The sequence below is a fragment of the Tachyglossus aculeatus genome, chromosome 3 (genome assembly GCF_015852505.1).
Source record: "Tachyglossus aculeatus isolate mTacAcu1 chromosome 3, mTacAcu1.pri, whole genome shotgun sequence".
Taxonomy (NCBI): domain Eukaryota; kingdom Metazoa; phylum Chordata; class Mammalia; order Monotremata; family Tachyglossidae; genus Tachyglossus; species Tachyglossus aculeatus.
Window position 1 is genome coordinate 35,843,537 of NC_052068.1, and position 144,179 is coordinate 35,987,715.

Sequence of the window (144,179 nt, forward strand, 5' to 3'; positions counted from 1 at the left end):
CAAGTAAAATAAATAAATAAATAGAGTAATAAATATGTACAAACATATATACATATATACAGGTGCTGTGGGGAAGGGAAGGAGGTAAGAAGGGGGGATGGAGAGGGGGACGAGGGGGAGAGGAAGGAAGGGGCTCAGTCTGGGAAGGCCTCCTGGAGAAGGTGAGCTCTTAGTAGGGCCTTGAAGGGAGGAAGAGAGCTAGCTTGGCGGATGGGCAGAGGGAGGGCATTTCAGGCCATGGGGAGAACGTGGGCCGGGGGTCGACGGCGGGACAGGTGAGAATGAGGCCTCGTCCATTAGGCCTCGTTCTCGCCTGTCCCGCCATCGACCCCCAGCCCACGTCATCCCCCGGGCCTGGAATGCCCTCCCTCTGCCCACCCGCGAAGCTAGCTCTCTTCCTCCCTTCAAGGCCCTACTAAGAGCTCACCTTCTCCAGGAGGCCTTCCCAGACTGAGCCCCTTCCTTCCTCTCCCCCTCGTCCCCCTCTCCATCCCCCCTTCTTACCTCCTTCCCTTCCCCACAGCACCTGTATATATGTATATATGTTTGTACATATTTATTACTCTATTTATTTATTTATTTTACTTGTACATATCTATTCTATTTATTTTATTTTGTTAGTATGTTTGGTTTTGTTCTCTGTCTCCCCCTTTTAGACTGTGAGCCCTCTGTTGGGTAGGAACTGTCTCTATATGTTGCCAACTTGTACTTCCCAAGCGCTTAGTACAGTGCTCTGCACACAGTAAGCGCTCAATAAATACGATTGATGATGATGATGATGATAGATATGTGCAAAAGTGGAGAATAGTGTCAAGAAACCCAGCATGTCGTTTGGGGAACTAAGATTGGGTGTGGTGTCTGAAACATCAACCCCAGGTGGAGGCTGACAGAGAGCAGCCCTAAGATGTGGACCTACCACAGATGCACATCTGACTTTTAAAACAGTCTCATCAACAATGCCTTTGGGCCATCAAAAATCAAATGGCAAAATAGAATTACAAACAGTCAGTTTTTGTGAGGCAATGTTTAGCATAACACAACTTCGCAGGACAGGACACCCTAGAAGAATGCATTGCATTTTTGATCACATTTTACTACTTCAAATTTATTTCACTTCAATTAGCATTAATAATAATAATACTGATGGTATTTATTAAGCGCTTACTATGTGCAAAGCATTGTGAGCTTGGGAGAAATGTAATATTATCCACATAGATATGGGTAAATGACTCTTCCAAGGTCACAAAGCTGGCTAAGGGTAGGCTGGATTAGCATTCAGATCTCCTGACCACCAGATTGAAGCTCTTTCTACAAGAGTGCATGGCAGCAGCATACGCGGGATGCTGTGGGATGTTGTGAGTGTGTGTCGAGGTAGAAGAGGAAACCTTAAAGTGATTAATTATGTGTAGAAAATTGACAGTATTTGGGAATAAAATACTGGGAGATGAATAGGTTTTGATCAGCGGCAAGTGCTTAGGTGAAGTTTGGTAACAGCAGCCAGAGACAACAGAAAGAATATTTTAAAGGTACAAAGTGGCATAACTAGCATCACGATATACTGCTAGGCGAAGGTAAGAGCCAGACAGACCAGCTTGACGTAGGAAGTCAGAAATGGGATCATTTTTAAATCAGAAACTTTAAGAAGATTGTGATCTGTGGAATCAGAAATGAAGACAGTGCCTATGTTGCCAAGAGTAAATCCAACGTCTCAATCAACCTCTCCCTCACCCCCAGTATAAGGGTGTAGGATGGGAATGACTGTCAGTACCACAGAAGAAGTCCAATCAATCAATTGTATTTATTGAATGCTTACCGTGTGCAGAGCACTGTAGTAAGTGCTTGGGAGAGTACAGCATGGGCAGGGAATGGTAGACACATTCCCTGCCTGCAACGAGCTTACGGTCTAGAGGGGGAGATATAGACACACACTTCATTTCAAACACAAAGAGCATTCATCAGTTAAAGAGTATTGTCAATATCCTAAGCCGAGCACTTGTCCAATTGAGCAGAAGAAAATGGGAAAAGTATTCTTGGTTGTAATAATAACAATAGTAATAATAACGATGGGATTTGTTAAGCCCAAGGCGTCTCATATAAGATGGGAGAAGGATGTTGTGAGTGTGTGTCGAGGTAGAAGAGGAAACCTTAAAGTGATTAATTATGTGTAGAAAATTGACAGTATTTGGGAATAAAATACTGAGAGATGAATAGGTTTTGATCAGGAAATAACATTTTCAGGGCTCTCTTGGTTAAGGTAGCATCTTGGGCTAGTGGAAATCAATCAATCAGTGGCATTTATTGAGTGCTTAATGAATGTAGAGCACTACTCTGAGTATTTGGGAAGTGTAAAATACAACAGAGTTCGTACACATGTACCCTCTCCAAAACGATCTTTAAATCTAGAGGAAAGAACATGGACATGGGAGTTAGAGGACTTAGGTTCTAATCTCAGCTTTACCACTTGTCTGCTGTGTGACCTTGGGAGAGTCACTTAACTTATCTGTGCCTCAGTTTCCTTATCTATAAAATGGGGATTCAATACCTATTCTCCCTCCTGCTTAGATTGGGAACCTTTAGAGGACAGACACCATTTCCAATCTGATGATTGTTGTATCAACACACACACACACACACACACACACACACACATGTTTAACTAATAGAAATGCCTCACCATGTTTTCTGGCAGTTTTGCTTAATTGAGTCATCATCTCCTTTAATGTAACATTATCTGCTCAAACGCAAAATACAAAACCATTTCCTAGTCATGGGAAAACTGTCTAAGAATGTCTCGGTCCATAGGACAAAGCAAAGAAAAGGAACTTTTCACCTTTCACTATCCTTCCCTATCACTTCCGAAATGGTAGTCAGAAGGGCCTATATTCTAATCCCAGCTCCGCCACTTTTCTGCTGTGTGACCTTGGGCAAATTACTTAACTTCTTTGTGACTCAGTTACCCCATCTGTAAAATGGGTATTAAGACTGTGAGCCCGATGTGGAACATGGACTGTGTCCAGCCTGATTAGCTTATATCTACCCCAGCATTTAGTACTGTGCCTGGCATATAGAAGCATTTAACAAATTCCTCTATAAAGAAAAAAAGATGTCATAAAAGGAATTTAGGACTTGGGTCATAGCCAATCTAAGGTGCTTTCCCTTGCCTGCTTTCCATGAGACCTCAAGTCACCCTTTCCACTTGAATACATCCCATTTGGAAATCCTTAGTGAGGCTTAGGTTTTAAAACTTCACAAAGGAGGAGGCAGGTTTGACCATGGGCTATCTGCCTGCATCTTCTGGGTCGAGGACTTGGTTGAAGGACAAAAGTCTGGCTTCATTTTATTGCCAAGAAAGAGCTTGCTGGGGGAGAGGAACCCATCCCTTCTGATTAAGCTTATCATTGTTTTAACCCAAACCTTAGCCTCCTCTTCACTCTCTCACCCCTTCCTCCAATAGCTCAACTGTAGAGGTATACATTTAGCACACTGGCAGAATCTCCAGACTCAAGATGCTTGGCTCTGAGGAAGTGGAGTCTGAATGTTCCTTACATAACTTTTAAACCCTGCCTGGGCCCCTTGCCAAACTGAGGGTGGGCTCATAAACTGCTGAAATCTCTGGAAGCCATCTGCTCTGCTTTAGCAGTGTAGTAACTCTGTGTTTACTATCTTAAACTAGTAAATTGTCTAGATGTTTGGAGGAAAGCTGGATGTTTAAGACCAGGTCTGACCTAAAACTATCCAGAACATAGAGAAATAGTTCTTTGAATCCCTGCCTTTTTCCATTCCTTTCAACATGTGCATATTTGGTGCCTTAGAGGTCTTGTCCAGCCTTGTTTCCAACCAAAAGCAGGAGAGATTGGTGGTGACCCTTCAAGCATCGAAGCAGACTAAGGACTAAAAGGACAGAAATGCAAACTAATTCTTTCATGGGGGAAACTCCCCAAGAGACACGTCTAAAAATAGGAGATAGGTTATTCCACTACTAAGAGGAAAGGGAGATGTGTCTTCTAGGAAAGCTTTCGGGATTCCTTTAGAGATGGCCTGATTGAGGGAAAGGAAGGGGAGAAGGGGGACAGAACAATTTTCCCACTGGATGATTACTTGGCTGTTGAATTGGGTATTTTGTGTGTTCTGTACAGAACAAGCAGTGCATTTCCTGGGTGAATCATCATTCTCTTGTAAAGTCAAAGAAAGGCAAGTCTAAAGGAAGATGAGTTTTGGATTGCATTTCATGAGAATTGTCATTTGGAATCCATGGGACAATAGAGAGAAATATAATGGAAGAAAGGCAAGGGAGGACAACCTTCTTACATTGTCCAAGGGTATGTTTGTCTGAATGCTTGTTACCATGGTGATATGTGCCCTGGATGTGTACTCTGAGCTAGATCTCAGATAAATGTTGATTCCATGGAAAAAACTGAAGGAATTTCATTCATCCTGCCAATATCCCACTATCACCCAGTTTTCCCTCGAAATTAAAGGGTAGACCAGCAGGATAAGAATCAGTTATCTAGTATATATATACATATATATATATATATATTTTTTTTTTTTTACAATTTCACTGCAAGAGCCATGGTGCTCATACTTCCTGGGAACATATAGACTCCCTCAGCTGAAACGTTGCAACATCAGAATCACTGATTTAAATATACATGGTGCACATGATAAACTGATAATTATAGACAATCTCCAATAAAACTTTGAAGATTTTCACAGTGTTTCCTGGGTTTATGTCTGGAAAACAAAATCATAATAGCTTTGTCGATTACTGCAGCTTTTTGATCTTACAAGATGCCATACAGAGAAGACTGAAGCATGAATATGCAGGCTGGACTCTGGATCAGTGAGTTTCACTGCTGAGGGAAAGCAGCAATTGATAACCATGATGTTTGCGATTCCTCAGTGCCTCATCTGCTATTTATTGCACTGCAATTGCAATTTAAGTTTTCCGCTCAGATAAAAGATACTTTCGTTTGTTTTTCTGCAATGGGGCCTTTTGGGATGATATTCTTTAACTCATATACTTCAACAGTAACTAGGTAAAGAGGATAGGTATCAAAAATGCATCAAAATTTCATGAATAACCAATCTAAACTCCATGTTCCAAAGCTTTAGAAAGCAACTATCTCTTGCCACCAATACATGGTAGGAAACTGAAGGATGAAATGAGAATTACAGAAGTGAGGGGGGAGCCTTGAATTTCCTCTCTAGACTGTAAGCTCCTTGTGGTGATGGATCATGTCTACCGACTTTGTTGTATTGTACTCTCCCAAGAGCTTATTTACAGTGCTCTGCACACAGATAATAAATAACACTGGTAGATTCTTGATTTTCTTTCTGCCTCTTTTACTCTTTGATGATTTTGGAAAAGTCATCCCCAAATTTGTCTGTCAGTTAACCATTTGTGCTGGGCATCTACTGGGCAAAAGGCACCATACTAAATGAACCCTAAAAAAAAACAAAGTCATGACCCACACTCTGACCTCCAAGGAATTATGATAGGAAACTAGTCATAGATAATATTTGCCAATAAGGATCTCTGAGGACTCAGGGAAGAAAACCCATCCACAGAGCATTTGGAGTAGAAATTTTGTTTTAAGTACTAGGCATTAGATTTCCCTTGATTCTTTGTGGTTATAAAAATAATGAAGATACAAACAAAACAATTGAATCCAAACTTGCAGAAGTGTTTAAAAAATTAAGAACAACAAATAATTGCCCCTCTAATCTTTGATTTGGGAAGTTGTCTTGGGAGGAACAAGGGACAAAAATCTTCCTTAATCAAAACAGGCTTAAATACTTCTTTTTTGTTTGCGATTAGTGGCTATATCACATCAACTTGTGGAGAGGCAGAAGGCAGTTTGCAAAGAGGTGCTAAACTGAAGTTACCACTTTGGTTAAGTTTGGAATAGAAAAATACTTTTGAAGCAATTAAAGGGGAGTAACCTTTTTCTCTTTTAGCTATAAAATAATAATAATGGTACTTGTTAAGCGCTTACTTTGTGCCAAGCACTGTTCTAAACAATGACGTATTATTATTATTATTGTTCAGTGCCTTGGAGTCATTTCTGATTCATAGCTACTCCAAAGATATATTTTCTCCAGAACGTCCTGTCCTCTGCATCCTTTCCGCATCTGCATCCTTTCTAATGATTCTTCCATTATCGTTGTTATGGTCTCTATCCATCTAGCTACTGATCTGTCTCTTCCACATTTCCCCTGGACTTTTCCTAGCATTAGTGTCTTCTCCAGAGAATTAGTCCTCCTGATTATGTGTCCAAAATATGATAATCTAAGTCGAGTCATTTGACCTTATAAAGACCACTTTGGTTTAATTTGCTCTAAAATCCATTTGTTTGTCTTTCAGGCAGTCTATGATACTTGCAAAAGCCTTCTCCTACATCACATTCCAAAAGAATCGATGTTCTTTCTATCCTTTTTTTTTCACTGTCCAGCTTCCAAATCCATGTATTGTCACCGGAAACACCATAGAGTTGACAATTTGTATTTCTGTGGCAATGGTTACATCAGCACATTTCATGACTTTTTCCAGGCTCTTCATAGCAGGTCTTCCTAACATTAATCTTCAGTGTATTTCTTGGCTACTATTTCCTTAATTATTAATTATCGATTCGGTAATCAGGTTGTCCCACGTGGGGCTCACAGTCTTAATCCCCATTTTACAGATGAGGTAACTGAGGCACAGAGAATTTAAGTGACTTGCCCAAGGTCACACAGCAGACAAGTGGCAGAGCCAGGATTAGAACCCACATCCTCTGACTCTCAAGCCCCTGTCATTTCTACTAAGCCACGATGCTCCTAAAAAGTGTCTATAAAAAAACAGATTAGAGAGTGTTCATGCATTCATTCATTCAGTAGTATTTACTGAGTGCTTACTGTGTGCAGAGCACTGTACTAAGCACTTGTAGAGTACAATTCGGCAACAGATTGAGACAATCCCTACAGGATTGTCAGTCTAGAAGGGGAAGACAGACAACAAAACAAGTAGACAGGCATCAATAGCATCAGAATTGATAAATAGAATTATAGATATATGCACATCATTAATAAAAATAAGTAGAATAACAAATATGTACAAATATACACAAGTGCTGTGGGGCAGGGAAGGGGACAGAGCAGAGGGAAGGAGTAGGGGCGATGGGGAGGGGAGGAGGAGCAGAGGAAAAGGGGAGCTCAGTCTGGGAAGGCCTCCTGGAGGAAGTGGGTTCCCAGTAGAGCTTTGAAGGGAGAAAGAGAGCTAGTTTGGCAGGTATGTGGAGGGAGGGCATCCAGGCCAGAGGTAGGACGTGGGCCAGGGGTTGATGGCGGGACAGGCGAGAACAAGTCACGGTGAGAAGTTTAGTGGCAGAGGAGCGTAGTGTGCTGGCTAGGCTGTAGAAGAAAAGAAGGGAGGTGAGCTAAGTAGGGGCAAGGTAATGGAGAGCTTTGAAGCTGAGAGTGAGGAGTTTTTGCTTGATTCGAAGGTTGATAGGCAACCACCAGAGATTTTTGAAGAGGGGAGTGACATGCCCATAGAGTTTCTGTACAAAGATAATTCGGGCAGCAGAGTGAGGTTTATACTTAAGCGGGTAGAGACAGGAGGATGGGATGTCAGAAAGGAGGCTGATGCAGTCATCCAGTCAGGATAGGATGAGAGACTGAACCAGCAAGGTAGCGGTTTGGATGGAAAGGAAAGAGCGGATCTTGGTGATGTTGTGGAGATGAGACCGGCAGGTTTTGGTGACAGATTGGATGTGTGAGGTGAATGAGGGAGCGGAGCAGAGGATGACACCAAGGTTGTGGGCTTGTGAGATGGGAAGGATGGTAGTGCCGTCTACAGTGACGGGAAAGTCAGGGAGAGGATAGGGTTTGGGAGGGAAGATAAAGAGCTCAGTCTTAGACATGTTGAGTTTTTGATGGCAGCGTACACCCAGGTGGAGATGTCCTGATGGCAGGAGGAGATACGAGCCTAGAGGGAGGGAGAGAGAACAGGGGAGGAGATGTAGATTTGGGTGTCATCTGTGTAGAGATGATAATTAAAGCCGTGGAAGCAAGTTTGTTCACCAGGGGAGTGAGTGTAGATGGAGAACATGAGGGGACCAAGAACTGATCCTTGAGGAACCCCTACAGTAAGGGGATGGGAGGGGGAGGAGGAGCCTGTGAAGGAGAATGAGAATGAACAGCCAGAGAAATAAGAGGAGAACCAGGAGAGAACAGAGTCTGTGAAGCTAAGCCTGGATAAGGTGTTGAGGAGAAGAGAACGGTTGACAGTGTCAAAGGCAGTTGAGAGATTGAGGAGGATTAAGATAGAGTATGAGCCATTGGATTTGGCAAGAATAGATTTTAAAGGGCTCATTCACCTTGCCCTCTCCTACCTTTCCTTCTGAACTTGCTGCTACAACTCAGACTTTAAAGCCTTTAATAACTTTGCTCCTTTAATGACAACCTACTCACTGTACCTTCACCCCTCACCCATATTCTGTATCTGGTCTGGAACACCCTTACTGTTCATATCTGACAGATGATCATTTTCCCCACCTTCAAAGCCTGATTAAAAGCAAATCTCCTCCAAGAAGCCTTCTCTCACTAAGCCCTCATTTCCTCTTCTCTCACTCTCTTCTACATCTGCCTTGCAGTTGGATTTGCATCTTTAACTCAGCCCTCCTTCATCCCCACAGAGCTAACGTTCACATCAGCAATTAACATTTATATTAATGTTTGTCTCCCCCTCTTGACTGTAAGATCCTTGTGGGCAGGGAACATGTCTACCAACTCTGTTGTATTGTACTCTGCCAAGCATTAGTTCAGTGCTCTGCACACCGTAAGTGCTCAATAATTATGATTAATTGATTGATACTCTTCCAATTGTTCCATACAGTGCAATGCACACAGGAAGTGCTCAATAAGTACCACTGATGATGATTCCTCAATGGTGGATTAAGCTTCCACAATAAACGGTCACACAACCTTAATGTTTCCTTCAGGAATGCACACATACATCTGAGATTATTTCTCAGAGACTCTGGTAGGGAAAAACAAATACTGAATCTTAGTCATGTTGAGCTACTTAAAATAAGACAAAGACAAAGCCCCAGTTTCCTTGCTTCATCAGGGGGAGAACTAATGAAAAACAGTGAACTAATGACATAGGTGCAGTCTCCTAGCTTTGAATCCATTCTGGCAAGCTTGGCAAATTCCCCTAGCCCAGGCCCCATCTCTGTGGACTCACAGAAAGTTCTAATTGTGAGGGACGACAAATCATCCATCACCCAGAAGAATCTACCACCTCTTCCTGAAGGCAGAGTTAAAGCTTGTTAACCAATTTAAAGACCATTTTTTTGTCTTTCTCAGCTAAAGGAGCAAAGTCAGCTGTAGTGGTTCTAAGACTTTGAAGACATCTTGGCCAGTGAATTCCTGACTGAATGGCTTGTAATGACAAAGTCCTAGACCTGGAATGAGGGTCAAAGCCCTACCTCTAGTCAGGTCTACACTTGTATGTATATGCATATGTGCGTGAGTGTGTGTGTGTGTGTCAGTGTACATATATTCATATTATATATGATATATGCACACATATGGATTTATATATGAGAGAATTGGAAGAGAGGAAGTGGAGGCAGCAGGTATAAACAACTCTGTCAAGGGGTTTAGAGAAAAATGTTAGGTGGGAGGTAGAATGGATTTAAGGGAGTTTTTTTTTAGGGTGGGGAGACATGAGCAAGTTTGGAAGCACTGGGGAAGAACCCATTGGAAAGGGAATGGTTGAAGATGATGCTCAGGGAGGGAAGAAGAGGGAATGAGTGAGAGTGTGATATGTAAAAGAAGTTTTGCCCCATCTCTTAAAATAATTATTAAGATATTTGTTCATTCATTCATTCATTCATATTTATTGAGCGCTTACCATGTGCAGAGCACTGTACTAAGCGCTTGGGAAGTACAAGTTGGCCACATATAGAGATGGTCCCTACCCAACAGCGGGCTCACAGTCTAGAAGGGGGAATTGTTAAACGCTTACTATGTGCCAAGTACTGTTCTAAGCACCGGTGTAAATACAAGGTTATCAGGTAGTCCCACGTGGGGCTCACAGTCTTAACTCCCATTTTACAGATGAGGTAACGGAGGCACAGAGAAGTGAAATGATTTGCCCTAGGTCACACAGTACACAAGTGGCCAAACGGGATTAGAACCCATGACCTCTCACTCCCAAGCCCATGATCTTTGCCACTAGGCCATGCTGCTCCTCTCTAGGCCATGTTGCTCTTGACCTGACTACCAGGTGTGATCTCCTTAAATTCTTCCCTGCTCCTCTCCAGTCCCTCTCTCCTCCTTCCCACTCTTTGACTCTCCCATCTTTCCCAGGACCATCTCAAAAGGAGACTTCCCACCTCCTCTCCAAATCCACCCTCTCCAACTGTGCCTCTGAACTCATCCCTTCACCCCTTATCAAATCATTTGTACTCACCCTGCTTCCCTTCCTGACCACCATCTTCAACCATCCTTTTTCCAGTGGTTTCTTCCCGACTGCTTTCAAGTATGCTTGTGAATCCCCTATTCTAAAAAGACCCATCCCTTTACCACTCAGCTTGCTCTGGTTATTACCCCATCTCCCTGCTATCATTGTTCTCCAAATTTTGGGGGAGAATTGTCTGCACCTGCTATCTCCACTACTCTCCTCCAATTCTCCCCTTGATCCCCTGAAATCTGACTTTCATCATTGCCACTCATCTGGTAGTTAATATCTCGGGGGTCTCAATGAGGAACAGTTGTTGGTGCGAGACAGAGAGAGAGAGAGAGAGAGAGAGAGAGAGAGAGAGAGAGAGGGAGAGAGAGAGTGTGTGTGTGTGTGTTGAGGTTTCCAGGGGCCAGTGCAAGGACTGAAAAGGAAGATTGAGCCAGAGAGAGAATCAGAATTAGAGGGAGAAATGGGGAAGCGAAAGATGGCAAATGGAAATACCCACCCAGGTTCATCCACCCTCACTCACTGATTCAGCCCCCAGGACTGAGTGGGTGAAGGCAGTGGCAGCAAAGCCAAATCCTGTAACCTGCAGGTTTATGATGCTGCCCAAACTGGGCCTAAACAGCCATAACAGAAAACTCCAGGAATGGTGCATGAATCAGCCAGGGAAACCCCAGCAATGGTAGAGTAAGGGAGGAGGAGGGGGAAGAGGAGAAAAAGGAGGAGGAAGAGGAGGAGGTGAAGGAGGAGGCGATAGAGGATTACAGCAGCTGTTGTGCCCCTCCAACACCCAAACCAAAGCAGATGTCCCACTGGAAGATTTTCATGTGGCAGAGCAGGATCCCAAAATGTGGGCTCTATGGGTAGTTTGAACCATAAGGAGTTGAGGAAGCATACCTCATTGGCCCAGATTCTAATCCAGTCTTTTCTGACGGAATGTTCAAATGATGGGAGCTAATTCCGAGTCGAAGCCTGGATCCCTCCATCTGGACTCTCCTGCCTCTGGTCCCTTGTTCTTGCAATTCCTACTGCTAGCAACTCCATCCCCTTTCAAATCCACCAGATCACAGCTCTCCTCATCTTTAAAACCCAAACCTCACTGGGGGAAGACTTTCCTGTTGAAATCCTACCACCCCAGATTGAGCTAAACCTAGTGTTTATATATTTACATCTATCTCTGGAAGGGTGGAGGGGTGTGTGCAGTGTGTGTATGTATTTATCTATTTCACTTGTTTGAATACTTCCTCCTACTATTTTTCTACTTGTTCTTCCCCAGCTTCTACTATTAGTAAATAATGTTGTCTCTGAGACCCTCCATAAAAGTCCTTGCTTTTTACCTGTGGTGTCTTCTCCCAAGTGCTTAGCACAGTGCTTTGTACTCAGAAGGTGCTCAGAACATAACCTGGATTGGTGATTGCCCAGGACTGAGACTGTTTGAAGCCAAATGACCCCGTCCTTCCATAAAACCCAACTAAGCTGCCATAAGTACAGCTGAGCATTTTGGACTCATCTGAGAAGCAGTGTGGCTCAATGGAAAGAGCCTGCATCATGGGTTCAAATCCTGGGTCTGCCAATTGTCAGCTGTATGACTTGGAGCAAGTCACCTAACTTCTCTGTGCCTCAGTTACCTCATCTGTAAAATGGGGATTAAGACCGCAAGCCCCCTTTGGGACAACCTGAGCACCTTGTAACCTCCCCAGCACTTAGAACTGTGTTTTGCACATAGTAAGCACTTAATAAACGCTATTATTATTATTATTATTATTATTATTATTATCTTCATTGAGTGACAAAAATAAGGCTTGAAACCCATCTGGTGTTTCTGTTTTACCACAATAGAACACTTTCTAAGTACCTTTTGGCCTGGTGGAAAGAGCATGAGCACAGGAGCCAGGCGACTTGGATTCTAATCCCGCCTCCACCCTGTACCTGCTCTGGGATCCTGGACAAATCACTTAATTTCTCTGTGCCTCAGTTTCCTCATTTGTAACTAAGGAATGTGTCTGTTATATTGCACAATACTCTTCCAAGCACTTAGTAGAGTGCTCTGATTGATTGGGATTAAATACCTGTTCTGTCTCCCACTTTAAGACTTGAACCCAGTGTGAGATAGGAATTGTATCTACCCTGATTACCTTGTATCTACCCGAATGCTTAGTACAGTTCTTGGTACATAGTGAATTCTTAACAAATATCAAAATTGTTAATCAAACAAACATATTTACTGACACTTACTGTGTGCAGGGCACTGTACTAAACACTTGGGAGGATACAATGCAACAGAGTTGGTGGGCACATTTCCTGCCCTTTCTGAGCTCACAGTCTAGAGGAGCAGACAGGCACTAATATAAGTAAATTACAGATATTTGCATAATTACTGTGGAGCTTGTGGGAATAAATGGTGCAAATGCCAGGGCACTAATATTATTAGTAGTAGTAGTAGTAGTAGTAGTAGTAGTAGTACTATCCAATTCATGGAGCTACATTCACTCCATTCATTTATCCATTTATTCGTTAATTCAGTAGTATTTGTTGAACTTCTAATTGTGCATCTGCTTGTACAGTATTCTTGACTGAGTAGGGTAAAAGACAAGTAAACTGCCTTCGAGAAGCTGGTGCTCCATTGGGGAACCAAGCATTCATTCATTCATTCAATAGTATTTATTGAGTGCTTACTGTGTGCAGAGCAATGTACTAAGCACTTGGGAAGTACAAGTTTGCAACATATACAGTCCCTACCCAACAGCGGGCTCACAGTCTAGAAGCAATACTAATTTATTCCAAAGAATTTGTATCTGATGCATGAGCAAACTCAGTAAAGTTTTTTTTTAAAAGAGCAATTGCAACACGTGGGACAATTTCAGAGAGAAGTTATCAGAAACTTGTTTTCAATTCTGCCAATCAGCAATGGCTCATGTGAAGATATCATGGATTTTTTCGGCTGGGTTTTCTTGTTGAGGTTTGTTTCTTGTTGATAAAATTTCCTTCACTTGGCCTCTTTATCTGAAAGGTCTCTGAAGTTCGGAAATTTTCTTCAAAAGGGCCGGGCTCCCTGATTGTACTGTATTGTTCTTTCTCTCTGCCCGCAGCAACCGTCTCCGTTCCCAGCAATGGTGGGGTTGCCCCCTTTTCCTCTGGCCCCTGGAGGAGCGTTTATCTCAAAGCATTTTTAGTTTCCCAGCTCTCAGAAGAGCCAGCTTCCTCTCGAGGATGGCTTGGCTTTCCTGCTGGCTGAGCTGCTGTTCTTGATTGGATCAAGACTTGAACACATTCCAGGTTCTCCCGCCATGGATTAACTCTTTCTGAGAGGCAGGAATGAAAAGCAATTGTGATGTTTTTGCTCGATGTCTGTGGTGAACCAAAATTCCCAAACTGCAACGAGGACATACAATAATAATAATAATTGCGGTATTCATAAAGATCTTACTACGTAGGCCTGAGGTGAACTCATACACGGGAGGTGTTTCTTCATGAAACCAATTATTGTTTCCCAGTTCCTACATTTTCCCCTCAGGTCTTGAAGACCTTAGGTAGGAAAAGGATGAGGTGAGCTCTCCTATGAAGCAAAGTTCTCCTTTTTCACCTCCACTATTCTCTTCTGTGGCCTTGAAGACCTTAGTCAGGAGAAGGAAGAGCTGGAGGTAATTTGCATGAAGCAAATTCCTCCTTTTCCACCTCCAATATTCTCCCCTTTCTGGCCTCGAAAGACCCTAGTTAGAAAAATAAAATTTGGGGCCTGGTTGCATGAAGTTCATTTCTCCTTTTTCCCCATCAAACATTCTCTTTCCTGGCCTTGAAGACCTTAGACAGAGAAGTCAAAGTTGGAGGTTCTTTGCATGAAGCAAATAACTCCTTTTTCAGCTCAACCCTTCTCTTCTCTGGCCGTGAAGACCTTAGACCGAGAGGCAAAAGCTGGAGGTTGTTTGCGTGAAGCAGGTGTCTCCCTTTTCACCTCAAACATTCTCTTTCCTGGCCTTGAGGGCCACAGGTCGAGAAATAAAATCTGGAGGTGGTTTGCATGAACCAAATTTCTCCTTTGTCAGCTCAAACATTCTCTTTTCTGGCCTTGAAGACCCTAGGTAGAGAAATAGAACCTGGAGCCTGTTTGCATGAAGCAAATTGCTCCTTTTTTACCTGAAACAGTCACTTTTGTGCCATTGCAGAACTGAGACAGAGAAGAAAAAGCTGGAGGTTATTTGGATACAGCAAATCTCTCCTTTTTCACCTGAAATATTCTCTTTTCTGCCTTTGAAGACCTCAGGTAGAGAATAAAAGCTGGAGGTTCTTTGCATGAAGCAAATATCTTCCTCTCCCCCTCCTCCCCCTCCCCATCCCCCCCCGCCTTACCTCCTTTCCCTCCCCACAGCACCTGTATATATGTATATATGTTTGTACGTATTTATTACTCTATTTTATTTGTATATGTTTATTCTATTTATTTTATTTTGTTAATATGTTTTGTTTTGTTCTCTGTCTCCCCCTTCTAGACTGTGAGCCCACTGTTGGGTAAGGACCATCTCTATATGTTGCCAACTTGTACTTCCCAAGCACTTAGTACAGTGCTCTGCACACAGTAAGCGCTCAATAAATACGATTGAATGAATGAATGAATGCCAAGCACTGTACTATAAGCGCTTAGGTAGATACATGTTAATCAGGTTGGACACAGTCCTTGTCCCACATGGGGCTCACAGTTTTAATCCCCATTTAACAAATGAGGAAACTGAGGTAGAGAGAAGTGAAGTGACTTGCCCAAGATCACACCGCCGGTAAGTGGTTCAGCCGGAATTAGAACTCAGGTTCTCTTACTCCCAGGCCCGTACTCTTTCCTCTAGGCCACGCTGCTTCTGTGACATAATGACTTGCCCCTGGAATTTTCTTTTATTTTCCATTGAATAATTTTCTTCTTCATTTTCTCCCCTAAGGCCAAGATCTCAGGGACTTTTTCAGGCATTATCTCATCTTTATCTTCCTCCCCCCTGGATGGAGCAATTAGGAAGGTATTCTCATTTGCTTTTACTGAGGCACAGTGAAGTGACAACAAAATTCATTCATTCATTTATTCAATTGTATTTATTAAGTGCTTACTGTGTGCAGAGCACTGTACTAAGTGCTTGGGAAAGTACAATCCAGCAATAGAGACAATCCTTGCTCACAACAAACTCAGTCTGGGGGGCGGAGGGGGAGACAGACATCAATACAAGTAAACAGACATCGATGTAAATTAATAAAATTACAGATGTATATATAAGTGGTGTAGGGTTGGGGGGAGTGCAAAGGGAGCAAGTCAGAGTGATGCAGAAGGGAGTGGGAGAAGAGGAGAAGTGGGGCTTAGTCTGGGAAGGCCTCTTGGAGGAGATGAGCCTTTGGTATGGCTTTGAAATGGGAAGAGTAATTGGTGGATTTGAAGAGGGAGGGCATTTCAGTAAGCGCTCAATAAATACGATTGATGATGATGATTTCAGGCCAGAGGTAGGAGGGCCGGGGTCAGCGACGAGACAGGTGAGGTTGGGGCCCAGTGAGAAGGTCAGCACCAGAGGAGCAAAATGTACAGGCTGGGCTGTAGAAGGAGACAAGTGAGGTGAGGTCGGCGGCTCAAAGCGATGGAGTACTTTAGAAGGCAGTGGAGAGGAGGTTTTGTTTGATACCGCGGTTAATTGGAAAGAATCAGTTCAAAGGCTAAAAGTACAGACCCACATCAGTAATCTTCCATGGAGTGAGGAAGCACTGGAGAGAGAGTCGGTAGCGGCCTATGGGAAATCGCCATGCTGTTTTTTGTCTTTTTTTATGGTACCTATTAAGCGTTTACTAGGTACCAGGCATTGTACTAAGCATATGAGCTCATTGTGGGCACAGATTGCCTGTCTTTATTGCTGTATTGTACTTTCCCAAGCACTTAGTACAATGCTCTGCACACAGTAATCACTCAGCAAATATGATTGGATGAATGAATGAATACAAGCTAATCAGGTTGAACACAGACCTGTCTCATGAGGGGCTAACAGTCTTAATCCCCATTTTACAGATGAGGGAACTGAGGCACAGTGAAGTGATTTTCCCATGGTAACACAGCAGACCCCCTCTCAGGGTCGCACCTGGGGAGTTTTCAGTACTCTACCAGCCTCGACTATGGGAGGAAGAGTCAAGCAGAGGCCTATCCATTCCATTCCTAGCTTGGGCAGTGGCTAGCGAGTGGAAGGCAATCTGCTACAAGTCAAAACTCCCCTGCGCTGGGCAGCAGCGGCACGGGAGAGAGTCGAGGGTGGAGACTTAGGTTTACTGGGCGAAGGAGGAAATGATAAACCACTTCTGGATTTTTACCGTGAAAACTCTATGGATACACTACCAGAATGATTACAGATGGAAGTGGGGCGTTCTGAGAGAGATGTGTCCATGGCGTCGCTAAGGGTCAGACACGACTCAACGGCATAAGACAGCAACAAGACAGCAGACAAGTGGCAGAGCTGGGATTCATTCTGAGCCTCGTTCTCACCTGTCCCGCCGTTGACCCCTGGCCCACGTCATCCCCCTGGCCTGGAATGCCCTCCCTCTGCCCATCCGCCAAGCTAGCTCTCTTCCTCCCTTCAAGGCCCTACTGAGAGCTCACCTCCTCCAGGAAGCCTTCCCAGACTGAGCCCCTTCCTTCCTCTCCCCCTCCTCCCCCTCTCCACCCCCCCGCCTTACCTCCTTCCCTTCCCCACAGCACCTGTATATATGTATATATGTTTGTACATATTTATTACTCTATTTATTTACTTATTTATTTTACTTGTACATATCTATTCTATTTATTTTATTTTGTTAATATGTTTGGTTTTGTTCACTGTCTCCCCCTTCTAGACTGTGAGCCCACTGTTGGGTAGGGACTGTCTCTATATGTCACCAACTTGTACTTCCCAAGCACTTAGTACAGTGCTCTGCACACAGTAAGCACTCAATAAATACGATTGATTGATTGATTCGAATCCAGGTCCTCTCATTCCCAGGCCTGCGCTCCTTCCACTAGACCACCCTGCTTCTCTTGCATGCTGGCTCTGCCAGTTCCTGCAACACCCGAAGAAGAGGAGGGAGCTCACTGGAGGTAGGAAACTTGTCTACCAACTCTGTTGTTTTGTACCCTTCCAAGTTGAGAAGCAGCGTGGCTCAGTGGAAAGAGCCCGGGCTTTGGAGTCAGAGGTCATGGGTTCAAATCCAGACTCCGCTAATTGTCAGCTGTGTGACTTCGGGCAAGTCACTTCACTTCTCTGTGCCTCAGTTACCTCATCTCAAAAATGGGGATTAAGACTGCGAGCTCCACATGGGACAACCTGATCAATCAATCAATCAATCATATTTATTGAGCGCTTACTGTGTGCAGAGCACTGTAAGTGCTTGGGAAGTACAAGTTGGCAACATATAGAGACGGACCCTACCCAACAACGGGTTCACAGTCTAGAAGGGGGAGACAGACAACAAAACAAAACATGTGGTCAGGTGTCAAGTGGCAAAGCCAGGACGAGAACCCAGGCCCATGCTCTGCCCACTGGGCCACACTGCTTCAGTTTCTCTTTGCTTTCAAACTATCCCAACCCCTATCTCTCTATCTTCCTGTGAAGCCCATACCATCCAACTCTACCCACTCCAGCTACTAGTTGCCATCATCTACCATCCTCCGGGCCCAACCTACAATTTTCTGAACCATTTTGATCCTGTCCTCACATTTCTCCTCAATTTCTCTGTCCCCAAACCTATCCTCAGGGCCTATGATATACATGTGAATGTTCCTGATTACTTTTCTGCCGACCCGCTTCCTCTCACCCGACTCCACATCACCAACTCAGCCACACAATCCATCTCATCATCTCTAGTTCATTCATTCATTCATTCAATCATATTTATGGAGCGCTTACTGTGTGCAGAGCACTGTACTAAGCGCTTGGAAAGTACAAGTTGGCAACATATAGAGACAGTCCCTACCCAACTATGGGCTCACAGACTAGAAGGGGGAGACAGACAACAAAACAAAACATATGGACAGGTGTGAAGTCATCAGAATAAATGGAGATAAAGCTAGAGGCACAGCATTAACAAAATAAATAGAATAGTAAATATGTACAAGTAAAATAGAGTAATAAATACCTCTGATCTCACCATCTCTGAAAATCCACTCCCTAACCCTAGCCAATCAATCAATCAATTAATTAATGGTATTTATTGAGTGCTTACCATGTGCAGAGCTCTGTACTAAATGCCTGGGAGAGTACAACACATTCCCTGTCCAAAATGAACTTTAAACCTAGAGGACAAACTTACTAAGCACTTGGGAGAGTACAATATAACAGATCTGGTATACTCTTTCTCTGCCCACAAGGAGCTTGTGGTCTAGAAGGGAAGATAAATATAAATTACAGATACGTATGTAGGAGTTGTGGGGCTGAGGGTGGGGTGAATATCAAGTGCCCAAAGGGGAGAGATCCACATACATAGATAATAATAATAATGATGATGATGGCATTTACTATATACAAAGCACTGTTCTAAGCGCTGGGGAGGTTACAAGGTGATCAGGTTGTCCCACGGGTGGCTAACAGTCTCAATCCCCATTTTACAGATGAGGTAACTGAGGCACAGAGAAGTTAGGTGACTTTGCCCAAAGTCACACAGCTGACAATTGGCAGAGCAGGGATTTGAACCCATGACCTCTAACTCCAAAGCCAGTGCTCTTTCCACTGAGCCACACTGCTTCTAAGAAAGAGGAAGTAAGAAGGAAAAGGAGATGGGAATTTAATAAGACTTTTAAGGTGGAGAGAGTGGTGGTCTGTTGTAATTTGGAGAGGGAGGGAGTTCTAAGCCTTTGGGAGGATATGGTTGAGAGGTCAGTGGGGAGATAGATGAAATCAAGCTACGGTGAGTAGGCTGGTGTTTGAAGAGTGAAGCATGCAGGCTGGGTTGTAGTAAGAAATTAATAAGGGAAGATCGGAGGGGAGCGAGCGAGCTGATTGAGTGCCTTAAAGCAGACAATAAAGAGTTTCTGATTGATGTGGAAGTGGATGGACAATCACTGGAAGTTTTTGAGGAGAGAGGAGCGTGGGTGACCCTGGGTGACCCCAAGGTCAACTCTCTTTTTTCACAGCCTCAACTTCCTCATACGTATATGAGAGTGATGGAATAATGCCTTGCTCCAGATGCCAGGAATGTCAAGGCTGGTAAAGTGCCTTACTTTAGTATGCTTCAAGAGCCATCTATTAAAAGCCACTTTATTTGTCAGATGACACCCTTCAAAAGCATCATCAAGGATGCAGAGGAGAAGTAAGGGGTTGTTTTGGAATCCCAAAAGGGAGAGAGCAAAGGCAAGCCCTGATCAGAGTCAGAGCAGAGAACTATGGGGAACTTAATTTTGGTGTGCCCTGAGAGTGAACCTTGTTTATATTAATAGTACATAATTCCAGTGGTGTTAATTAACAATCCCCAATCAGACAGGACCACATCTGCTTTATAATAATAATAATAATAATGGCATTTATTAAGTGCTTACTATGTGCAAAGCACTGTTCTAAGCTCTGGGGAGGCTACAAGGTGATCAGGTTGTCCCACGGGGGGCTCACAGTCTTAATCCCCATTTTACAGATGAGGGAACTGAGGCCCAGCGAAGTGAAGTGACTTGCCCAAAGTCACATAGCTGACAATTGGCGGAGCCAGGATTTGAACCCATGACCTCTTACTCCAAAGCTCGTGCTCTTTCCACTGAGCCACTCTGCTTTACTCCAAGTCCAAAATAAAATGATCATCTTTCCCTAAATAATCCTACACCAAGAGCACATGTGGATATAGAGGATTATTAATTACCCTTTTCTATTGTTTGGGAATGGGTTGAACCAAAAGGAGAAGCATAGCAGCATGGGCCTGGGAGCTGGATTCTAATCCTAGTTCCATCACTTCATTCATTCATTCATTCAATCGTATTTATTGAGCGCTTACTGCGTGCCGGGCACTGTACTAATCACTTGTCTGCTCTGTGACCTTGGGCAAGTTACTTAAGTTCTCTCTACCTTGGTGATCTCATCTGTAAAATGGGGATGAAGACCGTGAGCCCCATGTGGGACAGGAATTGTGTCCAACCTGATTATCTTTTATCTACTCCAGCGCTTAGTACAGTACCTGGCACGTAGTATTTGCTTAACAAATGCCATTTTTTAAAAAGGAGAGTTGGAGTGTACATATGCATGCATCTGTAATTCATTTATTTATATTTATGTCTGCCACTGCTTCTAGACTGTAAGCTCGTTGTGGGCAAGGAGAGTGTCTATCAACTTTGTTATACTCTACTCTCCCAAGTGCTTAATACAGCGCTTGGCATACAAGAAGCTCTCAATAAATATGATGATTGATTGAGGTAAGGAGGGAGAACAATGTGGAAATGGAGCAGTCATCCTGTAAGTAGGGTGGCTATTGATGATCCTCAAAGATACTGGACACAACTATGTTACATGCTATGTTGCATGAATTATGCACAGGATGGTAATCAGATGGTAATTGTTTGCCTCAGGGAGCAATGGGTAAGAGACAGCCACATGGAAATTTCCAGTTTATCAACCAGCTTCTTTTACAGATGGCCCCCAAATGGCTGTTCACAAAGGTGGACACGTTTAACACCCTTTATCTCTGCCATAAAGATGATCCCTCAAAGATGACCCCAACTTTCATTCATTTATTCATTCATTCAGTCGTGTTTATTGAGCGCTTACTGTGTGCAGAGCACTGTACTAAGCGCTTGGGAAGTACAAGTTGGCAACATATAGAGACGGTCCCTACCAAACAGTGGGGTCACAGTTTAGAAGGGGGAGACAGAGAACAAAACAAAACCTATTAACAAAATAAAATAAATAGAATAAACATGATGGCAGGGATGAGGTGAGCTGCTCATCAGGCATAAGTCAGGACAGCTGAAGAAAACGACCAAGAAGGTTCAGTTTCAAGCTTGGTGAAGGTGATAGAGAGCGATGGCAAGGCAGTGGCGGAGAATCGCTTCCCCACAAAATGTTTAGATGACATCCACATGTTATGTTGCAAGCATGGGTGGCGTGATGAGATGGCTTCTGACAGAATGTGGATGGCAGCCCGTTCGGCCCTGCCTCAGGCCAGTGGAATGTCTGAAGCCGGCTCTGGCCATGGAAGTTTTCTGAACTAATGTAATTCATTCATTCATTCAATCGTATTTATTGAGCACTTACTGTGTGCAGAGCACTGGACTAAGCGCTTAAGACATCCACAGAATCCAGAATGTGTCACTGAGGAGTTAGGCCGAGAACCTGTCCCTCACTCCAGAGCCATTGCCTTCCCCTTTCAGGCCCTTGTAAACATAGTTGCCATTTCCAAGCCATGACCGAAGACGAGGCAGGAGCTGACTGGACATTGTCCTCTGTTGTTTATGTACAGTATATTTATTCCAGTGTCTAGTCTGCCCATTGAAATAAATATACTGTACATAATTATGTTGCCAACTTGTACTTCCCAAGCGCTTAGTACAGTGCTCTGCACACAGTAAGCGCTCAATAAATACGATTGATGATGATGATGATACGTAATGATAACTGATGCCACATCACTAGCAGACAGAGGACATCACTCTACATACAGTAAGTGCTCAAAAAATACCCTCAGTAGATTGAGATTGGCTGAAAACTGGACTGTCCACTATAAAATGAGGCAATTGGCCACTTTACCTGAACCTCTTCTCCCAGGGGGACAGGAAGTGAGAATAGCAGTAGACCAGACACTGCTTCATTTGCACCCTCGGGACAGGCAGCTCTGTGAGGGGAAGGAGCTGGGGGTAAAGAGGGCTTACAGAAGACAAAACCTGACAGCCATGATGGATTTGGACTTGAGAATCCCTGGAATTACTTGAAATCCTAACCAGTGCTTTTTCCTGACCCAACATGCCCTGTCACCTCCCCTCTCCCAACAGGAGAGCTCATCCCTGACCCCCACTTCTCATGCCAGTGTAGGTTAGAGTTCCACTGGACAGATAGTAAGTGCCTTAAGGGAAGGGACCACATCCTTTACTCTCCATCCAAACTGCTACCACTGCTGCCTTGTTAATGTAATCACTTATCCTCTCATCATCATCATCAATCGTATTTATTGAGCGCTTACTGTGTGCAGAGCACTGCACTAAGTGCTTGGGAAGTACAAGTTGGCAACATATAGAGACAGTCCCTACCCAACAGTGGGCTCACAGTCTAAAAGGGGGAGACAGAGAACAAAACCAAACATACTAACAAAATAAAATAAATAGAATCGATATGGACAAGTAAAATAAATAAATAAATAGAGTAATAAATATGTACAAACATATATTCATATATACAGGTGCTGTGGGGAAGGGAAGGAGGTAAGATGGCAGGGATGGAGAGGGGGACGAGGGGAAGAGGAAGGAAGGGGCTCAGTCTGGGAAGGCCTCCTGGAGGAGGTGAGCTCTCAGTAGGGCCTTGAAGGGAGGAAGAGAGCTAGCTTGGTGGGTGGGCAGAGAGAGGGCATTCCAGGCCCGGGGGAGGACGTGGGCCGGGGGTCGACGGCGGGACAGGCGAGAACGAGGCCTGGTGAGGAGATTAGCGGCAGAGGAGCGGAGGGTGCGGGCTGGGCTGGAGAAGGAGAGAAGGGAGGTGAGGTAGGAGGGGGCGAGGTGATGGACAGCCTTGAAGCCCAGGGTGAGGAGTTTCTGCCTGATGCGCAGATTGATTGGTAGCCACTGGAGATTACTGTATCAACCTCTTAGCCTCTCTCCCCACTCCAGTCAATACTTCACTCTGCTTTCTGGAGCATTTTTCTACAAAAACGTTCAGGACACATTTCCTCACTCCTCAAGAAACTCCGGTGATTGCCCATCCACCTCTGCATCAAACAAAAACTCCTTACCATTGGCTTTAAAGCAGTCAATCACCTTGCCCCTTTCTACCTCACCTTGCTACTCTCCTACTACAACCCAGTCCACCCACTTTGCTAACCTTCTCACTGTACCTCCATCTCATCTATCTTGCTGCCAACGTCCATGTCCTCACTCTAGCCTGGAATGCCCTCCCTCCTCAAATTCAACAGACAATGATTCTCCCCTTCTTCAAAGCCTTATTGAAGGCACATCTTCTCCAAGAGGCCTTCCCTGACTAAGCCCCCTTTTCCTCTTCTTCCACTCCCTTCTGTGTCACCCTGACTTGCTCCCTTTATTCATCCCCCCTCCCAGCCTCACAGAACTTATGTACATATTGGTAATTTATTTATTTATAGTAATTGTCTTTCTCCCCCTTAGAATGTAATCTCATTGTGAGCAACGAATGCATGTTTATTGTTCTAGTATACTCTGCCAAGTGCTTAGAATAGTGCTCTGCCCATAGTAAATGCTCAATAAATAAGATTGAATGAATGAGTGAATTTACTCTTAACTGCTTTCAGGTGTCTAGTACAGTACTCTATAAACATAGTGGGTGCTCATTAGGTACTAACAGATGAATAAATGCTTAGGGGGACTGAGGCAATGAGGGGAGAGCTGCTGAACATCAATCAGTGGTATTTATTGAACACGTGCCATGAGCAGAGCACTGTACTAAGCACTTGGGAGAGTACAATACAGTAAAGCAGCGTGGCTCAGTGAAAAGAGCACGGGCTTTGTAGTCAGAGGTCATGGGTTCAAATCCTGGCTCCGCCAATTGTCAGCTGTGTAACTTTGGACAAGTCACTTAACTTCTCTGGGCCTCAGTTACCTCATCTGTAAAATGAGGATTAAGATTGTGAGCCCGCTGTGGGACAACCTGATCACCTTGTAACCTCCCCAGGTCTTAGAACAGTGCTTTGTACATAGCAAGCACTTAATGAATGCCATCATTATTATTAAAGGTCTATGACTTTCCCAGAGGGAGTTTATTATCTACCCAGACCTCACAACCACCCAAACACCCACCCACACCTCAAGGAATAGGGTAGGAAGGCAGGATTAGAGAAACAGAGCAATCCATGTTTAGCCTACCTCTTCACTGGGAACCCCTGCTTTAGAGAAGAGCTTGTGGTCATTTCAGAAAAGATCAGGCATACTCATAATTCAGGATTCTCTTTCTAGCTTGGCCAAGCAGCTGCATTAAGCATTCAAGCAGAGCAAAATTATAGTCGGGTCTTTTAAAATTCTAATTCACACCAACCCCACTATTCTTATATTTTATTATTAACTTTATGGAATAATTATGTTAATGAAAAAATCAAAAAGGCTCACCAGCCATCGCGTTCAACATCCTGATTGCTTTTAAAATTGTTTTTATCTTTACAGAAAGGATTTCTGATGGAATTTGTTAGTGCTCTGGGAATTTAATGCAGCTGAGATGTATCAGCCTGTCCTCTGGGGCCACTGAGCAATGCTATTAATGAGACTGCATTAAGCCAAAGCTTTTGCCTCCATGAATCTGTTAGAGTTGCTCAAGGCCTCCCTGGTGTACTTGAAAACCCGGGACTTAATCTCATCTCATGAGACGGTGAGGGGCAAAGCATTAACAAAGCCAAAAATCAGTCAATCAATTGATTAATATCATTTACTGGAGACTTGCTGTTTACAGAGAAATGTGCTAAATGCTTGGGAGAGTACACTATAACAATTTGTAAACATGATCCCTGCCGACAAGGAACTTGCTGCTTAGAAAAAGTCCAATAAAGAGTTTGGAGGGAAAGTTCTGTAAAGAACATATGGAAGACATCAGAATCCTCCCATGATCTCTTTACCATTTGACAAACGTTGGTAGTTATGAGTTGTGGCTACTCGGGCAACCTGATGCTACTGAGCGGCCCTTCCCTTCCCCACAGCACCTGTATATATGTATATATGTTTGAACATATTTATTACTCTATTTATATATTTATTTATTTTACTTGTACATATCTATTTTATTTATCTTATTTTGTTAGTATGTTTGGTTTTGTTCTCTGTCTCCCCTCTTAGACTGTGAGTCCACTGCTGGGTAGGGACTGTCTCTATATGTTGCCAACTTGTACTTCCCAAGCGCTTAGTACAGTGCTCTGCACACAGTAAGCGCTCAATAAATATGATTGATGATGAGCTGGAATAACTAGGTTTTTATCCAGACCCAATGAGATTCAGACTTGCCTTGCGGAAAGAGCATGGCCCTGGGCGACAGAAGACCTGGATTTTAATCCTGGCTCTGCCACTTGTCTGTTGTGTGATCTTGGGTAACTCACTTAACTTGTCTGGTTCTCAGTGACAACATCTGTAAAATGGGGATTAGACTGGGAGCCCCACATGGGGCACCTGATTACCTTGTATCTAGCCCCAGCGCTTATTACAGTGTCTGACATATAGTAAATGCTGAACAAAATGACATTTAAAAAACAACAACAGACAACCAGTACCTCTCAGGGCTTTGAGGCCCAGCCTGGCGGAGTCATAAGAAGAAAAGTTAGAAAGGCAGAATGGATTTGTCCCAAACCCAGAGGAACATGAAGTATTTTTTTACAGAAATTCCCTAGAAGGGATGGAATCACTCCCTTCTATTTTTGGACTATCTAAAACCTGCTGAACAGGCTGTGAGGAGAGGCACCAAGAGGTTTAATCTGTAACCCAAAAATACTTCCCAAATCTCCCTCAATGCCACTTAAATGAATTTCATACTCACAAAGGCCTAGTTCGATGCTGTGTTAGGTATTTGCCCTGTGAACTTTTGTCAAATTGCTTGTTGATTTCTTGAGCAAATATACCAAGGTGAGTCCAGATCTTTCTATTCCTCTGCCTCCTAAACCTTTGTCGCAGGGGCCAAGCAAGTCTGTGAAAGGAAATGCAGGGAATCAGACATACCTTTGAGTACATCTTCTAGAGTTGCGTGGCTTGTTTTGGGTGGCTTTAAATGGGAAAATTGAATCAGGATGTTGCTTAACCTATTCTATGATTGAGAGGTCACAAACTTTCCTAGATAATAATAATAATGATGGCATTTGTTAAGCGCTTGCTATGTGCAAAGCACTGTTCTGAGCACTGGGGCAGATACAAGGTGATCAGTTTGTCCCACATGGGGCTCACAGTCTTAATCCCCATTTGACAGATGAGGTCACTGAGGCACAGAGAAGTTAAGCGACTTGCCCAAGGTCACACAGTTGACAATTGGCAGAGCCAGGATTTGAACCCATGACCTCTGACTCCCAAGCCCGGGCTCTTTCCACTGAGCCCTGCTGTTTCTGCTAGATGCCACGTCTGACTCCTTTAGCAGTTCCTTCAGCAGCACATAATTCATTGGTTCAATCGTATTTGTTGAGCACTGTACTAAGTGCTTGGAAGAGTCTACTACAACAATAAACAGTCACATTCCCTGCCCACAACCAGTTTACAGACTTAATATCGAATATCAAGATTGCAAGCAATGAAGTCTTAGAATGGAGTCATTAGCCTAGTATTGAAACTAGGCTAATTGCAATGTGTCTTGTTAAGTGTTGTATTGTACTCTCCCAAATGCCTAGTACAGTGGGGAAAGCAGCGTGGCCTAATGGATAGAACACAGGCTTAGGAGTCAGAAGGACCTGAGTTCAAATCTTGGCACTGCCACTTAATAATACTTAATGATTATGGTATTTATTAAGTGCTTATGATGTGCCAGTCACTGTACAAAATGCTGAGATAGATACAAGCAAATCGAGTTGTATATATACCTATAATTCTAATAATAATCATAATAATGGCATTTATTAAGCACTTACTATGTGCAAAGCACTGTTCTAAGCGCTGGGGAGGTTACAAGGTAATCAGGTTGTCCCCTGGGGTGCTCACAGTCTTAATCCCCATTTTACAGATGTGGTGACTGAGGCCTAGAGAAGTGAAGTGACTTACCCGAAGTCACACAGCTGACAAGTGGCGGAGGCAGGATTTGAATCCATGACCTCTGACTCCACAGCCCGTGCCCTTTCCATTGAGCCATGCTGCTTCTCTGAGCCATGCTGCTATTTATTTATCTATTTTGATGCTATTGATGCCTGTCTACTTGTTTTGTTGTCTGTCTCCCCCTTCTAGACTGTGAGCCCGTTGTTGATTGTCTCTATCTATTGCCGAATTGTACTTTCCAAGCACTTAGTACAGTGTCTGCACACAGTAAGTGCTCAATAAATATGATAGAATGAATGAATGAATGTTAGACACGGTCCCAGTCCTATGTGGGGCTCAGTCTCAATCCCCTTTTACAGATGCAGTAACTGAGGCCCAGAGAAGTGAAGTGACTTTCCCAAGGTCACACAGCAGACAAGTGGCGGAGCTGGGATTAGAACCCATGACCTTCTGATTCCCAAGCCCGCACTCTATCCACTACTCCATGCCGCTTCTCTTGTCTGCGGTATGACCTTGAGCAAGTCACTTCACTTCTCTGTGTCTCTGTTACCTCATCTGTAAAACGGGGATTAAGACTTTGAGCTCCACATAGTACAGGGGCTATGTCCAACCCGATTTGCTTGTATCCAATCCAGTGCTCAGTACAGTACCTGGCGCATAGTAAGTGCTTAACAAATACTACGGTTCTTATGAAAGCAAGAGTCATTTATATCCTCCCGTACTGCAGGTGCTTACAGCTTGGGAAGAGGGAAATCCCTGGATTTTCAAATTCTGAGATATTTCCACTGGTGATTTTTTTCTTCTGAAGATAATGAAAGCTTCTCAAAAAATTCAAAGACTATCTGTCCAATCTGAAGAGGATCCCTGCTTGTTTTGAAGTAATGCTAAGGGATTCTGTTACCTTTAGGGTACAGGAGTTTACCCATAAATTTGCAATCCTAGAATTTTAATTGCTTTCTTCATCCAAACTCTAGAAATCTTGGGTTTAACTGTGAAGAAAAGAAATATGGAAGCTTTAGGGACTTTTGAGGAGCTTCAGTTTGAGCCCTCCTGGGAATAATTAACTCCTGGTGGAGGCTTTCTCAATCCAGGATATCGGAACACAGGTTCCATTCACTTCCTCCTGGGAAAATATGGGTTCACAATCCCTGTCAGGGAGAAGTGGGGGGATTACTGGTTCATGCGAGAGCAAAATGAGCAAATACTATCGATCACTCAATCAATTGTATTTATTGAAGGCTTACTGTGTGCAGAGTACTGTACTCAGCACTTGGCAGAGTACAATATCATCATCATCACCATCAATCGTATTTATTGAGCGCTTAGTGTGTGCAGAGCACTGTACTAAGTGCTTGGGAAGTACAAATTGGCAACATATAGAGACAGTCCCTACCCAACAGTGGGCTCACAGTCTAAAAGGGGGAGACAGAGAACAAAACCAAACATACTAACAAAATAAAATAAATAGAATAGATATGACAGATTTGGTAAACTAGTTACCCACAGTGAGTTTAGGATATTATCAAGAAACATCACTTCTTTCGTTCCAGTGCATGGTGGAAAACCCCTTATTGGCCTCCTGTTAGGCAATCAAAAACAAACACCTGTGGGTGCCCCATTTTCAACTGCAAGCTGGATCACCTAGAACTATTCAAATGAGTTTGTAGACAAAGAAAATACCTCAAGCTTCCTGCAAGTGAGCTAGGAGACTGCTTGAGCAATGGGAGCTCAGATTACGGTTGAGGTAGGATATAAGTGAGAGTCTGTCCCTGGGCCGGTCCACGCGGGAAAGATTCCTGTGGATCACCGGGAATTCTAAAGTAAGTGTCCCCGTCTTCCTTTGAAAAACATTATTACTCTTTCATTATTGTATGGTTCATTTTCCTTGGAGTTATGTCTGCATTCACTGTACAGTTCTTAGTTTCAGGTCTCTTGCATTGTCTGTATCATGAAGAGTCAACATGCTTTCCTCCAGCCTTTCACTTCTGTGGCTTTCACAGTTCCCCGGTACTTAGTTTCCCACTAAACTCTTTCTGAGTGATGATTTGTGCTTTTAATGACTTGTCTGCTGGAAATCGGTTCTGTGTCCAGTGATTCTGCAAAGTAAACTAAATTAGAGTTCCAGCCCCAATACCTTTTATGGTATTTGTTAAGCATTAATATGTGTCAAACATTGTTCTAAGCACTGGAGTAGATACAAGTTAATTAGGTTGGACACAGACCCTGTCCCACATGGGGCTCACAGTCTAAGTAGGAGGGAGAATGGGAAAACTGAGGCACTGAGAAGCTAAGTGACTTGCCCAAGGTCAAACAGCAAACATTTGGCAGAGCTGGGATTAGAATCCAGGTCCTCTGATTCCCAGACGTGCGCTCTTTCCATTAGGCCATGCTGCTTCTTTGACATGTTTCTGCCTTTAACCTTTGAAAGATCAGTGGAAGAGGGCATATGCCAATGTAATAGAAGCATTCCTGTTTTCTATTGATTGAGGACATAGGGAAAATATTGGCAAAGGAAATAGGAATAATAGTAATAATAATGGTGGTATTTGTTAAACGCTTACTATGTACCAAGCACTGTTCATTCATTCAATCGTATTTATTGAGCACTTACAGTGTGCAGAGCACTATACTGTTTGGGAAGTACAGTTCTAAGTGCCGGGGTAGATATAAGGTAATCAGGTTTGTCCCACGGGGGGATCACAGTCTTAATCCCCATTTTAGAGATGAGGGAACTGAGGCACAGTTAAGTGAAGTGTTTTGTCCAAGGTCACACAGCAGACAGGTGGCAGAGCCGGGATTAGAACTCATGTCCTCTGACTCCCAAGCCCGTGCTCTTTCCACTAAGCCACACTGCTTAAAGGTCTTATTCTGAATATCCCATCGGGTGAATTATGCCAGTGTTTGAGTTGAGGGTATTAAAATAGCTTCTCAGAGTAGATTTATTGGGCGCTGAAAAAGCCCTAGGTCCTGTGGGAAACGTGCTGGTCACTGAATAGCAAATCCAATTGGATCAGTTTTAATAATGAATTCATTGTCCTATGTATGCAAATGCCTTAGTTTCATGAGGAGCCGATGTCCATCTGACATTGAAGTTACTTGTTTAGTAATAATGGTGGTATTTGTTAAGCACTTACTATGTGCAAGGCACTGTTTAGTTGAGAGCAGTTCAACAACCTCTAGGTGAAACAGTGTTTAAGAATCACAGGGCTGGGATTCAGAAGGACCTGGATTCTAATCCATTTTTCTAATGATAAGAACAATAATGTTGGTATTTAAGTGCTTAATATGTGTCAAGCACTGTGTTAAGCACTGGGATAGATACAAGGTTATTAGGTAGTCTCACTTGGGGCTCATAGTCTTGATCCCCATTTCACCGAAGAGGTAACTGAGGCACAGAGAAGTTAAGTAACTTGCTCAAAGTCACACAGCTGACAAGTGGCAGAGCCAGAATTAGAACCCAAGACATCTGACTCCCAAGCCCGGGATCTTTCCACTAAGCCACACTGCTTCTCACACAGCCACGAGTCTTTCTGCCAAACGTCTGCTGTGTGACCTTAGACAAGTCACTTGACTGTTCTGTGTTTTAGTTTCCTCATCTGTAAGATGGGAAGTAAGACTGTGAGCCCCATGTGGGACAAGAATTGTGGACTGTGTCCATCCCTATTACTTTATCTCTACCCCAGCGTTTAGAACAATGCCTGGCATTCATTCATTCACTCATTCCATTGTATTTATTGAGCACTTATCTGTGTTACAGAGCATTATAATTGGGAAGTACAAACTGGCAACATATAGAGACAGTCCCTACCCAACAATGGGCTCACAGTCTAGAGTGGGGAGACAGACAACAAAACAAAACAAGTAGACAGGTGTCAATACCATCAGAATAAACAGAATTATAGCTATATACACCTGGCAGGTAGCAAGTACCATAAAAAAAAAACCACTCTCCACCCCAGTTCTGGGTGGCAAGGGGAATGTTTTTCAGAGAAAATGGGGATTGAAGTTGATATTATGCCTGTGTATGTAGATATGTAGATTAGACAGGGAGACAATGATATAGGGGTAGTAATAATAATAATAATAATAATAATAATGTTGGTATTTGTTAAATGCTTACTATGTGCCAAGCCCTGTTCTAAGCACTGAGATAAATACAAGGTTATTAGGTAGTCCCACTTGGGGCTCACAGTCTTGATCCCCATGTTACAGATGAGGGAGCTGAGGCACAGAGAAATCAAGTGACTTGCCCAAAGTCACACAGAGGACAAGTGGCGGAGTCGGGATTAGAACCCATGACCTCTGACTCCCAAGCCCGGGCTCTTTCCACTGAGCCGCGCTGCTTCTAGAGGCACAGAGAAGTTAAGTGACTTGCCCAAAGTCACACAGCTGACAATTGGTGGAGCCGAGATTTGAACCCATGACTTCTGACTCCAAAGCCCGGGCTCTTTCCATTGACACACACTGCTTCTCGTGGGTTTATAGCTGTCAACTGTCAGTAAGTTTAGAAATACCCCAGATGATATAACAGACAAGGGAAAGCTCCAGTAAACTCACAATTTAACACACTTTTGCACCACTGTTGATAATCCTCAACTCTTTTTAATTGTTCTTATCACCAACATATACTGAATCCACCCTTAGAAATAATTATGGGCCAGTCTAGAATTGAGTGGGGGAATTAGTTTGGCCTAGTGGGAAGAGCACAGACCTGAGAGTCAAAGGACCTGGGTTCTAATTTCAGCACCACCATTTATCTGCTGAATGACTTTGGGTAAGTCACTTTGCTTCTCTGTGCCTCAGTTCTGCCTACAGTTGGGGATTCGATACCTGTTCTTCCTCTTGCTTAGACTGCGAGCCCCATGTGGGATCTGATCATCTCATTTATACCCCAGATCTTAGTACAGTGCTTGGCACAGAGTAAGAGCTTAATAAGTACCAAAGTTATTATTATTCCTAACAATGAAATCATGTTTGCTTCTTCCCATTGGCAAATATGGCTGCCATTGTCAATGCCCGTGAGGATCTAGACCATGGAGAAGACTGCAAGGTAAGTAGAAGGCAGTGAGAAGGTAATGGGAAGCAGCAGAGTGAGCAGAAATAGGTTGGGGGCAACATTCATTCATTTGTTGTCATATTTATTGAGCGCTTACTGTGTGCAGAACACTGTACTAAGCATTTGGGAAAATATGATACAATAATAAGCAGTGACATTCCCTGCCCACAACAAGCTCGCAGTCTAGAGTAGGGGGGACAGACATCAATACAAGTAAATAAAATTACCAATAGATCCATAAGTGTTTTGGGGCTGGGATGGGGGGAAGAGCAAAGGGGTAAATAAAGATATATATATATATATATGTATATATATATATATATAATATATATAATGATGGTATTTGTTAAGCACTTACTATGTGCCAAGTCCTGGTCTAAGCACTGAGATAAATACAAGATTATTAGGCTGTCCCACTTGGGGCTCATAGTCTTGATCCCCATTTTACAGATGAGGGAACTGAGGCACAGAGAAATCAAGTGATTTGCCCAGAGTCACACAACGGACAAGTGGCACATATATACCATATATACATATATGTGTGTGTGGCGGGGGTGTGTGTGTGTGGGTGTGTAAGTGCTTTGGGGCTGGGAGGGGGAAAGAGCAAAGGAAGCAAGTCAGGTCAGGGCAGAAGAGAGTGGGAGATAAGGAAAAGTGGGGCTAAGTCTGGGAAGGCCTCTTGGAGGAGGTGTGCCTTCAATAAGGCTTATTCATCACATTTGATCTCCAAGTTAGAACAGTCTCCAAAATGTCCAGAAAATTGACTTCTAGAATGAATAATGAATAATGAATATGGAAACGTATCCATCAACAAAGGAGAACCCTAGGATTGGTAGAGTTTTTCCTCTCAATTGTATTTCCTCTAAATGCTTCTTGTTTTACAACACATCATCAATGTGATAGATTTTGAGGTGTTCCAGGAACATTCCTCAACCTCGCAGTTCACTGCTTCATCCATGTCCACTTAGACAACATTCAACATTTTCAAGTACTCCCTGTAAATTTAGAATTCATTGTGTATTATTCTTTTGTCCCCTTTTCAAAATGAATGGGGAGGCTACTTCTCCGATGTACTAACTTTGGCTTATAAAACAATATTTGTGTGGGTGGCTCACTGATGATCAAGGAATGAAACTTGCAGGCATTCATTTGTAAATCAGAGAACAATGAAGGACTGTTTACAGCATTTGGCAAGGCATTTTAGAAGACTTCAGACATTATCTCCCTCCATTTCCACTTCTCCCATTCTATTTTGCAAAATGTTCACCAACCAAAACCAAAATCTTAGCGTGGAATTCTCCATGGTCCACTGCTCTGAATTTTAGGATTTTCTTAAAGTCTCAGAGTGTGATTGTTTTTTTCCAGGGAGAAAACTCAGATTATAGTCTTCTGCCTTACCCTCAGTCTCTACCAGACAACATCCCCAGCCCCACGGCACTTAAATTCGTATCTCTATATTCTCCCATTCTCCCATCAGAAATTCATTTCAATGCCTGTCTCCCTATCTAGACTGTGAGCAACTGTGGGCAGGGAACATATCTTCTGTATTGTTCTCTCCCAGGCACTTAGTATAGTGCTCTACTCAGAGGAAGCACTCAATAAATTCCTTTGATTGAATGATTGATTGGTTGATTAACCAGTAATCCTGCAATGTGTCCCAGCAAGCTCTCTACCTTCCCTTCAGAAACTTTATTTGGACAGATAATCTCCTGGCTTTCCCTACAGCAGAGAAGAACAATAGGATGAATAGAGTTTTTCTAACAAGCAACTAACTTGGGGAGAAAGGTGAAGAGATTAAGGAATCAAAATTTTCAGCATTGGCTGATGTTCTGGTACTTTATAACAACAGCTAATTTTGGCTTCCTTAAAACATGTCGGGGGAGTCTTTCTTTCAGGACCACAAGAACGTCCAGAAAGTCCATCACCCTGTGAAAGAGATCCACCCAAAGAGAATGTGTTCTTTGGTGTCATTTTTCTTGTAATCATTCGACTACACCTGTCTTTTCAGGCAAAATGCTGTGGGCCTAACTCTCTTCACAACCAATCACAGGCCAGAAGCGGGCATGATGCTACTTCTCTCTCTTTCTATACTTGTCCTGCTCACCCGCCTTACAGTGACTTCTGGTACTGACATGAAAGATCGTGTAAGAAGAGCAGCTCCCGATGCCTGTGCCTTGATCATGTGTGGACCTGTTGAAAATGGATTACCGGGACGGGATGGACGAGATGGGAGAGAAGGCCCCAGAGGAGAAAAGGGAGATCCAGGTAGAGAAACTGTGTTGGAAGTCACCAGGTGAACTTTTGTCCCTACTATGATTGACATACTCCAGCGTCAAGTAGTAGCAGCCATTATGGAAAATATTCTCGAATTCTCACCCCTCCTTGAAGGGAGCATCACCCTTCCTCAGATAATAATGATAATGATAATTGTGTATTTGTTAAGCATTTACTATGTGGCAAGCCACTACACTAAGCATGGGACAGAGATGTGATAATCACCACCGCCACAGTACCTATATCCACATGGGCCTTGTAAATTAGTGGGGAGGGAGAGCAGGCAATCAATCCCCATTTTACAGATGAGGAAACTGTGGTATAGAGAAATAAAGTGACTTGCACGTGGTCATTTAGCAGGCAAGTAGAAGACCCAACACTAAAACCCAAGTGCTTTGACCCCAGGCCCCTGCTCTTTCCACTAGGCCACGCGGGCGCTCAGAAGCCTAGGGACGAGGCTTCAGATTTCCATTTTTTTTTCCCCTTAGAATTAAAGTTGTTTCCATAGATTTTTCTAAATTTTATGTTTCTTGTCTGGGATTTTCTTCATGGATAGCAGTTCCGCAGGGAAAATCCCTGAGTAGAAATTTAAATTTAGAAAAAACAGTGGTAAACTGCAGATTTTCTCCCTTTTCTGCTTCCTCCCTCCACAGTTCACCACCATCACCCCAGAGGGTGACAATAAAGTGCTGATCACTCCTGAGTCACTGAGACTCCTTCTCTGACCTAAGGGGGATAGAGGCTCTTTAAACCTTTGACATGGTTGAGTAGTTGTGTTTTTTTTGGTGATGAGGGCTATGAAGAATAAAAGGTGGGGGAAGGGGTACATTGAAGAGGGGCTCTTCCCCACTGCTCTTCCTTCTTACAGACCCACAGAACAAAAACATAGCCAGATTTTTCACCTTTAACAGCCACAGGTACCAGACAATCAAGGTTATTTATTGAGAGTTTATTGTGGATAGAGCACTGTAACTGGGGAGAGCACAGTACAGTTTCATTCATTCATTCAATCGTATTTATTGAGTGCTTACTGTTTGCAGAGCACTATACTAAGCATTGAAAAGTACAATACAGCAATAGAGACCAATCCTGCCCACAACAGGCTCACAGTCTAGAGTCGGGGAGACAGCCATCCCCTGGCGTGGAATCATCATCATCATCATCAATCGTATTTATTGAGCACTTACTGTGTGCAGAGCACTGTACTAAGCACTTGAGAAGTACAAATTGGCAACATATAGAGACAGTCCCTACCCAACAGTGAGCTCACAGTCTAAAAGGCGGAGACAAAACCAAACATACTAACAAAATAAAATAAATAGAATAGATATGTACAAGTAAAATAAATCAATCAATAAATAGAGTAATAAATATGTACAAACATATATACAGGTGCTGTGGGGAAGGGAAGGAGGTAAGATGGGGGGGATGGAGAGGGGGACGAGGGGGAGAGGAAGGAAGGGGCTCAGTCTGGGAAGGCCTCCTGGAGGAGGTGAGCTCTCAGTAGGGCCTTGAAGGGAGGAATAGAGCTAGCTTGGCAGATGGGTAGAGGGAGGGCATTCCAGGCCTGGGGGATGACGTGGGCCGGGGGTCGATGGCGGGACAGGCGAGAACGAGGTACGGTGAGGAGATTAGCAGCAGAGGAGGGGAGGGTGCGGGCTGGGCTGGAGAAGGAGAGAAGGGAGGTGAGGTAGGAGGGGGCAAGGTGAGTGATGGACAGCCTTGAAGCCCAGGGTGAGGAGTTTCTGCCTGATGTGCAGATTGATTGGTAGCCACTGGAGATTTTTGAGGAGGGGAGTGATATGCCCAGAGCGTTTCTGGACAAAGATAATCTGGGCAGCAGCAAGAAATATGGATTGAAGTGGGGAGAGACACGAGGATGGGAGATCAGAGAGAAGGCTGATGCAGTAGACCAGACGGGATAGGATGAGAGCTTGAACGAGCAGGGTAGCAGTATGGATGGAGAGGAAAGGGCCGATCTTGGCAATGTTGTGGAGCTGAGATCGGCAGGTTTTGGTGACGGCTTGGATGTGAGGGGTGAATGAGAGAGCGGAGTCGAGGATGACACCAAGGTTGCGGGCTTGTGAGACGGGAAGGATGGTAGTGCCATCAACAGAGATGGGAAAGTCAGGGAGAGGGCAAGGTTTGGGAGGGAAGACAAGGTGTTCAGTCTTGGACATGTTGAGCTTTAGGTGGCGGGCAGACATCCAGATGGAGATGTCCTGAAGGCAGGAGGAGATGCGAGCCTGGAGAGAGGGAGAGAGCAGGGGCAGAGATGTAGATCTGGGTGTGGAATGCCCTCCTTCCACACATCTGCCAAACTAGCTCTCTTCCTCCTTTCAAAGCCCTACTGAGAGCTCACTTCCTCCAGGAGGCCTTCCCAGACTGAGCCCCCTTTTTCCTCTCCTCCTCCCCATCCCCCCCCCACCTCCTTCCCCTCCCCACAGCACTTGTATATATTTGTACAGATTTATTAGTCTATTTTACTTGTACGTATTTACTATTCTATTTATTTTGTGAATGATGTGCATACAGCCTTAATTCTATTTATTCTGATGATTTTGACACCTGTCTACATGTTTTGTTTTGTTGTCTGTCTCCCCCTTCTAGACTGTGAACCTGTTGTTGGGTAGGGACCGTCTCTATATAATAATAATAATGATGGCATTTGTTAAGTGCTTACTATGTGCGAAGCACTGTTCTAAGCACTGGGGGATACAAGGTGATCATGTTGTCCCACGTGGGGCTCAAAGTCTTAGTCCCCATTTTACAGATGAGGTAACTGAGGCACAGAGAAGTTAAGTGACTTGCCCAAAGTCACACAGCTGACAATTGGCAGAGCTGGGATTAGAACCCATGACCTCTGACTCCTGAGCCCAGGGACTTTCCACTGAGCCATGCTGCTTCTCTATATGTTGCCGACTTGTACTTCCCAGAGCTTAGTACAGTGCTCTGCACACAGTAAGTGCTCAATAAACACGATTGAATGAATGAATGAACGTAGACACAGTGCCTACCCTTAAGGAGCTTAAAATCTAGCAGATGCCTCCCTAGCTGTTGACTAAAGTTCAAAGGGGAAGTTTTGTTTCCCCAGTTATGCCCAGTCATGGCCCAGACCCTCTTCCGCATCCCAAAAGATGTCATGTTTGTGTCCAGATCCAGATCCACGGCCCACCCCTTAGGTGCTTGCCAACGGAAACTTGTGGGCTTTGGCTCCCAGGGGAGCAAGTTAATTACAATGACAAGTTGTCCTAGTTTGTGGTCCAAGCCTTAGGATGTTTACTGTCCTGGAGGTTGCCACCTGAGGCAGCTTCCTTGTCCCCCAGTGGCAATGTGCCTGAAAGTTGGCCCAGAACTGGTTTCTATTCCAATAGGTTGAATGTTGTGCAACCAGCAGAATGAAAAGACTAAGAACTCCTTTTTCTCCCTGTAGTTCTGGCTTGTTTCCAGGGACTGTCCCAGCATGTGATTAGCCCATGTTTGGGCCAGAGGGTGTTGGGGTGGGGAACGGAGGAATTGGGCGATGGGAGAGTGAGGATGCAAAATGGGATAGGGAAGCGGGAGAAGAAAGGGGTGACATCTTATGAGAAAGAGACAAAGTCCACATCCCACCCAACCTGAGGGAGCAAGGGCTCCCAGGATGCCTCCTGGAGCCGCTCCAGGCTTGCCTCCTTGCCCACCAGTAGCACCTATGTCTGTCAATCATATTTATTGAGCACTTACTGTGTGCTCTACTTTACTAAAAGCTTGGGGGAGTACAATACAACAATAGACTCATTCCCACAATGAGCTTACAGCCTAGGAGGGAAGACAGACATTAATATAAATAAATAAATTACAAATACATACATAAGTGCAGTGGGGCTGGGGGCTTGAATAAAGGGAGAAAATTAGGGTGAGGGAAAAAGGAGTGGGAGAAGAGGAAAGGAGCGCTTAATAATAATAATGACATTTATTAAACACCTACTATGTGCAAAGCACTGTTCTAAGTGCTGGGGAGGTTACAAGGTGATCACGTTGTCCCACGGGGAGCTCACAGTCTTAATCCCCCATTTTACAGATGAGGTAACTGAGTTTCAGAGAAGTGAAGTGACTTACCTAAAGTCACACAGCCGACAATTGGAAGAGCCAGGATTCGAACCCCATGACCTCTGACTCCAAAGCCCAGGCTCCTTCCACTGAGCCACGTTGCTTAATCAGGGAAGGCCTCTTGGAGGAGATGCTGCACAGTTCTCTCCAGTACTGCTGTCTCAGGGGGGGCAACTCCAAATTCATATTCAAAGAAAAACCAAATGAGAGAAAGCTTATTTTGTTTTGTCTTGTTTTGTCGAGTTGTTTCTGATTCACAGCAACTCCATGGACACAGTGCCCCACTTCCATCTGCAATTGTTCTGGTAGTATATCCATAGAGTTTACTTGATAAAAAATATGGATGTGGTTTATCACAGCTGCCTTCCACACAGTAAACCTGAGTCTCTGCCCCTCTGCCTTCCATTCACTAGCCACTGCTCAAGCTAGGAATGGAATGGGTAGGCCTCTGCTTGACTCTCCCTCCCATACCCGAGACCGGTAGAGTGCTGGAAAGTCTCCAGGTGCTATCCTGAGAGGGTAAGAGAAAGCTAGGGAAAAAAAATACTGTTCACCCAACTTAGCGGTCCTTGAGTAGCCACTCACTCAGCTATCAACAAACTCTGTTCAGTACCTGGCTGTTTGGCCAGGGGAGACAGGATAATATGTCAGGGCTAAGAGTGATGCAAGAGGAACCTAAAATTCATTCAGTTATGTTTATTGAGCATTTACTGTGTGCAGAGCACTGTAGTAAGCGCTTGTCAACCGATATCCCACTGGTGTCCCCATATCACATTCCACTGTAATCTGGTGGAAGGAAGTATCAGGAGAGCCTTTAGATTTTAGGGGAACTCTCTCTTTCTCTTTCTTTCTCTCTCTCTTCATCGCTCCCTTTTTCCTGCCACTGCTCAATGACCTCATCCTACATTATACATCATCATCTTGCATCACATGGGGCCCTCACAAAATCGGTTATTTGCAGGCATTGTCCAGGTTTAGTGAGAGCTATGATGAAGCGTAAAGCTCTACAGTCCAGAGAGCTGGGAGCATGCTCTCTCTGGATATTCCAATCACTCAGGTCTTTAGTTTCTTGGGGAGATGTCAAATGTACAACAAAAAAATTCACAAATGGTCAGTGCCAAACTGTGTGACCACAGTTGAGTTGGAGGTCACTCTAATGAAATTCAGAGGTACCTGGAAGGTGGAGTGAACTTTTTTGTCTTTTTCAAGATTAGAACGATTATTATTATTAGGGAAGTGGCAAGGCTTAGTGGATAGAGCACAGGCCTAGGAGTCAGATGGTCATGGGTTCTAATCTCTGCTCCGCCATTTGTCTGCTGTGTGACCTTGGGCAAGTCACTTCTCTTCTCTGGGCCTCTGTTCCCTCATCTGTAAAATGGGGATTGAGACTGTGAGCCCCACATGGGACAGAGACTGTATCCAACCCAATTTGCTTGTATCCACCCCAGTGCTTAGTACAGTGACTGTCATAGTAAGTGCTTAACAAATACCACAATTATTATTATTATCATTACTGAATGTGCCTCTTGCCATCAATTAATTGTATGAAGTGGAATGTCACAGGCGGAAGCTAGGAGAGTTAGACCCAACTCGAAGTACCATTAACATCATTAGTGATAATAGCAACGATATTTGAAATATAGCAAGATTGCACGGCATTGAGCTGTTCCCTGAGTGTAACTGAACCACTGAGGGAGATACAGGGACTCTTTCTAAGGGAGAAGGAACCATTTAGTCCTAGAGAAACCCAATAGTAAATGTACCCTCTGTTCTTCACTGTATCCCACTCCCCAATCCAAAGCACTTCGCTCCAGGGAATGGCTCACCCACTGAGGGAAGCACTGGGTAAAAATCAATCAATCAATCAATCATATTTATTGTGCACTTACTGTGTGCAGAGCACTGTACTAAGCGCTTGGGAAGTACAGGTTGGCAACATATAGAGACAGTCCCTACCCAACAGTGGGCTCGCAGTCTAGAAAGGGGAGACAGAGAACAAAACCAAACATATTAACAAAATAAAATAAATAGAATAGATATATACATGCAAAATAAATAAATAGAGTAATAAGTGATTAGTGGTATTTGTTAAGGGCTTATAATGTCCCAGGCACGGTACTGAGGTACTGTCAGGTAATGCTCTTGAGTAGATACAAGGTAACTGGGTTGGACTTAGTCCCTGTACCACTTAGGGTTCACAGTCTTAATTCCCATTTTACAGATGAGGTAATTGAGTCACAGAAGAGAGACATAACTTGCCTAAGGTCATGCAGCAGTCAAGTGGTTTAGTCAAGTCTCACAGCAGTCAAGCAGTCAAGAGAAGCAGCATGGTTTAGTGGCAAGAGACCAGGCTTGGGAGTCAAAGGTCATGGGTTCGAATCCTGGCTCCACCACTTGTCAGCTGTGTGACTTTGGGCAAGTCACTTCACTTCTCTGTGCCTCAGTTCCCTCATCTGTGCTTGGCACAAAGTAAGCACTTAACAAATACCATGAGAGAAGCAGCGTGGCTCAGTGGAAAGAGCCCGGGCTCTGGAGTCAGAGGTCATGGGTTCGAATCCCAGCTCCACCACTTGTCAGCTGTGTGACTTTGGGCAAGTCACTTCACTTCTCTGTGCCTCAGTTCCGTCATCTGTAAAATGGGAATGAAGACTGTGAGACCCCATGGGACAACCTGATCACCTTGTATCTCCCCCAGTGCTTAGAACAGTGCTTTGCACATAGTAAGGCTTAATAAATGCCATTATTATTATTATTATAAGTGGTGGAGCCGGGATTAGTACCCTAGTTCTTCAGCTTCCCAGGCCCATGCTCTATCCACTTGGCCACACTGCTTCTGATGGCTTAGTGTGTTAAAAACCTTGGCCAAATACCATTAAAGGCACAGTCACTCCTGTTGAGAAGTCAGCATAGACTGAGCTGTATTGAAATGATATTTCTGCTGTCCCTCGGAAATATGGACTCCTCGCCTGACACTCTCCTGTATTCTGGAGAAGGAGAATAGGAAATGCGTAAGTACTAACAAAGGAATCTAACTGTTAACCATCTACTGTTGTGTTTTATAGACTTATGGGTGAGGGGGCAGTTTCAGACACCCAGGCTCTCTGATCGCCTCAGAGCCGGCTGATTTCCCACCTGCACTCGGATTTTTAAGGCCTGCTTCATTTGTTTATCAGGAATGCCAGGAGCTCAGGGGCCAGCAGGGTTGCCTGGACTGGATGGCTCCATGGGCCTCAAAGGGGAAAATGGTTCCGTTGGTGATAGAGGACCCAAGGGAGACCCCGGAGAAAGGGGTAAGTAGATCATGATCTGGAGGATGGCGTCAGCGTGTACTGGTGCTGCTGGGATGCAGGGACACTGTTTTTTTGTTGATCATCTGGCTTGACCAGGCAAGAAGACGGAAATAATTTGAGCTGAGCATTTGTACTTTGGGATTATTTTCACAAATTCGTGTTGCCAAGTTTCTCTAAACCACTGCTCTTAAAACTGTCTCTTCTGCTATTTCACTGTACATCTGCTGTTTTCGGTACTCAGAAGCCTAGACTGGTTTGGGCAGATATATGACAGGGATGCACAAGAGGCCTTTGTTTTGGCATCACATCACATCTAGAGACCCTAGTAGAAGTGGTTGAGTGAAGACCGAACATGGAGCCGTGTTCCCTGTGATGGACATCTATTGGCTCCCCCAGTTCGTCCCCTTGTCAGTTCTCAGGAAGAGCAAGTGTCCCCCTCCACCCACACAGTACCTCCCGGAGCTCCCTCTCCCAGCCTCGTCTTTGTCCCACAGAGGAGCAGAGAAGCTGCGTGGCCTAGTGACAAGAGCCCGGGCTGGGGAGTCAGAAGACGTGGGTTCTAATCCCGACTCCACCACTTGTCTGCTGTGCCACCTTGGGCGAGTCACTTAATTTCTCTGTGCCTCAGTTACCTCATCTATAAAATGGGGATTAAGACTGGGAGCCCCACCTGGGACAACCTGATTACCTTGTATCTACCCAGAACTTAGAACGGCGCTTGACACATTCTAAGCGCTTAACAAATACCATAATCATAATTATTACTATTATTATTATCAGCCTAGGGGCCTGGGAATACACGAGAATGCCCCAGCTGGGCACAATCCCTCCCAAATCACTTCAGTTTTTTCCTCAGCCATCCAGGAGAACCCCAGCTCCCACCCTTTCCACAGAGGCCTCTTCATCCTGACCAACCACTCTGCTCCCCAAGGGTCCACAGTAGCTTCAGCTTCAGTTTTTTGTCCTGCTCCTTCCCTCTGCTCAGGGCAACCGTGGTGGACAAGACAATGGTCAACTTCGGGGGATGCCACACATCAGACACTCAACCACCCTGCCTCTACCATAGGTGATCAACTCTAGGGAAAATTCCCACTGTCCTCTACAGCTCCATGGTTGCACAATCTGGGGGCTTCATCATTTAAACTTTAAACATGACTGATTAGGAGCTGATATAAACCACTCATTTACTGGATGAGCTTGAAGGATTTCACCTGATTAATGTCATACCTCCAAATGTACCAATTTTGTCGTGGAATAGATTGGCTGGGCTCTCTCTCCACAGGGCCCGCTGGACCTGCAGGTGTTCCAGGTCAGATTGGGAAAGAGGGACCACCAGGACAACAGGGGAATGTAGGACCCCGAGGTGAACAAGGACCAAAGGGAGAGTCTGGTGTCAACGGTATGTGCCTTGGTTTCACTCTGCACCTTGCCGAAGGTCTGCCTCAAGTTCTAATAGAAGGGAGAGGGAGAAATACACAGGATATTCTGCAAAGGAACATTCTGGACTCCATCTACCCATCAATCAATCAATAATATTAACATTTATTGAGCACTTACTGTGTGCAGAGCACTGTACTAAGAGCTGGGGAATGATCACTGCAGTATGGGCAATGATCATTATTCAACCTAAAATAATTCCCACATCCGCATTTCAGGTGCCTTGCCTTTAACCATGTTTGTTCTTGTTTTCTTGGTGCCCTCAAATTCTTCCACATTCCCTTTGTGTGATGATTTTGAGGAAGGTTTCAACCTCGAAACATTTTATTGTTGGATTTATGAATAGTAATCATTTTTTTTTCTGGAATTTGTTTAGGTTCTAGGGAAGCAGTGTGGCTTAGTGAATACCATGTGGGCCTGGGCGTCAGAAGGTCATGGCTGTAATCTCAGCTCCACTCCTTGTCTACTGTGTGGCCTTGAGCAAGTCACTTTACTTCTCTGGGCCTCAGTTACCTCATCTGTAAAATGGGGATTAAGACTGTAAGCCCCTTGTGGGACAGGGCCTGTGTCCAACCTGATTCGCTTGTAAGTACCCCAGTGCTTAGTACAGTGCCTGGCATTTGGTAAGCACGTAGTAAATACCATTATTATTGTTATTGTTAGATGCCAGTCACTATACGAAATGCTGATGTCCAATCATGCTAATCAGGTTGGACACAGTCAATTTCCCACATGAGGCTCACAGTATTAACTCCCATTTTACTGATGCGGTCATTGAGGCACAGAGAATTTAAGTGACCTGTCCAAGGTCACATGTCAGACAAGTGGCAGAGCTAGGATTAGAACCCAGATCCTTCTGACTCCCTTCTCCATGATGCACCAGCCAAAGGGCTATGCTGTGAAATGTAAAGATGACTTGAGAAATATTTTTAATGTTTTCTCACCCAGTATAATTGGCTTGTCGTCCTGCAACCTTCAAGATGATCAGTGTTGTATTGAAATTATTGAAACCAACAGCCATCTCTACCTCAGGTGACAGAAATTCTAGCTGGCCCACAGTGAGTCTCTGCACCCTTGGGGCAATTCAGCTAAAGGGCTCTCAGAGAGAGAGTCCAGAGTTTGCTGTGAGGAGCGTCAAACCCCCATTCATGACCTCCCTCCTTATGATGAAAAGAAAGTCTGTAAATAATTTTGCTTTTTTCAACCCATCCCTAGGCCCAGCTGGAAATCCCGGTGCTCAGGGGCCACCCGGAGCAAGAGGAACCCCGGGGCCAAAGGGAGATAAAGGGTCCCCGGGTGATAAAGGAAACCCAGGAAGTGCTGGAACCACAGGTAAGCGACTCTTGGGAAAGGTCCTGGAACACCCGCGTCATTATTCATCCATTCGTTCAATCATTCATTCATTCATCATTCATTCATTCAATCGTATTTATTGAGCACTTACTGTGCACAGAGCACTGTACTAAGCGCTTGGGAAGTAGAAGTTGGCAACATATAGAGACAGTTCCTACCCAACAGTGGGCTCACAGTCTAGAAGAATTTCTAGAATTTCATCATTCATTCATTCATTCAATTGTATTTATTGAGCGCTTACTGTGTGCAGAGCACTGTACTAAGTGCTTGGGAAGTACAAGTTGGCAACATATAGAGACGGTCCCTACCCAACAGCAGGCTCACAGTCTAGAAGAGTTTCTAGAATTTCATCAGAATTTCTTCAGCGGCTACTGCGTTCTAGGCATTTGGTAGAATACGGAAAGAGTAATCGATTGATGGTATTTATTGAGCACAAATCAGGCGTACATCTCTGTACTAAGCTCTTGGGAGAGTACTCCGTGATAGAGTTGATAGATACATTTCCTGCCCACAATGAGCTTACAGTCTGGAAACCTGACTGTGTTTAGTGTGTTTTGTGTTTAGTAAAAGACATAGCCCTTGCCCATGAGGAGCTTACAATCCAAAGAGGGAGATGGACATTTATGAATTGTATACATACAATGAAGGGGTGAAGGAAAAGTGTAGATGCTAACTGTTAATAGAAATAACAGTCTAGTGGAAAGAGCACAGTCCTAGAAGTCATGGAACTTGAGTTCTAATTCTAGCACCACAGTTTATCTGCTGTGTGACCTTGGGCAGGTCACTTAACTTCTCTGTCCCTCAGTTACCTCATCTATAAAATGGGGATTTAGATTGTGAGCCACATGTGGGAAAGGGATTGTGTCCAACCTAGTAATCTTGTATCTATCTCAACATTTTGTACACATTTAACAAATACCAGGCACATTTACAAATACCATTAAAAATCATATGGGAAATTGAATATTCTAAATATGATAATTAAATATTCCAAATGACTGAATATGAGGAATTAATCAGTTAATGTATCCATAAGTAAGCTCGTGGTGGGCAGGGAATGTGTCGGCCAAGTCCATTTCTTTTTAAATGGTATTTAAGCATGTATAATGTGCCAGGCACTGTACTAAGCTCTAGGGTAGATATAAGGTAATCAGGAAGGAAACATTCAGTGTCCCACATGGGGCTCACTGTCTCAATCCCCATTTCACAAGTGAGGTAACTGAGGCACAGAGAAGTGAAGTGCCTTGCCCAAGGTCACACAGCAGGTAAGTGGTGGAGCCAGAATTAGAATGAAGGTCTTTCTGCCTCATAGACCTATGCTTTATCCATTAGATCACTGTTACGCTGTTTATCTTTTGTTCTCTGTTTTATTGTCATCATCATCATCATCATCTTGGCATTTGTTAAGTGCTTACTATAATAATAATAATAATGGCATTTATTAAGTGCTTACTATGTGCAAAGCACTGTTCTAAGCGCTGGGGAGGACACAAGGTGATCAGATTGTCCTATGTGCGGCTCACACTATTCATTCCCATTTTACAGATGAGGTAACTGAGGCCCAGAGAAGTTAAGTGACTTGCCCAAAATCACACAGTTGACAAGTGGCAGAGACAGGATTTGAACCCATGACCTCTGACTCCCAAGCCTGTGCTCTTTCTATTGAGCCACGCTGCTTCTCTAGGCACTTAATATAGTGCTCTGCACAAAGCAAGCGCTAAATAAATACCAATGGTGATGATGATGATGTTAAGAATGGCTGTTGGGCAAACATGACCTGGGGAGATGGGGATTCATTCATTCATTCTATCATATTTATTGAGCACATACTCTGTGCAGAGAACTGTACTAAGCATTTGGGGGAGTACAATACAACAATAAAAGGACACATTCCCTGCCCACAACAAGCTAACAGACAATGGGATGAGTTAGGGAGGGCCTCCTGGAGGAGGTGGGATTTCGGAATGTTTTTAAATGTAACAGGACATGGTTTGGTAGATTTGAAGTGGGAAGGAGTTACTGACAGTAGGAAGGGCATCTTGATTTATGGACTAGAAATGGCAGAAATGACAGCAGGATTATTTTGGTGGCTGCCTCCTGGCTAGACTGTCAGATCCTTGAGATAAAAAATCATGATGACTTTACTGAATTCTCCCAGGTGCTTAGTTCAGCTTTTGATACATACTATTGATTGCTGCCCATGGATTTACCCCTTTCACCCCTCTGGGAGCAGTGTGGTCTAGTGGAAAGAGCATGGGCCTGAGAGACAGAAGACCTGGGTTCTAATTCCGACTCTACCACTTTGTTATGTGACCTTGGGCAAGTCACTTGACTTCTCTATACCTCAGTCATCTCATCCGTAAAATAGAGATAAGAGTGTGAGCCCTAAGTGGGACAGGGACTGTGTCCAGCGTGATTATTTTAGCACTTACTATAGTGCCTGGCACACAGTAAGTGCTCAATAAGTATGATTGAATGAATTATCTTGTATCTACTCCAGCACTGAATACAGTGCCTGACACAGCATAAGAGCTTTTTTGTAATGGTATTTGTTAAATGTTTATTAAGTGTCCAGTGCTGTTCTAAGCGCTAGGGTACATGCAAAGTTCATCAGATGGGCCACACTTCCTCTCTCATATAGGGCTCATAATCAAGGAGAAAGATGAATAGGTACAAATACTATTAGAAAGCAAGTCTTTATGTGCCTTTAAACCTATACTCCTCTGCCCTGTTGGGGTGAAGGTTGCAAGCCAGATCTGTTTTTTGGGTTGTTTTTTTTTTTTTTTTTGGTATTTGTTAAGTGCTTACTATGTGCCAGGCACTGTTCTAAGCTCTGGGGTAGAGACAAGCTAATCAAGGTGGATACAGTCCCTATCCCACATGGGGATCACAGTCTTAACTTTCAATTTACAGATGAGGTAACTGAGGCCCAGAGAAGTGAAGTCACTTGTCCAATATCTAACAGCAGACAAATGGCGGAGCCAGAATTAGAATCCAGGTCCTTTGGGCTCCTACGCTCGTGCTCTATTCACTGCGCCATGCTGGCAATCGGGAAATCATCTAGCAAGGGACCAAATGTAGATCCCAAATGCCTCTTTTTCATGTATATCTGTTTCTTTTTACCTGACCTCAGGTCCAGCAGGTGCCACCGGTCCCCAGGGGCCTGCGGGGGCCAGGGGCCCTCCTGGGCTGAAGGGGGATAGAGGATTGCCAGGGGAGAAAGGAGTCAAGGGAGACAGCGGGCTCTCTGGTAAGGTGCCCTGCATTCCCAAAAGCCCCCCTACCCCTGGGTCTGCATGCTGCTCTGTGTCTTCCCCCATCTTCCAGGACTGGATGAAATGAAATTCCTTTTCTGGGTTTAAAGCCGCTATTCTCTGGGGGAGTATCTAAGGGAGTTACAGAAACAGAGTTATGAAGCTCGGAACAGTGATTTGGAAGACGCAGCAACCAATCGTGAGCTTCCTGGGTGGGATGACTCAAACCCCCTCCCCTCCCTTCTAGAATCTGTCTCCTGTACTTCCTTGCCAGTTCCCAGCCTTTCGGAATGCTGGGATGCTAAGAAGGAAATAAACCAGGAATTTCCTTTGTAGTTGGTGGAAGGGAAGGGGCTGTGACTATCTTTACTTAAATTCCTGAAATAAATATGGTTGAGAATGACTTGCTTAATGCCTGTTCCTATTTAGTTCTTATTAATGAGGTGATAGCATCCTGCCACTGCTTAGTTTTTGGCTGTCCAATCCTTTTAATGCTCCTGGTTCTCAGCCCACACCTCCTTCTTTCTCCCTGGAAAAATAGGCCTTAAGTCAGAATAGATACAAGCTACGTAGTCATTCATTGTCATATTTATCAAGCTCTTCCTGTGTGCAGAACACTGTACAAAGCACTTGGAGAGTACAATGTAACAATAGTCCATTTCAGCTTGGACTCATGACTGTTTCGTTCCCTATCACCCAGGAGAAAACAAGGCTTTGTCCTCTCTGCATCTCATTCACTTCACCTCCCTGTAGAACAGAGGACTAGGTCTAGGCTTGTAAAGTTAGCCAATATCACAGCAATTATTATCACTATAAGGCTTGTGAGAAATGTCTCTCTCGCCTTCTCCCCCTTGAGATGGTAAATTTGTTATGGGCTGGGAACATGTCTGCTTGTTCATTCATACAATCATATTTATTGAATGCTTACTATGTGCAGAGCACTGTACTAAGAACTTTGGGAAGTACAAGTTGGCAACATATAGGGATGGTCCCTACCCAACAGTGGGCTTACAGTTAAGAAGGGGGAGACAGACAACAAAACAGAACATTTAGGTATCAAAATCATCAGAACAAATAGAATTAAAGCTATATGCACATCATTAACAAAATAATTAGAATAGCATATATGTACAAGTAAAATAAATAGAGTAATAAATCTGTACAAATATATACAAATGCTGTGGGGAGGGGAAGGAGGTAGGGCGGGGGGGATGGGGAGGAGGAGAGGAACAAGGGGGCTCAGTCTAGGAAGACCTCCTGGAGCAGGTGAGCTCTCAGTAGGGCTTTGAAGGGATGAAGAGAGCTAGCTTGGCAGATGTGTGGAGGGAGGACATTTCAGGCCAGGGGAAGGGCATGGGCCGGGGGTCGATGGCAGGACAGGCGAGAAGGAGGTACAGTAAGGAGGTTAGCGGCAGAGGAGTGGAGGGTGTGGGCTGGGCTATAGAAGGAGAGAAGGGAGGTGAGGTAGGAGGGGTCAAGGTGATGGACAGCCTTGAAGCCGAGGGTGAGGAATTTTTTCCTGATTCATAGGTTGACAGGCAGCTCTTGTGTGTACTCTCCCAACAGTTTAAAACAGTGTTCTATGCTTAGTAAGCACTCAGTAAATGCCACTTGTTGATTGATGGATTGATGAGGGCCAGAGGAAGACCTGGGTGGGGGAAGGTAGTTCATTCATTCATTCAATCATATTTATTGAGCGCTTACTGTGTGCAGAACACTGTACTAAGTGCTTGGGAAGTACAAGTTGGCAACATATACACTGTAGTAAGTGCTCAGGAGAGTACCACACAATGGAGTCTGTAGACACAGTCCCTGCCCACAACGAGTTTACAGTCTAGAAGTTCTCCCATGAACTTAATACAGAGCTCTGCACACAATAAATGCTAAACACACAGCCCTGACCAAATGACTCCTGGGGAGATTCAGAGCCGATATGGCCCTGACTCCCTTGTTGTGAGTTGTTGTGAGTTGTGTGATAGGTGATTCCTAGACCAACCTGAAGCTCTGAACACGTAGAGAAGACATCACTCTATAGAAAGATGTAATTGAGACATAAAATTTTCATTCTCACTCAGCCCAGCTAAAGGGTTTCCAGATCATGCCTTTGGCTGCAGTGCTCATTCCATATCTGATACGAACAGTTCTTCTCTTCATTCCTATGTGGCCTATCTAATAAATGACTTTTTAATCTGTCCTATCCCCCCAGGAAGACTGTAGGAAATTCTTGTTTCCCTGAGAATCCGACAGCTTCTTTATGGCTGGGACTGTTACAGTCCAGCCCGAAAAATGATGATTAACACTTTGGCAGCTCATGCGGCTGAGCTGATTCCTTGATCAGTCTCCCAAACTGAGTCTCTGTGTAAGTCACACCAAGTCTAAGGAGCCAAAGGTTTAGGGATAGAGTGGCTGCTATTTGCTGAACGGACTTTTTGCTTTTTGTAACTTTTCCCTCGATAGTGCCATTTGAAAGGCATAGTGGGTAGAAAATGAGCCTGGGAGTCAAAGGTTCATGGGTTCTAATCCCTGCTCCACCACTTGTCTGCTGTGTGACCTTGGGCAAGTCACTTAACTTCTCTGTGCCTCAGTAACTTCATCTGTAAAATGGAGATTGAGACTGTGAGCCCCACAAGGGACAGGGACTGTGTCCAACCCAGTTTGCTTGTATCCACCCCAGTGCTTAATAGAGTGCCTGGCATGTAGTAAGCACTTAACAAATAGTAGTAGTAGTAGTAGTAGCAGTAGTAATCATTTTACCCCCTTAGCTGACATATATTTCCATGGATGTGTTTGCTGTGTAGTCATTCTCTCCTCAATTCTGCTGGCCTTGTCCCACCCCAAAAGTAGTCAGTCAGTTGTATTTATTGAGCAATTACATTGTCCAGAGTACTGTACTAAGCGCTAGGAAGAGTACAATATAATAATAAATTGTCACATTCTCTGCCCACAGTGAACTTACAGTCTAGAGGGGGAGACATATATTAATAAAAATAAATAAATTACAGATATGTGTATAAGTGCTGTGGGGCTGGGATGGAGGATGAATAAAGGGAGCAAGTCTGGGTGATGCAGAAGGGAGTGGAAGAAGAAAGCGGGCGCTTAGTAAGGGAAGGCCTCTTGGAGATGTGCCTTCTATAAGGCTTTGAAGATGGGGAGAGTAATTGTTTATCAGATATGAGGAGGAAGGGCTTTCCAGGCCATAGGCAGAATGTGGGAGAGAGGTCGAAGGCAAGATAGACGAGATTGATACAGTAGAAAATTGATATGGCTTCTTCTTACAGAAGTCAATACTCTGAAGCAACAAGTGACGGCTTTACAAGAACAAGTAAAGATCTTGCAAGCCAGTGTCTCCAAGTTTAAGAAGGGTAAGTGATTTGGAGGCTCAGGTTTCTGGCCTTTCCCTGCCAGCACCAATCCTTCCAGCCTGAGAGAAACCCTGGACTTCATTTTCATTTTGCATTTTATTGCTTTAGGGAGGCCCTGGGTAATTCACTTCAGCCAACAGAGGGAAAAACGAGCTGGGCCCCTTTGTCAGGGTGAAGAAGAAGTATCAGTATTCTAAAATGCTTTGGGAAAGCTCCCCTACATGGAAAGGATAAAACGATAAAGGGTTTTCGGAGGCCCTGAATTTTTCCTTTAAGTTTCCTTCAGCTCTCAGCTTGCATCAAGACTTCCATTCATTCAGTTGTATTTATTGAGCGCTTACTGTGTGCAGAGCACTGTACTAAGTGCTTGGGAAGTACAAGTCGGCAACATATAGAGACGGTCCCTACCCAACAAGGGGCTCACAATCTAGAAGGGGGAGACAGACAACAAACAAAACATGTAGACAAGTGTCAAAACCGTCAGAATAAATAGAATTATAGCTATATGCACATCATTAACAAAATAAATAGAAGAGTAAATATGTACAAGTAAAATAAATAGAGTAATAAATCTGTACAAATATATACAAATGCTGTGGGGAGGGGAAGGAGGTAGGGTGGCAGGGGTTGGGGAGGAGGAGAGGAAAAAGGGGGTTCAGTCTGGGAAGGCCTCGAAGGGAAGGGAAGACATCCTTACCTGTACATCAAAGTGAAGGATGGAAAATAGGAAAATTCTATTTACTCTGATGCCTGTCTTCCAAATTGTGAAATTATGCTAATTTGCAGTAATGCTCTTTCAGCTGCCAGAGATAGTGTGGTGTTTGGCTTTCTAAATAAAAACTGAACATGTGAGGGGTAACCCAGGGCAAATTACAATAGCTTCTTCTTGCCGTGATGGGTCTTAGGCTTGATTTAGACCTGAACCGGGCATTGCGACCCTCTGCGACTTTCTGAATAGCCTAGTCTCCGGCCTCCTCTGGCCCTGAGGAACCTTGGTAGAATTTTTGTTCAGTATACATATTACTGCATTGTGGGATGGAAAACCTGGCTCAGCTTTCAGCCTACCTCCTTAAACCCACTGCAATAACAATATGCTTTGCATTTTCCTGGCATTGGTTTTTCAAAAATACCCTGGTTACGTTGTTACTCGATGCCTCCTTTTCCTTGAATGACTTTTTCAGGATTCTATCTCCTACCTGGGAACTTTTAAAATGGGAAGTAAAGAAAGTAAATAAAATCTTCCAGGAGAATTCACGTTTTTAGGGTTTTAACAGTGACTGCAGGCTTGGAAGGAAAGGCTGATGAAGCCCTGGGGTGAGAGGCAGACGGGGGATGAAAGGGAGACAGGTGGCAATGGGGAAACTGAGGCATAGAGCAGTCTTCCTCCTGATCACCTGTGGAAGGAGTTAGAGAATCAACATCATTGCCTTGCCAGGAAGGAAGCTGGATGGCCCTAATAATAGTAATAATAATGATGGTATTTGTTAAGTGCTTACTTTTTTATGGCATTTATTAAGCACTTACTATGTGCAAAGCACTGTTCTAAGCATTGGGGTAGATACAAGGTCATCAGGTTGTCCTACGTGGGGCTCACAGTCTTAATCCTCATTTCACAAATGAGTTAACTGAGGCACAGAGAAGTTAAATGGCTTGCCCAAGGTCACACAGCAGACAAGTGGCAGAGCCGGGATTAGAATCCACAACCTCTGACTCCCAAGCCCGTGCTTTTTCTGCTAAGCCACGCTGTTTCACTGCTTCACCAAGCAGTTGAGTGTCTTGCCCAAGATCCCCAAGTAGCTAGTGTCAGGAGTGGGTTCTAGTTTCCAATTTGCCTAGTCAAAAGAACACCAGCCTGGGAGTCAGAGAACTTGAGTTCTAAGCAGTGTGGCTCAGTGGAAAGAGCACGGGTTTTGGAGTCAGAGGTCATGGGTTCAAATCCCGACTCTACCAATTGTCAGCTGTGTGACTTTGGGCAAGTCACTTAACTTCTCTGTGCCTCAGTTACCTCATCTGTAAAATGGGGATTCTGACTGTGAGCCCCCCGTGGGACAACCTGATCACTTTGTAACCTCCCCAGTGCTTAGAACAGTGCTTTGCACATAGTAAGCACTTAATAAATGCCATTATTATTATTATAAACCCAGCTCCGCTACTTGTCTGCTGGGTGACTGGGTTAAGTGCAAGTCACTTAGCTTCTCTATGCTTTACTTTACTCACCTGTAAAATGGGAAGGCCATACCTGTTCTACCTCCTCCTTAGACTGTGAGTTCCATATGAGGCAGGGACTCGTCTGACCTGATTATCTTGTTGGCACAGAGTAAGGGCTTAACGGATATCACCTTGATCATCATTATTATTACCCCCTCCACTCCCAACACTTATTGACCGCCTCAAATCTTCTCTAATACTTAAGGACCTGGGTCCTAACTGCTCTTTTCCTAGTGGAACTCTTTCCAGGGGGCAAAGAAGTCGGCGAAAAGATATTCAAGACCAACAACTATGAAGGCGACTTCGAGACAGCCAGGCGGGCCTGCGAGCTAGCCGGCGGGCAGATGGCCTCCCCAATGAACGTGCAAGAGAACACCGCCTTGCAGCAGATCTTGGCTGCGTACAACAAGTCAGCCTTCCTCAGCATGAGTGACGTGAAGACCGAGGGCAAGTTTGTGTATCCCTCTGGCAAGCCGCTGGGTTATGCCAACTGGGCCCCAGGAGAGCCGAACAACGACCATGGCGGGGAGAACTGCGTGGAGATATTCACCAATGGCAAGTGGAATGACAAGTCCTGCGGAGAGCAGCGCCTCATCATTTGTGAATTTTGAGCCTCGTAGTAGGAATGTGTGCCCGTGTGTGTGTGTGTGTGTGTGTGTGTGTGTGTGTCTCTGTGTGTGTGTGTGTTGTTTTGGGTGATGGGCAGTGAATGAGGTGCTCATCTTGACTGGTGAGAGCAAGACCCAGCTGGGCTAAGCCTGGGCAGGGCCCCTCTGGTGATAGTACCAGGGTGAGCCAGAGCCAAAGGCATTTCCGCCTCTCAGTGCTGGGAGTGTTGGACCCCAGTGATTAAAAGGTGAACGGAAGATGAACCCCATGCTGGAGCTGTGATTTTTGGAAAGCCTTGGCGTGTGTTACCACTCAAGGGCGGGAAGGCCTTTGCCTCCTCTCACCCTGTCTACGTGTTTTGTTTTGTTGTCTGTCTCCCCCATCTAGACTGTGAGCCTGTTGTTGGGTAGGGACCATCTCTCAATATGGCCGACCTGTACTTCCTAAGCGCTTAGTACAGTGCTCTGCACACAGTAAGCGCTCAATAAAAATGATTGAATGAATGAATAATAGGCCCTTCCCCGTCCCACCCCGGCAAATGATTTACCAGGTTCCAGGGCCTTACTGGCCCCCAGAGTTGGCCTTTGTGTCTGAGATGAGGTCCATCAATCAGTCAATCAATCAATCCATGGTATTTATTGAGTGCTTACTGTGTGCAGAGTCTTGTACTAAGTGATTGGGAGACCATAATATAACAATACAACAGTGCTGGTAGAGATGGATTTAAGTGAAGCCATTATTAGCTCCCTTAGGGCAGGGATCTTTCCGTTCCCTACAGTTTCCACAGGGGCAAGATAAGCACTGTGGACACTCCTTTCATTCATTCTTTCAGTCAATCGTATTTATTGAGCACGTGCTGTACTAAGCACTTGGAGTGTACAATTCAGCAATAAAGAGAGACAGTCCCTGCCCACAGTGGGTTTACATCAATCCCAGCTGAGTGTCAAAGGCCTCCCTGTGCATTCAAAAACTGCCAATTTCCAGTGCAATGATATTTGGAGGGTTTGGAGACAAAGTGTGACCCAAACGTGTCAAGAAAGGAATGGAAATTCTAAATTTCCCTCTTCCCACCCCCTTCCCTGTGTGGTTTTTCTCTTCAGGCTCTGAGCCTGCCAGTTCTTGCAGACACTCTCCCTGAAGTGCATTGGGTGGTCCCTCAAATTGGAAACTCTGCCGAAACTTATAGACAGATGGACGGGTTGATTTAGAAAGAATCGAACCCTCCCGAGTGGTAATGACTGGAGAAAGAGATCCTGTGGGTCCATGAGCTTGGATCCTCCAAGAACAATTTGAATCTCTTGCATCTGTCTTTTATCTGTTGACCCCCAGGAAGATGGGGATGCGATTATCTCCAAAAGTGGCCCGGAAGCAAACCAGCCCTGATGGACTGTCAGGGAATGGATGCTTCCTGGATGTTCGTCAATCCGCTAACTCACCTCTACTGGGAATTTATTTAGACAATCTCAGATACCTTTGCCATGTCCTTTCACAGCTCCTCTGGCCCAGCCTTCTGGCAAATATTGATCTCTGAGATCACGCTCCTCTTTCCCTATTTTTTAATTTTTACACAATCTTTAATTTCTGGCTGCTTTAGCAACCCAGCAACACTATGCAATGAGAAACAAACATCATAAATCAAACAACTGAAAATGCACGCTCCACAGGCAGGGACTCAGTAATTTCCCCATGCTTTATTTAGCTAAATATCTTTGATTGAGCTTCCAGTTGATCCATGGCAACGGTGGGCAGCCTTATGGGAAATAAGGAGAAAGCCCTGCAGATTTTTCCCAAGATTTGATTCTGATAGAAGCAGTGTGGCCTAACAGAAGGAGCATGGGCTTGGAAGTTAGAAGGACCTGGCTTCTAACCCTGGCTCTGACGCTTGTCAGCTGTGTGACCTTGGGGATGTCACTTCACTTCATTTCTCTGTGTCTCACTTACCTCATCTGTAAAATGGGGATTAAGACTTTGAGCCCCATCTGGGACATGGATTGTGTCCAAACTGATTAGCTTGTATCTACCCCAGCACTTACTACATTGCTTGGCACATAACAAATATCATTAAAAAATAAAATCTTCGGTTTTCACCTATAAGCTAATACAATTCCAGAGGAATCCGAAGACAGCTCTAGTTGCCACTGCTATGTGAAGAGGAAAATCAGAGCATCCCAATGGCCTAGTGGCAAGATCACGGACTTCGGAGTCAGAGGATGTGGGTTCTAATCCTGGATCCACCAGATGTCTGCTGTGTGATCTTAGGCAAGTGACTGAACTTCTCTGTGCCTCAGTTACCTTGTCTGTAAAATGGGGATTAAGACTGTGAGCCTCATATGGGACAACCTGATTACCTTGTATCTACCCCAGTGCTTAGAACAGTGCTTGGTACATAGTAAGTGCTTAAGAAATGCCATTATCATTATTATTATTATTATTATTGTGAGCTCCATGTGGGATGGAGAATGTATCTACTCTGATTGAATTGAATTGACCCCAGGGCTTAGCCCACCCCACACTAGAGCAGTTAGCACCCCAGTAAGTAAACACATCCATGTGTCACTCCTGCTCTTTGGAGACTTTTGAGTTATTTTATGATATTTGTTAAGTGCTTATAAACAGTGTCCAACACTGTTCTAAGCGCTGGGGTAGATAAAAGTTAATTAGGTTGGACACAGTTCCTGTCCTGCACAGGGCTCACGGTCTAAGTAGACGTGAGAACAGGAAGACTGAGGCACAGAAAAGTTAAATTGTTTGCCCAAGGTCACACAGCAGACAAGTGGCAGAACTGGGATTAGAACCCAAGTCCTCTGACTCCCAGGCATTTCCTCTCACCATTAGGCTACACTGCTTCTCTCTTGACTTGACTCGCAATTCCCATCAAATCCTTAGACTGTGATCCCCAAGTGGGACAGGGACTGTGTTCCACCTGATTATCTTGGATATACCCCACTTCTTGACACATAGCAAGCCCTTAATAAATACCATGATTATTATTATCATCATTATTATTATTATCATCACCATTAGCATTAGCCCTTCCCCCTCTAGACTGTAAACTCCTAATGGGCTGGGAACATGTCTACCAGTTCTGTTGTATTGTATTCTCCAAGTGCCAAGAACAGTGTTCTTCACAGGGTAAGCACTCAAAAAATACCATTGATCGCTTGAGTGATCTTCATGACATAAAAAAGTATCACTGAACATCCAGCCCAGTGAGTGGATAGAAGAAGATGTCATCAATGTTTACTAGTTTTGAGGGATAAATCAAATCAATCAGTTAATCAATTAGATTTATTGAATGCTTACCTTGTGCAGAGAACTATACTAAGCACTTGGGAAAGTACAACACAGTTGGTAGACACATTCCCTGACCCACTAGGAGCTTACAGTCTATAAGGGGAGATAGACATTATCTAGATTAGGTAAACTAGATTAGGATAGGAGAAATAGTAGAATATAATGACCTGGGTTCTAATCCTGACTGGAGGAACTTACCTGCTGTGTGACCTTGGACAAGTCACTAGAGTTCTCTGTGCCTCAGCTGCAAAATGTGGATTCTCCCTCCTCAGATAGTGAGCCCCATTTGGGACCTGATTATCCTGCATCTCCTCCAGTACTTAGTACAGTGCTTGGCACATAGTAAACACTTAATAAATATTAGTAGTAGTTTTAGTAGTATATTCACATAAACATTGTGGGACAGTAAGTATTGAATATCAAAGTACTTTAGCAACCTGGGCAGTATATACTGGGCAGCATGGCTCAGTGGAAAGAGCACGGGCTTGGGAGTCAGAGGTCGTGGGTTCTAATCCTGACTCTGCCACATGTCTGTTGTGAGAATTTGGGCAAGTGTCAAATTCTGACAATTCTGACACTCTGAGCCTGTTACCTCATCTGTAAAATGGGGATTAAGACTGTGAGCCCCACTTGGGACAACCTGATCACCTTGTATCCCCCCCAGTGCTTAGAACAGTGCTTTGCACATAGTAAGCGCTTAACAAATACCATTATTAATATTATTATATGCATATAGTCACACAGATATATGTGTGGGTCCATATATAGAGGGAAAGAATGAGCAACCCCCCCTCCTTTGCTGCCAGGAAGAGCACAGCTGCATCTAGAAGGTCTCACAGTCTCTACACACTGTAGAGCTGAGAATATATTAATAATAAGGGCATTTATTAAGTGCTTACTGTGTGCAAAGCACTGTTCTAAGCGCTGGGGAGGCTACAAGGTGATGAGGGGGGCTCACAGTCTTAATCCCCATTTTACAGATGAGGTAACTGAGGCACAGAGAAGTGAAGTGACTTGCCCAAAGTCACACAGCTGACAATTGGCAGAGCCGGGATTTGAACCCATGACCTCTGACTCCAAAACCCATGCTCTTTCCACTGAGCCACGTTGCTTCTCTATCCTATTGTCCTGTTAGATGATCATTGTGTCCCTTTGTAGGGCCGCTCAGACACTAGATCATCTCGAGACTATAAGCTCATTGTGGGCAGGGAACATGTCTGCCACCTCTGTTGTACTCTTCCAAGCACTTAGTGCAGTGCTCTGCCCATAGTAAGTGCTCAATAAATACCACTGATGATGATGATGAAAAGTTCTCAGTAAATTCATTCATTCATTCATCATATTTATTGAGCGCTTACTGTGTGCAGAGAACTGAACTAAGCACTTGGAAAGTGCAATTTGGCAATGGATAGAGGCAATCCCTACCCAACAACGGTAAATACCATTGATGATGATACTGGCGAATGGCGTTGCTCTATCTTCAACTACACATCTGGAGAAGCAGTGTAGCCTAGTGGATAGAGCATGGGCCTGGGAATAAGAAGGACCTGGATTCTAATCCAGCCCCACCACCTGTCTGCTGTATGACACTGGGCAAAGTCACTTAACTTCTCTGTTGTCTCAATTACCTCATCTGTAAAATGGGGATTAAGACTTTGAGCCCCACGTGGGTGTCCAACCTCATTAACTTGTAACTAACCCGGCACCTGGAACATTGTAAGTGCCTAACAAATACCACAATCATTATTATTATAGAACTTTATTACAGTTAGTGGGGGAAGGGAATCAGTCAATCAATCAGGAGTATTTACTGATCACTATTCAGAGCTCTTTTTTATGATATTTGCAAGCATTTACTATGTGTCAAGCACGGTTTCTAATAATAAGTTTATCAGGTTGGACACAGACACTGCCCCACCTGGGGCTTACGGCCTAAATTGGAAGGAGGAGGATTTAATTCCCACTTTACAGGTGAGGTAACTGGGGCACAGAGAAGTGAAGTAAGTTGCCCAAGGTCAAACAGCAAGCAATTGGAAGAGCCAGGATTAGAACCCTGGTCCTTCTGACTTCCAGGCCCTATGGTCTATCGACTAGGCCATGCTGCTTTTCTGAGGGCGAACATGTGTATGTGTGATTGTTGCCATCCTTCATATTCATATGTAAAGATGGTATGATTTAATCTGTGTGAATGATACTGAAGTACAATTTCTTCTATGCTCTGCATATAAAACTGATATTAATAGTACTTATTAAAGTGCTTACTATGCAAAAAGAACTCTACTAAATACTGGGAAAAAAGATGAGATATGGATACAGTTTTCTGGCCCCCAAGAGACTCACAATCTAAGATTGGAGCACATTTTTGAGACTCCTACACCACTTAGATAAGCCTCCATTATTCAGTTTCCTTGGGTAATAATAACAATATTTTTTGAAGGCCCTTAGAATGCAATGCACTGTACTACACACTAGGCAGAAGTGAAGCAGTGAAGCAGTGAAGCAGAGAAGCAGCGTGGCTCAGTGGAAAGAGCCCGGGCTTTGGAGTCAGATGTCATGGGTTCAAATCCCGGCTCCACCACTTGTCAGCTGTGTTACTTTGGGCAAGTCACTTCACTTCTCTAGGCCTCGGTTACCTCATCTGGAAAATGGGGATTAAGACTGTGAGTCCCCCGTGGGACAACCTGATCACCTTGTAAACTCCCCCGTGCTTAGAACAGTGCTTTGCACATAGTAAGCGCTTAATAAATGCCATTATTATTATTATTATTATTATTATAGGCAAGTTCATAGAAAATTAATGACACATTCCCTTCCTACAGAGGGTTTACACTCTAGTGGAAGAGATAGATCAAAAAATATTACTAAGAGAATATTTGAGATAAATACCTGAAGGTAGAGCTGAATAAAGCTACACAAAAGTGCTGAGGAACAATATAAGCAAATTCATCAGTGCTAGAAATTGCTGATGGATTTATATGACCTGGATTCCGGGAATGAATTAGGGAAGACTTGTTGGAAGAGGAAGTGGAAAGCTGACAAACAACATTGCTATCTCTGCAGCCAAGTCTCTAACCACAGCTGTTGGGATATCTGCCTCTTGACTGTAAACTCGTCCTCTAGACTGTCCTGCACAGGGAATTTGTCTATCTGTGTTGTACTCTTCCAAGCACTTAGTTCAGTGCTCTGCACACAGTAAGTGCTCAATAAATATGATTGATTGATTGACCTGCCCTGATCCTGTCTCTTATCGGATATTCTCATTAAGTCCTGATTACCTCTGGCCCTTTTCTATTGCTCTTCTGTGTAGGAGCAGCATGGCTTAGTGGATAGAGCACAGACCCGCGAGTCAGAAGGGCCTGGGTTCTAATCCTTGCTCCATCTCTTGTTTACTGTGTGACCTCAGACAAGTCACTTCATTCATTCAATCATATTTACTGAGTGCTTACAGTGTGGAGAGCTCTGTACTAAGTGCTTGGGAAGTAAATTGGTAACATAGCTTCATTTCTCTGGGCCTCAGCTACGTCTTCTGTAAAATGGGTACTAAGAGTGTGTACCCCCATGTGGGACAGCGACTGTGTCCAACTTGATTAACTTGTATTTATCCCAGCACTTAGAATATCCTTGGCACATAGTAAGGGCTTAACAAGTACCATTATTATTAATAGTAGTATTATTACTGGTAAGGTCAGAGCATTAAATAAACTGGGGTGCAGCAAGGAACCCGCCGCAGGGTCGTTTCTAGGGAAACATATGCCAAACCCATTCAGGTGCCTTTTGCCAGAATCAGGTGACTGACATTTTAAAAGGAAACATTAACCCTCGGTAAGCAGCAAACAGACTTTTGGTGTAAGAGGTGATTTTCCAGTTTGATCCTGAGTGAAATTGCCAGCTTGTATCTACCAAAAAATGAAGGAATAATCCCATTCAAGCTATCCAATTGAATGAATTCCCAGACCCCTCACCTGGCTAATAGCAACTGTTGTATTTGGTAAATGCTCAATGTGGGCCAGGCATTGGGAGGACAGCCACTCTAAACAGGTCAGACACAATCCCCATCCCTCACAGGACTCACTTACAGAAAAAGGGGGAAAGAGAACAGATATTGATCTCCAGTTTACCAGCTGAGGAAACTGAGGCACTGACAAGTGAAGTGATTGCTCAAGGTCATAAGTGGCAGATCCAGGCTTAAAACCTCGGCCTCCTAACTCCCAGGCTTATGTTTTTCCCCCAAGACCACATTGTTTCTCGGGCTGACTGCTTCTCAAGGCTTAGCTGGCTCTCAAGTCCTGTGACTCCAGATCCGCCTTCATCATCAAACTTTAGCCAGGCTGCTCTGACCCAGAGATGAACACAGTTTCATTTCCAGGGAGAGCAAAATGACCTTTGCACTCTGGATTTCCACCTGCTGGTTCCAGTGTTGAGTGTCTGAGGATAGTTTACTATTCCTCTCTCCTGACAGCTAGACCATTTCCTGGCATTATAGGCAGTGGGAGCAAAGGACTTACCTTCTGCAGGACAAGAAAGGCTGGAGAAGAAGCAATTGAACGAAGCTAATCTCCACATCGCTAACAAAAAAAAAAACCACAACAAGCAAAACCCAGATTTTACTAAACAAGGTAGATTTCAGACACCTTGTCTGACCTTTCCTTTCTTCCCTTTGCCTATTGTTCTGAATCAGTTTGTTAAGTCGTGCTGGGCTTTTGGCTGGGAGTGGTCCAGTGATGGTGGCATTTTCATGTTCCTGAAGATGAAAGGTGATCATTCTCATAAACCAAATGTCCTATGCTATTAGACTGATTATGATTGCAGGTTCTACCGAACAGACCAGACAAGAAAGTTAGGAGATGATGAGAAGAGGGGATGTCAGAATAAAAGGGAATGGCAGAGTATAGCAGCAATCTGAGTCTCTGAGGGTTGAGGTTCTTGCTTGCAGTCAGCATAGGGACACAGAAAGAGACTGTTTAGAATGACTTCCTTTTTTTTAATGGTTTTTGTTAAACACTTACTGTGTGCCACGCTCTGTACTAAGGGCTGGGGTAGATGAACGTTAATCCTGTTGGACACAGTCCATGGAACATGTGGAGCTCACAGCCTAGTGGAAAGAGCAAGGGCCTGGGAATCAGAGGACCTGACTTCAAATCCCATTTCGACCACTTGTGGACTGTGTGACCTTGGACCAGTCACTTAGCTGCTCTGGGCCTCAGTTACCTCATCTGTAAAATAGGGATTAAGACTATGAGCCCTATGTAGGTCAGGGATTGTGCCCAATCTGATGATTTTGTATCTTCCCCTGCATTTTGTGCAGTTCCTGGCATATAGTAAATGCTTAATAAATTCCACAAAATAAAATACAGGTAGATAGGATAACCAAATAGAGCAATGACTAAAGATATTTCCTAAAATAATCTAGACAGAGTTGGTATAAAGTGAATTTCACAGTGTTATTTATAAATTCCTGGGGGGCAGGGATCATGCCCATTAATTCTGCTGTACTTTCCCAAGCTCTTAGTACAGTGCTGGGAGCATAGTAGGGACCCCATAAATTCTATTGATTGATATATCAGTTCAACCAATCAATCAATGGTATTTACTGAGCTCTTACTGTGTGCCCACTACTGTTCTAAGAGCTTGAGAGAGTACAGTAAAACAGAGTTGGTAGACCCTCACGCCCACAAGGAACTACAGGGAATGTGACTGTTTATTGTTACAGTGTTCTTTCCCAAGCACTTAGTACAATTGATCTGTACATTAAGCACTCAATAAATGTGATCTAATGAATGAATGAATGAATGAGCTTTCAATCTAGAGGGAGTAACATCATCTAGTTCGATCATATTTACTGAAATCTAGAAGGAGTAACATCATTCATCATCAGATTCGATTGTATTTACTTAAAGCTTACTGTGCGTAGACCACTGTATTAAGTGCTTGGGAAAGTAGGAAATGCGAATGTTTGAAGGTATGTATGTAAGTGCTGTGGAGCTGAGGGTGGGGTGAATATCAAGTGCTTAAGAAGTACATATCCAGGTGTGTAAGTGATGGAGAAGAGAGAGTGAATGGGCCCTCAATGGGACGCAAGGGGACGGAGTAACCGGGAATGAGTGAGCAAGCCCCGGTTATTTCTGTCCAAATAAAAAATCAGCTTCATCCAAAAGTTCATAGCTCAAAAACACAATGCCTGATCCCATCCTGAAAGCTGAAGCACAATGCAAAAGACCCAAGAAACTAGAGCAGAACTAAAGGTGAGAGTTGGCTTCCCTCTCGAGTTTGAGCCCTGTGGTTCTACTCCTAACTTTCTCTAGAGTTTTCTTTGTCTCAGCTCCTTAAATTGAAATAATTTTCAATAATAATAATAATAATAACTGTGGGATTATGTGCTTCCTATATGCCAAACACTGGCCTAAGTAAGGGGGTGAATATAAGATAATCAGGTTGGATACAGTCCCTCATCGTTATGGGGCTCAGAGTATAAGGATGAAGGGGAAGAGGTATTGCATTCCGATTTTATAGATGAGGAAACTGAGGCACAGGGAAGTTAAATGACTTGCCCAGTCCCACACAGCAGACAAGTGGCAGAGCTGGGAATAGAAGTCAGAGGCCCTAGATTCTATGATTCCCAGACCCACGCTCTTCCCACTGAAAGTGGACAGTAGCCAAGGATCCATGCGCGAATCCAGGTGCTGGTATCTGAGCCCTTCCATCCTGGTGATACAAGTCCTGGGGAATTGTGAGAGGTACAGGAGGGCAGCTGAGCTTGTGAGAAGCAGCATGAGAAGCAGGATGGTTTAGTGGATAGAGCAGAGGCCTGGGAATCTGAAGGTCATGGGTTCTAATTCTACCTCCACCACTTGTCTGCTGTGTGGCCTTGGACAAGTCACTTCACTTCTCTGGACCTCAGTTATCTCGCCTATAAAACAGCTGCGAGCCTCATATGGGACAGGGACTGTGTCCAACTCTATTTGTTTGTATCCACCCCAGCACTTAGTACAGTGCCTTGTACACAGTAAGCGCTTAACAAATACCATAATTATTATTATTATTATTACATCTTCTCACTCACCCTCCCGTTAGCTGGTCTGTTGGAGAAGAACTAGGGAGCTGTCATACAGGCAGCAGTGACCTCTCACCTCAGCTTCGGATAAATGACCCGGAGATTTGGCATCTCCCGCCCTCCACAATACGGTAAATTTCAAACATCAAAGGGAGCCCCAGGGAGGAGGATCCTGAGAAACATGACCTACTTTCAGCTTCTGGTGAGCTTGACAATTTTTGCTGGTGGGCGGGCAAGTAGAGGAACAGTAAATTTGCCCACCCCGTGCCGGATGTCACTGTTTAACACTGGTCATTTCCCCTGCTACGTTCTTATAGGGTCTGGCTTATCGGAAGAATTTCTCTGTGTACATAGTTCCCTGACCTCTCTAAGTGTGGACATTAACTTTTCTCAGAAATCAACCCTTTACAAAGAAAAGCAAAGCAAATATTGAGCAATGGTTACTCCAGTGGCTCTTTGGCTTTTGATGATCAGGCATCAAACTGGAAATGGACATAATCTGTCCCTCAACCTAGGGGAAACAACTATTTTTTAATGGTATTTGTTAATCATTTACCATGTGCCAGGCACTGTACTAAGCACTGTGGTAGATAAAAACAAATCAGGTTTGATGCAGTCCCTGTCCCACATAGAGTTTACAGCCTTAATCTCCATTTTACAGAAGAGGTAACTTGGGCCCAGAAAAGTTAAGTGACTTCCCCAAGGTCACTCAGCAAACACACGGTGGAGCTGGGATTAGAACCCAGGTCCATCTGACTCCCAAGCCAAATTGTTGCTCAAAAGTGGATTCAGTTCACATAGTCTAATAATTTTTGATTGATTTTTTTAGCTCTTTTTCATTAGGATTTTCTCGGTAAAGAAAGGTACTTGATTGGATTTTCACCCTCTGGGTTTATTCTCACATCCCTTGACCTTTCTTAAAATCTGGGTCAATGTGCCCAGGTGGCTTCACTGTGACACAAGTGCCTGAGGAATCCAGATGCCATCTTGCTTTACTCTACCCAAGACCCACAGAAAACATCTTCTCCAACCCGGCATTTGCCACCTAGGTTAAAACCCTTGGGAATTCTAGTTGAGCTTCCAAGATAGGTGGTTTCCATTTGTAAATTAAAATTTTGCTTCGACTAGTTATTCCAAATGGACTAGACTTTGGAGACAAGGAAATTATTGGTATGAATGTAGTTATGAGTTCTAAAGCTGTCTTCCCTCCTCCATCTTCGTTTATCTGATACTGCCATTTTGGAAATGAGGGGGTCTGTCCAGGGAGAACACTCCCTTAAAAGCTTTAGCTTTTAAAGCACGGATCACTGATAGCACCTTTGTAAGTGTCTCGAGGGTTTCCTGATGAAAAATGCTGAATGACCCTGACTCTGGGTTTCGGCCGGGAACACACCACTGCATTTTTGATAACGCTTCCGTTCTCTCTTCTCTGGGACTCGCAGAATGAACCTTCTTCAGGTTCTCCAGGCCCTCTTGATGGGGTTATTTCTGGAAGTGGCTTCCAGCCCAAATGCCTGCAGCTGTGAACAGAAAGGGAACTCCTGCATGGTTGTTCCCTGTGGACTGCCTGGGAGCAATGGGTTACCGGGCAGAGATGGAAAGGAGGGATCAAAAGGAGAAAAAGGTGACCAAGGTAAGAGACTGAGACTTTCTCACTATCATTTAGTAATTTATATTAATAGCTCCCTATTGATCAATTTTACATGGTGTAGTGGATAGACCACAGGCCTGGGAATCGGAAGGATGTGGGTTCTAGCCCCAGCTCCGCCACATGTCTGCTGTGTGACCTTGGACAAGTCACTTAACTTCTCCGGGCCTCAGTGACTTCATCTGGAAAATGGGAGTAAGAGTGTAAGTCCCATGGGGCACAGGGACTGTGTCCAACCTGATTAACTTGTATCTACCTCAGCACTTAGAACAGTACTTGGCAAATAGTAAGCACTTAACAAGTACCATAATTACTATTATTAATTATAATAATAATTAATAATATTCACTGTAATCAATACACATATTAATGTTTAGCTCTAGACTTTGTTCTCATTGTATTACTTATTCCTCACCACATCCCCAGGAATAGTAATAATAATATTTAAGTGCTTTCTATGTGCAAAGCACAATGTTAAGCATGGGAAAGATGCAATGCAATCAGATCAGACACAGTAGTTCCTGTACCACACAGGGAGAGAGAACAGGCATTTAATCTCCTTGTACAGATGGGGAAACTGAGACCTAGAGAATCATAATAAATGTGGTATTTGTTAAGCACTTACTATGTATCAGGCACTTTACTAAGACCTGGAGTAGATACAAGATAATAATAACCCACATAATAATAACGATGATGGCAGTTGTTAAGTGCTTACTATGTGCAAAGCACTGTTCTAAGCACTGGGAGCTCAGAGTCTAAAGAAAAATAAGTGACTTGCCCAGGGTGACACAGCAGGCTAGTCTCCTGATTACCAGATCTGTGCTCCTTTGGTTATGACAGTGTCCCAGTTTTCAGGTCCCTCAACAAGGAAGTGGGAGAACAAAATATGAAGTTGCTCCCTGTATTTTCAGCACATCACTTAGTTTCTGCCACAGGTCCCAGAGATCAGGCAGTTCCTGTGCAGTATTCATGTACGAAGGTAGAGTTACCAAATGTCTTTTGGTCACTTTTGTTCAGTATCCCACCAAATATCTCCGAGGCCTTCTCTGTCCATCCTGAGTGGATATGGGTCTCCAGCCAAGGATCCCAACCCATGGCCTTCTTCAAAGTGCGTGGGGGTAAGAGGTGTTACTCTTTGTAGCCCTGGGCTACACTACTGGGTAGTGTCAGGCTCTCTTATTGGGACTGGCTTTATCCTTCTCACTGTGCCTCGTTCTCGTCTGTCCCACCATCAACCCCTGGCCCACGTCCTACCTCTGGTCTGGAACTCCCTCCCTCCTCAAATTGGCCAAATTAGCACACTTCCCCCCTTAAAAGCCCTACTGAAAGCTTACATCCCCCAGGAGGTCTTCCCTTACTAAGCCCCCCTTTTCCTCTGCTCCCCCTCCCACCCTCCCCACTTGCTCCCTGTGCTCTACCCCCACTCCCTGCCCCACAGCACTGGTGTGTATATATGTACATATTTATAATTCTATTTATTTTTATTAATGATGTGTATATATCTATAATTATATTTCTTTATATTGATGCTACTGATGCCTGTTTACTTGTTTTGATGCTTGTCTCCCCCTTTCTAGACTGTGAGCCCGGTGTGGGCAGGGATTGTCTCTACTTGTTGCTGAACTGTACTTTCCAAGTGCTTAGTACAGTGCTCTGCATGTGGTAAGTGCTCAATAAATATGATTGAATGAGTGAATGAAGTACCCTAGCCAAAGATAAGCCCAATCGCCCCAGCTAATGTAGGTGAGGTATTTTGTCTCTGAGGGTCCCTTTCCAATGGAAAGCCCAGAGAATTTTTTAAACATATTCTCAAGAGTCCCGAATGAGGTTCAGCGACAGATGCCTCTTTCTCATTCAGGAATAGCAGAGCTGATCAATCAATCATATTTATTGAGCGCTTACTATGTGCAGAGAACTGTACTAAGCACTTGGGAAGTACAAGTTGGCAACACATAGAGACAGTTCCTACCCAACAGTGGGCTCACAGTCTAAGCTGATGACTTAAAACACTAAAAATTCAAATTCAACCTTCCTGGCTCCAGCTCCCCACATTATCAGATCTGGCTTCTTGTGTGTACGGGGGTGTACGGGAGTGTGTATATGTGTGTGTGTGTTTGTGTGTGTGTGTGTGTGCATGTGTGTGTGTGTGTGTGTACACCAGTAACTCCAGAGCACTCTCAGTTTTTGCTGACTAGCTGACTGACGGCATTAGTTTGCTTGTGGCATTGTTAGATGATGATATGATGAGTGAATGAAGCCATTCTAAATTCATTCATTTATTCTAAATTCATCCCCAGATCTGCAGGTTGTCTGTTTCTGCTAAAATGCAGTGTGAGTTAGAAATAGGGTCAGATAATAATAATATTAATAATAATGGTATTTGTTAAGCACTTACTATGTCCCAAGCACTGTTTTAGGTGCTGGGTTAGATACAAGGTAAACAGGTTGTCCCACATGGGGTTCACAGTCTTAATCCCCATTTTACAGATGAGGTAACTGAGGCACAGGGAAGTTAAGTGACTTGCTCAAAGTCACACAGCTGACAAATGGCAGAGCCAGGATTAGAACCCACGACCTCTGATCCCCAAGCCGGTGCTCTTTCCATTAAGCCACAAGATAGTGGGCAAGACTCCAAAGTCCAAGCTGAATTCCCTCAGGACCCCTCACTTCTCTTATGGATTATCTTCCAGAGCCTTACTGGATTCACCCAGATGCTTAGGGGCAAGTTTATCAGCCCCTCTAGGAGCCGGGCACAGCTGGTTAAGAGCCTGAGAGCCATGACAGTCTCTTTAGCTGCCAGAAAGTGAATTTGCTGGGAATGTCAATCATTTCTTATTCCTTTCTCTCTCTCTCTTCCCCATTTCCTCCTTCTCTCCTCCCTCCACCAACAAGGAGCCAGAGGGACACTGGGTCCTCCGGGAAAACTTGGGCCCCCTGGAACAAAGGGAGACAAAGGTGTCTCTGGCCTCAAAGGACAGAAGGGAGACAGTGGAGGTAATGGTATGTTGTCTGCTTGTCTTCTTGTCTAGGGGAAGGAAAGGGCACAGGCCAAAATTCTGGGCAGGGAGAAAGGAGTGAAGGAGGAACGGGAGTCTTCCAAATGTCTGGGTTTTGCCCTATTTCCAAGAAACCACTGCTATAGAGGAGCAATGACTAATGAATGATAGAAAATAAAAGGAAAGGAAGTGCAAGGGGAAGGAAGCATCTAAGGTACTCTATTGCCTCTGAAGCCTGGAATCTTGCAATCTGCCACTTGGATGGTAGCAGTCTCCCAACAAGGTCTTGCCCGAGGAACTGAATTTTTCACAATGTCCAGTCGAGATCGCAACTTCAGCACTGGCTGGTGTTGTGAAATTGTAAAATGACAAGCTTTTTGTTTTTATGGTATTTGTTAAGCAATTACTTTGTGCCAAGCACTGTACTGATCACTAGGGTAGATACAAGTTCATTAGATGGGCCACAGTCCCTGTCCCATATGGAGTTTACAGTCTCAATCCCTATTTTACAGATGCAGTTACTGGGGCACAGAGAACTGAAATGATTTGCCCAAGGCCACACAGCAGAGAAGTGGCAAGCAGTTCAGTGGCAAAGGGCCTTTCAGAGCTTCCTAGGGGCAGAATTCTATAGTGCTAATGGCCTTTTGTCATTTTCAGAAATTAATCAGCTTAGAGCCCAAATGAGTGCTTTACAAGCTGAAATGAAGAGTCTACAAGCTACAATCAACAAAATCCAAAAGGGTAAGTAAATCAGCTGAATGGTTCAGCTGCTCGATTTCAGGAATGCCTTTTCTGCCTAGGTTTCTCAGATGTTCTCTAGACTGTAAACTCGTTGTGGGCAGGGAATGTGTCTGTTATGTCGGTATGGTTTACTCCCCAAGTGCTTAGTACAGTGGTCCTCACACAGTAAATGAAATACGATTGAATGATTGACTGATGTTCTCCTCACAGTGGATCCATGACACTTTACGCCCACAACTTAACTTCCAGCATCAGTCTCCAGCATTGTTCACACTTTTTTATATCTCATAACTCTATTTGCCTTCAAGGAGACTAAGAACAAACTCCAGAGAGAGCAAAACTATCTTCCTACCTGTATTTATGGTATAGGTTAAGCATTTACTCTGTGCCAGGCACTGTACTAAGCACTGGGTTAGATACCAGATAATCAGGTAGGTCACGGTCCCCGTCCCACACAGGTTCACAGTCTTAATCCTCATTTTATAGATGAGGTAACTGAGGCACAGAGAAGTTAAGTGACTTGCCCAAGACTACACAGCAGACAAAAGGTAGAGGTGGGATTAGAACCCAGGTTCTCTGAATCCCTAGCCTATGTTCTTTTCACTGGGCCATGCTTCCCTATCTCCTTATTAAAAAGGAAAATAGGAATAACCAGAACCTTAGCTGGATGTATTATAGGTGAGGAAATAAAGAAACAGAGAGAAAGGGTATGTTGTCTAAAGTCCTAAATCAGGACGAATAGCCAGAGGTCAGACCTCTTGATTTATGACCTTCATTCCTCTCCATTTTTAAGAAATTGTACATCCTTCCAGTGAGTCCCTACAATAAACAGGTAATTACCTTTGTGTAGTTAGAAACAGCACAATCTAGAGGAAAAAACACAAACCTTCATCCTAGGTGGCCTAGATTTTAATCTCACCTCGAAATTTGCCTGCTGTGTGATCTTGGGCAAATCATCAAACTTCTTTGTGCCTCAGTTTCCTCATATGTAAAATGGGCAGAAAATACCTGTCCTCCCTCTCAAGTAGACTGTGAGCTCCAGGTGGGACAGAGCCTCAGTCCAATCTTATTATTATTATACATCATATTTACTGAGCACTTACTGTGTGCAAAGCACTGTACTAAGCTCTTCTGTTGTATCTACCCCAGTTCTTGGCATTTAATAAACACTTAACAAATATTAATATCATCGTCACCATCACCATCCTCACCTGTGTGGTTACCAAAGAGACTGTCAAAGTACCAATATAGAAGACGGAATTTTTCACCATCTCCACATTAGGCTGATCCTTCAAACTTAACAAGCCCAATTCACAAGACAGGCATAATCTATAATAATGATAACTGTGATATTCATTAGGTTCCTACTATATGCCAAGCACTAGGGTAGGTAGAAGAGAATCAGACTGGAAACAGACCTTGTCCTACCTGGACTTCGCAATCTTAAACATGAGAGAGAACAAATATTGAATCTCCATTTTACACATAATTATAATTGCAGCTGAGGTAACTGAGGCCCAGAGGGGTTAAGCGACTTGTCCAAAGTCACACAGAAGATAAGTGGCAGAGCCGGGACTAAAACCCAGGTCCTCTGACTCCCAATTCTATGCTCTTTCCACTAGGCCACAATACTTTCCTACCTAAGTGAATAAGTGCTGAGGGGCTAAGGGAGGGTTAAATAAAGCGTATAGATTCAAGTGCAAGGGTGACAAAGAAGGCAGTGGAAGAGGAGGCAGTGAGGGCTTAGTCAGGGAAGACCTCTTGGGGAAGATGTGCTTTTAATAATTCTTTGAAGGTGGGTGGAGTGATCGTCAGTTGGATCTGTATGTATATACCTGTAATTTTATTTATTTATACGTTGTCTGTTTATCTGTATCAATGTCTGCCTCCCCACCTCTAGACTGTGAGCCTGTTATGGGCAGGGATTGTCTCTCTTAATTGCTGTATTGTACTTTCCAAGCAGTTGGTACAGTGCTCTGCACATAGTAAGCACTCAATATATACGATTGAATGAATATTAAGAGGGAGGGCATTCCAGGCGAGAGGCAGGATACGGACAAGACATCAGCAGGACATCATCATCATCATCATCAATCGTATTTATTGAGTGCTTACTATGTGATGTGCAGAGCACTGTACTAAGCGCTTGGGAAGTACAAATTGGCAACTCATAGAGACAGTCCCTACCCAACAGTGGGCTCACAGTCTAAAAGGGGGAGACAGAGAACAAAACCAAACATACCAACAAAATAAAATAAATAGGATAGATATGTACAAGTAAAATAAATAAATAAATAGAGTAATAAATATGTACAACCATATATACATATATACAGGTGCTGTGGGGAAGGGAAGGAGGTAAGATGGGGGGATGGAGAGGGGGACGAGGGGGAGAGGAAGGAAGGGGCTCAGTCTGGGAAGGCCTCCTGGAGGAGGTGAGCTCTCAGCAGGGCCTTGAAGGGAGGAAGAGAGCTAGCTTGGCGGATGGGCAGAGGGAGAGCATTGCAGGCCCGGGGGATGACGTGGGCCGGGGGTCGATGGCGGGACAGGCGAGAGCGAGGTACGGTGAGGAGATCAGCGGTGGAGGAGCAGAGGGTGCGGACTGGGCAGTAGAAGGAGAGAAGGGAGGTGAGGTAGGAGGGGGCGAGGTGATGGAGAGCCTTGAAGCCTAGGGTGAGGAGTTTCTGCCTGATGCGCAGATTGATTGGTAGCCATTGGAGGTTTTTGAGGAGGGGAGTAACATGCCCAGAGCGTTTCTGGACAAAGATAGTCCGGGCAGCAGCATGAAGTATGGATTGAAGTGGAGAGAGACACGAGGATGGGAGATCAGAGAGAAGGCTGGTGCAGTAGTCCAGACGGGATAGGATGAGAGCTTGAATGAGCAGGGTAGCAATTTGGATGGAGAGGAAAGGGCGGATCTTGGCAATGTTGCGGAGCTGAGACCTGCAGGTTTTGGTGACGGCTTGGATGTGATCCCAGGTCTGTGCCAAGTGAAAAACTTCTAGAATAATTCATCTTATCTGTGCTTCCCTGTCCTTTGCAGCTGTTCTCTTCCCAACGGGTAGAAGTGCCAATGGGAAACTCTTTCTGACCACTGGTTCTGAAGGCAACTTTGAGACAGCAAAAAAGACATGTTCTGAAGCTGGCGGTCTGGTGGCATCTCCAGGGTCTGCCAGTGAGAACAGCGCCTTGCAACAGATGGTAAATCTGCATGGCAAATCCATATTTCTTGGGATGAATGACCAGCAGACAGAGGGCATCTTCCGGTTCCTGAATCAAAAGCCCGTCAGCTACACCAACTGGTCCCCAAATGAGCCCAATAGCAGTGGTGGGGAGGAGGACTGTATAGAATTGTATTCCAATGGAAAATGGAATGACAAATCATGTGACAATAAAATGCTAATTGTCTGTGAAATCTAAGATCTGGGCATCAGAATGTAATTGAAGCTCCATTTACTGCCTCCATTTCTCAAAGCCTAACATTTTTTCAGGGTCCTGAATACCTCCCTGGGAGGAAAGCAACCCTGTCGGCTTGCTGATGTTTACTAGAGGAATACGAATGCATTTTTAATACAGCCTTGTGTAGTTTCTCTCTGACCTGAGAGTCCCTGCAGACAGGACCATTTCACAAAAATTGTCATGAGCCTCTGGTTCGTGATCCCTGTTGATATTAAAATTGTTTAGAGTTGTAACAAAAATTGTCATGAGCTTCTGGTTCGTGATCTCTGTTGATATCAAAATTGTTTAGAGTTGTGGCTCTCCCTTTAGCTTGTGGGTTGTTCTTGTGAATCCAAGATTAATATAAATGGGCATGGCACCTGACTTTTCAAAATGCCTAAATATACTTTTAATGGAGAGCTCAAACTTTCCATCTTACAACTTCCTTTTGCTGAAGTAGAATCCTCAGAAGTAAGAGAAGTCCTCTTTAAGGTAACCACAGATAAGAAGAGGGTTCAGTGACCTGGAGGAGCATTTCTGGCTATTCCTTCATTTCTTCAGTCATGTTTATTGAATACTTACTGTGTGCAGAGCACTGTACTAAGCGCTTGGAAAAGTAAAATACAACAATTAACATTCCCTGCCCACAACAAGCTAACAGTTTAGGGAAGGAGAGACAGACATCAATAAAAATAAATAAAATAAAAAAAATCACAGGTATGTACATATGTTGTGGGGCTGGAAGGGCGGAAGTGCAAATGGGGTGAATCAGGTGACACAGAAGGGAGTGGTAGATGAGGAAAAGTGGGTCTTATTCGGGGAAGGCCTCTTGAGGGGAAGGAGATGTGCCTTCAGTAAACCTTTGAAGATGGGGAGAATAATTGCCTGTTGAATTTGAGGAGGGAGGTCATTCCAGGTCAGAAGTAGGAGATTTTTTTGAGGGGTGGGTTGTTGGGAGGGGTGACATATCTGAACGTATTTGCAGAAAAATGATGCAGGCAGCAGAGTGAAGTATGGACTGGAGTGGGATGACACAGGAGGCTGGGAGGTCAACAAGGAATTAGCAATCCAGGCGGGATGGGATGACTGTATTAACATGGTAGTAGTTTGGATGGAGAGGAAAGTGTGGATATTATTGATATTGTGAAGGTGGGACTAACAGGATTTGGTGACGGATTGAATAAATGGGTTGAATGACAAAGAGGAGTCAAGGATAATGCCAAAATTATGGCCTTGTGAGACAGAAAGGATGGTAGTGCCATCTACAGTGATGGGTGGGTCAGAGGTGGAGGACAAGGTTTGGATGGGAAGATAAGGAGCTCTGTTTTGGACATGTGAAATTTAAGGTGACAGAAGGACGTCCAAGTAGAGATATCTTGAAGGCAGGAGGGATGTGAGACTGGAGAAATGGAGAGAGATCAGGACTGGAGATGTATTCATTCATTCAGTCAGTCAGTCGTATTTATTGAGTGCTTACTGTGTGCAGAGCACTGTACTAAGCGCTTGGAAAGTACAAGTTGGCAACATATAGAGACGGTCCCTACCCAACAGTGGGCTCACAGTCTAGAAGGGGGAGACAGACAACAAAACAAAGCATATTAACAAAATAAAATTAATAGAATAAATATGTACAAGTAAAATAAATAGAGTAGTAAATATGTACAAACATATGGGTTGGAGACTACGCGACAGCAAAAGATAAGACAAGGACGATTATAATTGGTGAGAAGAAGATTCTTGGTGATTCTGAAGTAAACTGTTTCAGTGGGTTGGAGGGGGTAAAAGCCAGTCAGGTCACCCCATCCCGACAGCTCCCCATGATCCTTAATAGCTTGATACTCATTCATTCATTCAATCATATTTATTGAGTGCTTACTGGGTGCAGAGCACTGTATTAAGCTCTTTGTAATTTGTTTTAACATCTGTCCCCTAACTAGATTGTAAGCTCCTTGAGGGCAGCTATCATATCATCCATCTCTGTCATATTTGACTATCCCAAAAGCTTAGTATGGTGCTTTGCAAGCAGTCAGTGGTCAATAAATACCATTGATTAACTGACTGAAAGTAAGGTGTTGGAATGGGGGTTTTCTTGTGGCATTTAAGTGCTTACTATGTGCTGGATGTAGATATGAGTATCATCTGCATAGAAGTGGTAGTTGAAGCCATTGGAGTGAATGAATTATCCAGGGGAGTGAATGTAGATGGAGAATAGAAGGGACCCGAGACATGAATCTTGAGGGACCCCCACAGTTAGGGGGAGGGAAGCGGAGGAGGAGCCCTTGAAGGAGACTGAGAATGAATGGCTAGAGAGACGAGGAAAACTAGGAGAGGACAGAGTCATTAAAGCCAAGGCTGGATAACGTTTCCAGGAGAAGAGGGTGGTCCGCAGTGTTGAAAGCAGCTGAGAGGTTGAGGAGGATTAGGATGGAGTAGAGGCCATTGGATTTCTCAAGAAGGAGATCATTGAGAGGGCGGTTTCTGTGGAGTTAAGGGGATGGAAGCCAGATTGGAGGGGATCAAGGGGAGAATTGAAGGAGAGGAATTTGAAACACTGTGTATAGACACCTGGCTCAAGGAGTATGGTGAGGAATGGTAGGAGGGAGATGGGGTGATAACTGGAGGGAGCTGTGGGGTCAAGGGAAGGGTGTTTTAGGATAGGGAAGATGTGACCATGTGTGGAAGCAGTGGGGAAGAAGCCATTGGAGAGAAAATGGTAGAAGATGGCTGTTAAGGAGGGAAGAAAGAAGGGGGCAAGAGTTTTGACAAGGTTTGGCATATTACTCAGTTGAAATCCTTCAAGGTGATATATCAGGTGGCATTTTCAAATACCTTTGGGGAGATCTATCAGTCAGTTTGAATTACTAGATCACCTGCTGTGTGACCTTGGGCAAGTCACTTCACTTCTCTAGGCCTCAGTCACCTCATCTGTAAAATGGGAATAAGAGTGTGAGCCCCTTGTGGGACAGGGACTGGGCCCAACCTGCTTAATGTATAGCTATCCCAGTGCTTTGAACAGTGCTTTGGCACATAGTAAGTGCTCATCAAGTACCATAATTATTATTAGATCGCCCAATGTGGTAATCAGGAGGAGAAACTGGAGAAAAGGGCGGGGGGACATTCTGGAAAGCTGGGGAAGAAGGAGCTTATTGAAACTGGTCCCTGTGCAGTGCTAAAGAAGGACTAATAGTAGGGTGGCAGATCAATCAATCAATCAATCGTATTTATTGAGCGCTTACTATGTACTATGCGTTACTAGTAAGCACTATGTGCTTACTATGTGCATATGTGTTTCATATGCTTGAAACAACATCCCCGAAAGAGTCAAATTACATTTGTTTCCAACTCATGGTCAAGTCACAGCTACGTTACGGTAACTTTGTTGCCCAGTTCTTCCATTCTATCCAAATTCTATAATAGAAACACGTATGTATTGAGGCAAATAGTGCTGTTTGGTTCACCACCATTTCTTTTGTCTCTTTCCAATTCCTTACATACGTTTCCCAGTCTAATTCAGGCCATAAATTCCCCAAAGAGAGGGAAAACCCTTTTTTGATAAAGTGTTTGTTTGGAAAAAGGTATCAGGCAGGAATGCAAAGAAACTTTCCCTCTCAGTGTGAGGTGAGGTGGGAGGAAGGAACATTCATATATGTCAATAAATACTAGCAGTCATGGCCTCCAGGCTAGGGATCACATCTATCCACTCTATTGTAATCTCCCGAGCAATTAGTACAGCACTTTACACAGAGTACGTATTCAATAATTGCAAGTTATTGATTGATTAAGGGAGCAAACAGGATAAGAAAAGCTAAATGGGACCCACCCACCCCTACCCCTGTCATCATCAAACCAATAGACTGATACCTCCATCTCTGGTCTTCATAAACAATATTAATGAAAAATATATTTCTCCTGTCCTTAGTCTCAGAGTCAAGCTCAGAATTACAAGGAAACGGGAGGCCTGCACATTTTTTTTTGGCAGAAAAGTATTTTAGGAAAGTACATTTCCACTGAACAAGCTTGTCTCTCCAGAGTTTAAGCTTCCTGTAATAGAAATACCTGTATTCCTCACTGCTGAATAGCTGTTCTTTGGGGCCCATGCTCCTTCCTTGAAAAGAGGGACTAATTCACTAGCTACTCGATAAGTTATAGCCTGGGGACAGGCAATCCACAGTACATCAACCCAGCTGCCATAGCAGAGGAAGTTACAATGAGGATTGAATTTCCAGCACTGGTATAGATAGGGAGAGGTTAGAAGCTGATTAGGTGGTAAACTGAGAAAGGGAGGGAGGCCCATAGATAAGGTGGCGGTTAATTATTATAATAATAATATAGCTGCATATATAGCTATAATTCTATTTATTCTGATGGTATTGACACCTGTCTACTTGTTTTGTTTTGTTGTCTGTCTACCCCTTCTAGACTGTGAGCCCATTGTTGGGTAGGGACTGTCTCTATAGGTTACCAATTTGTACTTCCCAAACTCTAAGTACAGTGCTCTGCACACAGTAAGTGCTCAATAAATACGCTTGAATGAATGATTGAATGAATGAATTATCATTACTAAGATTGTTATTATTATTATCAATATTAATTATATGTTTACTATGCGTCAAGCACTGAATTAAGCACAGGGCAGTTACAAGATAATCAGGCTGGACATCGCCCCTGTACCACTTGAGAGTCACAGTCCAAGTAGGAGGGAGAACAGGTATTTGATCCCCAATTTACAAATGAGGAAACCAAGGCATAGAAAAGTGAAGTGACCTGCTCAAGGTCACACAGCAGTCAAGTGGCAGAGTGAAGAAGAGAACCCAGGTCCTCTGACTCCCAGCCCACTAGACCGCACTGCTTCCCAATTAGTCCCCAGAATAAACACTATTGTAACTTCATTCAATGCCTTGGCACCGAGCATGGTGATGCCTTTTCCTCCTCTGCTGGGAGGATGGAGCAGTCCAGAACAACTAGCCCCAACCAGTTTCCCCTCTTGCCCTGAACAGATAAGACTCAAAGACCCAGGATGTTTTTCTCTGGCGACCTCAATTTGGGAAATAAAAGATTTGGTACTTTGAACCAACACAATTTCCTGAAGGAGTACCACTTCTCCATTAGCTAACTTTTCAGTCAACACAGTTCCTCAATGAGAACAATTATTAAAACACATGTATGGAAATGAGGAGAGACCCCCCCCCCTCCAAGTCCCATGCTGCAGTATCTAAGAAAGTGGGAGAACCAGGCTTTGGGTATATGCCAGTTCTCAGAGCATTTACAAGAAAATATTCTCTTCCTGATGTATCGCAGTAGTGCTCACTGCAGTGGACCATCACAATATGGAGTTGGAGGTGTGGAAGCAAGGATTAATAAGAGAAGCAGCATGGCTTAGTGGATATAACATGGGCCTCGGAATCAGAAGGACCTGGGTTCTAATCCCTGCACTGCCACATGTCTGCTGTGTGAAAGTCATTTAACTTCTCTGGGCCTCAGTTACCTCACCTGTAAAATGGGGATTAAGACTGTGAGCCCCATGTGGGACAGGGATTAACATGTACCTCTATCCCGGTGCTTAGAGCAGTGCTTGGCACATAATAAGTACTTAACAAGTCCCATAATCATTATTACTTTGACCTGTTCTCTCTTAATGGAGTGGGCCCCAGAATGGAAATTTTCTCGCAATCTTCTTTACATTCTATTTATTCATTCATTCATATTTACTGAACACTCACTGTGTGCAAAGCGTTGTACTAAGTGCTTAGCACAGTACTAAGTGCCGGACCGATGATGAATTGAGCTTCTGTGACATGGCTGGCTTATCCAGATAAACCTGATCTGTTGGGTAAATCATCACTCTGAGTAAATTGAAATCTGAAGAGGTTACTTAAAAGTTCTTACAGATGTAGTTGGCAGGTTGGCTGCCCAGGTTAAATTGGAGAAGGAATGGCAGGGATGGTGCATAGAAACCCGGATCCCATTGCTTGAGCATTGATTGGTTCCTCCGTATTAGTAGAATAGATGGCTAGGAAGCTCTATGTGTTACAGAATTAAAGATGGGAGTTACCTTCCTAACACTTTGGGGGAGGATCAGAATTTTACCTTGGAAACATTGCAGAAGTGGTATTTTCTTCCTTTTGGTGATCTTGAGGCCGGTTTGCTCGAGAGTTCTGATGCCTGACTGCCTTGAACTGAAATTTCACATTAGAATACAGAATTAGGTTGCCAAGGGTGAATGTTCTGCTCACTGTGAGAGGATTTAGCACCATGGCAACTCCAGGTATTGCTATTTGAAAATATGTCGCAGACATAGAATCCAAGAGGATTTCAACTCTTAGCGTCAACAATGACTTGCCACAAAACACAATAGATGTCAATTTATTCTCCACCTTGAGTTGTGCTACAAGAAGACATCTCCTCTGGAATTAAAGTGGGAGAGTACACAGATTTCGTTTAGATTTTTGAAAGGGCAAAAGGAAAAGACTTTAAGCATTCTGGTCTTAAGTCTACTTCATCTTCACTCAGCGGTAAGCACCTGCTTGTTTTTGGTTTGTTTGTTTTAACTGTTTTGAAAAGGAGTGTGGCCTAGCAGAAAGAACACAGTTTGGTAGTCAGAGGACCCGGGTTTTAATTCTGACTCTGCCACTTACCTGTTGGGTGACCTTGGGCAACTCAGTTAGCTTCTTTGTGCCTCAGTTAGCTCATCTGCAAAATGGAGGCATTCTCTCTTCTACATAGACTGTAAGCCCCTTATAGGGTCTGATTAACCTATATCCACCATAGCACTTAGCTCAGCATAGTAAGCATTTAACACATATCATTATTATCATTATTATTCTTATTATAATGGTATTTGTTAAGTGTTTACCACGTTTCAGTCACTGTACTAAGCACTGGGGTAGGTACAAGATAATCAGGTTGGACACAGTCCATGTTCCACATGGGGCTCATAGTCTTAATACCAGTTTTACAGATGAGGCAACTGAGGCACAGACAAGTTCATGCAGCAGACAAGTGGTGGAGCTGGCTTTAGAACCCAGATCTCCTGACCCCTAAGCCTGTGCTCTTGAGTATGCACAGACTGTTCGGATAGCCCTTAATCCCTAAGAAGATGAAGATAACTCAGTGCAACCCATCACCACTACAGGAAAAATAAATCCAGGGTATGACCTATTAATCATGAAATAATCTATCCTGCTGTCTATGAAAAATTCTGAGCAAAGACCCTATGCAATTAGGTGAATGACTGTAAAGTTGTTATGGGTAATAATAATAATTATGGTATTTTTTAAACACTTACTATGGGCCAGGCACTCTACTAAGCACCATAGTGGATACAAGAGAATCAGGTTGGATACAATCCCATATATAGGGCTCACAGTCTTATTCCCCATTTTACAGATGAGGTAACGGAGGCACAGGGAAGTGAAGGGACTTACCCAAGGTCACACAACAGACAGGTGGCAGAGCAGGGATTAGAACTCATGACCTTCTGACTCCCAGGCCTCTAATAATAATTGTAATAATGGCATTTATTGAGCACTTACTATGTGCAAAGCAGTGTTCTAAGTGCTGGGGCGGTTACAAGGTGATCAGATGGTCCCACGGGGGGCTCACAGTCTTAATCCCCATTTTATAGATGAGGTAACTGAGGCACAGAGAAGTTAAGTGACTTGCCCAAAGTCACCCAGCTGACAATTGGCAAAGTTGGGATTTGAACCCATGACCTCTGACTCCAAAACCCATGCTCTTTCCACTGAGCCACGCTGCTTCTCTCTAATCCACTAATCCACTAATGCCACACTTCTTCCCTAGGGAATGTATCTGTTTACTGTTATATCATAATCTCTCAAGCGTTTAGTAGAGTGCTCTGCACTCAGTAAGTACAACTGAATGAATCAATGAGCTCATCCTCAACTGGCAGAAAGGGCTAGATAAGATGCCCAACTGTGAGAAAGAGCTAGAAAAGATGCCCTAGAAATTGTCTGCATTCTCCCTGCAAATCTGAGGACTGTGTCTGGAGAGACTTGAGCTTGTAGTGCTAGAATCCCAAGAGACCTACTCAAAAATAGCAATATTTGCCACAAGTGTAAACCACATCACCACCACTAAGGACAATCTTTCCAAGTAGAATGGATTGTTGCTCGCTAATAGGTGTTTTCAGTCACTTGTGCTCACAAGGTGTAGACTCTTACTATTAGAAGTGTTATATTTGAGTCCCAGCTCTATAAGTGTAGGGGTGTAAATCTATCTAAATATAGTCCGGTCTCTGTGCTATGAAGAACTCACAGAGTGATTTTAACTCTTGAATTCCACCCTTTTTTACTGAGGAGCAGCAGCATTAAGCATTCTGATCTCCAATAGCCTGCATCTTCACTTAGCAGTTAGCATGCACTTGTTTTTTGTTTGTTTGTTTATTGTAATTTTGTTTTGAGTTGGAGTGTGGCTTAATGAAACAAGCATGGGCCTGGGATTCACAGGACCTGAGTTCTAATCCCAGTATACCACTTGCTTGAATATAACTTTTCCGTTCCTGTTTTTTCAACTGTAAAAATGGGGATGAAACACCAGTTCTCCCTCCTATTTAGACTGTGAGCGCCATGTAGCACAGGAACTGTATCTGTCTGGATTAACTTGTATTTACCTCAGCGCTTAGAATAGTACTTGACACATAATAGGTACTTAATAAATACCATTTAAAGAAAGATACTTTTTTGGCCACAACCCTCATGGGGACATATTTGCCTTGTCAACAGCATTGTCTGACAGCTGTGAGAGTGTGTTTGTGTGTGAGTGGTGAGTGTGTGTGTTTAGAAACAACTTACCTTAGCCATCTCAAAATCTAGAAGCACACACACATACACACTCGCAGTTCCCAGAAACTGATCACCATCTTTACCCATCAGTATCTCATGATATATCCTCAAACATGACACAGACTGAATTTTTACGTGTGAAAAATCTAAATTTTCCAGAACAGATTGGCATGATATTGGCCATGTCTGCATAGGGCCGTGTGTATATTTTGAAAGGAGGTTTCCATTGGAGAGTTTCTTTTTTTCACTTGGCTCTGCTAGAGTATACTTAATTTAGCAGGCAGGATTGTCCGAGGAAAACAAGACTATTGATTTTGAAGCCATGACATGCCTGTTTTACTTCCCAGTCCATACCAGGAGTCTTGACATCGACTTGTTCATCCCATTGGTAGATGCATTTCTTCATCTTCCCCCCTCACATCTCTGGTTTTGGAGCACTTTCAGAATCCTTGTAGGAGAATAATGAGAGGCAACATGGCCTAATAATAATAATAATATTGGTGGCGTTTGTTAAGCGCTTAATAAATGCCATCATTTTCATTATTATTAAGTGCTTACTATGTGTGAAGCACTGTTCTAATGATTGGGGGGGATACAAGGTGATCAGGTTGTCCCACGTGGGGCTCACAGTCTTAATCCCCATTTTACAGATGAGGTAACTGAGGCTCAGAGAAGTGAAGAGATTTGCCCAAGGTCACACAGCAGACATGTGGTGGAGCCGGGATTAGAACCCATGACCTCAGACTCCCAAGCCTGGGCTCTTTCCACTGAGCCATGCTGCTTCTCCTAATGGGAAAAGCACAGGTCTAGGAGTAAGAGGTCCTGGGTTCTAATCCACCACCAGCCTGCTGAGTGACCTTGATCAAAACTCTAGGTTTCTCTGTGCCTCAGTTACTTCAGCTGTAAAATGGGGATTAAGGCTGGGAGGCCCATGTAGGACATGGACTGGTCCAACCTGATTAGCTTGTATTAGTACAGTGCTCTGCACACAGTAAGCACTCAATAAATACAATTGATTGATTGATTGATTGAATCTATCCCAGCATATAGTTCAGTGTTTGGCACATAGTAACCACTTAGAAAATGCTATTTTTTTTAAATGAGGATAGAGAAGAAGAACCATCAAACACTCTGTGGAATCAGTCAATCAATCAATCAAAGGTATTTACTGAGCACTTACTGTGTGCAGAACACTGCACTAAATGCTTGGGAAAGTTAAATATGCTAGAGTTGGTGGATCTGATCCCTGTCCACAAGGAGCTTACAGTCTACAGGGAAACATAATAATCATCACAAGCCTATCTTTCTGATCCTTGTTATATGAAGAATTGGTTCAGAATGCTTATGAGCAGTGTCAAATTAAACTGCGGCAGGGCAGGGGCAAGCAAGCATGGGTGACATAATGGAAATCTCAACACTAGTAATCTAGTCACAAAGTGTTGAGCCTTTAGAAGAGCTATCAAAATATGTTCTCTCATCCTCATTCCCCGTAAAAAAATTTTCCAAATTTGCTCCTAACTTCCCTTCTTTTTTTCAGAATGAGAAAATTAAAAGGAGGCAGGCTTCTGACATCCATCTAGAATATCTGTAGACTTGGGAGCTCCAAAGAAAAATTTTTGGATAGGGCTTGCTTGGTTTTTAGAACACAAAGCTCTGCTTCAGTAGCGGGAAATAAAGGGCAGATGGATTTTGGGAGAGTGGAAGGTATGAACTAAACATCCTTTTTAATCCTTTTATTGTTCCCATTAATTTAAAGCCCAGAGTTTCCCAGAAGCCGGTGGAGGAACAATCAGAATAATGCAGAGTTGAGAGGAAAGGGCAGAACTGAGAACCTGGTCCCCAGCCTTCCTAACAACAATCAGCTCTTTCAGTGAAGCCAATACTAATGCCCCTAACAATGACAAATTGCAATATTTTGAGCTTGGGGCCCTGCTGTCAAATTTCGTATTGAAAAATAATTAGATATTGATTTTTCACATATAGGATAATTGTGGCAAAACTTCATACTGCATTGATGACTAGAATGTATGTATGCACAGACAAGAAATATCAGATTCAAAATTAGGAGGAGCATTTTATGTCTGTTGCCTAAGACTCTAGACACCAGATTCTAGTTGTTGTTGTTTTTTTTCTCTCATGGGGTCAACACTTTTTCTTACTTTTCAGTGTAACTAGAGCTGCCATTTTGGATCATAAATCACTACGCTCTCTGCCGCAAACAAAACATAAAGGACAATGTGGTCCATCAGAAACAGAATGGATGAATGATTTCAATGCATAGCTATGGTCTATCCATTCAGAAAAAGCAAATTTCCCCATTTCATCTTGCCTGGAAAATTTTATATAATAGAGAGAGCGAGAGAGAGCAAGAGAGTGAGAGAGAGAGAGAGAGAGAGAGAGACAAGAAAGCAGTGATGTACTTGTACATACTTGTACATATCTATTCTATTTATTTTATTTTGTTAGTATGTTTGGTTTTGTTCTCTGTCTCCCCCTTTTAGACTGTGAGCCCACTGTTGGGCAGGGACTGTCTCTATATGTTGCCAACTTGTACTTCCCAAGAGCTTAGTACAGTACTCTGCACACAGTAAGCGCTCAATAAATACGATTGATTGATTGATTGATTGATGTAGCAGATTGGCCTTAAGGTCAATGAGGCCTTGACTTCTGGACACAAAGTCTAAGAGGTGGCAGATTTCTCCACTGTTTCCCTCAACTCATTTATTCTTTCATTCAGATAAACCACCTATCAGGTTTTTTTTTGCCAAGGGAGGATGTGGTTCATTCATTCATTCATTCATATTCATTGAGCACTTATTGTGTGCAAAGCATTGTACTAAGTGCTTGGGAGAGTTCACTATAACAACAAAGAGACACATTCCTGCCCACAACAAGCTCACAGTCTAGAGGCTTATGTTTGTTTTAAGTTCTTGTTTGCTTTATATAATGTTAAGCCACTAAAATTATTAGGTCTCTCATTTATTTAGTCTTCTAATTCATCTATTTCATCTCTAATCTCCCTACCTTTTACCTCCAACTGCCACTTCAGCCATTCTGCCACACTTAAGCACTTGTAAATAATAATAATTATGGTACTTGTTAGACACTCAATATGTGCCAAGCACTCTTCTAAACACTGGGAAGGATACAAGATAATCAGGTCCCACGTGAGGCTCACAGTCTTAATCCCCAGTTTACAGATGAAGTAACTGAGACAGAGAGAAGTTAAGTGGCTTGCCCAAGGTCACACAGCAGACAAGTGGCTAAGCAGGGATCAGAATGCACATCCTCTGACTCCCAAGCCCGTGGTCTTTCCACTAAGCCTCGCTGCTTCTCTGTTCACATCTTACCGAGTCTATTCCTCCCCTCTTCTGTAATTTATTTAACTACATTTATTGAGTACTTATTGTGTGGAGAGCACTGTACTATGTGTTTGGGAGAGTACGATAATAATTGTGGTATTCGTTAAGCACTTACTATGTGTCAAGCACTTTTTCAATTACTGGGGAAGATACAAGGTAATCAGTTCAGACATGGTCCCTGTCCCACACGGTGTTCAAAATCTAAGTAGTCAGTCAGCCAATTGTATTTATTGAGCACTCGGTATGTACAGAGCACTGAACTGAGCACTTGGGAAAGTACAATGAAGCAATATAACAGACACACTCCCTGCCCACAATGAGCTTACAATCTAAGGGAAGATGGACATTAATAAAAATAAACTATAGATAAGTATAGAAGTGCTGTGGGGCTGGGAGGGGGAATGAACATGGATTGATGAACAGGGATTGACTCTCCATTTTACAGATGATGTAAAAGACACAGAGAAATTAAGTGACTTGCACATGGTCACACAGCAGTCCCACATCACTTATGTGTATATCTATAATTTATTAATATTCTTGTCTCTCCTTCTACACTGTAACCTGGTTTTGAGCAGGCAATGTGTCCATTTATTATTATGTTGTAATCTTCCAAACACTTAGAACAGTGCTCTGCACACAATAAGCCTTGAATAAATACAACTGAATGAATGAATGAATGATTGAAAGGCTCACAGCCCGGCCAGGGTTAAAGCCAGGTCCATAGTCTTTTCACTCAACCTATGCTGATGCAATCCCTGCCCACAAGGAGATTGTAGTGGACAAGTATGATACCCTGCCATCTCCCTGACTTTCCCATCACCGTTGACGGCACTACCATCCTTCCCGTCTCACAAGCCCGCAACCTTGGTGTCATCCTCGACTCCGCTCTCTCATTCATCCCTCACATCCAATCTGTAACCAAAACCTGCCGGTCTTACCTCCACAAAATTGCCAAGATCCACCCTTTCCTCTCCATCCAAACCACTACCCTGCTCGTTCAATCTCTCATCCTATCCCGATTGGATTACTGCATCAGCCTCCTCTCCTATCTCCCATCCTCCTGTCTCTCCCCACTTCAATCCATATTTGACACCGCTGCCCGGATCGTCTTTGTGCAGAAATGCTCTGGGCATGTTATTACCCTCCTCAAAAATCTCCTGTGGCTACCAGTCAACCTACGCGTCAGACAAAAACTCCTCACCCTGGGCTTCAAGGCTGTCCATCACCTCGCCCCCTCCTACCTCACTTCCCTTCTCTCCTTCTCAAGCCCAGCCCTCACCCTCCACTCCTCTGCTGCTAATCTCCTCACTGTGCCTCGTTCTCACCTGTCCCGCCGTCGACCCCCAGCCCACATCATCCCCCTAGCCTGGAATGCCCTCCCTCTGCACATTCACCAAACTAGCTCTCTTCCTCCCTTCAAAGCCCTACTGAGAGCTCACCTCCTCCAGGAGGCCTTCCCAGACTGAGCCCCCTCCTTCCTCTCCCCCTTCTCCTGCTCCCCAACCTCCCCCCTTACCTCCTTCCCTTCCCAACAGCACCTGTATATATGTTTATATGTTTGTATGTATTTATTGCTCTATTTATTTATTTTATTTATACATATTTATTCTATTTATTTTATTTTGTTAATATGTTTTGTTTTGTTGTCTGTCTCCCCCTTCTAGACAGTGATCCCGCTGGTGGGTAGGGACCGTCTCTATATGTTGCCAACTTGTACTTCCCAAGCACTTAGTACAGTGCTCTGCACACAGTAAGCGCTCAATAAATACGATTGAATGAATGAATGAATGAATGAATGACAAGGGGAGACAGACAGCATACTACAGGAATCCCTTGACTTAAGACATCCTATGGTACTTAGTTTTCTGAATTTACAGCACATGAGTTTCGACTCCCCAACAGTAACCTTGCTCTTTCCACTAATTCCAAGAACACAGTTTGTATGGGGGACAAGAGCAGGGTGGGGGAAGTGTGGGAGGGGAGTCTAGGGGGCAGAGGGGACTTCCTGATGCCAGGTAGATTTATTTAAATGGTACTTGTTAAGCAGTTACTCTGTGCCAGGAGTAGATTGAAGATAATTAGATTGTTCACGGTCCCTGTCCCACATAAGGCTCACATTCTAAATTGGAAGGAGGAGGATTCAACCCCCATTTTACAGATTAGGTAACTGAGGCATAGAGAAGTTAAATGACTTGTCCAGGGTCACATGCGGGTAAGTGGCAGAGCTGGGATTAGAACCCAGGACTTCTGACTTCCAGGCCTGTGCTCTTTCCACTAGGCTATGATGCTTCAGTTATCTATAATTAATTATATAATCCTGGGTAAATGTGATAAACATAGATATCTGACCTTGGCTCAGGTACCAATCCCCCATTTATAATGTTGTTTCTGTTCTAATTTACAGCATTTCAACCTATGATGCCGTTTTGGGGAACCAACAGTGTCAGAGGCCTGTATTGATCAGCGATTGTTTCCAGCCTGAGCTGCAGGCAGTTGTCACCTCTCACTTCTGGTTTTAGGGTTCCTTCCTCTCCCCTCACCCAGATTAAATACGAGGAGACTGAAGTGGGAGGTGCACACTTGGGTTCCTGGGCATATAGTAACTAACCTCTCATCTCCCCACCATATTCTCCCTCCTTTTTATGCTGCCTTTGCACTTGGGTTTGTATCCCTTAAGTATGTTTATATTTCACTCCCCACACAGTGCTTCTGTGCAAGTCTTACACTCTTCTGCTTCCTGTCATTTAATTTCATGTCTGTCTCCCCCTTTAGATAGTAAACCCCTTGAAGGCAGGAATCGTGTCTACCAATTCTCTTAGTATAATATCAGCACTTGGTACAATGTTCCAATTGTACAGTACAGGGTTCTGATTACAGTATTTGCTCAATAAATTTCATCGATAGTTTCAGAAGGGCAAGGAGAGCCTATCTGGGGCCAAGTTTTGAGAGATGGTAAAGAGCTCACAAGTCCCTGAAACTAATGATGTTAGAGCTAGATGAGTCCAGCCTCCCAGTATTTCCCCTCCTCACTCAGATCTCCTCAGACAGGGAGCACAAGAGAGAACCTTTCTTTATCAATCAATCATATTTAGTGAGCGCTAATCGAGTGCAGAGCACTGTACTAAGCTCTTGGGAGAGTACATATTTAGAAGCAGTTTCATCTGTGATGAAACTTCCATTTTACCCTTCTCATAGTCAGTCGCTTAGGATGAGTCAAAAGATGAAGTGAGTTGGGGCAGTCTATTTTCAGAGAACCCAGAACAGGAAGGAACCATGGGGGACCAATTATCCAACTTCCTGCCCCAAGCAGGCCTCTCTTAACATCTCAAACTCTCCAAGTTTGTGGATGAAAACAAACCAGCTTCGAATTGTTAATCAATCACAGGGTTCCACTAACTGCTCCAGAATAACATCCATAAGCAGTTTAAGTCAGACCAGGATTTTTGAGGTTGCAGGGTAGTTTGGAGACATGATTTAAGACATAGGCTATAGCCACATAACAGCAGGAGTGGATTTAAAGCAATGCTATCATACTTGGTCTGTTTTTCCCCTTCATGTGTGGCTTATCAACCAGAAATAAACCAAAACGGATGCTGGCTCAGCTCTGCCTGAACCCCTCTGGTTGCGGAGCTTAGAACAGACTCCAAGCCCACTCCCACTGTCCCAATCCTCCATCAGGATCAAGGGATAGCAGTTAATAATAATGGCATTTGTTAAGCGCTTGCTATGTGCGAAGCACTGTTCTAAGTGCTGGAGGGGATACAAGGTGATCGGGTTGTCCCACGTGGGGCTCACAGTCTTCATCCCCATTTTAAAGATGAGGTAACTAAAGCACGGAGAAGTTAAGTGGCTTGCCCAAGGTCACACAGCAGACAAGTGGCAGAGTCAGGATTCAAACCCATGACTTCTGACTCTCAAGCCATGCTGCTTCGCTGCATCAGTTGTTCAATGATTGAGAAATCCCCTGTCTTCTGGGAATCCATGCTAACATGGGAACCGTCTACACTCTAGAGGGTTCTCCACCTTAGATTCTATGCTTCTTGTGTTCAGGGAACATGTCTATCAACTTGTCTATAAACGTGTCTATCAACTATGAGAAAAAGTGTGGCTCAGTGGAAAGAGCCCGGGCTTTGGAGTCAGATGTCATGGGTTCAAACCCCGGCTCCGCCAATTGTCAGCTGTGTGACTTTGGGCAAGTCACTTAACTTCTCTCTTAACTTGCCTCAGTTTCCTCATCTGTAAAATGGGGATTAAGACTGTGAGCCCCCCAAAGGATAACCTGATCACCATGTAACCTCCCCAGCACTTGGAACAGTGCTTTGCACATAGTAAGCACTGAATAAATGCCATTATAAATAAAAAACTTGTAGTAATCATGATCATTATTACAATAATTATTATATTATATTACATATTATATATCATATTATATTGTAATAATGATGATGGCATTTGTAAAGTGCTTACTATGTGCCAAGCACAGTTCTAAGTGCTGGGGTAGGTAAAAGGTAAGCAGGTTGCCCCATTTGGGGCTCACAGTCTTAATCCCCATTTTACCAACGAGGTAACTGAGGCACAGAGAAGTTAAGTGGCTTGCCCAAGGTCACACATCAGGCACGTCGCAGAGGCGGGATTAGAACCCACATCCTCCGACTCCCAAGCCCGTGTTCTTTCCAAGCGCTTAGTTCAGTCTTCTGCAAGCAGTAAGCACTCAATAAATACCATTGACTGATTGATTAATGGGATCCCATGACTTGGAAGGGTTGACAGGATTCACGCAGCTTTAAGGAATGGGCCAAGCAGGGAAGAGAGGTGATGAATCCAAGATAGGGGTGCTTACTGATCAGTCGGTCATTTTATGTGGCAGATGCACTCTGATCTCTGTGGAGTTTCAGTTCAAAAGAATCAACAGAAGATTTGAATGAGGGGCAGTCTTCTCTGATTCTCCCCTCTCCCTATCCACACCACTACACATTGGGAGTATACTGCTGTAATACCCCTTCTATTCTAAGAAGAAAAGCAGTGTTGCCTAATAGAAATAGTACCAGCCCATGAGTCAGGGAGATCTGGGTCATAATTCTGGCTCTGCCACTTGCCCTGTATATATGTATATATGTTTGTACATATTTATTACTCTATTTATTTATTTATTTATTTTACTTGTACATATCTATTCTATTTTATTTTGTTAGTATGTTTGGTTTTGTGTTCTGTCTCCCCCTTTTAGACTGTGAGCCCAATGTTGGGTAGGGACTATATATGTTGCCAATTTGTACTTCCCAAGCGCTTAGTACAGTGCTCTGCACATAGTAAGCGCTCAATAAACATGATTGATTGATTGATTGATTGCCAGCTGAGAGACCTTGAGCAAGTCACTTAACTTCTCTGAGCCTCAGTTTCTTTATCAGTAAAGTGAGGACTCAGTACCTATTCTCCATCTCCTCACCTTAACTGTGAACACCATCTGAGACAGAGACTATGTCTGACCTAATAATCTTATATCTACATAAGTGCGTAGTACAGTCCTTGATCCATAATAAGCTTTTAACAAGTACCACGATTATTATTATTATTATTCATTCATAGGGGGATCCAAATCCTACAACAGCAGGATAAGGATGCAGCCATTGAAGATGGGAGTTTCAAAATCAAAGAGAATGGCTCTTCACATAGCGGGTGCTACACATATGGAATTCATGACTATGTAGAGGTCATTCGGTCAGAAATGAGAGAGGGTTCACCTTGACCACAAGGGTAATGATTAAGGGGGACAAACCAAGCATCCTTTGCTGCCAAGGATAGAACTTTAGCAGGATAAATGTACGTGTAACCCAAGATGGTGGTGCTTATGTTCTTATGTCCTCTAAATCCCAGCTGTAAGAGGCAGGGCAATCCTGAAGTGCCTTATGCATCAGTTAAAAAATCAGTGGTATTTTATGGTTCATATAGCATTTCCTGACAACAAGAACATGAGAGAGAGAAAGATAGAGAGAGGGAGAAAGAGAGAGAGAGAGAGGGAGAGAGAGGTGGGAGGGAGGGGGAGGGAAAGGAAAGCAATCTTGGGCAAGTCACTTAACTTCTCTGTGTCTCAGTTCCCTCATTTACAAAATGGGGTTCAATACCTGTTCTTCTGCTATCACGTTAATATAGTCACTCATCCTATCCTGCCTGGATTACAGCATCGGCCTCCCTGCTGACCTCCCAGCCTCCTGTCTCTCCTCACTCCAGTCCATACTTCAGTCTGCTGCTCACATCATTTTTCTACAGAAACATCCAGGTCATGTCACCCTGCTACTAAAAACAACTCCAGTGGTTGCCCATCCACCTCCAAATCAACCAAAAACTCCTCCATTGGCTTTAAAGCACCCCACCACCTTGCCTGTTCCTACCTCACCTCACTTCTCTCCCCTCTACAATCCAGCCCGCACACTTGACTCTTCCAGTGCTAAGCTTCTCACTGTACCTCGATCTCTCCTGTCTCTCCACCGACCCCTAGCCCACATCCTGCCTCTGGCCTGGAATGTCCTCCCTCCTCAAATCCAACAATTACTCTCGCCCAGTTCAAAACCTTATTAAAGGCACATCTTCTCCAGGAGGCCTTTCCAGCCTAAGCCCTACTTTTCCTCATCTCCCACTCCCTTCTGTACTGCCCTAATTTGCTCCCTTTGCTCTTCCCCCTTCCATGCCCAAGGCACTTAAGTACATAGCTGTAATTTGATTTTTTTGTACTGATGTCTGTCATCCCCCACCCTGCCACCAGACTGTAAGCTAGTTGTGGGCAAGGAATATGTCTGTTCATTGCTGTACTGTACTCTCCCAAGTGCTTAGTACAGTGCTCTGCACACAGTAAGCAGTCAATAAATATGATTGATTGAATTAATGTTCTCCCACCTCTTACTATGTGAGTCCCAAGTGGAACCTGATTATCCTATATCTATCCCAGTACTTAAAGTATTTGGTGTATACTAAGCACTTAAATATAATTATTATTATTAGTATTAGTAGTAGTAGTAGTAGAGAGCAAGAGAGCCCATGCTGGATTAGAGGAGGAAGGATGAAAGAGACCCACTCGACTTCTGGGAAAGTTTCCAGGCACTTGGGGGTGAAGAGAGAGGATGACTGGGTGGGCAAGGAGGGGCAGAGATCTTAGAAATCTAATATCTGTGAAATTTTCCAAAGTCAAAATCCAAGCTGTGTTGTGAATTGTGGCACTTGAGTAGAAAGTGCCTGGGTGGGCTATTCAGAATGTCACAAGGATGGCTAGGAAAGGGGAAAGGGAAAGACAGAGATAGGAACAAATGATGGAGGAGGGAGCGGGTAGCAGTAGGGAAAGCACACTGTCATTTTATCGGAAATTCTTCTCGGGACCCCTGGGAACAAATAGCAGAGTACTAAGTTCAGGTTTTCCATATTGTTTGCTGAGTGAAAGGTCACCGTGAAACTAGTAGCTCCACTGATTTGGACAGAAACGCTTCCACTCATCTACCCTTTTTTATCCACAAGGGGCTAGAGCTAGAGGAAAAAGTATTATTTTTTTTTTTTTTTTGCTGTCTTTCTTCATTTCAATTCAACTGGACCAGTGGTAAATTCTCCATTTAAGTGCTGTAGACTGTGTTCCTTAGGTGAAACATTGTTGACATTTAAGACTTCCCTCTGAGTAGGTTGGATTTGATGCCTGTCTCAGTGAAGCTGTGTCATGCTTGTCCCTGCTGGGTCGGATTTATAGAACTCTCTCAATTTTATTTCCAGAAATATCTTTTCCAGATTAACTCTGCTACTAGAAAACCAACATTAGGACCACACTGGCAAAGAAAAACCTAGTGGCTTCGTGGCTAGAGGATCGCCCTGGGAGTCAAAAGGGCAAGTTCTAATCCCAGCTCTGCCACTTGTCTGCTGCGTGACCTTGGGCAAGTAAGTCACTTCACTTTTCTGTGCCTCAGTTCCCTCATCGGTAAAATGGGGATTAAGACTGTGTGGGACAGGGACTATGTCCAACCCAGTTACCTTGGATCTACCCCAGTGCTTAGTACAGTGCCTAGCACATAGTAAGCACTTAACAAATACCAATATTATTATTATTAATGATAATTAAAAAGTTGCTTAGATTTTTAGTTTTTCTCCAATGATTCTTTAATGCTACTATTATCCATACAATAATAATAATAATATTTATAATATGCTTACTATGTTCCAAGCACTGTTCAAAGTAAAAAATAATCAGGTCAGACACAGTCCCTGTCCTACACACAGGGCTCACAAAGTAGGAGGAGAGGAGGTATTGGATCACCATTTTACAGATGAAATAATTGAGGCAGAGTGACTTGTCTAAGGTCACAAAGCAGGCATAGGCGAAGCCCTGATGTTTCTGCTTCAAAGACCTCTAGCTCTTAATCCTGTTGCTGGCGATAGTGACCAACTCAGAGCTAAGTAATAATAACGATAATTATTACTGTGGCATTTGCTAAGCACTTACTATGTACCAAGGACTATATTAAGTGCTGGGATTGATACAATATAAACAGGTCACAATCCCTGTCCCACCAGGGACTCACAGTCTGAGAGCGAGGAAGAACAGCTATTTTACCCCCATTTTACAGATGAGGTTAACTGAGGCCCAGATCACCCAGCCGACAAAGGACGGAGCTGGGATTAGAAGTCAATTATTCTGACTCCTGGCCTGTGAGTTAGGTCATATTAGGGCACACTTCTTGAAAATGTGCTCAATGCTGCAAAGCTATTACTCGTAATGGGAAAAGAAGGATCACAAGGGAGAAACAGATAACATCCCACTGTGATTCATCATTTATAGTTCAAGTCTTCCGGTGGATTGCTTGCCTAATGTCTTTGGTTTTCTGTCCCAGTGTGGATTCTATAGACAATGGGAGCAACTGTTCTTTTGAATACTCATTGAAATTCATATGAACATTGACACTTTGAAATGAATGCAGTGAAAAATGTTCAAAATTCTAAAAAGAAATTTCAAGAGCTCAAGATTGATCTCCAGAGGAGCAGCATGGCCTGGTGGAAAGGCATGGGCCTGGATTCTAATCCTGGCTCTGTCACTAGTGTGCTGTGTGACCTTGAACAAGACATTCAGCTTCTCTGTGCCTCAGTTCCCTCATCTGTAAAATGTGAATTCTATACCTGTCCTCCCTCCTGCTTAGATCTTAAGCCCCATATGGGCTGTACTCAACCTAATTAACTGGAATCTCCCCCTGTGCTTAGTGTAGTGCTTGGCACTAAATTATTAATATTGTATTAACATATTAGCCATAGATTAGCAATAATAATAACCTCCATTTCCTGGTGCTCACTGCTTTTATCTTATTTCCTGTTGAAATGGAAACGATATATTTTACTCTCCCAAGTACTTAGTAGAGTGCTCTGCATACAGTTAAGCATTCAATATTCAGCATTCTGTCTTTCAGCATCAATGAGGTTTATTGAGTTCTTACTGTGGGACAAGTACTGTACTAAGCACTTGGAAGAGTACAATATAGCAGAGTTGGTAGACATGTTCCCTGGCCACAATGAACTTAGAGACCATAGACTACTTCTTAAATGATACCATCTGTGGCTTTCATTACTTGACCACAAAGAGCAGCGTGGCTTAGTGGAAAGAGCCCGAGCTTGGGAGTCAGAGGTCTTGAGTTCTAATCCTGGCTCTGCCACTTGTCAACTGCATGCCTTTGGACAAGTCACTTAACTTCTCTGTGTCTCAGTTACCTCATCTACAAAATGGAGATTAAGACTGTATGCCCCATGTGGGACAAGCTGATTACCTTGTATCCACCCCAGTGTTTAGAACAGTGCTTGGCACATAGTAAGTGCTTAACAAATACCATCATTATTCATAAAATCAGTACACATCTTTCCATCCTCTCGTTTTCTTACAGTTGCTTTGACAAGACTTTATCTGAATTGGGGGAAATTCTCTCTAAGGAGATCGGGAATTAATCAATCAATCAATCGTATTTATTGAGCACTTACTGTGTGCAGAGCACTGTACTAAGCACTTGGGAAGTACAAGTTGGCAAAATATAAAGAGAGTCCCTACCCAACAGTGGGCTCAATATTACTGAGGGAGGCAATTGAGCATAATATTCATCATGAAGTGTTAGAGATGAAACATAAACACATTTTTCCCCTTTATTCCACAATAAAGGATAGACGGGGCATTCAAAGAGTCCAGGGAAGATGAGATCTAGCAGGACGTAATGAACCAGAGGGCCTAAATAGAGATCTGAATGGGCATGATACAGTGATGAATTTAGATTGTAAGCTCACTTAGGGCAGAGACCCACCATTGACTTCTATTGCATGTCCCCAAGCCCTAGTAAAGTGCTCTGCAAGGCTAGTTTAGTTAGATTGAAATTTCTTGTGGGCAGGGAATGTGTCTGTTTATTGTTAGATTGTACTCTCCCAAGCACTTACCACAGTGCTCTGCCTACAGTAAGTGATCAATAAATACCAGTGAATGAATGAATGGACTTATGATGGAGAAGGCTTGACTGAGAGGAGCAAATTGAGAGGCTCAATGGCCTCCCTCAAGTAATATTGAACAAGTAATTTCCAACCTCTTTAAAGAGAGAATTTCCCCCAGTTCATGTGAAGCCTTGTCAAAACGCTTGTAAGAAAATGAGAGGTTGGAAAAATGTGTACTGATTTTATGTGAACTGGTTGGAGGGAATGCCGTGGCCTGGGTTTCTGAGAGCCAATTCATTCATTCATTCAATCGTATTTATTGAGCACTTACTGTGTGCAGAGCACTGTACTAAGCGCTTGGGAAGTACAAGTTGGCAACATATAGAGATGGACCCTACCCAACAGTGGGCTTACAGCCAATCAAAGTTAGAAAGTTAGCCACACTGCCCTATGGGCTTAGGACTCTTGTTGAATGACTTAGAGATTTGGGGGCTTCAATCCCATCAATCAATCAATCAGTCATATTTATTGAGCTCTTGCTGTGGTCAGAGCACTGTACTAAGTTCATGGGAGAGCGTGATATAGCAATATAGCAGACACATTCCCTGCCCACAGTGAGCTTACAGTCTAAAGGGACCCTCTTCTACACCAATTTTTTTCTCAGTCTTTCACACTTCCACTGTTAACTGATTGAAATGACCAAAATAACCCTAATCAATTAGTCCGTCAGTGGTTTTTATTGAATGCTTACTGTTTGCACAATACGGTAATAAGTTCTTAGGTGAGAATAATAAACGAGGTAGAGTTGGTAGACATGTTCCCTGCCCACCAATTTGCCCTTTAGAATGAAAAGAAGTCCAGGAAAAGCCTATGAAAGGTAATAATAATAATAATAATAATAATAATAATGGCATTTGTTAAGCACTTCGTATGTGCCAAGCACTGTTCTAAGGTAATCAGGTTGTCCCACATGGGGCTCACAGTCTTCATCCCCATTTTACAGATGAGGTAACTGAGGCACAGAGAAGTGAAGCAACTTGCCCAAAGTCACACAGCTGATAAGTGGTAGAGCTGGGATTAGAACCCACGACCTCAATCACTTAATAGTAATAATAGTTATGGTACTTGTTAAGTGGTTTCTATGTGCCAAGCACTGTTCTAAGCACTGGAGCAGATACAAGTTAATCAGGATAGACGCAGTCCCTGTCCCAAACGGGTCTCACACTTCTATTCTCATTTTACAGATTAGGTAACTGAGACACAGAGAAGGGAAGTGACTTGTCCAAGGCCACACAACAGACATGTGGTGGAGCTGGGATTAGAATAATAATAATAATAATAATTGTGGTATTGTTAAGTGCTTACTGTGTGCCACACACTGTTGTAAGTGCTGGGGTGGATACAAGAAAATCGGATTGGATACAGTCCCTGACCCACATGGGGCTCACCAACTTAATCCCTATTTTACAGTTAAGGTAACTGAGGCACAGAGAATTGAAGTGACTTTCCCAAGGCCAACTTAGATCCTTCTGTCACCCAGATCTGAGTTCTATCCATTAAGCCATGTTCAGTTCAAAGGAAATCCTAATAAAATGTCCAAGCTTTTCTTCTGCCCTTCTCTACCAGTTGAAACCAAAACAAATATTGGTTAAAAAAAGACAGAGAAAAATTTAGCCATAGTGGAAGTTTTAACACATTTGTAGTGGATGGAGAGAAAATTAAAATAGTTGACAATTTTTCTCTCCTAGGATTGAAAATCAATAAGAAAGGAACTAGTAGTCAAGAAATACACAGAAGATTAATGTTAGGAAGACTTGCTATGAAGAGCCTGAACAAAGTCATGAAATGTGCCGATGCAACAATTGCCACAAAAATACAAATTGTCAATTCTGAGGTGTTTCCAGGGACAATATGTGGAGCCAAAAACTGCAGTGGAAAAACAGGATAGAAAGAGCATCGATTCTTTTGAAATGTGGTGTTGGAGAAGGTTTTTGTGAATACCACGGACTGCATGAAAAGCCAAAAAATAAATTTTAGAACAAATTAAGTCAAGTGGTCTTTGGAAGGCCAAATGATTTGACTTAGATTAGAATATCTTGGACACGTAGTCAGGAGGACTAATTCTCTGGAGAAGACACTAATTCTAGGAAAAGTCCAGGGAAAACATGGAAGAGGCAGACCAGCAGCTAGATGACTAGAGACCATAACAACGATAACAGAAGAACCGTTAGAAAGGTTACGGATCTTGGCCGAAGACAGAACGTTCTGGAGAAAGTATATCCATAGAGTCGCTATGAATAGGAAACAACTCGCTGGCACTTGATAATAATAACATAATGGGAAGACAGATAATTCAGTCCATTTTGAATTATATTAAAACCACAAAAATATTTAGTAAATTCTAATATTTTGTTCACCTCTTTCTACCTTCCCACACTCTGTCATCAATCTCAGGACTGCTTCCATATTCCTTTCTTTGTCATTTCATCCATTCTTCTCATCTTATTTTTCTTTTTGGGCTGTGGGTTTCCATATGTGTCAATTGAAGTGAATCTAAGTCATCGGTGAATATTTATGACTGTGTGGATGCGACAATTCAAGAGAGAATGGGAGAGTCTGCTTACCCATTCAATTGTATTTATTGAGCGTTTACTGTGTGCAGAGCACTGTACTAAGCATTTGGGAGAGTACAATATAGCAACAATCAACAGACACATTCCCTACACACAACTAGCTTACAGTCTATAGTGGGGGCGGCAGTTATCAATACAAATAAATAAATTTCAGATATGTGCATAAGTGCTGTGGGGCTTGGATGGGGGAAGAGCAAAGGCAGCAAGTCAGGGTGATGCAGAAGGGAGTGGGAGATGAGGAAAGGGGGGGCTTAATTCAGGAAGGTTTCTTGGAGGAGGTGTGCCTTCAATAAGGTTTTGAAGTGGCGGGGAGAGTAATTGTCTGTTAGATTTGAGGTAGGAGGGCATTCCAGGCCAGAAGCAGGGTGTGGGCGAAGGGTCGGTTTAAGTGTCTGCATGGTGATGTGTTGGATGTCGTGTTGGAGTGGTAAGGGAAGGGTGCTTGCTCTCTGGCCATCTGGTGACTGGGCTTTCCAGAAAAGTTAGGAAAGTGGGGGGATGGTTCAGCTTTAGCAGCAGGAACTGAATTTTGCTGTCCCTTCTGACCTTTCAGGAGAACCAGGGCCATCCTGCTCCCCCTCCATGGCCCTCCAAGCACACACATAAATATAAATCATAGATTATAAATTATTTATGTCTATTAATTTATGTCTCCCCCTCTAGATTGTAAACTGGCTGTGTCTGTTGATTGTTGCTATATTGTACTCTCCCAAATGCTTAGTACAGTGCTCTGCACACAGTAAATGCTTAATAAATACAATTGAATGAGTAAGCAGACTCTCCCATTCTCTCTTGAAGGGAATGTGTCCACTAACTCCGTTGTACTCTCCCAAGTGCTTAGTACTGTACTCGATACCCAGCAAGTGCTAAATAGATGCAATTGACTGATTGACTGATTGACTGATTTTCTATTTTCAGTATTGGGAAAATGGAATATTTGTCTAATGGTGAAGAATATATATTTTCAAAAGTAAAACTACTGTGTAAGTAATCTCATACATAATCTCAGAGCCCAAGAATGCAGAAGAGAACAGCATGGCTCAGTGAAAACAAGCCCGGGCTTTGGAGTCAGAGGTCATGGTTTCAAATCCCCGCTCCACCAACTGTCAGCTGTGTGACTTTGGGCAAGTCACTTAACATCTCTGTGTCTCAGTTACCTTATCTGTAAAATGGGGATTAAGACTGTGAGCCCCCTGGGACAACTGATCACCTTGTAACCACCCCAGCGCTTAGAACAGTGCTTTGCATGTAGTAAGCACTTAATAAATGTCATCATTATTATCATTATTATTATTAGAACAAGGCCGTTAAGAACAAATCTTTATCAAGGAGAAGAAAACTTTCCTTGGTATTACAGATAAAGAGGCGGAAAGGCATTCTTGGGATGTGACAGGGGAAGGAGATATATACAGCCTGGATTTCTGGAGAGTCCAATAGCCTAGGAGTGGAAAATGGAAAACTGTGTGCCAATGCAGTTGGGTAGAATGTGGAATGTGGAGTGACATGCCCCCGCCTATGTGCTTGCTGTCTATGAGTGAACAATATAAGAGGCTTGATTTCTGCGGAATTCAATGATTTAACCGACGTTATGACTCACAACTAATGGCATTCTAAATGAAAAGTCGGAATACCTTGAGCTTAGAGCCCAAATGCCATGTTTGGAATTAAAAAATAATTAGATATTGATTTTTCACAAGGAGGAATTACTTGCTCTGCTAATTTGAATGTGTCAATGCACATATAGGAAGTATTAGACTCAGAATTAAGAGGTACAATTCATGTTAGCTGGATTTTCTAGTATTATCAGCACTTTATCATCATCCTATTTTGTGCTTGCTTAAAAAACAAATGTCCTTTTATTCAGCTCACTAGGGAAAACGAAAGATTTCAGGACTGATAATCCTGGGATAGATTTAGGTTCATGTATCATGTGAGCCAAGAAAATAAAATTGAAATTATAGGAGGCACTGGGAAAGATTTCAGAAATCATTAAAATAAAGGTTATTCTGAATTCGCAGCCAAGACCACAGGGTCTCACATAAGAACAGAAGAACATTCAGCCCTAGTATTTTGTCTCTGACAGTAGCCTTGGGATGTTTCAGGGAGCTGTGTAATAGTTGCCTTCCTTGTCATCCAGACAAATGTTTCAGGGTGTACTATCTAATGTTCTAACCTTTCTCTCTACATCTTTATCTACCCGTCGTCCATGAATTTTTACAAATCCCTCTTGAACCCGTTGTTATTTTTTGCACTTTGCAATGTGCCGTGCCTCTTTCGGCCTATGTAATTCTTGCTTTCCAGCCCTGGCAGAAACAGGACAGACAGACATGAGCGTGTGAGTAGCCTGAGCAACCTGCTATTATTATACTTTCTTTGGGCATTGGACCTGAAGTCCAGGCCTGAGACTTATTTGTCATTTCTGATAGACTCCATCGTCACCCTCATCATCATTATCATATATCGTAGTTTTCTGCCAGCAGAGCATCCCATGCTGACCAGTGCTAATAAATGCAAATACGTTGGCCACCTGCTGTGCGAACCTTCATTTTTTTTGAGTTGGTTTGAACCTCCCACTTTCAAACTTCATTGGTTGTTATGGGATTTCTAGACTGATGTGGGCAGGGGTTGTCTCTCTTTATTGTTGAATTGTACTTTCCAAGCATTTAGTATGGTGCTCTGCACACAGTAAGCGCTCAATAAGTACAACTGGATGAGTGAATGAATGAATGATTTGGTTCGCACTTCCTGTTTTGCAGACTCTAATCATGGTCCTTCTCAGCTTTAATCTTTCCAGACTAAGAGTACTAACCTTTCAATGAGTCCCTGTACAGAAATGACTCCAACCCTCTTATCACCTTGGTTGTCCTTTTCTGAACTTCTCCAGATTTTTGATGTGCTTTCTGAGAGGCAGTGTGGTCTAGTGGATAGATCACGAGCCCGGGCGTCAGAAAAACCTTGGTTCTAATCCTGGCTCCATCACTTGTCCACTGAGTGACCTTGGTTAAGTCACTTAACTTGTATATTAAGTAAAATGGGGATTAAGACTGTGAGCCCCATGTGGGACAGGGATTGGGTCCAACCTGACTAGCTTTGTATCTACCCCAGCACTTAGTACAGTGCCTGGTACATAATAAGTGCTTAACAAATACCATAAAAGGAGGGGGCAGATAGCACTGTACTATTCCAAAATAATATTTTCCATGGTTTTGTCTAGTGATAAAACTGTGTTTTTCTTTTATTTTGTACCCCTTCCCTGATGATATATAGCATCATTGCATTCAGACTTCTGGCCAGATGGGAGCTATGTTTGCAGAAATCCAAGTAGTTTCCAGAGTTGACAACAGATCCATTTTATTCTTCTCATACCTAGAATCCCCTGAAGCCTTTCCCTCGGTATGCTTTCATTTCCCATTGCTTCCAGTTAGACCCACATGCCAAGAATGAGAAGCAGTAGGAGCCCTTCACCAATCCAGGCAGACAGAAGGAGTAAAAGAGATGTAGAATCTGGCCAGACTCTAAAAGTGCCTGAGTAATTTCAAGAATTATAAAACTCTGGCTATCTGCCCCCTCCTTCTACTAACAAATAATATTTTAATTGGCGACAATAAGAAAAACAGAAGAAAGTAAATTCAAATGGAGACTTCAAAACCACAGATTAAGATTTACACCAAAAAAAATCCACAAAGTAGATCATCCCCACTGGTTTGTAAGTTCCATGTGGGCCAATATCAGGTCTACCAAGTGTATCGTACCCTCCCAAGACCTTAGTACAGTGCTGTGTCAGAGTAATCAATAAATACCTTTGAACAATTGATTGATCAATCCTTACTTCTCTGGCTGCCTTCCCATCAGCTTAATTAGGGCATGGATTGTGGAGCCGGTGCCACAGAGCTAGATGAAGTTTATCTTATTCCACCAGCCACAGGAGAAAAGAGGTAGAGGTTTTGTCCCTGCCCCACCAGATAACTCTGGAGACTTGGCTCCATCTAACAGAAAGGTAATAAGACATCCCCTTTGCTTCCTGGAAAATGTATTTTGTATTTTCTTTCTTTGCAATATCCTTGGCAGCATAGCTCAGTGGAAAGAGCCTGGATTTTGGAGTCAGAGGTCATGGGTTTAAATCCCGGATCTGCTAATTGTTGGCTATGTGACTTTGGGCAAGTCACTTTCCTTCTCTATGCCTCAGTTACCGCATCTGTAAAATTCACTTCTCCAGAGCTTAGAACAGTACTTGGCACATAAATGCTTAACAAATACCATTATTATTAGTATTATCAGTATTCTCCCGGCCTCATTACCCTCATCTGTAAAATGGGGCTTGAGACTGTGAGCCTCAAGTGGGACAGGGACTGGGTCCAATCTGATTTGCTGTATCCACCCCAGAGCTTAGTACATAACCTGGCACATATTAAACACTTAACAAAGAGCATTATTATTGTTATTATTATAATTACTATTATTCAGACAGCCCTAGACTAAAAACGGGAACTGTCCAGAGGCCCCTGACTGACTCCAGTTCCCTGGAAACTGGTATTTCCACATCTTTTCCAGAAAGACTGACTATCGTATGGGCATTTTTCCATTTGAGTGGTGAAATGACGTTTTGGCCACTTGTTCTAGGGAAAGAAAATAACCCGTTCCTCTGAATCGGGACTGTCAAAACCTTCAAGGTTTTCAGTGCTAAGTTAGGACTGGAGAGATAACAGAGGGAGAGGGAGGCTGGTTTGGGTTCCAACTCTGTACCATTTTGAAATCCATAAATGGCCATATTCATAGAATCCTTGGAAGAAAAGAGTCACCGATTGTCTCCAGAAAGAATTACTAACTCCTCAAATGAGAAAAGGAAAACTTACCAGTTTTAGGTTCATTAACAACATGGCCTAGGGGGAAGAACATGGATTCTGGTTGTCAGAGGACCTGGGTTCTAATCCCTGTTTTGCCACTTGCCTGTTGTCTGATTTAGACAACTTATTAAATTATCTTTGTCAGTTTACTCAACTGTACAATGGGAGTTATAAATCTGTTTTTCTCCCGCTTAGACTGAGAATCTCTTGGGGTAGATCTGATTATCTCATATCTACCCCAGAACTTACCCTCTCAGGATAACACCTGGAGAGTTTACAGTACTCCGCCAGTCTTGGCTACGGGAGGGAGAGTCAAGGAGAGGCAGATGTGAAGCAGCATGGCTCAGTGGAAAGAGCATGGGCTTTGGAGTCAGAGGTCATGGGTTCAAATTCCAGCTCCGCCAATTGTCTACTGTGTGACTTTGGGCAAGTCACATAACTTCTCTGGGCCTCAGTTACCTCATCTGTAAAATGAGGATGAAGATTGTGAGCCTCCTGTGGGACAACCTGATCACCTTGTAACCTCCCCAGTGCTTAGAACAGTGCTTTGCACATACTAAGTGCTTAATAAATGCCATCATCATCATTATTATTACACCCATTCCATTCCTAGCTTGGGCAGTGGCTAGCGAGTGGAAGACAACCTGCTACAAGTCAAAACTCAACTGTGCTGAGCAACAGCAGTGTGGGAGAGAGTCGAGGGAGGAGACCCAGCTTTACTGCACAACAGGAGGAAATGGCAAATCACTTTCATATTTTCAGCACAAAAACTCTATGGGTGCACAACCAGAACGATTGCAGAGGGAAGTGGTACATTCTGGGAGAGATATGTCCAGGGTGTCGCTATGGGTCGGAAATGACTCGACAGCGTAAGATAACAACAACCCCAGTGCTTAGTACAGTGCTTGTCACATAGTAAGTGCATCTTAACAAATACTGTTGTTGTTATTATCATTATTTTATTATTATTACTATTATTATTGTCCTCTAGACATGAAGCTCCTTTTGGGCAGGGAAGCACCTACCAACTCTGTTACATTGTATCCTCCCAAGTGATTAGTACAGCACCATACACCCAGTATGTGCTCAGTAACTATGATGTGATTGATTATTATTATTCCACAAAGTAGTCTAAACCTGAATATATAACCTAAGGTTGCAGTGTGGCTAATAGTGCAGCTTAAGGGGTCACAGGCAAAGCTCCGCGCCAGGAAAGGATTAAAGTCGGATGACTATCGTGTATCTAGAATGAAGCTTATCACTATCAGAAAAAAAATCAGCCCTAGCTGTGTCTGTAGGGAACCAGATTTTTTTTTGGTTGTTGGTAGCAGTAAATTCCCAGAAAGCCAAAGGAAGGAATGACAGGTAATTCTCTCCTCCCCTACCTCACTGAACCTGACGCTCAGTCCATGACCAGAGTGAGCGGGTGAAACAGCAAGAACCACCAATGTTTTTTCAAGAGTTTAAGGCAAAAAAGTCAAGAGGTCTAAGACCCCTTTGTGAATGAAGGGAATTAATCCATTCATTCATTTATTCATTCAACCATATTTATTAAGCACTTACTGTTTGCAGAACTCTGTACTAAGTGCTTGGGAAAGTACAATGCAACAATAAACAGTGACATTCCCTGCCCACAACGAGCTCACATTCTAGAGTGGGGAAGGCAGACATCATTACAAATAAAGAAAATTACAGATATATACATAAGTGCTGTAGGATGGATGAGGCAGGAAGAGCAAAGGGGGTAAGTCAAATGATGCAGACGTAGTGCAAGAAGAGAAAAAGTGTGTCTTAGTCTGGGAAGGTCTCCTGGAGGAGATGTGCCTTCAATAAAGCTTTGAAGAGGGGGAGAATAATTTTCTGTTGGAGTTGAGTAGGGAGGGCATTCCAGGCCAGAGGCAGGAGGGACCGCTAGACATGTTCTTCCCAGAAGGTAGAATGAGAAAAGAGTGAGGGGCTTTCTGGATGTTTTTGTTATTTTTTTATGGTATTTATTAAGCACTAACTTTGTGCCAGACACATAGTTTGACATGTGATGGCTAAGCACTGGGGCAGATACAAGCTAGTCAGGTTGGACACAGTCCATGTCCCACATGGGGCTCACAGTATTTATCCCCACTTTACAGATAAAATAACTGAGGTACAGAGAAGTTAAGTGATTTACCCAAGATCACACAGCAGACAAGTGGCAGAGTCTGAGATCCCAAGTCCAAGTCCTTCTGATGCCCAGGCCTGTGTTCTATCCACTAGGCCATGCTGCTTCTCAGACTCTAGCTCCATCAGGGGAGGTAGTTGGACTCAGCATGAGATTGGGGAGTGGAGCTGGTTTGGAAGAGTAGTTGGGAGTAAGAAATGGGAGTAAGAAATGGGGTTTGAACCCAGGATTGTTGGGGACGAGCCAAGAGATGGCAACTGGTGGCAGGGGGGTAGGAGAACGGTGTGGGGAGAGAGAGGAAAGGGAAGAAGGAGAAAGAGGCAAATGAAAGATGACTTGGTAGGGAGGTTGATGGAAAGAATATTGTCACCCTACCAGGGTCCTGCTGGCCTCTAGAGAAAATGATGACAGCACATAACAAGAGATTAAGAGTTCTGCCACAGCAGTGCAATTTGCAGGTTAATAGTGTGTTGGCTTAGGAAGTTGCACGGGCAGCCTAACAGTTCCACCAATTCTGAGGTAAAGGGGTTGAAGTATGGTATGGCCTTACATGGCTCCACCTCCCTCTCCCTCAGTCCTATTCATTCAGTCATTCATTCAATTGTATTTATTAAGTGCTTACTGTGTACAAAGCACTCTACTAATTGCTTAGAAAGTACAATTCAGCAATAAAGAGAGACAATCCCTGTGCACACAAGGCTTACAGTCTAGAAGGGGGGAGACAGACATCAAAACAAGTATTTATTTTATTTTATTTTGTTAATATATTTTGTTTTGTTGTCTGTCTCCCCCTTCTAGACTGTGAGCCCGCTGTTGGTTAGGGACCGTCTCTATATGTTGCCAACTTGTAATAATAATGATGGTATTTGTTAAGTGCTTACTATGTGCAAAGCACTGTTCTAAGCGCTGGGGAGGTTACAAGGTGATCAGGTTGTCCCACGGGGGGCTCACAGTTTTAATCCCCATTTTACAGATGAGGTAACTGAGGCCCAGAGAAGTGAAGTGACTTGCCCAAGGTCACACAGCTGACAATTGGCAGAGCTGGGAATTGAACCCATGACCTCTGACTCCAAAGCCCGGGGTCTTTCCACTGAGCCACGCTAGCTTGTATTTCCCAAGCACTTAGTACTGTGCTCTGCACACAGTAAGCGCTCAATAAATACAAATGAATGAATGAATTAATGAATGAAAGTAAACAGGCATCAATATAAATAAATAGAATTATAGCTATATACACATCAAAACAAGTAAACTCGCATCAATAGAAATAGAATTATAGATATGTGCATATATAGAAAAGTGTTGGGAGGCGGGGGCAGGTAGAGCAAGGGGAGCGAGTCATAGCAACGCAGAGGGGAGGGGGAGCTGAGGAAAAGAGGGGCTTAGTCTGGGAAGGCCTCTTGGAAGAGGTGAGCCTTCAGTAGGGCTTTGAAGGGGCACAATGTTATCGGTGGATTTGAAGAGGGAGGGCATTCCAAGCCAGAGGTAGGACGAGGGCCAGGGGTTGACGGCGGGACAGGTGAGAACGAGGCACATTGAGAAGGTTAGCACCAGGGAGCGGAGTGTGCAGTCTGGGATGAGGAAGGAGAGGAGGGAGGTGAGGTAAAACGGGACAAGATGATGGAGAGTTTTGAAGCCAATTGTGAGGAGCTTTTGTTTGATATGAGGCCAACCTAGGGCCTACCTCCCTGTCTGTTTCCCACCCCTTCAAGGTCAACTCAACCCAGATGATTCACAGTTTTTGTGAGAAAAGCCAGGACCCCCGGAGATCTTCTGGGATGTAAGCTCACTGTGGGCAGGGAATGTGTCTATTATATTGTTATATTGTACTCTCACAAGTACTTAGTACAGTGCTCTGCACATAGAAAGCGCTCAATAAATTGTGATTGACTGACTGAAGTAAGCTCGTTGTGGGCAGGAATTGTGTCTGCAGACAGTAAGCACACGATAAATACAATTGATTGATTGATCAATTGAAATAAAGGTGTCGCTGCTCACAATCAGCCGTTTTTTGAGACAGAGTTCTGGAGAGGCAGGGAAGATCCATGATCATGGAAATAGCACTGCCCTCTGAATCAGGGGTGAAGGGAGAGCTGACTCACATCTAAATGAACACTTTAAAATCCTTCCTCTACCCACCCCATCTTCAATTATTTCCAGTTGCTGGTTGAAAGTTTTGGAGTCACTCCGATCAATCAATTATTCCATGGTATTTAATGAGCACTTACTGCACTAAGTGCTTGGGAAATTATAGGGAGTGGGGATGGGAGCAGGATTGCTTACTGGAGAGTAGTGACAGAGAAGCAAAAAGCAATTCACTTAACTTCTTTTTGCTTCAGTTAAACTCATGATAACAAAATAATTGACAGAGTCACTTAAGCATTATATCAATCAATCATTGGTATTTATTGAGTGCTTACTGTGTGCAGAGCACTGAACTAAGTACTTGGGAGAGCACAGTATAGCAACATAACAGACACATTCCCTGCCCACAATGAGCTTACATCCCAGAAGATCTCCAGGGTCCCAGCCCCTAGGCACTTGGGAAAGTACAGTACAACAGAGTTGGTAGACACACTCCATGTCCACCAAGAGTTTATCTAGTGCTCCCGACTGTAAGTCTGTTGGGGGCCTGAAACCCGTCTATCAACTCTGCGAAGCAGCATGGTGTGGAGGATAGAGCACGGGCTTGGGAGTTAGAAGGTCAAGAGTTCCAATTCCGCCTCCACCACTTGTCGGCTGTGTAACCTCGGGCAAGTCACTTAACTTCTCTGGGCCTCAGTTCCCTCATCTGTCAAACGGGGATGAAGACTGTGAGCCCCCCGGGGGACAACCTCATCACCTTGTAACCTCCCCAGCACTTAGAACAGCGCTTATTAAGTAAGCGCTTAATAAATGCCATAAAAAAGTCACTTCACCTCTCTGGGCCTCAGTTACCTCATCTGTAAACTAGAGATAAGGACTGTGAGCCCCACATGAGGCAGGGACTGTGTCCAACCTGATTTGCTTGTATGCACCCCAGCTGCTTAGTACAGTGCCTGGCATAAAGTAAGTGTTTTAAGAAATACCGTAATTATTATTATCATTATTATTATTATTTACTCTGTCATATTCTACACTCCCAAGAGATTATTATAGTGCTCTGCAAACAGTAAGCATTTTATAAATGTGATTGAATGACTAATAGTGGGGGAGACAGACAATAATAAATATATATATATATGTATATATATATATATATATATATATATATATATATATATATTACAGATAGGTACATAAAGTGCTGAGGGTGGGGTGACTATCAAGGGCTTTAAAGGAGCAACTCTATTTGTAGAAGCCAGAGTTAGCTTAAAATACAAACCAAGGTCAAGCGTGTGAGGGGATGGTCAGAACAATCAACAAATCCACCCCCTCCTCCCCACCAAAAAGGATTTCTTCATTTCTCTTCTCCTGCCCCTTCCCGTTTCTCTGTCTGGTCTCTGAGTAAATATTTGAAAATGGAAGAAGAGTATAACTTGGGTATTCATGTGTGGGCCTAGTCTCCTAGTAAAAACTTGAAAACAGGAGCAGAGCATGATTAAAGTATTTGTCAATTCTCTTCCCAGCCTGTTTGCCTACACCCCCTGTTTCTCCACCTCTATCTTGCCTCAGTAGTGAAACTCTTCCTTGAGGGTCCCAGCGCATCTCACAAATAACCCCAGCCTCCATCTTGGACTGTTCAGGAACCACGACGGCTATGATAGGTAAAGTCCAGGGCCTGGCACATAGTAAGTGCTTAAATACCATAATTATTATTATTACTATTAGAGTCAAAAGACTGCCTGGGATTTGGGAAACATTTGGATTGCTGTGTTGTATGATTTACAGCTCAAAGTCCCACCTCCCTTTTCCCCAACACCTGACTCGCCCCCTCCCACCCACCCCCAACCACCCCCAACCTGGTCCACCCCTGTTACAAATTCCAGAGATTATATAATTTAAAGTTTGGAGCAATTGGGTCAGGAAATTCTATAAAGCACCTCTTGATGGGATCGTCTCAAAGGATTCGGTTTCATTAACATTTCATAGATCAAAGTCCACCAGACTGTCATGATGTTGGACTAAGTTCAGTATCTTCAATCTGTTTGCCAAGTACAAGGGCAAAGTGGAACTAACAACTACACTATGTTCTACAGGGGTGTTTCCACAAGAAATACTGAACACGGTCTCCTCATTTTGACCCCCGTTCTCACAGTGGGACGGTCCGAAGGGACAGCTATTTCATGTAGCCTCATTTCAGCTCCATTCAACTGGACCGGTGGTAAGTTTATCTTTCAAGAACTGTAGATTTTGCTTCTTAGATAAATGCTTTCTGATATGCGACTTGCCACTCCGCAGAGTTCCAGCAGTTTGGAGTCCCTGGAGATCGTTGTAAAGTATTTATTACAACTCCAGTTGGCTGCTGTGAAATATTTATTCCAACTCCCGTTGGCGGGTCACGCACAGAACTTTCTCCCTGGTTGTGTTTCTTACCAAGGGTCACTTCCCTTGTCGTTTCTGGGTTCACTGCCATTTGAAAACAAATACTAGCAAAGTGAAGAGGAGAACTGTCCCATTTGGACTCTGATTCATCTAAGATGATTCTCCTATACTTTCCCAAGTGTTTAGTAATGCAATACGCTTCTGTGACCCTCAATAAACAGTAGCTGGAAGACCAACTGAACTTTCCCAAGTCAAGTGTGGAAAATCACCTAATTCTGGGGCTGAAGCAATGGTAGCCCCCAGTTCAGATTGAAGCAATCAATCAATCAGGTAATCAATGATATTTATTGCACAGTTACAGTGTGCAGAACACTGTACTAGGCACTTGGTGAAAAAACTACACAGTCATTTCATCTGATGCTCCTGGGTCACTGGCCTTCAGTCGGAGTTGGAAAAAATGGAAAAGAGCTAAGAAAGAACCAAAACAAAAAAGGATAGCCGGCTACACTGTTAGCATCATTCTCAATTATTGTTTTATATTTTTGCTTGCTCCTGAATAAATCAGTCAGCGAATAGTGTTAATTGAGTGCCTACTGTGGGCAGAGCACTGCAATATATATAGGTATCCCTACCGGAATAAACTGCTAAAGGTGAAATTGATGTGTGTGTGGGTGTGTGTATATGCGTATGGCTTAAATGGCCAAGTGGAACCCACAGTCTTAGCCACACTGCACACAAAAAGACTGCCCTGTGTTATGTTGTCATGCTTAATGTTCGCAGCATCTGGTGCTATATCCTCTTTGATGTTCTTGGCTCTGATTCCTTATGAAGCTTTAGCTAGAAAAGAGATGCTCCTTTCTTTCTGGCAGGGCAATATACCGGCCTGTTCGCATCACTAGTCCTAGTCTCCAGCTGGGATAAACATTGTCTGAAGTTTTGTTTTACTGTGCCCTTTTAATGTTTCCTCTGCCCTCCTTCCTTGCAGTTTCCCAATTTCAGCTCTTCTTACAGCAGCTGCTTGAGTAATTGCTTAATCAATTGTATTTATTGAGTGCTTACTGTGTGTAGAGCATTGTATTAGCTACTAAGGGGAGTACAGCATAATAGAGTTGGTAGACACGTTCCCTGCCCACACCAAGCCTACAGATTATCAGGGGAGACAGGTATTAACATAAATGAATAAATTATGGATATGTACTGGGCTGTGGGACTGAGGGAGGGGTGAATAAAAAGTGCACATTCAAATACAAGGGTGGCGCGGATGGGAGCGGGAGAAAAGGAAATGAGGCCTTAGGTGGAGAAGGGGACCGTGATCATCTACTGAATATGAAGAGAGAGAGCGTTCCAGACCAGATGTGGGCGAGAGGTGGGCGGTGAGATGGACAAGATCAAGGTACAGTGAGAAGGTTGACGTAAGAGGAGTTAAATGTGTGGGCTGTGTAGAAAATCAGTAGTAGGAAAACAGGGCAATAAGGTGAGAGGGGGCAAGTTGATTAGCGCTTTAAAACCCGTGATAAGGAGTTTCTGTTTGTTGCCAAGGTGGATGGGCAAACACTGGAGGCTTTTGGAGTGGGGAAACATAGACCTACTCTAAACTCGTGGGAAGGGAATGTGTCTGTTTATTGCCATATTGCACTCTCCTAAGCAGTAGAGTGCTCTACACATAGTGAGTGCTCAATAAATATGATTGACTGATTGACTAAATGCTTTTGTATTAAAATGATCCGGGCACCAGAGTGAAATACGGGCTGGAGTCGGGAGAGACAGGAGGCAGGGAAGGCTGATTCAGTAGATTAAGTGCTTGGATTAATGTAGTACCAGTACAGATGGAGAGGAAAGGGTAGAATTGTGTGATGCTGTGAACGCTGAATAGACAGGATTTTGTGCCAGATTGAATATGTGAGAAGCAGCGTGGCTCAGTGAAAAGAGCACAGGCTTTGGAGTCAGAGGTCATGGGTTTGAAACCCGGCTCTGCCACATGTCTGCTGTGTGACGTTGGGCAAGTCACTTAACTTCTCTGAGCCTCCATTACCTCATCTGTAAAATGGGGATTAAGACTGTGAGCCCCACGTGGGACAACCTGATCACTGCATACCCCCAGAGCTTAGAACAGTGTTTTACACATAGTAAGCACTTAACAAATGCCATTATTATTATTATTATGATATGTGGGTTGAATGAGAGATATGAGTCCCGAATACACCAAGGCTACAGGTTTGTGAAGCAGGGAGGATGGTGTTGCTGTCTACAGTGATGGGAATTCAGGGGGAGGACAGGGTTCGAGTGGGAAGAAAAGGAGTTAAGTTTTGGACCATGGTGATAATACCATGGAGCAGAAAGGGACCTCCTGAAGCAAAATAGTGCACCTCCTGCTTCTCTGTAGACTTAACATCACCAACTTTTTAACTTTCTCAGTATCCCTCCTCCCCCTTCCCTTTCCTTTGAAGCCCATATTATTTGCCTCTACCACCCCCTCCAGATTTTTGTAGCTGTCATCTACCGCCCCCCTGGCCCCATCTCCAACTTTTTAAACCATTTTGACCCCTTTCTCACCTTCCTTCTCTCTTTTTCCATGCCCACTCTGATCCTTGGAGACTTCAACATCCACATGGATGTCCCCTGTGACTCCTCTGCTGCCCACCTTCTATCTCTCCTTGACTCTGCCAACCTCCTGTTCCACACCACCTCGCCCACTCACCAACTTGGTCACACCCTCGGCCTCATCATCTCCTACCGCTGCACTATCTCCACGCTCACCAACTCTGAAATCCCTCTCTCTGAACACAACATTTTCACCTGCCTCCCCTCTTACACTCCTCCACCCTGTAAATCTATATTACTACTCCACAGAGACCTCCGCTCTCTTGACCCCATCCATCTCTCTCAGTGCATCACACCCCACCTCACCTCCTTATCCTCTCCACCCACTCTTGATGACCAGATTACTGCTCTCAACTCCACCCTCTCTATGCAACTCAGCTCGCTCTCTCCCCTTTCCCTTCGTTGCTCCTGCACCACTAACCCACAGCCTTGGATCACTGCCACTGTCCTCCTCCTTTGCTCTTATGCTCAAGCTGCTGAACACTGCTGGTGAAAGTCTAAACACCAAGCCAACCTTGTTCACATTAAATTTATTCCTCAATTCTAACTCTCTCCTAGACAACCTCCAATCTGGCTTCTGTCCCCTATACTCCACCAAAACTGCCCTCTCATAGGTCACCAATGAACTCCTTAATACAATGGCTCCTACTCTATCCTAATTCTCCTTGACCTACCAGCTGCCTTTGACACTGTGGACCATCCCCTTCTCATCAACACACTATCCAACCTTGGCTTCACAGACTCTGTCCTCTCCTGGTTTTCCTTTTATCTCCATCTCAGTCTCCTTCATGGGCTCCTCCTCTCCCTCTCATCCCCTTACTGTAGGGGTTCCTCAAGGGTCAGTTCTCAGTCCCCTTCCTTTTTCCATCTATACTCACTACCTTGGTGAACTCATTCGCTACCATGGCTTCAACTATCATCTCTATGCTGGTGACACCCAAACCTACATCTCCACCCCTGTTCTCTTGCCCTTCCTCCAGGCTCATATCTCCTCCTGCCTTCAGGACATCTCCATCTGGATGTCTGCCCACCATCTAAAACTCAGCATGTCCAAGACTGAGCTCCTTATCCTCCCTCCCAAACCCTGCCCTCTCCCTGACTTTCCCATAACTGTAGATGGCACTACCAACCCTCCCGTCTCACAAGCCCACAACCTTGTCACTTGTCATCCTTGACTCCACTCTCTCATTCACCCCACAAGTCCAATCTATCACCAAAACCTGCCCGCCTCACCTCCACAATATCACCAAGATCCTCCCTTTCCTCTCCATCCAAACTGCTACTTTGCTGGTTCAATCTCTTGTCCTGTCCCAAATGGATTACTGGCATCAGCCTCTTTTATGATCTCCCACCCTCCTGTCTCTCCCTGCTTCAGTCAGTACTTTACTCTGCTGCCCATTGTACAGAAACACTCTAGGCAGGTCACTTCTCTCCTCAAAATACTCCAGTTGTTGCCTACAAACCTTCCAATCAAGCAAAAACTCTTCACTCTCAGATTCAAAGCTCATTACCTCGCCCCTTCCTACCTCACCTCCCTTCTCTCCTTCTGCAGCCCAGCCCACACACTCCACTCCTCTGCCGCTAACCTCCTCACCGTACCTCATTCTCGCCTGTCCTGCCATCGACCCCTGGCCCAAATCCTACCTTTGGACTGGAATGCCCTCCCTCCACACATCTGCCAAACTAGCTCTCTTCCTCCCTCCAAAGTCTTACTGAGAGCTCACCTCCTCCAGAAGGCCTTCCCAGACTGAGCCCCCTTTTTTCCTCTCCTTCCCCTTCTCCCCTCCTCATCGCTCTCCTCCCTCCCTCTACCCTACCTCCTTCCCCTCCTCACAGCACTTGTGTGTGTTTATACATATTTATTACTCTATTCATTTTATTAATGATGAGTATATAGTTATCATTCTACTCATTCTGATGGTACTTCTTCCTTGCTGTTGTTTGTCTCCTCCTTCTAGACTGTGCTCCAATTGTTGGGTAGGGACTCTATATGTTGCCGATTCGTACTTCCCAAGCGCTTCGTACAGTGCTCTGCACACAGTAAGCTCTCAATAAATATGATTGAATGAATGAAGGAATGAAAGAAATGAGTCTTCAAAAGTAAGCCCATTTGGAATTATTAACAAATTGAGGTTTCTTCATTCCCCAGGGCTTGCGGGGTGCTTTTCTGCAACTGATCAATCAGTGGTATTTCTTGAACACTTACTGTGGGTACTAAATGATTGGGAGAGTACAATACAACGGAGATAGTAGTCACGTTCCTTTTCCACAATGAGCTTAAAGCCTAGATATGAGCTTACAGTCCAGAGAGCACAAATCCAAGTCTTCCCCAAAGTAAAGCATCTAATTGCATGTTGTAAACATGCAGCAGGAGTTTTACTACATGACCCAATTTGACTCCTATACTTCCTTTCTTACCAATATTGCAACCAGAGAGAAGAGAAGTAAGACGTAGGAAAGATGCTCATGCACTTCATAAATAATAAATAAATAATAAATAGATGGTATTTATTGATGTTATCATGAGTGGATGTCTGAGTACCCAAGATGAGCTAGAAGGTAGTCCTAGAGAAATATAGTTCCCAAAAGGCAATCTTTGGCCCAGAGTAACCCCCTACTAAAGTCTGATTGTGGCTAAATGCAAGACTTGCCCCATGCAGGCTGAGAGGTAAAAAGTAATTTTCTTGAGGAAGATGACGGTGATGATGATGATATTTGTTAAGTGTTCACTATGTGCCAAGCACTGTTCTAAGCGCTGGGGTAGATACAGGGTAATCAGGTTGTCCCATGTGGGGTTCACAGTTTTAATTCCCATTTTATCAATGAGGGAACTGAGGCCCAGAGAAGTGAAGTGACTTGCCCAAGGTCACACAGCAGACAAGTGGCAGAGCTGAGATTTGAACACATATCCTCTGACTCCCAAGACCGTGCTCTTTCCACTAAACCACGCTGCTTCTCCATAGACAGAGAGGCAGACATGGCCAGTGACAGGTGATGGATGCAAGAGATGAGGACTCTTACAAAAGTGGTCTTTTGTAGGAGTAGTTGTGGCAGTAGTAGTAGTAGTAGTAGTAATCACAATAGAAGACACCAGTGTGGCATCCATATGGTTAATCTGTGGAGTCACAAGGGAGAGTTAAGATAATCCTGCCAAGTAAATTCATTTTTTCAGAGCTGTATCCAAATGTGATATCATCTCTAGCGTCCTCATTTCTACCACTCTTTTCCACGAAGGAGAGGGCTCTGGAGAATCACTTTCTAGATTTATGTAATTGAACTAGAGGTAAGTTTGTTCTTTGAGGAATATACAGTTCATGACTTGAATACAAAATTTTGATTGCAACTCATCTCACTGGTCCATCTGGGCAGGTTGGATCCTACGTAGTTTTGACGAACTGCTCTCTGTACTTGGTTTTTCTAGAAGTACATTTCCCTTGCTAATTCTCTATCAATTCTATCTCTCGGCAAGGGAGAGAAAGAGAGACAGACTGAGAGAGAAACAGAGACAGAGAAAGGGAAAGAAAATCAGAGAGAGAAGAACAGAAATAGAAATAGAATGGAGGCAGAGAGTGGATGCCACTCATGGTGGTATACCAATCAATCAATGTTATTTAATTATTGAGGACTCACCGTGTGCAGAGCACTGTACTAAATTCTTGGGAGAGTACTCTATAACAAAGTTAGAGGACATATTCCCTGCCCACAAGGAGCTAACAGTCTGGAGACTGTAAGCCACCCAAAGTGTTGGCCATGGTCTAAAAACAGCCTTGTGCCACCCACCCCCTCTCCACCCCCTGCCATTCACCCACTTACCATTTGGAAATTTAAGATCAGGTCTTTCCTGGCCATGTAAAGTGAAGAACGAAGTCATTTTGACCCCAGGCATTTCTAAGGTGATTGACCTATACTTCCTTCAGGTCGAAGGTATAAAAGATGTCTCCACTTGAATCGCTCAGTCTCCTCGTCCTGGGACTCTGCCTGGGGATGGCACGAAGCTTAGAACCAATGAAATGTGAAGAGATATCAAAGATTTGCAATGGCAATCCTTGTTGTATTCTGGGACAAAATGGGCTTCCAGGCCAAAATGGAAGAGATGGGCTACCAGGGCTGCCAGGACTTAAAGGAGAGAAAGGTATGGACAGAACTGTGATAAAGAGCTGCTAAAATTGGAACTGTGATAAAGAAGCATTCAAGTCTCTTTTGTATTTTCACTCCTGCATCACAATGACCCCTTTGCAAAATTTCAGAAATCTCAAAACCCCTTGTGGGGAATACCTGTTGACTTAGTCTCCTGATTTCTGGGTTCCTTCTTTTTGGATATGTCACAGTAGAAATTCCCGCTCTAAAGGAGGAGAAGAGATCTTACCTTCTTTGTGTGTTGCCATGCTAGTTATTGATCTATAGGCTCTCTGGCTGAAATAAGAGGTTTTGTCAGGATTGATCTGGCCTACTAGATGAAGCATAGGCCTGAGAGCCAGAAGGACTTAGGTTCTAACCTTAGCACTTCTATTTGTCTGCTGTGTGACATTGGGCAAGTCACTGTGCTTCTCTGTACCTCAGTTACCTCATTGGTAAAATAATAATAATAATAACTGTGGTATTTCTTAAGCACTTACTTTGTGCCAGACACCTTCCTAAGTGCTGGGGGCATACAAGCAAATCAGGCTGGACACAGTCCCTGTCCCACATGTAAGCACTTAACAAATGCCATTAAAAAATACTCAAAACAATAGGAACTGCTGAGGAGTCCCCCTCTGGTAGAGAAAAAGTTGCCCAAGCGATAATAATAATAATAAAAATGATGGTATTGGTTAAGTGTTTACTGTGTGCCAGGCACTGTACTAACTGGTGGAGTGGATACAAGAAAATCGAGTTGGACACAGTTCCTGCCCCTTGTGGGACTTGCAATCTCAATCCTCCTTAAACAGATGAGGTAACTGAGGCACAGAAAAGTGAAGTGACTTGCCCAAGATCACATAGCAGCATGGCTCAGTGGCCCGGGCTTTGGAGTCTGAGGTCATGGGTTCAAATTCCGGCTGTATGACTTCGGGTGGACTGTGAGCCCCATGTGGGACAACGTAATCAGTTTGTAACCTCCCCAGTACTTAGAACAGTGCTTTGCACATGGTAAGCATAGTAAGCGCTTAATAAATGCCATTATTATCATTATTATTATCATTATAGTGAACAAGTGGCAGAGCTGGGATTAAAATCCATGACCTTCTTACTCCCAGGCCTGTGCTCTACCCACTATGCCATGCTGCTGGCTTGGGAAGAATTCTGAGCAATAGATGAATGGGAAGAAATAAAGTGAGATTGTCATTGTTTTTTTTTTTTCTTTTTCCCACAATAGGAGAGAGTCTGAGGGGAATTCAAGGTCCCCCAGGAAAAGCAGGGCCTCAGGGGCCAGCCGGACCAGAGGGACCAAAAGGTTCAAAAGGAGATATGGGAGAATGTTCAGGTAAGGAGACTGGATCATTGGGAATTTATTGATATATCCTGGGCAGGATATCCTGTATTCCAAGCATTACATATTGAACTGTATCATTTCCCCAGCCCATTTCTATGTTGAGAGACATCACTGTTCTTAGATTCCAGTCCCTAATTTCCAGCCTTGAATCAGTGCATCAAAAATTCAGATTATGTTCATTAATCTTAGCGTATCCTCCGATGGAACTGTAGGCAGTAAACACCTTGGGGAACGGGATCAATAAATCAATCAAGGGTATTTATTGAGAGTTTACTGTGTGCAGCGCACTAGTACTAAGCACTTGGGAGAGTACAATATAACAGAATGGGATAACATCTCACAATTCTGTTTTATTGTACTATCCCAACTACAACATACACTGCATGCTTAAGAATAATAATAATATCAATAATAATGGCATTTATTAAGCACTTACTCTGTGCAAAGCACTTTTCCAAGTGCTGGGGACGTTACAAGGTGATCAGGTTGTCCCACGGGGGGCTCACAGTCTTAATCCCTACTTTACAGATGAGGTAACTAAGGCACAGAGAAGTTAAGTGGCTCGCCCAAAGTCACACAGCTGACAACTGGTGAAGCTGGGATTTGAACACCACCGATTGACTGAGTTGGAACAATTTAGCATTTGGATGGGTTTAAGATGTCTTTTACAGGACTAGCCTGCTTTAGTTTCACCCAACCTTCTTCCTTTATTGAAGGTTCATGGATTTGAGTTTTCAATTTGTCCTATCCTTCAGCTGAAGTGTCTGATTCTGACTGACCCCTCTAGATTGTGAGCTCCACATAGGCAGGGAACATGTTTACCAACTCTGTTATATTGTTACCTCCCAAGTGCTTTCTTTGTTCAGTGCTCTGTGCACAGTAAGCACTCAGTCTAATACCATTATTTAAATGATTGTCTGATCGGAAGAACAACACGGGAGGGAAAAATCAAATTAGAAAACTAAGAAAGAAATGCTTCCTTCTGGAGATTGCTCAGTAACAGTTGAGGAAGAATTGCCGAGATATTAAACTGATCCCCAAATTAGCTGAATTCTGCTATAATGTGGCAGTTGTGCTCTGGGATAACCTCATATTATGAGAAGAATGCATTATAGTATCCTTGGACTCATTGAAAATTAATGGGTTGTAAGGAGAAGCAGCGTGGCTCAGTGGAAAGAGCACAGGCTTTGGAGTCAGAGTTCATGGGTTCAAATCCCGGCTCTGCCAATTGTCAGCTGTGTGACTTTGGGCAAGTCACTTCACTTCTCTGTGCCTCAGTTACCTCATCTGTAAAATGGGGATTAAGACTGTGAGCCCCCTGTAGGACAACCTGATCACCTTGTAACCTCCCCAGCACTTAGAACAGTGCTTTGCACATAGTAAGCACTTAATAAATGCCATCATCATTATTATTATTATTAAGGATGGGGTAGGTAGATTGCATCTGATTTTTGTTATAAATTCCTGTATGATTGTTATTATGTTGACTAATGGAATAATGCATAACACCCTCTGCTCTTTTAAACATTGTCAAGTTGTGAAACACCAAGAAAAACAAAATACTGTATGACCCACTTCAGCAAGTCTGATGGCAAAGGCTGGGAAACATAATAGCATCATGTCTTGGCGGATGCTATGTTCATGCACAAAATCTTTCTTTCCCACTCAGAATACACTTGCATCGGCTGGTCAATTTTGCTATGATGCTGGTGTTTGTGGGAACAATGTTAACTACTTCTCCCATTATGTTCTATCGTGAAAACCCTTGCTCTAGCAGAACTGGCTGTGCTTAGTAGCAAATACTCAAAATCTCAAACTGAATCATAATATTGCATCTCTCCCCCAATTCAGTTTCATTTGCTTGATTTTAGTCAACCAGGGCCTGCTGACAAACCTACAAGGAGAAATCCAGGCTCTTCAATCCGAATTGAACAGAATCAAAAAATGTAAGATTTTTTCATGATGTAGTTGTTTCTTTCCATACGGCATTTATAGCAAAAGAAGAAGAGGTAATTTAAAATGTTGTTTATACTAGTGATTTCAGTAGGATCCCTTCTTGCTTCTCTGGGTTACAAGGATTATTATTCTAACTGAATCATCATAACATAAGAATATGTTTGTAATCAATGTTATTACTTGGTTAAGTCAACAGTATGCACAACCCAGCAATATTGTCATGGTTTTTGTTGAGCACTTACTGTGCACCAGGCACTGTACTAAGTGCTAGGCAGATTGGCAAAGTCCATGGCACACATGGGGCTCACAATAACAATAATAATAATTGTGGTATTTGTTAAACACTTACTATGTGCCAGACACTGCACTAAATGCTGGGGTGGATACAAGCAAATTAGGTTGGACACAGTCCTTTTCTCACATGGAGCTCACAGTCTTAATCCCCCATCCCACATGGGACTCACAGTCTTAATCCCCAGTTTACAGATGAGGGAACTGAGTCACAGAGAAGGTCACACAGCAGACAGGTGGCAGAGCGGGAATTAGAACCCAGGTCCTTCTGACTCCTGGGTCCATTCTTTAGCCACTAGGCCTTGTCGCTAATCAATCAGCTCGACCCCTTCTGTCTTACCTCGCTGATTTTCTACCAAAACTCAGCCCTCTCACTTTGCTCCGTCAACGCTAACCTAGTCACTGTACCTCAGTCTCATCTATCTCACCACTGATCACTTGCCCAAGTCCTGCTTCTGGTCTGGATCTCTCTCTGTCTTCATATATTCATTCGATCGTATTTATTGAATGCTTACTATGTGCAGAGCACTGTACTAAGCACTTGGAAAGTACAATTCAGCAATAGAGACAATCCCTGCCCACGCCGGGTTTGCAGTCTAGAAGATGACAGACCTCCATTCTCCCCACGTTCAAAGCCTTACTAAAATCACATCTCCTATAAAGAGACCTTTCCCAACTAAGCTCTCATTTCCACTACTCCCTCTCTCTTTTGATCATTTGGATGGGAACCCTTTAAGCACTGGATTTTAATCCCACCCTCTGCCCCCCAGCTCTTACATATATATCCTTAATTTATTTTGATGTCTAAACAGTAAGCTCACTGTGGGCAGAGAATATGTCTACTAACTTGCAGCGTGGCTCAGTGGAAAGAGCGCAGGCTTGAAAGTCAGAGGTCATGGGTTCGAATCCCAGCTCCACCACTAATCAGCTGTGTGACCTTGGGCAAGCCACTTAACTTCTCTGTGCCTCAGTTACCTCATCTGTAAAATGGGGATTGACTGTGAGCCCCAAGTGGGACAATCTGATCACCTTGTATCACCCCCAGTACTTAGAACAGTGCTTTGCACATAGTAAGGGCTTAACAAATACCACCATTATTATTATTATTATTATTATTTTCCTCTCCCAAGTGCTTAGCACAGTGCTCTGCACAGTAAGTATTCAATATCATAGATTGACAGGCTGATTGATCTCTGCCCTCAAGGAGCCTACGGTAAAATAGGAGAGACAGACATAAATTATCCACAACTTTTCTCCTAAGGGTAGGAGGGAAATCAGAGCTATAACTTGATTAAAAAGTAGAGGGGAAAATGGAGAGGTGAATAAATATTAGAGTAAGTTTAATCGATATGTGCTGGAACTGTAGTTGACTGTAAATACTTACACTCTGGGAAGAGCTGAGAAGAGCTAGGAAAAAGTTGTGAAGTACTGCCTAGTGGATAGAACATGGGTTTGGGAATCAGGAAGACCTGTGTTCTAATCCCTGCTCTGCCACTTGTCTGCTGTGTGACCTTGAGCAAAGCACTTCACTTCTCTGTGCCTCAGTTATCTCTTCTGCACAATGGAGATTAAGACTGTAAGTTCCATGTGGACAGGGACGGTCTCCAACCTGATTAATTTATATCTAGCCCAGTGCTTAGTAAGTACATGGTAAGCAGATAACGAATACCATAAAAAGGGATGGCGTTTGCTGTATTTGAAGGGGCAAGGAATTCCAGACTGTGGGAAGGGTGTGAAAGATGAGAGTGAGGATCACTTGGGAAGACTGCTTGGGAAAAGTAAAGAGAGAGAACTGGAGAAAGGAATCAGAAGAGACGAGATATGTAAGGAGAGAGCTAGTGGACACTACTTGAAACCACTGGACATAATTTTTTGCTTAATGCAGAGGAGATTGGTAAGTATTGGAAGTTTTAGAGGAGAGTAGAGAGATTTGCTGAGTAATAACAGTAGTTAAGTGTTTACACTGTGCCAAGTGCCTGGGTACTTTTAAAAGAATCACATCAGGCACAGTCCAAGTCATATGGCTGGGGAAAATTTGTAGACTGTGGTCTACAAATGAGGAAACTGAGGCACAGAGAAGTGAAGTGATTTGCCCAAGATCACACAGCAGACAAGCGGCAGAGCCAGGGTTAGAATGCATGTTGCCGAACTCGCATAATAATAATGATATTTGTTAAGTGCTTACTATGTTCCAGGCATTGTTCTAAGCATCGGAGTAGATACAAGATAATTGGGTTGGGCACAATCCCTGACCCACACGGGGCTCAGAGTCTTAATCCCCACTTAAAGAAGAGGGAACTGAGGCACAGAGAAGTTAAGTGACTTGCCCGAGGTCACACAGCAGACAAGTGACGGAGCCAGGATGAGAACCAATGACCTTCTGATTTCTAGGACCATGCTGTATACCCTAGGCCACGCTACTTCTCAAGAAGCATATCTATGCTCTTTCTAATGGGCCATGTTAATCTCCAATCTACATTAAAAAAAATGACTCTGGCAGCAGACTACAGTTTAGACCGCAGACTGAGCCCCCCTCCTTCCTCTCCCCCTCCTCCCCCTCCCCATCCCCCCTGCCCTACCTCCTTCCCCTCCCCACAGCAACTGTATACATGTTTGTACAGATTTATTACTCTATTTTACTTGTACATATTCACTATTCTATTTATTTTATTTTGTTAATGTGTTGTTTTCTTCTTTGTCTCCCCCTTCTAGACTGTGAGCCCACTATAAGGTAGGGACCATCTCTATATATTGCCATCTTGTACTTTCCAAGCGCTTAGTACAGTGCTCTGTGCACAGTAAGCACTTAATAAATACGATTGAATGAATGAATGAATGAACCACAGAGGGAAAGGTTGATGGCAGGGAGACCAATAATAAGGCTAATGTAGGAAATGAGTCGAGACATGTCAAGAGTTTAGCAGGGTGCTGACTGTTGCTTAGCAATGTACCATCACAATTTTCCCCTATAGTTCTCCAACTTTCCCTCTGTTACCTATTATGAGCCACTCACACATTAATTGATCCAAACCCCAGTGCTGGCTTTCTTCTCCTTCTTACAACCCAGTGTTGTTTTCTCATCATTCCACCTCCCCCATCTTTTTCTTTCCCTTCCTTCAAATCCCAAATCATCTGCCTCCGCCGCCAACTCCAGATTCTAGTACGGGTCATCTACCACCCTCCAAGTGTCTCTTCCAACTTCATTAACCATTCTGGTACCTTTCTTGATCGCTCTCCAATGACTTCTTCCCCACCACTTTGAAACATGCCCATTTCTCCCCTATCTTAAATAAACCCCTCCCTTGACCCCACAACTCCTTCCAGATATCTCCCCATCTCCCTTCCTCCATTCCTCTCCAAACCCCTTGAAAGAGTTGTCTACCTCTGTTGCCTCAAGTTCCCCTCCTCCATTTCTCTCCTTGACCTTCTCCAATTTGGCTTCCATCCCCTTCACTCCACAGAAAGTGCCCTTTCAAAGGTTACCAGTGATCTCCTTCTCATCAAATCAAATGGCTTCTACTCCATCCTAACCCTCCTCAAACTCTCAGCTGCCTCCAACATTTTGGACCACCCCCCTCTCCTGGAAACATTATCCAATATTGGCTTCACTAATACTGTCCTCTTCTGGTTCTCCTCCTATCTCTCTGGTGGCTCATTCTTCACCTCTTTCATGGGCTCCTCCTCTAGTCTGTAAGTTCACTGTGGGCAGGGAATGTGCCTGTTTATTCTTATATTATACTCTACCAAATGCTTAGTACAGTGCTTTACACACAGTAAGTGAAAGCGCTCAATAAATACGATTGAATGAATGAATAAATGCCTCCCACCTAACTAAGGATGTCCCATAAAGTTCAGTTCTGGGTCCCTTCTATTCTCCAACTACACCCACACCCTCAGAAAACTCATTTGCTCACATGGCTTCAACTTCTACCTCTATGAATTGATACCCAAATCTGCATTTCTCCCTCTCTGCAGTCTCTCATTTCCTCCTGCCTTCAAGACATCTCTGTTTGGTTGTCCTTCCATCACGTCAAACTTAATATGTCTGAAACAGAACTTCTTATCTTCCCACCCAAACCGTGTCCTCCCCCGACTTTCCCATCACTGTAGATGGCACCATCATCCTTCCTGTCCCACAAGACAATAATCTTGGCATCATCCTTGACTCCTCACTTTCATTCAACTCACATATTGAATCCATCACTAAATCCTGTCAGTTCCTCCTTCACAACATCACTAAAATTATTTTCTTCCTCGCCATCCAAACTGCTACCACATTAATCCAAGCACTTATTCCATCCCTCCTTGATTACTGCATCATCCTCCTTGCTGACCTCCCTGCCAACTGTCTCTCCCCACTCCAGTCCATACTTCACTCATTTTCAGTTCAGACCATGTTTCCCCACTCTTCAAGAATCTCTAGTGCCCCAGTAATAATAATAATAATAATGATGGTATTTGTTAAGCAATTAATATGTGCTAAGCACTGTTCTAAGCACTGGGTTGGATACAAGGTTATCAGGTTGTCCCACATGGGGCTCAGTCTTAATCCCCATTTTACAGATGCGATAACTGAGGCATAGAGAAGTTAAGTGACTTGCCCAAAGTCACACAGCTGACAATTGGTGGAGCCGGAATTAGAACCCACGACCTCTGGCTCCCAAGCCCATGCTCTTTCCACTAAGCCAGGCAGCTTCTCATAGCCACGCTGCTTCTCTTCAGAAGCGCTGCAGGCCCACCTCCGCATCAAACAAAATTCCTCACCATTGACTTTAAAGCACTCAATCACCTCACCCTCTCCTACTTCCCCTCGTTACTCTCCTACTACAACCCCATCCCTACACTTCACCCTTCTAATAGTAATCTTCTCACTGTACCTCATTCTTGTCTATCTCAAAGCTACCTCTCCCGCAAGTCCTTCCACTGGTCTGGAATGTCGTCTCTCCTCATATTTGACAGGCGATAGATCTCCCCCTCTTCTTATTGAAGTCACAGTTCCTCCAAGAGGCCTTCCCTAACTGAGCCCTATTCCTCTCTTTTCCCACTCCCTTCTGCATCACCCTGACTTGGCTTCCTTTGTTCATCCCCCCTCCCAGCCTCACAGCACTTATTTACATATCTGTAATTTCTTTATTTATTTCCATTCATGTCTGTCACCCCTCTAGACTGTGAGCTCACTCTGGGCAGTGAATATTTGTGTTTATTGTTATAATGTACTCTCTCAAGCTCTTGATAGAGTGCTTTACAAACAGTAAGCACTCAATAAATATGATTGAATGAATGAATAAATGAATGAATGAATGAATGCGGGTGCTCCACTCTAAAGCCTTATTTTCCTCCACTTCAGTGGATGTTTTCCTTTCTTCGTTCAATGATTCGACTGCCAGTGTTCCATTGTCCTTTTATTGGCTGCATATCTTCACTGACCTTCCTGTCTCCTTTCTCTTCTCTCTTCAGTCTTTACTACACTCCGCTACCCAGACCATTTTTCTAAAATTCATTCATTCATTCAATCCATTCATTCATTCAGTCATATTTATTGAGCACTTACTGTGTGCAGAGCACTGTACTAAGCGCTTGGGAAGTACAAGTTGGCAACATATAGAGACGGCCCCTACCCAACAACGGGCTCACAGTCTAGAAGGGGGAGACAGACAACAAAACAAAACATGTAGACAGGTGTCAAGTCATCAGAATAAATAGAATTAAAGCTAAATACACATCATTAACAAAATAAATAGAATAGTAAATATGTACAAGTAAAATAAATAGAGTAATAAATCTGGACAAACATATATACAGGTGCTGTGGGGAAGGGAAAGAGGTAGGGCGAGGGGGATGGGGAGGAGGTGCGCTCTCAGTAGGGCTTTGAAAGGAGGAAGAGATCTAGCTTGGCAGATGTGTGGAGGGAGGGCATTCCAGGCGAGGGGGAGGACGTGGGCCGGGGGTCGACGGCTTATTCAGAGCACTGTACCAAGCACTTGGTAGAGTACAATCTAACAGAGTTGGTGGACCCGTTCCCTGCCCACAACAAGCTTACAGTCTAGAGGACTTTCACTGTTATTATCACTGTTATTACATTATTATATTGTTGTTAATAATGATAATACTGTGCTTAATAATAGTTGTGGCATTTGTTAAGCACTTACTATCAATGGTATTTATTGAGTGACTGCTATGTGCAGAGCACTACCCACCCACCCCCAGAGACTGTAAATTCATTGTGGGCAGGAAATGTATCTGTTTATTGTTGTGTTGTACTCTCCCAAGTGCATGCTTAGTACAGTGCTCTGTACACAATAAGTGCTCAATAAATATGACTGACTGCATGAATTAATGCTAAGCATTTGGGAGAGTAAACTACAACAGAATTAGCAGATACATTCAGCCCATGTCTCCCCACTCCTCACAGACCTCCAGTGGTTGCCCATCCACCTCCACATCCAACACCTTTATGGCACTCTCTCAGTTCCCCTCTCTTGCCCTACCTACCTGATTTCCTATTACAACTCAGTCCACACACTTGTCTCCTCTAACCTTAACTTACTCACTGAACCTCAATCTCATCTATCTCACCTCTTATCCTTTGCCCGTATTTATTTATTTAATCATACTCATTAAGTGCTTACTGTGTGCAGAGCACTATACTAAGCGCTTGACACTGTACTAATCCTCCTCTGCCCTGAAACTCCTCATATGGCAGACCACCACTCGCCCCACCTTCAAAGCCTTATTAAAATCACCTTTCCTTGCTTCCCAAATTAATTCCCCTTTCTCCCCTACTCCCTTTTGCTTCTACATCACCTCTGCACACGGATCTGTATCCTTTAACCACTTGGAATTCACCCCAAACTCAGCCCCATGGCACTTATATATGCATCTATAATTTTTGTATTGAGTTTGATGTCTGTCTCCCCCTCTAGACTGTAAGTTCCTCATGGGCATGTCATTGTACTCGCCCAGCTTTGTATTACAGTGCTCTGCACACAGTAAATGTTCAGTAAGTATCATTGATTGATGAATCGATTCCAAACTCAGGGCCAAGCATTTATGCATGTTTTACTTGCAGTGACTTACTGGAAAATACCCATCCGCACTCACTGCTGGGTTTCCCCCTGGATTATCTTATTAGTGTTTTGCTTAATCCAAGTTTAAGTAAAGCACTGAGTCAAAACCTGTGTCCAGGACAGAATTTGGATCCTAGAGGGGTGCCAAGTGAGAAGTGAGAGCTTGGATGACTGTTAGAGGTTAGAAGAAAACCATAGCAACAGTGTCAGTGACTAAGGACCAGGTTCTACAGTTTCTTCCCTGTGCCCCCAACCCTGCAAGCCCCTGACTCCCTGGATTCCCCCTTCTAACTCCAGAGAAGTTGACTAGAGAAAGTTTGTTTGTTTATTAAGGAGAATCCGTCCGCACATCTCTAACTTTCATTGCAGTAATCCATCCCTCCCATAGATTTTAGTCGCACCCTGATCAATGGATCTTTTTCATTCCTTCATTTTCATTTCTTCACTAATGAAATCCCCTCCAGGCACAAATACAAGTGATGTGTAAAAAATTAAAATAGATAAAACTGATAAAACAGAATAACAACCCTAAAGGTCAACAGGATGCTAACATAAAAAGGCAGTCTGGTATTGCACCTCAAAGGTTAATGGACTGTCTTTCTGCTGAACCACGGTCAATCAATCAATTAAGCAATCAGTGGTATTTATTAACTATCTATTGAGTACTTGGGAGAGTCCAACAGAAGTTAAATGAACAGTGTCAGTGGCAACAGCAGTTGATGACTGCTTTATCGTCATCCTTTATTTCTGATTAAATGAGGGTGTCAAGGGTGAGGCTCTCAGAAATCTAGATAATAATAATTGTGGGACTCATTAAGTGCTTACTACGGGCCAAGCACTGTTCTAAATGCTGGGATAGATACAAGTCAGTCAGGTTGGACACAGTCCCTGTCCCACAAGGGCCTCATACCCTTAATCCCCATTTTACCGATGAGGTGGCTGAGGCCCAGAAAAGTGAAGTGACTTGTCCAAGGTCACACAGCAGATAAGTGGTGGAGCCTACATTAGAACCCAGATCCTTCTGACTCCCAGGACTATCCACTAGGCCACGCTGGCCAGAGAGGTGATGGTCAGTAGAGTTTTGAGCTAAATGAGGAGGTAGGGAAGGGAAGACTAAGAGCCACTGTCCTGTTAAGAATATGGAGTTACTTAGGGTTGTAGTTTTCTTCTCCCACACCTTTCTGTGTTGCCCTGGCAATTGGATTTGCACTGTTTATTCCCCCCAGCTCAACCCCACAGCATTTGTGTACAGATCCATAATTTACTTATTTATATTGCTTTCTGTCTCCCCCTCTAGACTGTAAGCTTCCTGTGCTCAGGGAACATGTCAATATTCTACTCTCTCAAGCATACAATTCTCTGCACACAATAAACACTCATTGAATCGATTGATTGATTGCCAGAATCTTAATAACTGGTATTTTTTAAGCACTTACCATGTACCAAGCACTGTACTAAGCACTAGAGTAGATACCAAAAAAGAAGATCAAAACCAGTCCCTGTCCCACATGGGGCTCTGAATCCAAGTGGGAGTGAGCATTAACCCCCAATTTACAGTCAAGGAATTTACAGAGAAGTGAAGTGACTTGCCCAAGATCGCCCAGCAGGCAAGTGGCTGAGTCAAGATCAGAACCCAGATATCCTGACTCTCAGGCTCTGGCTCTTTCCACTAGTTTAAGTCTGCAAAGGAGTCTATTCATCCACAGAGGGACACTCCCCTCAAGAGATCACCAGATCCCTGTTTGGAAGCTTTATTGACTTCAGCTAAATATTCTGCTTTCAGTTTTGATCTTCATCAAGGGTAAAAGAGTCGGAACCAAGCAGTATGTGTCTAGGGACGAAGAGACTACATTTGCCAACGTGAAAGTGCTGTGTGAGCAAATCAAAGCCTCCATCGCCCTGCCCAAAAATGCGGAGGAGAATCGGGCTATTCAAGCCTTAGGCAAGAAGAAGAGAGTTTTCCTCGGCCTGACTGACGAAAAGACTGAAGGGAAGTATCTCTCTATGACAGGGGAGAAAGTGACATACACAAATTGGAGATCTGGAGAACCCAATAATGCAGGGGGAAAGGAAAACTGTGTGACAATGCTGGAAGATGGTGAATGGAATGATGTACCCTGCTCGTACCCCCACGGCATAGCAATCTGTGAATTTCCAGCCTAAGGGAGTGGATGGCTCCGGTACCATGGATTTAAAGTTGTGAGACTGGGATCTTGGAACGTAGTTGCCATTCTCTGTATTGAAAAATAATTAGTTATTGATTTTTCACATGAAGGAGAATTGTGATAATCCTTCATAGTTACATTACTAATTAAAACGTACACTTGAACACATGGAAAGAATCAGACTCAGAATTAAGAGGAATCATTCACATTCACCGTCCAAACTCTGGTTACCTGGAAATGTGTTAGCTGGGCAATTTCATACAAGCAGCTATTTTGGATCGCATAGTTTTACTAACTATCGTGGCATGGAGGAGTGGAAGAAAAGAAAGAATACCCAGTCATCTAACAATTCAAAATTAGAATGGACTTCCTATGTTGAGTTCGTAGAAGATAACTAAATATTGACTGGTCTTTCATAAATTTAGGAGCAAATAACAAGAAAGCCGAGAAATGACTATGTAAATATTTGTGAACTCCATACTCTACTACCCCGTGGGCCTCCTAATCTCATTCATACCTCTCCAATCAGGCAGAAGTATCTGGTTGGGTCCCTCCTCTCGGTTCCCTTCCCTTTTACATTGCAGGTGTTGGAAGAAAGTGGAGAACCTATTGTTGGGTAAGGACCGTCTCTATATGTTGCCAACTTGTACTTCCCAAGCGCTTAGTACAGTGCTCTGCACACAGTAAGCGCTCAATAAATATGATTGAATGAATAAAATGTCTACTTACTTCCTCAGCCTCTTCCCCCTTCAATTTATATTGATGCTATTAATGCCTGTTTACTTGTTTTGATGTCTGTCTCCCCCCTTCTAGACTGTGAGCCTGTTGTGGGCAGGGATTGTCTCTCTTTGTTGCCGAATCATACTTTCCAGGTGCTTAGTACAGTGCTCCGCACGCAGTAAGTGCTCAATAAATACAATTGAATGAGTGAATGAACCCCTCAGGAATCGATGCCCTAAGGATGGGGCAGGGGACCAACGCAGAGCTAGTTTGGAGCCATGGCTCTAGGGAATTATCTAGAGAGCATTGTCCACTCCAGATTCTGCTACTGTTTAAATTTCTCAAATCCTCAGGCTGGAATGTCCTCCTGGGTCATCTCGTTCCTTCACCTGCCTCCTCAACAGTTCTTTCACAAAGTTCCTCAGAAAAGTGAGTTCCACGGGCTTTCTCAGGAGCCCATCGCAGTGTTTAACCATCGATCCAGGGCTGCAATAAACATGTGATGCATAACATGAACTCATTGTCCCATTAATTTATAGGACCAGAAGCTTAAGTGGGGACACCAACTTTTCCTTTGGAGCATGGCCTGAACTAGGGGGTGGAATTTTGAGAAGGTGGGGCTTCAAAGGGACAGAGGAGGAAAAGGTGGTGAGGAAGGGAGGAAATAAGGAGGTATTGCAAGAGAAAACAAGAGAAAGGAAGAAGAGAGAGATGGGAAGCAAGAGCTGGAGAGGGCAAGAAATGGAGTGGTCATTTTGGCCCCTCCGATTCTTGTAAGCTTCTTTTTTATGGTATTTGTTAGGTGCTTACTATGTTCCAGGCACCGTAATAATGATAATAATAATGATGGCATTTGTTGAGCGCTTACTATGTGCTATGCACTGGGGGTGTACAAGGTGATCAGTTGTCCTATGTGGGGCTCACAGTCTTAATCCCCATTTTACAGATGAGGGAACTGAGGCACAGCGAAGTGAAGTGACTTGCCCAGAGTCACACAGCTGACAAGTGGTGGAGCCAGAATTAGAACCCATGACCTCTGGCTCCCAAGCCTGGGCTCTTTCTATTGAGCCATGCTGCTTCTCCCATACTGAACGCTGGGGTAGATACAAGCTGATCAGGTTGGACATAGTCCATGTCCCACATGGCTCTCAAAGTATTAATCCCCATATCCCCATTTTACAGACAAGGAAACTGAGCCATAGAGAAGTTAAGTGACTTGTCCAGGGTCATGGAGCAGAAAACTGGCAAAGTCTAGATTCCAGTGGGCAGGGAAGGTGTCTACCAACCTGTTTTATTGTACTCTCCCAAGCATTTAGTACAGTGCTCTAAACTCAGTAAGTGCTCAATAAATGCCACTGATTGAGTGATTGATTGATTTTCCAAATCCAAGGGTGGGGCAGGGTAGTGATACAACCCTTTCTGTCTGAAAAACTGTGGTGGGGCCAAACGGGGAAATGCCAAGCCACTGTGAGTCATGACTCCTATGATCTTCATGGAGTGGGTACCTGAGAGATCAGGTGATTGAGATATTATGGACAAAGAGCGTCCATCAGAACTTGGGTTTATTTCTTTCTATTTATCATTGCGATCACCTCTGTTTCGGGCAATCCCTTAAAACGGTTTTTTTAATGGTATTTGTTAAGTGCTTCCTATGTGCCAAGTCCTGTACTAATCTCTGCTGTAGTTACAAGATAATCAGGTTGGACACAGTCCCTGCCCCGCATAGGGCTCCACAATCTTAATCATCATTTTCAGATGGAGTCACTGAGGCATGTAGAAATCAAGTGACTTGTCTAAGGTCATGCAGCAGATAAGTGGCGAAGTCAGGACTAGGCTTCAGGTCCTTCCATCTCCCAGGCCCGTGCTGCTTCTCTAAATATATTTTAAAATGGGGGACAAGCAGCTCAGTATATAGCTTATTGCTTGGCACGTAAACAACTCTTAACAAATACTATCATTATTATTGTAGCAGACACTAGATTTGTTGACTTCTCCAGGATAGAGAGGTTGAAAATGAGATTAACTATTAGGGTAACCATTGTCCTAACAAGGATTCCTCAATGGAATAAAGCAGCATTAAGAAGCAGCATACCTAGTGGATATCAATCAATCAATCAATCAATCGTATTTATTGAGCGCTTACTTTGTGCAGAGCACTGTACTAAGCACTTGGAAAGTACAAGTTGGCAACATATAGAGACAGTCCCTACCCAACAGTGGGCTCACAGTCTAAAAGGGGGAGACAGAGAACAAAACCAAACATACTAACAAAATAAAATAAATAGAATAGATATGTACAAGTAAAATAAATAAAGAAATAAATAGAGTAATAAATATGTACAAACATATATACATATATACAGGTGCTGTGGGGAAGGGAAGGAGATAAGATGAGGGGGATGGAGAGGGGGACGAAGGGGAGAGGAAGGAAGGGGCTCAGTCTGGGAAGGCCTCGGATATAGCACGGGCCTCGGAATCAGATGGACCTTGATTTTTATCCTGGCTCTGCCATTTGTCTGCTGTGTGGCCTTGGGCAAGTCACTTAACTTTGTGTCTCAGTTACCTCATCTGTAAAATAGGGATTAAGACAATGGGTCCCATGTGGTACAGGGATCGTGTCCCACCTAACTAATTTGTATCTACCCCAGCATTTAGAACAATGCCTGGCATATAGTAAGTACTTAAAAAATGCCATTTAAATAAGTAAATAAATACATAAATAAAAGCCCCTACCTGACTAATTCCAAAATCTCTCCCTCTACTCCTCTGTTCATTTCTCTTAGTGATTAATTAAGGAGCAGGAGAAGTTATTCTGGTTTCAAATCATGACTGCAGGCCAGATAGGGCCATTGCCAGAAAAAACAAACACCAGGACAAGGGATGAATCCTGGTATCAGGGACAGGGGGAAGCCCCTGGAAAGGGACAGGGAGTTTTCCATATCCCCGGTGTTTCAGGGACAGAGCGTCCTAATGATAATGCATGACATGGATTCAGGAAGAAGAAGAAGAAGAAGAAGAAGAAGGAGAAGGAGGAGAAGGAGGAGGAGGAGGAGGAGGAGGAGGAGGAGGAGGAGGAGAAGAAGAAGCAAGAAAAGAAGAAGAAAGAAAAGAAGAAAAGAAGAAAAGAAGAAGAAGAAGAAGAAGAAGAAGAAGAAGAAGAAGAAGAAGAAGAAGAGGAGGAGGAGGAGAAAAAAGAAGAAGAAAAGAAGAAGAAGAAGAAGAAGAAGAAGAAGAAGAAGAAGAAGAAGAAGAAGAAGAAGAAGAAGAAGAAGAAGAAGAAGAAGAAGAAGAGGAGAAAAAAGAAGAAGAAAAGAAGAAGAAAAGAAGAAGAAGAAGAAGAAGAAGAAGAAGAAGAAGAAGAAGAAAAGAAGAAGAAGAAAGTAATAATAATTATGGTATTTGTTAAGCACTTACTATATGCCAGGCACTGTAATAAGTGCTGGGGTTGATACAAGGTAATCGGATTGGACACAGTCCCTGTCCCCCATAGAGCTCATTGTCTTCATCCCCACTTGACAAATGAGGGAACTGAGGCCCAGAGAACTGAAGTGACTTGTCCAAGTTCACACAAAAGACAAGTGGCAGAGCTGGGATTAGAACACACGTACTCCTGACTCCCAGGTTTGTGCTGTATCCACTAGGCCATGCTGCTTCTAACCATAGTAATCACATATCCCAGAAACAACCAGGGCAATAAAAATTAATCAATCAATGATATTTATTGAGCGCTTACTGTGTGCAGAGCCCTGTACTAAGCACTTGGGAAAGTACAATATCACAGAGTTCATAGACATTCCCTGCTCATAAGGAACTTACAGACCTCAGGAGGAAAGGCAAGCAATATAAATTTAAAAATTACAGATATGTTCCCAAGTGTCACATTAGGCTAAGGATGGAGTGATTATCAAGTGCTTAAAGGACACAGATCCAAATGCTCAGGTGGCACAGAAGAGAAAGGGAGTAGGGGAAAAGAGGGCCTAATTCTTGGAGCAAATGTGATTTTGATAAGGGTTTGAAGGTGGGGAGAGTAGTCATCTGGTGTATACGGAGGAGGAGGGAGTTGCATGTTGGAGGGAGGACCTGAGCAAGGGGTCAGCAGAGGTACAGTGAGTAAACTGATGTTGGAGGAGCAAAGTGTGAGGACTAGATTGTAGTAGGAAATCAGCAAAGTAATATAGGAGGGGGCAAGCTGATTGAATGTTTTAAAGACAATAGTAAGGAGTTTTTGTTCGATATGGAGGTGGATGAGCAACCACTGGAGGTTCTTGAAGAGTGGGGAAATATGGATTGAACTTTTATTTAGGAAAATAATACTAGGCAGCAGAATGAAATAAGGACTGGAGTGGGGAGAGAAAGGAGACAACGAGGTCGGCAGGGAGGCAGGTGCAGTAATCAAGGTGGGATATGATAAGTGTTTGGATCAGTGTAGTAGCAGTTTGGGTAGAGAGTAAAGGGTGGATTTTGGAGATGTGAAAGTAGAACAGACAGGATTTGTTGACAGATTGAATATGTGGCTGGAATGAGAACGTTGAGTCAAGGATAATGCCAAGGTTAGGGGCTTGTGAGATGGAGGATAGTAGAGTTGTCCACAGTGATGAAAAGACAGGAGGATGACAGAGTTTGGGTGGGAAGATGAGAAGTTCTGTTTTGAAGAATATATTACATTTGAGGTGTCAGGAAGACATTCAAGTAGAGAGATATTTTGATATTTGAGGAAATCAAGACTTCAAAGATGGAGAGAGGTCAAAGCTGGAGAGGGAAATTTGGGAGCCATAGAGATGGCAATAGAAGTCATGGGAGCAAATAAGTTCTCTGAGTGAGTAGGTGTATATAGAGAATAGAGGGGGACCCAAAACATAACCTTGAGAGTGTTAGGCAGAGGTGGAACCTGTGAAAGAGACAAACAAGGAACAGCCAGAAACATGGGGAAAAGCAACTGAGGACAATGTCAATGAAGTCGTTTGAATAATATTTCAAAACGAGTAGGTGGTCCACAGTGATGAAGGCAGCCAAGAAGTTGAGGAGGATTAGAATGAAGTAGAGGCCGTCAAATTTGGAAAGAAGGTCATAAGTGATTTTTGAGAGGACATTTTCTGGTAGTGAAGGGGGTGGAAACAGACTGGAAGGAGTCAAGGGGATAATTAGAGGAGAGGAAGTGGAAGAATTGGATGTAGACAACTCGCTTAAGGAATTTGGAGAGGAACAATTTGGAGGGAGATGGGGAAATAATGAGAGGGAACTGTAGGCTCAAGTAAGGGTTTTTTTAGGCTACTGGGGGAAAATAAGCCCATTTGAAACATACGAGGAAAAAGGCATTGGAAAATAAACATTTGAAGGTGGTGATCAGGGATGGAAGAAAGGAAGAGACAAGTGTTTTGATAAGGCATGAAGGAACAAAATCAGACTAGCAGGTGGAGTGGGTAGATTTTGAGAGGAGGCAAGAGTTCTCTTGAGAAACTGCTGGGAAAGAAGGAAGAGTTGAAGAAGGTGCAAGAGGAGGTGGGAACTGAAAAGGACAGGGAAGACTTTAGGGAGATCCTGCCTAATGCTTCCACTTTTATCAATAATGCATGTGGCCAGGTCATTAGGGGAAAAAATAGGTGGCTTGGGGAGACAGCAGGGTAGAATAGGGAATTAAATGGTTGCAATAACAGGTGAGAGCATTGGATATGGGAGTCAATAAGGATGGAGAAGTGTTGCTGTGAGGAGGAGAGGGCAGGATGAATGCAGGTGAGGATAAATTGAGTTGGATAAAGTCAGTCAGGTGTCTGCATTTCTACCAGAGGCACTCTGCAGCTTGGGCAACAGGAGACAATAATAGCAGGGCCTTGTGTTTCCCACACTTTCCATGTGAGTTTCCCCTCCGTTGCTTGGACTCATAGGTACGGGAGCTGTCTCAAGCATGGATTCTAGTTTAAATTGACCAACCAAGCAGCATTACTGGTATCTTAGGTGAGGAACAGTCCATTTCTCCCATCAAGGGAAGCAACATGGCCTAATGGATAGAGCATGAGCCTGGGAATCAGAATTACCTGGGTTCTAATCCCAGCTCCACCTCTTATCTGCTGTGTGACACTGAGCAAGTCACTTTGTTTCTCTGTGCCTCAGTGACTGCATCTGTAAAATGGAGATTAAGACTGTGAGCTCCATGTGGGACAGAGACTGTGTCCAAACTGAATAATTTGTATCTACCCCAGAGCTTACATCAGTGCCTAGAACATAATAAGCACTTAAAAAATACCACTTTAAAAAGAGCCTACCTAGTTAGCAATCCTCGGGTTTGATTGCACCATTCTTCTAAGTAAAAACTGTCAACACTTTGCCCTCATGCCTTTGTCTCAATCTTTGTGACTGCTAAGGTTTACACTCAGATGTTCTAACATTATTTGGAGAATCCATCTCATTATTAAGAATGAGGTCGTTTGGTGCCCTTATCACTGCTGGTGGGTCTTTGCAAGACCTCCTAGGCAATACCACCCGAGAGAAATGTTTGCTAATGAAGTCTTGGGCTTACTTTCCTTCCTGGAAAAGAATGACTGCTCTTGCATTTAAATCAAGAAACTCTCTAGAAGAGTTAGTCTGCCACGTGCAGCTTCGAAGTTCTTGCAGCATGAATTCAATCCAACCGGCACAAGGGTTACCCAATTTAAAACCCTCAGAATCAGAGCTACATCTTTATCTATTGAAAAAAAAATAAATTATGATATCATGAGGCTGAACCTTGATAGAGTAGGTGTTTTGTTTTATTTTTTTCTGGAAGATCATTGGTCTTTCATTTATGTAAACTGGACTACTGGGCCCAATGCAGATGGAGAAGAACACTTATTACACCATAGAAGCACATGATTTGATTCATTTATGGAGAGGTGACTGCTTTGTTACAGACATCTCATTAACACTATTCTCCAATTCCCTGCTGACGCTAGAGGAAAATATTTCATATTTTCTCTTCACTTTAACTCTGAAGCCTAGAACAAAACTTAATGTCTCCTGAAGTCATAAAAACAGAGTGCCTTTTAAATTCTGTGTGTTTTAAAGAGGGATTTTATGATTTAGAGGGAAATTTTTTGTTGACCGAAAACTGTAGTTCCCATTATTAGTGTTGGGAGGAAAAATAACCTGAGCATGCCACTGAATTCTTATATCCAGGACTTCCATTTTTTGTCTAGTCCATTGCACAAGGCTGAAGTTTAGGATGTTAAGGTTTAACCCTGCTGTCCTATGAATATTAAGATAGATGACACCAGCACTTCGGCACATTCAAGATTAAACCAGGAAAATCTCTCTCCAGGGGTAATGTACTCGGATAGGGGTTCTGAATACCCTACTTCTAAATCTGTCATTTCACCAACGCTGCAATGTCGCCCAGTGGAAAGTGCAAATGTCTGGGAGTCAGAGGACTTGTGTTTTCATCCCGACTCTAACACTCGCCCACTGTGTAACCTAAAGCAAGTCACTTAAATTTTTTGTACCTCAGTTTCCTCACCTTTAAATGGGGATTATATACTTGTTCTCCCTCCCCTATAGTAATAATGATCATAGTATTTGTTAAGCACTTACTATGTGCTAGATACTGTACTTAGCACTGGGATGGATACAACCAAATCAGGTTAGATGCACTGCCTTCCCCACTTGGGGTTCACAGACTCAAACCCCATTTTACAGATGAGGCAATTGAGGCTCAGAGAATAACAATAATAATAATTCTGGTACTTGTTAAGGGCTTACTAGGTACCAGGCACTGTACTAAGCACTGGTGTGGATACAAGTTAATCAGATTGGACACAGTCCCTGTCCCGAGTGGGGCACACAGTCTTACACCCCATTTTACAGGTGAGGAAACTGAGGCCCAGAGAAGTGAAATGACTTGCCCAAGGTCACACAGCAGGCAAGTGGCAGAGCCAAAGTTAGAACTCATGACCTTCTGACTCTCAGGCCCATGCTCTAACCACTATACCATGCTGCTTCTCAAATTGTGAGCACCATGTGAGACAGAGACCATGACCAAACTGATTATCTCGTATCTAACTCAGCATTTTGTACCATTCTTGGCACATAGCATGAGCACACCAAATACCATTTTTATCATTCCCTCCTAATTCAGTTTTCAAATCCTATGGTTTGGACATCCATCACACATTTGGACCTCCAGTCATGGTCCTCACCTCTATTCAATCAGTCAATTACTCAGTGGTATTTATTGAGCACTTACTGTGTGAAGAGAGCACCATACTAAGCACTTGGGAGAGTGCAATGCAGCAGAGTTGGTAGACGAGCTCCCTGCCCACAAAGACTTTATAGTTTTGGTGGGGCCAGCGGGAGGAGAACATGACAAGACCCTCGAAGAGCAGACTATGACTGGAAATATTCCTCTCAGAGAAGGCAACAAATCTTCCAACAGCCAGAGCTGGGCTAATTTATGTTCTCTGGGCCAAAGCACCCATTCTGAAAAATGCTGCAAGCAGTTCACTGTTTGAGAAATGGGAAGAGGCCTGGACCAGGTGTGAGCCTGGCCATTTTGTCTACTCTGGAAATGTCTGCAACCTCTGAGGACATAAGGACATTTTCAACTGGCCTAGAAACTTCAGGTATGAACTATTCAACTACTACCATCTGCGAGAAAGCTGTACTGAAGATGGTGGCTGGTTTGAGTTAGGGACCTGAAATAATGCAGATTCTGATTCTGACAATTACCAGCTTATATGAGTCATGATCCTATATTTATTCATTTGTTCATTCAATCACACTTATTGAGCTTTTACTGCCTGTTGTTGGGTAGGGACTGTTTCTATATGTTGCCAATTTGTACTTCCCAAGCGCTTAGTACAGTGCTCTGCACACAGTAAGCACTCAATAAATATGATTGAATGAATGAATGGATGTGTGCAGAGCACTGTACTAAGCACTTGGGAGAGTACAATACAACAATAAACAGGCACATTCCCTGCCCACAGTGACCTTACAGTCTAGAGGGGAGACTGACATTAATAGCAGCATGGCTCAGTGGAAAGAGCCTGGGCTTTGGAGTCAGGGGTCATGGGTTCAAATCCCAGCTCCAGCAATTGTTGACTGTGTGACTTTGGGTAAGTCACTTTACTTCTCTGTGCTTCAGTTACCTCATCTGTAAAATGGGGATTAAGACTGTGAGCCCCCTGTGGAACAACCTGATCACTTTGTAATCTCCCCAGCGCTTAGAACAGTGCTTTGCACATGGTAAGTGCTTAATAAATGTCATTATTATTATTACTATACAAACAAATTACAGATATGTGCATAAGGGCAGTGGAGCTGGGAGGGGGTGCTGAATAAAGGGAGTAAATCAGGGCAACGAAGAAGGGAGTGGGAGAAGAGGAAAGAAGGGCTATTTTCCAAGAAGAAAACAGGGACTCAGGTTTAAGAGGACCACCTTTGGGAAATCAGGAGGATGATACCCCGCAGCACTTATGTACATATATATAAATTATATATCATAAATTAGTTATTTATATTAATATCAATCATTCAGTTGTATTTACTGAGTGTTTACTGTGTGCTGAGCACTGTCCTAAGCACTTGGAAAAGTATAGTATCACGGAGTTGGTAGACACATTCCATGGCCACAAGGAACATACTGTATAGAGGGGGAAACTGATATTAATATAAATAAATGAATTATGGATATGTACATAAGTTCTGTGGGATTGAGGAAGGAGGGAATAAAGGGTACAAATCCAGGTGCAAAGGTGATGTAGAGGGAGTGCGAGAAGAGGAAATGAGAGCCCAATCGGACAAGCCCTATTGGAGGAGGTATGCCTTAGATAAATCTTTGATGTTGGGTAGAGCGATGGTCTGTCGGATATGAAGAGAGAGGAAGTTGTAAGCCAGAGGCAGGACATGAGTGAGAGGTCAGCAGCGAGATAGACAAGATTGAGGTACAGTGAGTATGTTGACATTGGAGGAGCAAAGTGTGGGGGCTGAATTTTAGAAAGAGAACAATGAGGTAAGGTAGGAGGGGACAAAATGATTGAATGCTTTAAAGCCAATGGGAAGGAGTTTCTGCTTGATGCAGAAGTAGATGAGAAAGCACTGAAGGTTCTTGAGGAGTGGGGAGATATGGACTGAACATTTCTGTAGAAAAATGATGCAGGCAGCGGAGTTAAGTGTGGACTGGAGTGGGGAAAGACAGGGGAGGGGAGGTGAGCAAGGAGGGTGATACAATAATCAATGTGGAATATCTGTCTCCTCCTCTAGACTGTAAATTCATTGTGGGCTGTAAACTTATTGAATTATACTCTCCCAAGCACTTAGTACAGTACATGTACATGATAAGTGCTCGATAAAGACCATTAATGATAACGATCAATACTGGGACCACCTCCATTCTTTTAGACTTGCCTTGGAAAATATCCTACTTTTCTAATCCATTAATACACTGTAAACTTCTTATTTTGCATCTGAGTTCTTCACTGCACTAAGTGTCAAGGGTGGCATCCACAAGGTTCTCAATCCTGATGGTTTGTTGCTTCCTTCCACTGCCAAGACCCGTCCTTCCTGCCTTTGACGTCAAGGTCTGTGAGACGCAGCAAGGGTTTAAGGTGAGTGTGTTCATTTCAGTACATTCTGACTAGTGCTAATCACTAAGAAGATTTCCTATTAACACAGACCACCTATTCTTCTAGGCTAATTCAAAACAAAATAGATGTGACAAGGTTTTACAATAAGAAAGAGCCTAAAGGCCACAGCAGGAAATCAAAAGCAAGCCACCAAAAAGACTTTCCTCTAGAAATGACAGAAATAGGCAGGTGTATGACAATTTAATTCTGATATATTATAGAAAATACATGAAATTTGGACTTACATGAAGGGGAAAGTTTGAAAATTTGCATAGCAACAAAACTTTGCCTTATGTGAAAATTTTACTCACCAATGGAATGCCAACCATTTCTGCAGTGTGAAAACTGTAGAAAAGAATAAAAAAACGTAAATCCCAAAGCCAAACATCTGTTTGGTGGTTATTAGAGGGCAGTGGATATGAGGAGGCAACATAATAATGATCATCTCCATAAGACTTAATGATTCACATAAATTTTATGGGAAGTCATTTAAGACCACAGAGTGCTCTGTATTCCACTGCCTTTTTCTTTAATCTATCAAAATTACCACTCCGGCATAAAAATGCAGAAATATTTTACCTCTTCCATAATGCTCCTTCATTTTTCTCAGCCAGAAAAACAATTACTTTACCTCTTTAAACTGGGCGACATAAAGTAGTTTTGGAAGCAGCGAATCCCTTAATTGCGATTTAAATGAGAAAATGCCTTTGGAGTCCTATCCTACACTAGGATGTAGATTAATTTTAGTGGCATATCAGGATGAATATACACAATTAAGCCCTCAGGAGAATTGTTTGGGTCCCATCAAACTTGCACCAGAATCTGAGGAATTGCTCGCCTAACCAAGCATGATTCAGACCTCCACATGTAGCAGACACTAAAGTGTGTGTTTTGAGTCTTAAATAAGAATGAGCTACTCTACCAAAAACTTGCGGGACTGATTCTAGAACCCATGAACAAGCTGTGGAAAGGATTAGATAATTAGCTTCATAACCTGACCTTACTGCCCATGTTAATATATGTTCCTCAAAGTATGGCTTCCCTCATTAGAAACAAGATAAGATTAAGTGGAACCATTCCATCATGAAGAAAACAGCTTCGTCCGTGTTGAGAAGAGTATAGGCACACCTTGTCTCAAGTCATCTCAGTATTTTTTGGCAAAAGAAAGTGACAAATCGAGTCCCGCACCTCCTCTTTCCCTTTACTTGGTTTATGTGGCTTGTACATCTGATATACTTTCCCAAGCACTTAGCACGGTGCTCTGCACTAAGTACTAGTATTAACATTGTAAGTGTTTATTTTTTTATGTCTGTCTCCTTTATGCACCTGTAAGCTCTATGTGGGAGGGAATTTGTCACTGCTTTATTCTGTCCTTCCTTTGTGCTTTCTAGAGCACACTGCATAATGTGGGTGCTTAATAAATATCACTATTCTTATACTCCTACTAAAACAGAATCAAGAAAGCCCTATCCTTCTGAATGGAATTTCAAAGAATTCCTTCCTCTGCCTAAAACACCAATCTGGGCCACAGGGGAAAAGGATAATGATGAAAGTGAAAGATGAGAGGGTGGAAAGGTCATAGAAAGCTGATACAAATACAGGGGTGCAGATGGGCAGAAGGGGAGGTATTTGGAGAATTAGACAAGTCAGATCAGCTCTGATAAGTCCTCACTTCTCAGCTTCACCCTGATTCCTGATCTCTCCTACTTTTCCCTCATCTCAACCAACAACAGTGACAACAATGTAGCCTAAGAACCTTTATTTATTTTATTTGTACATATTTATTCTATTTATTTTATTTTGTTAATATGTTTTGTTTTGTTGTCTGTCTCCCCCTTCTAGACTGTGAGCTCGCTGTTGGGTAAGGACCGTCTCTATATGTTGCCAAATTGTACTTCCCAAGTGCTTAGTACAGTGCTCTGCACACAGTAAGCACTCAATAAATACGATTGAATGAATGAATGAATGAACCTGGGAAGGGAGAAACTTGTGTACCTCTCTATCTTGAGATTGCAATTAACCCTGTACTCCAACTCATAATCAATCAATCCATAAATGGTATTCATTCTTTCCTTCAATAGTATTTATTGAGCACTTACTGTGTGCAGAGCACTTTACTAAGTGCTTGGAAAGTACAATACAGCAAATAAATAGAGACAATCCCTGTACACAATGGGCTTACAGTCTTGTGGGGTGGGGTGGGGGGAACACAGACATCTATAAAAGTAAGCAGGCATTAATATAAATAAATAGAATTATGGATATATACATATATACACAAGTGCTGTGGGGCGGGGAAAGGAGGGAAGAGTAAAGGAAGCAAGTCAGAGCAACGCAGAAGGGAGTGGGAGCTGAGGAAAAGTGGGGCCTAGTCTGGGAGGGCCTCCTGAAGGAGGTGCACCTTCAGGAGAGTGATTGTCTGGTGGATTTGAGGACAGGTGGCATTTCAGGCCAGAGGAAGGATGTGGGCTAGGGGTCGGCAGCGAGACGAGCACGATTGAGGCACAGTGAGAAGGTTAGCGCCAGAGGAGTGTAGTGTATGGGCTGGGATGTAGAAGGAGAGAAGGGAGGTGAGGTAAGAGGGGACCAGGTGATGGAGAGCTTTAAAGTCAGTAGTGAGGAGTTTTTGCTTGATACGGAGGTATGTATTGAGCAATTGCTGGGTCCAGAGCACTGTCCTAGGTACTTGAGAGAGTAAAATATAATTCAGTGGATATACTTGATCCCTGCCCACAAGGAGCTTACCTACTAAAGGGGGAGACCAACATTGAAATAAATCACAGTTAGGAGAAATGGGACAAAATATAACTTCCCTCCTCAAAAATCTCCAGTGGTGGGCCCTCAACCTACGAATCAAGCAAAAACTCCTCACTCTCAGCTTCAAGGCTCTCCATCACTCACCTCACCCCATCCTACCTCACCTCCCTTCTCTCCTTCTACAGCCCTCCCTCCTCCCTCCACTCCTCTGCCACCGTTAACCTCCTCAGTGTTCCTCATTCTCACCTGTCCCACCATTGACCCCAGGCCCATGTCCTCCCCCTGGCCTGGAATGCCCTCCCTCCACACACCCACCAAGCTAGCTCTCTTCCTCCCTTCAAAGCCCGACTGAAAGCTCACCTCCTCCAGGAGCTGAGCCCCCAAACTGAGCCCCCTTTTTCCTCTCCTCCATTGCACCCCTGCCCTACCTCCTTCCCCTCCCCACAGCACTTGTATATATTTGTACATATTTATTAC

The 144,179-nt window shown here is 43.5% G+C and overlaps 3 protein-coding genes and 1 non-coding gene across 5 annotated transcripts; all 4 read left to right on the forward strand.

The window, feature by feature from the left end:
* Nucleotides 1-16,533: 16,533 nt before the first annotated feature.
* On the forward strand, nt 16,534-16,671 carry LOC119925961. The gene has a single exon (XR_005449882.1). It is a non-coding gene; the product is annotated as a small nucleolar RNA SNORA7 (small nucleolar RNA).
* Nucleotides 16,672-34,363: 17,692 nt separating this feature from the next.
* SFTPD (surfactant protein D) lies at nt 34,364-54,488 on the forward strand. The gene is made up of 7 exons (XM_038743876.1): nt 34,364-34,614; nt 41,886-42,002; nt 43,285-43,401; nt 44,655-44,771; nt 47,926-48,042; nt 51,325-51,408; nt 53,851-54,488. Exons 1-7 carry the CDS (start codon nt 34,413-34,415, stop codon nt 54,225-54,227), a joined length of 1,131 nt encoding a protein of 376 aa, XP_038599804.1. The 5' UTR covers nt 34,364-34,412; the 3' UTR covers nt 54,228-54,488.
* Nucleotides 54,489-64,594: 10,106 nt separating this feature from the next.
* LOC119925214 (pulmonary surfactant-associated protein D-like) lies at nt 64,595-73,581 on the forward strand. Its single transcript, XM_038743309.1, has 5 exons — nt 64,595-64,701; nt 66,013-66,203; nt 69,114-69,221; nt 69,875-69,958; nt 73,002-73,581. The coding sequence occupies exons 2-5, from the start codon at nt 66,014-66,016 to the stop codon at nt 73,376-73,378; spliced, it is 759 nt and encodes a 252-aa protein (XP_038599237.1). The 5' UTR covers nt 64,595-64,701; nt 66,013; the 3' UTR covers nt 73,379-73,581.
* A 35,792-nt stretch (nt 73,582-109,373) lies between these two features.
* LOC119925894 (mannose-binding protein C-like) lies at nt 109,374-130,317 on the forward strand. Of its 2 annotated transcripts, XM_038744408.1 has the most exons (6): nt 109,374-109,389; nt 109,798-109,922; nt 116,602-116,816; nt 118,038-118,145; nt 120,026-120,100; nt 129,252-130,317. In XM_038744408.1, the coding sequence occupies exons 3-6, from the start codon at nt 116,618-116,620 to the stop codon at nt 129,629-129,631; spliced, it is 762 nt and encodes a 253-aa protein (XP_038600336.1). In that variant the 5' UTR covers nt 109,374-109,389; nt 109,798-109,922; nt 116,602-116,617; the 3' UTR covers nt 129,632-130,317. The 2 variants fall into 2 exon arrangements, with proteins under 2 accessions (XP_038600336.1, XP_038600338.1); XM_038744410.1 differs by lacking the exons at nt 109,374-109,389; nt 109,798-109,922 and adding an exon at nt 110,396-110,413.
* The last annotated feature ends 13,862 nt before the right edge of the window (nt 130,318-144,179 follow it).

Excerpts from the sequence above, each read along its gene's own strand:
- SFTPD (XM_038743876.1), top strand. The coding sequence starts at position 34,413 with ATGATGCTACTTCTCTCTCTTTCTATACTTGTCCTGCTCACCCGCCTT. Across the intron at positions 34,615-41,885 it reads AGGAGAAAAGGGAGATCCAG|GAATGCCAGGAGCTCAGGGG; the intron begins GTAGAGAAACTG and ends TTTGTTTATCAG. Across the intron at positions 51,409-53,850 it reads TGTCTCCAAGTTTAAGAAGG|TGGAACTCTTTCCAGGGGGC; the intron begins GTAAGTGATTTG and ends CTCTTTTCCTAG.
- LOC119925214 (XM_038743309.1), top strand. The coding sequence starts at position 66,014 with ATGAACCTTCTTCAGGTTCTCCAGGCCCTCTTGATGGGGTTATTTCTG. Across the intron at positions 66,204-69,113 it reads AGGAGAAAAAGGTGACCAAG|GAGCCAGAGGGACACTGGGT; the intron begins GTAAGAGACTGA and ends TCCACCAACAAG. Across the intron at positions 69,959-73,001 it reads AATCAACAAAATCCAAAAGG|CTGTTCTCTTCCCAACGGGT; the intron begins GTAAGTAAATCA and ends TGTCCTTTGCAG.
- LOC119925894 (XM_038744408.1), top strand. The coding sequence starts at position 116,618 with ATGTCTCCACTTGAATCGCTCAGTCTCCTCGTCCTGGGACTCTGCCTG. Across the intron at positions 118,146-120,025 it reads AGATATGGGAGAATGTTCAG|TCAACCAGGGCCTGCTGACA; the intron begins GTAAGGAGACTG and ends GCTTGATTTTAG. Across the intron at positions 120,101-129,251 it reads ATTGAACAGAATCAAAAAAT|TTTTGATCTTCATCAAGGGT; the intron begins GTAAGATTTTTT and ends TTCTGCTTTCAG.